Raw genomic sequence first — 122,419 nt, forward strand, 5'->3', positions numbered from 1 at the left:
CACACACACACACACACACACACACACACAATAATCGCCTCAAGCAGTGTCAAATAACCTTTTTTTTAAAGATAGCGCTTACATTCCTTTGCATTCTGTTATATCTTAGTTCATTTGTCAGTTAATTAGTTTACTACCAGCAGTCTGGCCCAAGTATTTGTAAATCATAAAAGCGAGCTATTACCAGAGTCAAACATAGGTTACGTTACACCACATCACAAATCAAGTTCTGCCGTCTCATTCCTCTACACTGGTTCATTAGTAACTGTGTAAATGTGTAAATGAGTCAAGCTAAATCCTGATGCACCTTCCCAAGAATTCAAGGTAAGGTCCATGATTTCAATCCCATACACTTTTTGCAAAATGAAATGTGTTGCATGTAGTGGCTCAGATCAAGCATAAAGGTCCTAGCCAGTCGACAAGGCGCTTCAGAGGCACGGAAGGGGCAGGTTAAATGGAATTGACCACTCAAATATCAACAACCTTCCATGAAGCTGAAACTAAATCACAGACTGCGTCTTTAAACTAAATCACAGATTGCTTCTTGAAACCAAATCACAGACTGCTTCTTTAAGTAGCATAAGGGCATCATATTGACAGGTACACGTGATTTTGTTGAAAAAAGTAAGGGAGACAGACACAGCTGTTGCACAACTGATTGGCTGAAATTCATATGGCCTCTGGGGGGGTTATACTATAGTGTGTCTAAGGCAGTAGGCTCTGGTCACCCCACTACCATCTAGTCCAATAGCTAAAGCAGCGACACTGTAAAGATGGTCACTGTGATTTCAGCTAAGCACTTAAACAAACGCAAACCAACAGAGGAGCCTACAGTGGACCTTTCATATATACAGTACATGCATTACATCACTACCCACATAAACAGAAAAATTAACATTGTTTGTAGTCATCTTAACATAGTGCAAAGCTACACACTTGACTCCTAAAGTGAACTCACAAATTCGAATTTCTCAAGTCACAAGCCAAAACAGTTATTTCCCCAGGGGCCTCAGAGCACTGTGTAGCTCACTTAATGATGGCCCGGCCCTGACACTTTTCAGTGCATTAATATGCAATGCATTCTGTGTCTGAGTTGGCTCTCAAGATATACTGTATGTATGTTTGTAAGTCACTGTGTGTGTGTGTGTGTGGGTGTGTGTGTGTGTGTGTGCATGTATACATTGCCAGTGCATAGGACTACAAAGCAATTTATACACAAATTAACCACGCTTTGCCAGAGCCTGTCAGTGTCTCTCACGTCTACACGGAGAGCGAGACTTGAGGGAGCTACAATGCAGTGGCTTCATCTACTGCAAGCCAATTGTGACGAGGGGTTCCTGAGCCTGATGACTGACCCAGAGATGACCACACAAGGGCATGTAGAATACAGCACACTTGGCATAAACACACACACACACACACACACACACACACACACACACACACAAATGCAGACACACACACACATACAGAAATATACAAACACAAACACACCAGCAGTGTCTATTGACTTCAAATATAGAGCAGGCTCTAACAGAGAAGGACAAATGTCTCTCTCTCTCTCTCTCTCTCTCTCTCTCTCTCTCTCTCTCTCTCTCTCTCTCTCTCTCTCTCTCTCTGTACACACACCTGCTGACCAAGACCAAATTTCAGAGACAAATTTGGATAGTGGCCGAAACCAATGAGGCATACTGACACCTGTGACCGATGCTATCTGCTTGCCGGTCACTTATTCATAATCTCTTGTCAGGTCACTTCAACACCCACCAACTCTCCTGGTTCTCTAGGCACTATGTCTGGCTCAGGGTGTTTACTCTGGAGTTGTGTATTTACTGTAACACTGACCTCAAAGGAGATGTGTGTATATTAAATATATATACACATATATACAGTATATCACTTTTGGCATCAGACATTCACAGTATTTACTTGTCTTGGCTGGGTATAACTACTCAATGAAGCATTTGTTCTGACTTTCTGTGTCATGTCCATGTGATAGATTTACGCAGTGCCTCACATTCAGATACAACACAACATCCATCCAGAATGTATCATTGCTGAAGATATTCATTATTGGTACAAATAAGGGGGCTCTTTAGATGTTGTAGTTACTCAGGAACATATGACGTCAAGGGTGTCAGTTCCCGCAGTGAGAATATGTGTTCCTTTCGATATGCATTCTCTTTCGTCTATGTTACGTTTCACTCCTATCAAATATTCGGGAGTGCATTTCCCAAAAGCATTGTTGTGCGACCACTATCGTTAAATGATGTCACTGTCTCTATCGTAGTTATGGTGGTTGCGTAACTATGCTTTTCAGGAAACGTGTCCCTGATTAATAAGTGGTCTTTTCACTCGGACACTGATGAGCTAAGAAGAATTCAATATGTCCCCCCATAAACATTCATACGAACCCAGCATAATGCATCATCTTGCCACATTCAAAGCAATGGGATGCAGTGTTCCCAACAACTACTTACTGTGGTTGGACTTTGACGTGTGCACTGGAGTGTAATGGTTCTTGGATCCCGTCCTGGCTGGCGTGTTGTCTTTGGGGGAGCTGTTCATGGCCGCAAAGTTCTCGCAGTCGTACTGCGAGATGGGAATAGGTCCTTGTTGCCTAAGGATGTCTGCAAGCGCTCTGGGAAGACAAAACAACAAGACACTGTTTATTTCTTTGGCTGTGTTGACGGAGACTGCACCATATATTTGTTTTGCCTAGGGTATCATACTGTATGTGCGTGTGTGTGTGTGTGTGAGTATGTGTGTGTGTGTGTGTGTGTGTGCGTGTGTGTGTGTGTGTGTGTGTGTGTGTGCATGCGATCCTCCAGTGGCTCTTAAGAGGTGAACACAGTGTGCGGTAGATGAGTCACTCTTGAATGTTTCCTGAGTCGCACCAGGTGCACATAGTGGTGACCCTGAGGGACTGTAGAGGAACGAAGCGAAAAATAAAAAATAAAAAAGAAAGAAAGAACACACGCACACACACACACATGCGCATGCACACCGCATTCCGACGGCCTAGAGTAAAATTTAGTCCGCCAATGTTTTGGGCAGAACGACAATTGGATTACTCTTGCCCCTGTTACTCTGAGAAGCCTTGGCGAGGCAGAAATGTCAATAGCACACATGCCCAATGAGCTTCTGCTTACACAGTGGCTGAGTGCAGAAAACAATAAATGTCTTGACTTTACTCTGGCCTCAGCTGATGGCTTGTGACCGCCTTTCCACCGAACTGTGACATGTTTGAAATCGAAGTGAATTTATGCAGATCCCATTTCTGCCAACCTTCATCCAAATCCAGGAGTGTTCCAACAGGCAAAATGGAATAGATGTTGTGCTCAGACAGAGGTTAAGAAGAGCCTGCAGTCACCAGGTGCCCTTTTACATTTACAGTTTTTTTTTTTTGGTCTTATATTGAAATTAAGAGCTCTTCAGAACATAGACTGCCAGTTTAAAATTCTTCCACCAACAGGCTTGGAAGTGTAAAATACTGAATCCACCCAAGATTAACTATAAAAGCAGTGGCTATGGTCGGATGCTATAACTATCCCATAACCTATAACCTACAGTACCTACCTCTATTATTCATGGGAGGAGTTTTGAATAACAGCAATGGCTTACAAATGTCCATCTACACACATATACTACTTATTGAATAGGTCAAACAACACAAGTGTACCCTAATGATGTGTGCAAGGAGAGGAGAAAGGAGAGAGGGGTGGGTCAGGAGAGATGGGTGGGTGGCAATTTCAAGACAGAGTAAATGGACGCATTTGATGAAAGGGTATCCAAGAAGCTCTCTGTCACAGGCAATGAAGGAGGAGGCTTCTCCTGAAGCACACCTTACCCTACATAGAATACAAGGTAAAAAAGGGCAGAAATCTATCCAAGCTGTTGTCTTTCTAAATCATGGTCACTAGTAGAACAGGTCTCTAAAAATGTGGCATTCAGTAAATCAGAGAATCACTGATGTGACAACTGGCATTTGTACAGTAAGAGATATATTTGTGACAATTGATGGAAGGCAGGTAGTAAATGTCAAGTTCAGGACTTAAAAATATCAAGTCCAGGCAATGAAACCACATAAATAACCTCTCAAGACAGAATGAGATGCCTTTTGCAGCTTCATTTGACAAAACGTGAAAAACAGCTGTTAAGAATATAAATGTTGTCATTTTAAGATATCACTGAACTGAAGATCAAAATACATGGATAGTACAGGACATTAGCTGAAATCAAATGCAAAATGTATCTCACCTATGGATGTTCATCTCCTGAGGTGGTTGATTTGCTTTGTCATAAGCAACTTTTACTGAAACTCCAAGAACTATGATGAAAGCTATAACCCCACAGGTAATGTAGACCGCTGTATTCGTTTGGTCCATACTTGGGTCGTAGGTGTCTTCTGTTGGTGCGGGAGCCGGCGTTGACGTTTGGTCCCATTTTGGTTTTTGGTAATTCTTGCAGGCGCTTTGATCTAACCGTTTATATTTGAACTGACAGCAAAACCGCAGGGCACATGTCCCGCAGCAGTAGTGGTGGTCGGTGTGATTGCATGCAAACTCCTTATCATAGGCGCCGCTCACGTCGTAGTAACCCCGGCAGCTGTCAAAATCGACCACTGTTGGCAACTGGACTTGCGCGATCCGCTGTATGGATGCGGTTGGTGCCGCCGTACTGTTCACTTCCTTAGGTTTCTTCTTTGGCACAGCCTTTGTCCTTTTGGGGACAGCGCAGAACACGTTCAGTGGGTCCAAATAAATTAGCAGAAGCAGAAAGTGCTGAATACCCATGGCTTGTTTCATTTAATGCTTGTCTTGGTTGCCCCCTCTCCTTCTCTCTCTCTCTCTCTCTATTGCTTTCTCTTTCAATCTTTCTCTCCCTCTCTTACTCTCTATCTTTCGAAGACGCCCTTTTGCTTTTGTCTTACCCGGGCAGGAGCCCTATCCTATCAGGCTGTGGCAATTCTGACATCCGTGGGTCTCACGATTACCCTCATCCCCATAGCAGCATTTCGGACAGGACACAGTCGATTGCACTGAAGAAGCCATTAATTCAATTAGAATAGAATGCCAGTGATAGCCATCGCTGTTTGGTAGATGATTGCGCAGGGGTCGGTTACTGCGCCGAAGGACTTGAAATGCGCTGCGCGGGATAGTCTGATGTGGAGAGACCATTCATTTCTTCCCTTTCCACCTCTTCGAACTGGGCGTCACTGTCCCCGGTGAAAGATTCCGGGTGCCCTTGTTGAGAACTCTTGCCTAAGCAAGCTCTTCATCTTCTGTGAATGGAAGCCAAGCTGGAAAAGCAGAGAAAATAACTTAAATGTTAATTAATCGTTGTAAATCAGAACTCGGTCGCCTGCAAAGGAAATATCGCAATGCAAAGCTACTTAATTCCAAGCGCATGGGAGGTGTGAAGTATTAGACAGCTCTGTGCATGCAGTCCTGTTTGATGCGTGTCATAGTTCAATGGCACGACTGAAAATATCTACTCAGTAAAATACAGAATTCGCAAATTCCTAAACAATATTGGTAAACCATAAGTAGGCTAACTCAAATCGACGCAGCCATACATTTGGTCGTTAGTAATATACAACAATACAATATACCCACTGAAAAGGATTTCCCTGTCATTCTGCAATTAATGCAATTATAACCAAATGATTTACGCTTTTAAATAACAACGAAACCTTGATGAAATAGCTGTGCCACACTTACCATTTAAGAAAAAAAATCGTGATGGCAGAGGAAAACTATTTCTTCATATCCATAACTAGGAATAGGACACTTGTCCAAATACTGTAAATTCGATGCCGACTGTTTGCGCTCTGCCTGTCAGAATAACACTGAATATCGGTTGTCTTTTCGGTTAGAGACAGATCCTATGGTCCGCCTCCTCTCTCCCACACTTACATCACTCAAGTGCTAGCGTCACAACCCAACCAGGTATCAGTTAATTACATGTCCTCGGTTACACTCATGGTGAGCAGTTTGGTTTCCGACATGACCATCTCTGCACAAATATCGTTTTGTGGAGGTCTGATTCTCTTCCAGCTGAAGACTTGTGTATAGGATGCAACTTTCTTGTTGCGATAGAACTCGCAAAGACGCTGTCAGATAGCCTCCAAAGATTTATAATTTAACAGGCAGAACGCAGACATAATTCAACTGTGGTTGTTTTAAAAGACTATCCTGGTCCCGTGAAAGACCGGCAGCCGATCTCAACAACACTGAATTCCATATGCCGATCAATCCCACTGCTTATAATCGGTGTTCCTTTTTATCCAAGATGCCAACAGATAGGCTGCATCTGCCGGTGAGTGACAGATACCAGCCGTGGTGTGGCTGGAAAAGACGACCGCTGTCTTTTAATTTGCCATAATGTCTGACTCCGTTCCGGTCATTGTGGCAGCATTACCACAGGGTTGATTAAATAAAGGATGAGGGACTTTCTACACTTGGAGCAATTTTACCCATCCGACATCCTTGTGCTGGCTAGACTTATGAAGTGGACTCGTAAAGCAGGCTATCCAGTCCTTTTCTAGGAAGTCCAGTTCACAAAATACAGTTACAATGCAAATATAAACACGATCCAAACATATGATAGCCAATGTCAATTTAAACTCCATTAGGCCTATGTCAAAATCAAATAGATTAAAATTGCTACTAGTGTATATTAATGAGATAGCCTACTGCAAAGTATGAAACACCATGAGTCACTTCAATATCATAAATAACTAGAATGTAATACCAGAGGAATTACAATAGTGGATGGAAGGCTGCTGGCTTAATGTTGGTGGGGAAATTCCTGGGAAAAAAAAAACATTAAATCACTTAATCTTTGAGTTCATACAAACCCTCTTACCAAAAGACCTTGTGTGTCAAGGCGTTCTTGAGATATGATACTCAAGGTGTTTTTGACCTTGACATTTGACCTCCAACATCAATTTACTTCATCTTTGAATCCATACAAATATTCATACCAAATTTCAGGCATGTATGTCAAGGCATTCTTCAGATATCACACTCAGAGCAGAGACGGTTGATAAAGCAAGACGATTCATTAGAGGGTAAATTCTGGCACATTGTGACATGGGGTTCGAAGCTGTCATGCCCATTTAGGAGTCTAGCGGGAGGTCCAGTGTCTATGTATTCCTATGGGAGAAATGAACATTTTCTCGGAATATGACCAATCCCTTAGCCCTACATTCAGCGATGTAAGTTTTGAACCCATTTTCTACAAGCCACATGTCTCCCTAACATTCCGACATTGTATTTTCCAACGAAACAAATAAAGACAAAAATAACTGTTCGTGATCTGTCACTGTCTCCTCAAAGCTCTGGTGCACAGCCACCTGTTCTCAGAGGCTCTAGACTCAGAGATGGTTGATAAACTAACCTAACATATTTTTTGCTAGAACTAGTAGACTACTACAAAGTTGCTGAACGTATGTTATTTCAGGTTTGTTTGCAACAATATATAAGTTTAACCAAAGTTCTTAGCTGCTAGCTAGCTAGCGAACATTCCCATTCACTTTCCGTTTACTGTGCTAACGTTAGCTAGCTAGCTAGCTAGCTCGGTTAATGGGGCAAAATGAAATTATTCATTCCGTGTCCGAAAGAGTGTTTCATTGGCATCGCACACAAACAATGACTGTAAAATAGTATACAAAATTATATTTATATGTTATTATTGCTTATTCAGAGAAAAGTTTCTGTTTTGACACGCCTATTTAGGAGTCCGGAACTAGTGCCATTTCGTTCCATTGGTGAATCGTCTCATGATTCATCTTAGTTAACTATAGAATCTTTGCTCAGAGTGTTCATTGACTTGACCTTTGACCTTTGACCTCCAACATCAACTCACTTCATCTTTGAGTCCATACAAACACTTGTACCAAATTTGAAGCATATGCGTCAAACCATTCTGGAGATATAATGTGCAAAGCATGAGATATGGCTGTGACTTTTATTTTGACACACGGGAAACACTTAAAGGACAAGTTCGGTATTTTACACTTAAAGCCCTGTTTTTAGATAGTTTATGATAAATAGAACGTTTAAGATTGAAATTTGGACACATGCTGCTGTCCTGAGAATTTTCGTTTTTTGTGGTAGCGCCCCCCCTCCTCCACAACGCTGCATAGGTGCACTGGAACAATCCTTCCTAAAACGCATTAAACTTTCGTTTACAAAGACGTGAAACTCACCGAGTGGTCAGGGGTGTTCACCGATATGCTCACACAAAAATCGCTGCAAAAGATTCTTTCCAACAGGTTTTATCGTAGTTTTTGTCCAACTCCATTGACTTGTATTGGATGTGCTGTGAGGTACGGTATTACTCCGCTGCCGGAAACGGATATGGAGTTGTTTGTATTTTTTCTGTAGTCTTATGCAGTCGCGGTATCGTAGGCTACTACGCTATAGTGTTAATTTCGTCAGACGAGACGAGAGGAAATATGTTCGTCAACAACCTTTTTTTTCATGACTAAGACGAGGCGATGACGAGACGGCAGTAATGTCCTGAAACACTGACTAAGACTATCTTAAGATGCATTATTGTTGACGAAAAAAGACGAGACTAAAATGTTTTGCATGAAATAAAAACTAAGATAAAATCTCTCTTCATTTTCGTCTACAAAATGAGAAGACAGAATATCTAGCTGTTACGTTTTCAAAATATTCCGAATGAGTTCATACGCAACAGCTTTTCTGTAGGCTAGTCTATGTGCTGTTGCTGCAACCCTGTGGCTGCAACACGAAACTACATGGAACAAGAACACTGGAGATTTCTGCCAGAGTTATTAGCAAGTTAACTACCTAAGCTTTATGCCACAATGCTACATACCCAGAAGTTGAAGCTTCTCTCATACAAATTAACATATCCCAGAATGTCCATACGAAAATGTTCATCATGTAATGTCAACTATTTAACTAGTTAGACTGATGATGCAAAGTTTGCTAGCAAGTAAGCTAATATGGAAAGTTCGCTAGCAAGTTAGCTATGGCTAAGATGGAGAGTCTGTTTGGGGAATGTGTTGTGTTTGGGCGTATATCGCCATCTAGCGAGGCGGAGTAAAACATTAATACTTTGGTCTACGACAGTGTTTCTCAAACTTTTTCAGTTTCAGGACCGCTTAACTAACCCTAGCTGAAAAAAAAAGATTAGACCTACTTCAACAGTAGCCTATAATTAGTCTACACAATAGGCCTACTCACTGAACCACCTTGCTTATTGTCTTTGCACTTTGCTTATTGTGTGGATTCATACTGTATGATTTAAGCTGGCATATCTTACATAGACAGTGTTGCAGAACTGTTTTTACATACAAGTTTGTTCAATATTGCAAACAACTCATATTATATTTTACCACGTCTGCTCGCAGACCACTTGGGATAGCTTGCGGACCACCAGTGATTCCCGGACCACACTTTGAGAAACACTGGTCTACGAATATGACAGTGGTCCAGTAAAAACCTTTTACAGTCAAATCTTTTATGGGTCAAATCCCAGCCGAGCTATAACTGTAGCTCGACTTACCTGTGCATGTAAACATACTGACTGACAAAAAATCAGAATGAGTAATTATAACAGACGAGTAGCCCTGCGGACACACAATATTGTTGGAAAATTTAGATGTGTGAAACACTATTTGACTCAAATGGTAATCAGAAATAATTTGTTATAAAAATAAAGACTAAAAAGTGTTGACTAAAACTGACTAAGACTAAGATACCTTTAGTTTTCTTTTGACTAAAACTAGACTAAAATGACGAGACTTTTAGTCGACTAAAACTTGACTAACAAAAATGATATTTGAATGACTAAATAGGACAAAGACTAAAAAGGACATTTCGTCACAAGACTAAGACTAAGACTAAATTAAAAATAGGTGACAAAATTAACACTACTACGCTATCCAAATTATTGTCACGTCCAACCATGTCTAATGCTAAAATGCCTTGGAACTTGCACGATGTGAATGATAGCCTACGTGAATCATTACGTTTTCATCATTAAGGTTACACAGCCAAAAAAATAGTAAACGTACAAAATCATGTAGCCAAATTATTCATGTAGGCTAGGTTTAGGCTTATGATGTGAACATGACAGGTTATGGACATAACAAATAAGTTCATTTTCCGCCTGTTACAAATGTTATGTTACAAAATGTCAACCTTACCCCAAGTTCTTCCAACTCTGTCGTCCCAGGAGGTAATGTGGGAACCGCTGTATTTCTCAGGCGAAAGAGCTTTTTGGGCGATTTTTTTCAACCTCGAGCGAAGTTCAGTTAAATGCAGACCGCAGAGACACGGTGATCAGTTTTCTGCAGATTCTCAACAGGTGTGCTCACATCCAACCCCAGAAATTCCAGCCACAACTTTAGCCTTTCTGGATCGTTGAAAGGAAGTCTGTGACAACTTTTTTTGCTATGAATTTTCCCGCAATTCGGAACTGCACAAAATTGCCTCATTTTTAGCTGTCTGTTGCAAAATACTTCAAGACAGCGATCTTCTACTTCTTCTGTGTATTCAATGAAATGCCAGTGGTTTGCTCATAATTTGCAAGACGGTGTAAGGTGCATTATCGCCACCAACTGGTCTGGAGTGTCTATAATTCAAGCTCTCAATGGAAGAATGTACGGGTGTGAGGCGTTTGGAAAAATAGCTCCTCAGTTTTACAACGCATGGTAAAACACCTGTTGGAAAGCATCTTTTGCAGCGATTTTTGTGTGAGCATATCAGCGAACACCCCTGACCACTCGGTGAGTTTCACGTCTTTGTAAACGAAAGTTTAATGCGTTTTAGGAAGGATTGTTCCAGTGCACCTATGCAGCGTTGTGGAGGAGGGGGGGCGCTACCACAGAAACCGAAAATTCTCAGGACAGCAGCATGTGTCCAAATTTCAATCTTAAACGTTCTATTTAATCATAAACTATCTGAAAACAGGGCTTTAAGTGTAAAATACCGGACTTGTCCTTTAAACAGAATGTGTAGTTTTAGGGAGCACCAGATTGTATGCATTAGAAGCTGAGACAGTTTCACAGGTGACACCTGTGCCAGTGTTCTGATTAGCCCGGGAACTTCTCTGGGAGCTTAACGAGCGCAGCAGGCTTTAGGCCATTATGACATCACAGCCATACAAGTCTATGGGGGAAAAATGAGCTTTTTGACATTTTTAATCCCCTATTTCTCAAAAAGTATAAACTTTTAAGAAAATCTGAAAAAATACATCTCTTGTCCAACTCCAGACCTACACAACGGTTATTTCAACATGTCTGTACGTTAAGCGGTTAGAGTCGCATTCATTCTTGAAAAGGTAAAAAGAAAAGGTTATAATAATAAGAAGAAGAAGCCAGGAGATTTCAAGATAGTGGATTCCATCCACTATAATTAATCACATAAACAAAATATTTCATTCATTACATGATTCCTTAAGTGTCTTACTCAAAGCCACCGAAGATAGGCTATTCCAAGGCCAAGCCCATCAAAAGAGTTGCAAGAACATTCACCCTTCATCAGGTTCACACTTGATTTTGGAGAATGGTGCTCTTTCAAGTGGGCCAATATCAAGTGGCTTGAATTTCTTTTTTGTTTGCCTTAGGTTCATAGGCTGTTACAACCCAATCCCTAATGGGACCCCTTTTCCCCCATGAATTTCAAGTGCTTCAAAGGATTGTGAAAATTTGACACATATGACATTACATATTCATCCTTCATTCAAACCGCTGTCTCAAACTGTGGTGGAATCTGAAAGGTAAGCAAGCCCAAGTGAGAGAGCCTGCCTGATGGAGGAGTTTTGAAATGAAAGAGATTCTGAATACATCATTTACATGAAGCAAACGATGCACAAAATCAGCAGCCTCTTCTCTCGCCAGGGCTGATGAATCCCTTAAGTTTCAGATACCTCCTCCAGTGCGTTCTATTATTTCAGATTATGTGCACAAATGCCTACACAACCCCATAATTATAAAGCTGGGAAGCAGTTGCTAAGTAACCACTTTTTTCACTATCCCATCCATACTTGTTGTGATAAAATATTTAAGCCCTCCTTGTGAAGTTCCCCCTCGGACGTTAAAAGATATATTGGTCTCCAAGAAATGCATATTTCTAAAAGGCCTGTGCCATTACGTCACGAACACATGCACTTCAGAATAAAAAAGGGATTGAATTTCCATGCCCGCAGACAAACAAACAAACAAACACAATCTCATTGAGTGGGTGTGAAACTAGCATTATCTATCTTAAATGTGCCAGCTGTTCAACGCAGAGAAGATTCTGGAGCTTTTGAATAGCATCTCGTTTTCATCCCCTTTTATTTGGCAATTGGGCGTCACGACTGATGCTAAGCACATGGAAACACCAAATGTGACAACACGACCAGGGACACCTCTAAGACCGAGACGAAATGGAGGATGCCCAGGTGGACTCGCCACAGTGACCTGGTCGGAGCACCCAAAGCTACAGCGACATGACACGCTTCTCTAAGTCCTCTCCCTCAGATTTCCTGCCCCACTTACTATCACGGATGATAGCATTTGCAAATCACTGTCGTCACTCTGTCAATCCAAAGAGCAGGCTTGACAGAGAGAGAGAGAGAGAGAGAGAGATGGAGGGAGGGAGGGCAAGCAAGAGAGCTATTTTCCATTACTGTTAAACAGTTTGCAGAGGAGAAAATCACCGGCTCAGCAAAAATGCATTGGCAGGTCAATGCTGGCTCATAAATATCATGTTTTCCCCGCTTCCATTGTGAGGCATTGTGTGAGTGTGATTGTTAATGTGCTCGGCAGCTTGTCGGGAGCAGGACTCCCGTGCTCGCTTTGTCCCAGCGTACAAAAAAGGGCCCCCATCACGACACTGCGGCAAAACAAGACACAACTTAATTTGGGAACAGTTCCCTTTGTATTGCTCGCATTGTGCACCCCCCCCCCCCCCCCCCCCCCCCCACACACACACACACACACACACACACCAAACATAATGTCAAACAGAGATAATGAAAATGTCTCATCTCGCTGATATGAGTGAAGTTTTCACACTGCAATATGGGAAACAGCAAGGCTCCATCCAAGCCAAACCAGGAAAATTAAATTAAGATCCCCACAGGAAAGTCTATTAGGCACATTAATGAGACGCTCATTGTTAAGCAGATTAATAAACTAGCAGATTTAGGCCTTTTTATCAGGATAATCATCCCTCCTCAGTTATCGAACTGTGAAACTGTGACACATCCTCTTCTTTCTATCAGCATAACTTTTTGAGTGATGAGTGAATCACATGCAGTCAATTTTGCAGGGATTTCATCACCATGTGTGTGGAATATAAATGAGTCACATGCCACTCCTTATTAATTCTCACACAGGTTTATGGATTTTAGGAGTTTGGTTACAATAGTATACTGCATAACCAAGGTCTTACTGGTTTATCCAGTAACTGTATTGTATCAATTCATTTGAGACTATTCACTGTCTCTTTTGATGCACGGTATAAACCAGTGATAAACCAGTGTTCATCGAATCACACTCCAATTCCATCGTTCCACTAATTTGTTTTCTCTGATAAAAAACAATATCAGTTTAATGAACCGATGACTATGGCAATTGTCATAATACTTAATGGTCAGATGAGGACAGAGGGACAGAGACCAGCAGTGTTTCGGCCTTACAGGGCTGTGCAGAAAGCCTTGAAGCTCACACTGTCGAATCTGGCAAATACTTCACCACCCTGTACAAGCAGGGGGTCTGAGCGGCCGTGAGAGAGAGCACAGCCCTGGAGGTGGAGGCAGCAGGCTGGTGGAATTCCAAGCTGACTTTACCCCGACTGCATCTGACAGTATCTCACCATATGAGAGTCTTCTCTTCTCCTGTTCTTTTATTCAATTGTTACCCCTAATATTTCTGACAGTATCGTACAATACGAGACTCCTCTCCTCTCTTCTCCTGTTCTTTTATTTGATTGCAACCGTACTATTTCTGACAGTATCTTACAATACAGAACTCCCCTCCCCCCTCTCCTCTTCTCTTCTCTTCTCTTATGTAATTGTAACCTTACAATCACTGACAGGATCTCGCAATGAGAGAGTTCTCCTCCTCCTGCTCCTCCATGCAAAAAGGCTCGCAAAGGAAGTTTCCCTGTGAGATGACGGGCGACGTCGATGATGGCTTCTCTCTCTGTCTCTCTCTCTCTCTTCTGCAATAATGAACTTACAGCGGGCAGCAGAACCCTTTTTCTTTTCTTTTCTTTCTTTTCTTTTCTTTTCTTTTCTTTTCTTTTCTCTCTGTCTCTCTCTTCCCACTAACACGCCATGCTCCTCCACTGCGCCGCCGCCGTGACCTAATTTCTTTTGAAAACAATGTTCCAAAATTGCGGGCGAAGAGCCAGTGCCGGGGACCGATGCTTTTAAGAGCGAGCTGTCCCCTTGTGTTTGGGTATGCGTGGTAGGTCGCCAGCGCAGAAAAGTGCTTTGTCAAGAATTCCAAACCAGGCTCATCTTCAGCTGGAGGGGAGGAGAGAGGGAGAGGGAGAGACAGAGGGAGGATGGGAGCTCAAGTGATGCTGTGTGGTGTCAGCTCCACTGAGCTTACATGGCAGTCTGGTTTTTATATACTGCACCGTGGAGTAGTCAGGCAACGTTGAGGAGAGAGGAGAGAGCAAAACGACTGCTGCTAGTGTCTCCCGGTTCTGTATCATTTTTGTCAGGGGTGTTGAGGATAAACGTTACAAATCATGACGCTCCTTAGTGCCGTTTAGCTGCCATTGCGGTCTGTCCCATTTGACCTTGTGTGGTGGTTTATCATTTGCATTTGCAGCTTAATGAATTCACTGAAAAAAAGAGAGGGGGGAATCAAAGATTGTTGGAGGTGAATCCAGCCACATTTACATGTCAGGCACACTGGTTCTTGGATGAGGGGGAGGGGAGGGGGAGGGGGGATGACTTCCCTTCTACAGTATACGAGCTGTACTGTAAGTGGCGCCCATGCATCCATTAATTACATACCGTTCATATGCAAAAGCCGGCTTAACACCAATGCTGGTCTACGCCAGTTGCTGTTGCAAATCAAGACTGCTGCTGCTGCACTGAAATGTAAAAGCCCAAGATGACAGCTAATAATATGGTGCAGTTCCTTCACAAATCAATAAATCAAATGCAGATGAACCCTTATCATATAGGCCTATATGAAGTCATGTGTGGTCAGTATTCCAGCAGCTCATTTCCTTTAGAAGAGCTCGTTTTTGATTAGGTATTGTTTTAATTCCGACCTTGGACAAGATCTTAGCTACACTTGGGTGTTCAGAGTAAAATATACTGTTAGTAATAGTTACACTTGGTGTAACTGTAGGTTGTCTAGATATGTCATGTATCATTTTTGTCTATGCATTTTGTACAAACACAAGTATAGCAAGTACTTCTGCATAAATCTAACCTGACTGTCAAAAGCTTTGAATGCATGAGTAACGAACTCCCGCACACTGTCTTCTGCATTTGCAGTTATAAAGGATTTATTGGGAGCAGCGTTTCTCCTCACAGTCTTTTTTATCAGGTTACTTTGAAACCTCTGAGTTAAACCAACAGAACATTGGTTTACACATAAAGGGAAATAAATTCAGTTGCCTTGAACAAAATGTATATGTGGTGACCTCAACAAAAATCAGAAAGTTCTTGGTCAGACAGCAGTGCGCTGTGAGTCTCATGGCAAGCCATGTCATCAAAATCTCCAACAAGCTATGCTATGTCAACCCTCCTTTTAATTCAACATTCAGGTCATGGTCTCCCACCTACATATTCAATAGTCTGGGCACCTCCATCAATGAGCACAGGTCTCACTGAGTTCAAGTTGAGAAGATGAAGGGTAATTTGAGGTGGTGGAGGTGAACAGTAGCTTGAGAGAGGAGTAATGACACCATGATGGGGCACACCGTTTCTGGACGTTTTCTGACCCATCAGATCTGTCATCTGCTGCAATTTAGCAAAGTGAGCTGTCGGATTGCACCCTATAGCGTTTTCGTCGAGAAATGGACGCTTGGATACACAGTGTTGCTCCAGAAGCTTTTCAGTGTCGGCCGACTTCACAGGCTACAGCGCGAACCGTCGCCGCGCTGACCTGTCATGACAAGAGCCGGGCGATTGATCCCGTCAGTGCTCAATGGCTGTGACTAAAGGGAATGAGATAAGACTTGTCTCCGAACTGACATTTTTAATTCTCTTTCGTTCATGACTCCACGTCAAAGTCAAGCGCTCTGACAGGGCTCATGTCTAAGAAGTCATCTACTCTGTATTTTTTTCTACATCTCAGTGCACATCCTGTAACTTTCAGTAGTTTTACTTGTGAAATTTAGAAGTATATCCTGCCTGTATTTTTAGATTCCAAGGGAGTGACATTGTGCCTGCATACATATCTATGCCAAAAAGTATTCAACAAGGTGCATAATAAAAAACCAAGGATATCAATGCACTTTATTTAAGGAGTCCCACTGATGGTTTCATAACTGATTCTCACCCTACAGTATCATACTAAAGACTTTGGTAACACTTTACTTGACAGTATCGACATAAGAGTGACATGACACTGTCATGAACACATGACACTGTCATGAACACATGAACCCTAACCCTAACCTCTTACCCTAATCCTAACCTAACCCTTTTTCTAACCCTAACCTTAAACCCTAACTTGTTATGACAAAAACCGAATGACACTTAATGACAGAAGTGTTATGTCATAAACGTTTATGAATTGTTTATGACACGTTCATGACAGTGTCATGTCACTCTTATGTCGATACTGTCAAGTGAAGTGTAACCAAGACTTTTTAAACCCTCATGTTTTCATTTGTTTGACCATTTTATTATCTTTAATTTCCTGTATTGTTGCATTAATGTATTTGCATTTAACCCAAAACATTTTTGAGGGAGGACACCCCCCACCCTCCCCCCAAGTAGAACCAGACTGCTTAGTGTCTGAACACAAAAAACGTATATGGGCATTATTGTTGTTAGGGCAAACACATACTGTATACATTCACTGTGCTCTTTGCAGTCTGTGTGAACCTGTCACGCCTGACCTGTCCCTGAAGTCAGCAGTACAGTGCCCCATGTGCATAAGCAGCCATGTACGTACACACACGCAGGAATACTATTCTCTACCTCATGCCTCCATGCCCCTCCAAAAGGAGGGCGCGTGCATCACGTGCAAAGGATGCCGTCTCGCTAAATTCTGTCCCAGTGCAGCAGCTCTATGAGCTACAGTTTGCCTAAGCTATGAGAGCAAATGAGATTTCATGCCCCAACTTTAAGGTTACACTATAGGGATAGAGGTTAATTAATTAAACAGCATCATTTGTCTATCTCGCAGGCCTTGCGTAAGCATCTTTCCAACTCCAGGAATGTATATCTGTCTGTTGGACTGTCATTTGACTAAACAATTAGGAGTGTTACAATACTGAAGAGCAGAGTTAGGCAACTCTGGCCATTTCTACAAAAGAAACAGAGTGGCTGAGTGTGACGTCACTTATCCCAGAGACTATTTTGGGAAGATTAGGTACTTGCAAATTTCAGATGATAATGAATTATTCCACAACAATGGTGTTCATCATCTTCTCTATCATCAAGTTATTGAATTAAACATAGCATTAACCCTATGTCAAAGCCCTGTTAGTGTGATGCCATTTTGATCTGTTAAAACAATGTCACAAATGAAATAATGCTTAAATTATGCTTATTGGATGTTTTTTATTAGCATTATTGAATACTTAATTGGAATGATGTTTTTTCCAACCATCAATACCATTTTTTTTAAAGAAGGACTATGTGGTGGTATGCGTTTATGCTACCTGGGAATACAATGAAGATCATACAATGAAGATCTCCGGGTCACCGGAGAGTACAGTACTTTTCAGGTGGCTCCTTCACTTTGCGACCAGTCAAAATGCTCTTTACACCGCAGCGTCAGTTTTAGGGTGAGCTATGGTCAAGTCAGCAGATGATATTGAGACCCCCATCGTAGCTGTTTCTAACAGCAGCTTCTGGCAGGCCAGGCATGCACATCAGTGGCCTGGGTGGTGAATGACAGCTCCATTAAGAGGTTCCCCCTTGGGTAATTGTCATTATAACACTGCTAAAACAACAAATCTAATGGTAGCTTAAGACTGAAATTGAACTGGTATCAGAACAAAAACTACATTTTATGTGTTTTTAAATGGCCTACTGTGTACATATTTCCTATATTTATATATATAGAAAGAGAGATAGAGAGAGAAGAGAGCGAGCACTATTAGAGTATATGGGCTATATATATATATATATATATATATATATGTGTGTGTGTGTGTGTGTGTGTATGTATGTATAGATATAATATGTGACTAATTGCTAAATTATAGGTAATCTTACTTTATATATTTTTAATATACTTTTTACAAAAGTGTGCAACACAGATGCTCCCTGGCCAGCCAATCAGGCAGGTCCCCACTCTGTCACATGTGATGCCAGGGCAACAGTCTCAGCTGTGTTCACTGATATGTGCTTTTTTTTAACCTGCCTCTGTGCTTTCCCATTTGGGTTACCGGCATTTTTGTTGTTGTTGTCGCTGCTGCTTTTGTGTGTGTGTGTGTGTGTGTGTGTGTGTGTGTTTTTCTAATTAAAAATTAATTTTAAAACCCTTTTTTCGTCAACATATTGCTGCCTCGTTCCGAAATGCATCCTGACATATGCGACAGGGAACTTCCTGTGCGGAGTGGAGCTGAAATCACCCAGAGACGTTTTCCTTTTTGAAGTTGATGGTAGCCTGACCCATATTTACGAACGCATCTCGAGGTGCCACTTTTGATGCCTCCGTCATTAACTACGCACTCATAACGTTTTCGCTCCCTGTGCCCTGCAGGAGGTGGAGGGGGACACCTAACGGGCCCATATACTCTAATAGTGCTGGGATGTACTGTGGGGACACCTAACGGGCCCATATACTCTAATAGTGCTATACGTCCCCAGGGCTCAGTGTTACAGCTGCCACTGTTTTCCTCTCTCTCTCTCTTTCTCTCTTCTCTCTCTCTCTCTCTATCTCTCTTTCTTGTGACGTGGTTGAGGATGAATGAATTAACTGGGTCACAGCTGCCGGGATGAGTGCCTAGTAGCCTGGCCCAGTCTCTCTTTCTCTCTCTCTTTCTCTCTTTCTTTCTCTAGCTGGGGCTTTCCTGGCAAAAGGGGTAGGGCATGTCATGGTGAGTGAGGATGGTATGGGGTAAAAATTGAATAAGCATGTATACCCCATGTAGCTGTTATAACACATGTAGCAGTAACATTATGCTTCCACCCCATCATCATCATCATCATCATCATCATTGTCGCTGCCATCATCATGCTCATCACTACCACCACTCCCACGCTCCGTTGTGCGCTTCTGAGCGCAAGTGCAAGTGCACAGGGAAGCTGGATGTTAAATCATTCATTTACCAAATGGGAGATGACGTTGTCTCTCCTCCTTCGCCACCATCCCTTCTTCTGTCTTTCTCACACTCTCTCACACTGTCTCAATCTCTCTCCCATTCTTTCCCTTAATCTTTCCATCTCTCTTTTGTACACAGAAGACTCAAAGTAGCACATGAAGTTCTTTCTCTCCCTCTCTCTCTCTCTCTCTTACACACACACACACACATTTACAAACATGTGCACTAGTGAAGTTAAGTTCACAGGATCAAAAAGGCTTGTTCTCTCATGCATTGCAGATTTGATTAGACCAACACCTTGGCCTACCGTGAGGAGCCTCTATCCCAACTACCTTGTCTTTCCTCGCCATGCCCCCCTCCCACAACCAACCCACCCTCCCTCTCTCTCTCTCTCTTTCTATCCCCCTCTCTTTCTCTCTCGCTCTTTCTTTCTCCCTGCGAGTCAAATTTGAAGCCGGCGTCGGCAGGCTGCAGGGCTGCTGAGAATTCACGTCCTCCACACTGCTCGGCGAGAAGATAAATTACCTCAGGGTTCCCACTTTGCCGCCGTCGTTTTACTCACTCCCTCTCTCTCTCTCTCTCTCTCTCTCCCTCTCTCTCTCTATCTCTCTCTCTCTGACTCGTTTTTTTCCATATCACTTCGTCATGCAGAACAAATCCGCTCTGTCATTTGCTAAACTCCCTTCCTGCCTCCCACTTCTCTGCATTTTACACACAAACTGTGTTGTAGATATTGCTCCTAAATAAACCAAAATGTAAATTATTTCGATACTGTGTGGGTTTGTTTGTCAGTGTGAGTGTGTGTGCCCACTCTTTCTCTCTCTGTGTGTGTGTGTGTGTGTGTGTGGGTGTATGTGTGTGTATGTAGTGAGGACGTTTTTATATACATACAGATTCAAATGGGTGTTTAGCTTGACTCGCCGATAAGAGGGGATTAACACAGTATATTTATTAACTTTAACTCAAGGTCATAGCTAAAGGCTGTTGAACAAGGACTAATCGATTTCCATCATTTAACTGCCGTGGAGGCTGGCTTTGGCGGCCAGTTTCGCCCTCCATTTCCAGAGGTGGCCAGTTTGCCCGTCAACTCGCTGTCGGTGCGTGGCATCAGGGCATGGCAGAGGGGAGGGGGAAAAAAGAAGAGAAAAGAGAGCGGGAGAGAGAAAAAAGGCTTGTTCATTCTTTCACGGGCAGCTTGATGATGGATAGAGGATCAAAGGGTCTGGCCGTGAGCGAGGCCGGCGAACGACCTCTTCTGCATGAGGAGGCTCGCTGCCGTTTGAAAGCCCACAGCTGGGCCATGTGTCCTGTGCTGTCCTCTCCCGTAATGCCTGCTTGATGGTGTTTTATGCCCCCAATGTCGTCTTCCAGGCACCGCTGACTTAAAGGAGAATTCCGGTGTGATATTGACCTACAGGCGCGCCTGCAGGTGTACGTCCGTACGCACTGTGCGTACCATCAGGCTACTCAACAGCGAGAGAAAATGTCCCTTGTATGTGTGTGTGTGTGTGTGTATTCACACCAAATTGGCCTACCATACCTTCCCAACTATGCACAGCATCCCATTAGCTGCATGCCATCAGGCTATTTACCATTTTCTATTACGTAAAGTTAGTGAACACGTTATCAAAATAACGTGCACACATTTTGTTTTGGCAGGAGAGAGAATACGCACGCAGGAACGCAATAGGCTACTTGTTTTCTTTTACTCGGCTATCTATATATGGTTATCAGCACACAGTGTTGAGCTAATTCACTAACTCAATACTCATCATGGATATCACAAGTTTTAAACAACGAAAACAGAAAGGATGGAGGCAGCAAAGCTAGGAGTTATTCCAGATGGACAAGAACAAGGTAGGCAATTGGTGTGCTTGTCAGAACGTTAGACTGCACTAAAGCCAGACGTCACGTTACGCTAGAACAAAACTACAGGTAACTTTAGCCTGTATAGGGCTGTATCAAGTTGTCCAAATGAATAGGTCATTGTAGACGTTGTCGTTGTATTATTGTATGTGGATGTTGTTATGCTATGTAGGCTACTTTTTTGCTGACTGACCAATGCACGGACCTAAAACGGACAAATATTGTTCACGAGTGATTTTTTTTTTTTTTGCGGGGGGGGGGTGATGGGTGTGCGTACCATAGGATTAATTCCTGCAGGCGCCCCTGTTGACCTAAAGTGTGTTGAAACATGATACCGAGTGTGAACGTATGTCTCATAGCCCATCTCGGCTTGTCCCCTGCACTCCAAAATCTGCACTGGTAGTTTACTCACAAGACGATTTATACAGACAGTATCTTCACGAAGTTTAGCGTTTGCAGCCATCTTGAATTTAGTCACGATTTTTAAGTTATTTTTTAAGTTATTTTGCCTATTTGCAGCCTGTCATGTAGGCCTAGGCCTAGCTTATAAATGCAGTTGCATCAATTTGGCTTGGGGGGTGACAGGTCAATCATTTTGGCCTCTTCATGACAGGTTCAGTGTGTGTTACGATTGCGCCCCCCTGCCCCACCCCTCAAGTGGATTTGTCCAAGCAGCCGCTAGTTCGAGTGCATGGTAGCCTAGGCTGTATAAGTGCCCTCCGCTGGCTGGTGTTCACATTAATGCAGTTTAACCGTAAACAGCAATCAGAGGTCTAGTTTTATTCCATAAATATATTGTTTTTATAGAGTTTTATATAGTTAGTTGCACGCGCTACCAAGAGCTCATTTACTGCACCATGTAGGCTACTGTAGTGCGGTTCTGTCATAAAAAAAAACTACGGGTAGCCTACAATTTTCGCACAACTTGGTGGAAAAGTGTAGCACAGGTTAAAGAAAACCCATTCATTTTTGGAGCTGATCCTACTCAAAAGGAACTTCAAAGTATTTCCCATATAGTAGGCCTATCCTTTTAGCTCACAACGACAGTGAAAGTGAAACTTGGAAAGTGGTCTCTCCACCGAGTGTTACATTAGATGCAATCAATCGCGAGTCGATGCAGGTAAAAAGTAGGCTATCAAGTTCAACTGGAAGGTATTGTAAAATGTGATGACAGCACACAAACTAGGGCAAAAACGTTTAGTATACACTTGTGGTGATAGCCTACAGTTAATGTGAATCGCGGACTATAACCAAAGTAAAGGAGAAGATTTGCACCAAATAAAGGCTGTGTTTGTGTTTCTACAACATGTTGGCACAAAACGTAATTTCTGTCAACTATGACGATGTCCATGTTCAGTAGCCTATATTTTTCATTTAGTCAAGCAGTGACATGACGTTAATGCATGGGGTAACATGACACTCGGTGGAGAGACCAACTTTCCAAGTTTCACTTTCACTGTCGTTGTGAGCTAAAAGGATAGAGAGACATGCGACCACACGAGTGGGACATCACTTACATGAGAGAGAGAGAGAGAGAGAGAGAGTGCCTGCACATGTCTGTTGTGTGTGTACTTGCATGTTTCTGTGTGAGAGAGAGTGCATGGCTGTGTGTGCATGCCTTGTGTGTGTGTGTGTCATATAGTGTGTGTAAATCCATCTCTCATAACACACATGATATATCATTGCTTTCTAGTGCATCTAAGTGTAACAGCATGTTAGTATAGCCAGCAGTGGAACCTCAAGTGCATAAAAATTAATCTGTTGCCATCAACCACACGCATGAGTGCAGCAAACTCTCCATCAGTTACATCAGTATGTGTGTGTGTGTGTGTGTGTGTGTGTGTGGCCAAGCAGTGTGGTCTGTGTGAATTAAGATGCCATAAAAAGGCTAAATAAGGGAGGTGAGTAAATAAGAGGTGACTGAAGATTATCACTCACTGGCTCACTGTGGATTTCACAGAGACAGGAGATAATAGATGAGACAGGACAAAGTGTGTGTGTGTGTGTGTGTTTGAGGGTGGGGGTATGGGACCCTGTGGATTGACAAAATATGGTCTGCTCATCCAAAAGACACCAGTGTGCTCATCACTGAGGCATTTGCCATCTCCTTGTTTGTGCTTCTCATTCTTTTGGGGTATCAAGAAAAACACACATAAAGCTGCCTCAGCACCTTTTTTACAGAGGAGGGATCAATGCCTTTGTTATCTGTGTCTGTCCCTGCATAAGTCTCTTTGCATTATCCATGACTGTGTGCTCTGAGGGATCAATGCCAACAATCACAATATCCATTACAGATATGATTATATGTTATGAAAGGGTGACATGGCTGATTTCCCTATCCATAGAAAACGTTAATGAATTTTCATCGCCGCTACAAAAAACTGTTAATTCACCGATGGCTCATCGCAAATATTACATTCATTGGCTTTCATTGTTGACATCGCCGAATCATGTTTTTTTGGGTATGACCTCGATGATGATTTTTTTAAATTTTTTTTTTTTTTAAACAGCAATAGTTTGCAAAAAAAGCAACAGTGACAGACACTAAGGACGAGGACATTGGTTGCAAGTCACCCTCCCACTAAGTTACTTGAATCTGATAAGCTTTCATTAGAATACACTCTGCGCAGATGGATTAGCCAAATCCCTCAGTGGATAAGATGTATTTTGTCGGTTCTCTCCTCTCCTCCGCAGCATCATGAGCGTGTCGATGAAGGCGGAAAATGGATGCAGTCCAAAAGGCACGGTGACTCTGCATAACGAGGATATGAGGGAGATCTCGGGTTCGTGGCCTAGTACCTGGTCAGAGGATTTCCTTTGTTTTATTTATAGTGTGTTCATTTCCGCAGTGTTTGCCAGGAAAGGGGGGTTCGGCCTGATTAGATATTCACAAACTTTGGGTTTTACTAAAGATCAAAAATATTTGTATTATCTCCAAACCATGGACCTGAATCTCGGGGCTGTCTTTTTAGTGTCACAAAGTGCAGACAGGGAAAACTTTGCAGCATAATCTTTTGCCTCTAACCTCCATTATTATTAAACACTTTTCTTTTTTATTTATTACTGCTAAAATGCCCTTTTCGCTTTTTCAGATTGAGATGACATTCTCATTTTAGCAATCGTGTTTATGTGCACTGTGACAATGACAGCACCCCTAGGCTGGGATTTAATGAGAGAATTTGGCGCCAACGTTTCCTAAAAGTGTCTCGACCGGGCCACACTGTGTCACCACTGCAGGCCCAATGTCCCTCCCTCTCGTTACATCTTCAACACTCTAGTCATATGGTTTAGTACCATTATACTGCGCCGAGGTTTGCATTATACATATCTTTACAGTGAGGGTGACAGCAAAGTTACAGAGGTATATGAATTAGCAATATAGAGAAAACAATAAATATTGGAGAGCTGAACAGTGTTATCCAAGAGAACAGAACAGACTCATCCATTCAAATCACTCTGATGCTGAGTTATTCAAGGTATCTGGGTGCAAACTCAATATCAATATCAATGACAAAACAACTGTGCCAGCAGTGTTGCAAAATAGACAAGTCACTTTACTGTTTGACAGACGTAACTCTCCACAAAACCTTTAAAAAGTTTAGCTTGGACATTTCTGTTTTGGAGTTCAGGTCAAGTATGTGGAAAGGTTTTGTACACACATTCCTTAATAAATCGATACCTGCATACAGTGAGTGATGTTGGGGTTGGGGGTGGGAGGGTTGGCGGCTTAGTGGTTTGTGGTTTGCTTTCTGTGGGGATGTTGAGCTGGGGCTGCTCTTGTTGCTGCGGTTGGTGTACTGAGCGTGCCTGGAACCCCTGTCACGTCCGCACAAGTGTATCTGGCCACTTACACTGGGCTGCTGCCTGGAATGCTAAGTTAGCCGCCGCTGCGGAGGTGTCTTCTCCTGATGAGGCTGTTGCTGGCGTCCTGTCCACAGACATCTGCCTCCCGCCAGAGACATGGGGACAGTCATTGTAACTCGTACGCAGACAGAAAGAGAGGAGCTTAACCTCACATACTCTTCCTGTGGAGTGGATGCGGTGGATGTGTCCCCATCACTTTTCGAAACAAGTCAAGTTCATCGGCAACATTTTTAGTCTTTAGTCAGTTTCTTGGCATGTGCAACTTGGCCTCCGTCTCTCTAACACTTTGGAATGAAAGTGAGGTGTGCACAAACAGGCATATATTTGAGGAGTTTACTTAGGTTTTCACACACTCACTCTACTGGCAGCCATGGTTATCATTTGGTCATTTGTGAGTCCAACCTGAACTATAAAGCTGTCTCATGCTTTAGGACATCAGTGGTTAGATTGATATGAAGTGACCACCATGGTCTTTGAAGTAGCCTTGTGGTGATTCTTGCACTTAGCTCTTAGACATGTCTGTGCTGCAGACTGACACGATTGACTTCAGCTCTGCAGAGGCATTCACCTCAAATGTCCATCATGAAACAGGGATCGGGCACAGTGAGAAACATCACGCTGCGACAAGTATATATATATATATATATATATATATATATATATCGAAAGATCATTTATTTGAACATGCAGTACTTTAAGCTCTGCCTGTGACATAAGAATGTAATCTTGCATTATGTTACTGTGTGTTGAGCCAAATCAAGTGAAATATACTTTACATTTACTAATTTTTTCCATACTTGTCATGTTTCGGGTGGTGTGACAGACAATGCGTCTCTTGGAGATTAGTATTAGAGCTGGTCAACCCCTACTGTGATAATGGTTACAGAATAACAGCAGATTCTAGCATTGACTAATCTCTCAACTTTGAGTGAGACTTTGCAACACCTGTGATTGTTGATAGATAAAACTTCTTTTGACTTCTTAAAATTGTGTGAAAATCAGTGTGAAGTTTATGAGCTCTGTGTCTCTTCTTTGATGTTATTCAGTTTGTCTGATCACACAGTATAAATGGCAGCATGGAGCCAGAAAGCAGTGATTTTTTTTTCATTTGTTTGTAGCTGGGGATGTGCCATTAAACTCAGTTCCTGATTAAACAACTTTGCTGAGGCTGTCATTAAAGCCTAGTGTTTTTCCTCTTTTTTTCAAAAAGTCACTATTAGACATACGGTAACAAGTACAACCATCTTTGATGTCTTCTTTAACTACGGCTACCTCCACTGGCACGAGAGATTTTTAAAAAGGCGACGGGGAACACAGTCGGGCCATTTTTGATCTTCTAAATGTGGCTAATTGGGAGAAAAGCGGGTCCTCCACACAGTGCAATTATTCTGAAGTGCACCTGGATGATCAGCGACGCTGAGAACCGGGGAAAGACAAAGCCAAGCGTATCTGCTCTGTCACTTTCAATACTGGGCCTAATGCTCAAAGTGATTGCACCTTTAGCAGCCTCCATTTTATAGCTTGCTGCTGGTATTAGGTGATTGCTGAATGCTCTCTCGTTAATGCATCTGCTGGATGTTTAATCAGGGGGCCTATATCTTCCCGTTTCTTGGGGGCAAGCCAAATTCTGTGGCACACAATTCAAGGGTGATAAAAGCTGATTGTAGCCATTTCGGGAGAAGTGAAATGCACCTTTAAAATGAAATAGAAAGGGAGAAACGTTCATATCGAGTGATGTGCATTATGTATAGCAACTTGTGTTGGACTTTTTTGAGCATTAGAGCACTTTTTCTCTGCTACCAACAGTTGAGCTAATTACTTTCAAAGAAAAAAGCTTTGAATTCCTGCTGACAAAAGTGGTTTCACTCAAGGTATGGTGAAAGATGTGCCATCGCAGGAAAGCCAAGCACAAACAGATGGCCCCGAAAAGACATTTTCCCAGCAGAACACAGTTTGGCATGCTCTCCATAAGTTTGAGGTTGATCCTGATCGTGTTTTTTAGCGACAGTATGCTAAATAATGGGCATATCAAATTGCGAGTGCAATTATTAGCCTGCCGTGGCTGCCAAACTCCACCATCTGTTTTTGTTGGACGGCGGCGCTGAAATGCGGTGTCACTCTTTACCATCTTGGCACAGCCAGATAACGGGGCACAGACCCGTCTGCTCTTCTTAGTGACACACCGAGAAAAAACAACTCTGTTTTTTGGGGGAGTGACTTTTCGGAAACGGATGCCAAGAGAGAGAGAAAGAGAGAGAGAGAGAGAGAGAGAGAGAGAGAGAACTTTTGGGGCCCCAGTGCAGCGGTCGTAAGACAGTAAATCCCAGGTGACAGCAAATGAAAAATAAATATATAAATAAATATTTTTTGAAAAATTGAATGTCACAGGAGGTCAGTCCGAGGATTACTCGTCAGAATGGAAACAGACAGTGTGTTGGGCAGCCAGTGCTGTGCAGTACATCAGATACAGGTGAGATTGGCCTCAATAGGCATTTAGGATTAGGCTCTATCCTATTGGCTCAACAAATCTCAACCTGATATGTCTTACAGCTTATCTTCATTTTTAGGTGAATTGCAGCCATGTTCACCTCCTAATTTCTTTTCAGAAAAATAGCTTAAAACGGAAGTGGTACAACAGGTTTTGCATAGGCACAAAAAGCTAAAAGCAGAGTATTACTGCTGGACTCTGGTGAGGGAATGACATGATTGTGACTGATATGTGAATGTATGTCAGACCATAGAAGATGACAGTAGGGAATCAGCTCAGCATATGGATTATTTTTTATATTCCATAATTTTGAACTTTGAACTTTTAATCTTTTAGTTAAAGGTAAACTATGCAGTATTGGCAATTTCCTTACTGTTTTCTCGGTTTTTGCTTCTTTTTCGCTGGCTCTGTCATGACGAATGTCTGAGAAACTCCATCGCTACCTTTTTCTAGCCGGTGCCTGGCGTGTATGTGTATTTGAATGCAGTAAAGCAATTCGTTACACTCGTTATACTTCCTGACACTGAGACCGTCGGCCCACCGGCCCACAGTTGCAAGGGTGGTTTTTCCGCTCACAGGCGCTAGGGGGAAGCGAGACGGCCACCATTCAACCCGAAAAAAGTCATATAACCATTCCAATGACTCTGAAGCTGTTAAATTAAGGTAAATTAAGCTAAAAAACTTGCATATTAAGCTAAAAAACCTGCATAGTGTGCCTTTAAATGACATTTAGGCAAGATTGTCACAACACCTGCGAAATATATATATATATGCATACCGCACAAAAGCATAAGGCAAAATGATGGCTGTTTGATTTGATGATGAATAACAGTCATAATTAAAGAGCAGTCACCCATAACATTGAACAGCCCTCATCAATAATCCTCATTAGTGACACAGGCTTTCTATCTAATTAAGGTCATACTAAATCAAATTAAAACAGCCACCTTAAGAACACACTGCATGTCAGAAATAACAAAGGTTTCAAAATCCTTTCTTTTTCATGACTGACAATAAAAATAAAAAACATACAGTCTGCTCTCATTATGAAAATATATTATTCAGCTATGGTCACCATGGCAAACAAAGGATCGTGACGATGAGGCGAGCACATAAGCACCATAAACATGCAAACATTGTAGTGTTGTAGTTGTAGCCTTCATGGTATCATTCCACATGTAAAGTGGGAAAGTAGGAGATTTATCACTACAATAGAATCTTTTGTGAATGCAGTGAATGTAAAACTTCAAACAAGCAAATAGCAGCTAAGAAGACAACATTTCCTGGTGGATATCAACATTGCTGCAGTTTTACAGTTCAGTTTACAGTTTAACAGTTCAGTCTGTTACTGTTTAAAAGCTGTCTTGCTGGGCTTCCTAGGATGCTTCAAAAGTATGCTGTGTACCATGGTCACACGGTCCAACATGCTACATTTCACAGGGCTTAGTCTTTACTGTATATTGAATTACTTTGTTGTTCATCATGTGAGAGAAGATTCAGAATATAGTATACATAAACTAGTAGTTAATTACCCTTTGCACTGTGAGCTGTGTCTTTATTTGCAAGCATTTGTATTATTACCCATAAATAGGAAATCCTGAAATCCTGCATAAAATCCTCTACTATGACTCTGTTAAAATGACAGTCTATTAAACCTTGAGCACCACCATCCCACCTCTACAATGAATTTCATGTGGAGCTGAGTTTACCATCCCTTTCCATGCCTGTGATGTTCACTGTGTGTTTAACTGTGCAGAAGAGTTTGTAGAGCTCTTATGCCTTACATGTTTCATGAACCTACAGCCATAACACTTATGAATAGATCATGTGTTTCTGTTTTGAATAAGTGAGAGGACCATTTAGTTTGTTGAGAATAGAATACTGGGGTAGATTATCCAGTGTTTTGAATTCACCCTCATTTTGTGTGTATACTGTAAATGATACAAAATACACAAGAAACATATTCCTCACAGTTTTAGTCAGAATGGACATCGAAAAATGTGCTGCATCAGCTGTATCAGATAAAAGACAGAACAGGGAACAAAAATAATTGACAGTAGTCGTTGAGAACTTTGCTGTAGCCTAAATAACAGTAAGCAGACCTCCTGAGACACAACCGCAGCCTTCCAGCCCACGGACTATTGGGTCTTAAATGCAGAGCCACCGGCACGTTCTCTGCGCCTCCTGCAGGGTGTAGTGGCTGATTATTACACAGCCAATTGTGAGAGGCGTGTTGAACATGGCCGTGCAGCAGTGCGACTCTTTAACAGGGAAGTGCAGTACACGCTCACGGGGAGCTGTGCCCACTGAGACACTGATGCTCGGGGTCTCCACACTCCACACACACACACCACACACATACACAAACACACATACACACACACACTGTCACACTAACACTGTCACATTAGTTTAGTCTCGAGGCCATACAGAGATAAGGGTGGCTGGGGTGTCTGTTGTGGGTGTGAGTGGTGTGTGTGGGGGGTGCAATGTCAAGATGGCACTTTTGAAGCATTTCACACCCTAGTATCATTCTAATAGTTACCAATCCCTCTACACTCAATCATTCCTGACTACCAGTCACTTACTACCATTACTTTTAACATGCCATTGACTGTATTTATATGTTTGTTTACTTTTATTTTTTACCAATGGCTGTTGCAAATATGTTATATGATAACTCAGCGTTTAACATAGATGTTCTCAAAGTTAAATGTATAATTATACCAAATGCATATCTGTAAATGTGAAATGAATACATTTCTGACGGAGATAGCCTATGGCACAACGTGTGTGAGAAGGGATATTGTGTAGGCTTGTGTGAAAAAGAGTCCCATAAGTGAAGACAGAAACCTCCCCACCCCACATAACCACGACACACATAGAACCAGGCAGAAAGTTTGGCTCCTTATCTGAGGCACTGAACTCGCAAAGGCAGATGGGTCTTTCAGAAACACGTTTAATTCCAGTCAGCACACTGCAGCCCTGGAGATTTAGACGAAATTCAGTGCACGCATCATTTGGTCCTTTAATTTAGCTCTCCTGACTGAAGGTAGACCGCTCTATGGCTCAGCGGCTTTTTTCCTCATTACGAAAGCTGCTTGTCCAACTCCAGACATTCTCTCCCATCACTTTCACCAAACTTGACTAGAAGGATAAAATTAGACACATAAGAGAATGAAAGCCATTTAGAAATTATATCTTGACTATATTTGTATTGAATATCTATCTATCTATCTATCTATCTATCTATCTATCTATCTATCTATCTATCTATCCCTGAAATTAAAGGCATTTCAGTGTGCCATAGTTAGTGGATAAGTTGCTAATAGTTTTTTTTTTTAATAAGTACTAATGTATTAATGAGACATATGGTTCATCTTAATTTACAGCAACCCTAGCGGCGAAATGTTTTATACCCTTAGCCTTACAAATATATGCATTCCTCCTTTGCTAAAACATTATGTGCACGATTATGCAGTCGGATATATGCCGCACATGGAACACATGGAAGCCAAATCCTCACGGCGTGACATTCTGCCATTTGCAATCCCAGCTGTAATGCATTTATGCAGGGTTATCACCCGTTTTATTATTGAAACCAATGGAATAAAACATATTGTAGCTATTCTCTTTCATGTCCCTATCTGTCAACATTTATGCCAACCACCCTTAGTGAATGATATATCAGATTAGATAGGACTGAATCCACATAAGGGTTTTTTATCTGGTGATGTCAGCACTGGTATATCTCTAAGGAGCTTAGTGGTGACATGGAGGATTCCCATAAGAAGTACTAAACATATAGAAAATACATATAGTTTGAGGCATTGGGATATAGAGTATCTACTATACCCCGCCACTCTCTCTCTCTCTCTCTACTTGACTGTATCTGTGAGTAGGGTAAGATGCATTTTTGCACATGAGATTTGCTTGTTGATTCTAAATCTTTCTAGATTTTTGTAAACATGCATCTGTTAAAAAAGATAATAGTATGCAAATCCACCTCCAACATAATATTTCACTGAAACCTTTGCTGCAGAGAATACCTAGGGAACGTACCAAAGGATTTCATATACACTGTATCCATCCAGTTCATGATTATTTCATGACGTGGTCATACATCAGGACCCAGCTAGGGATTTCTGTTTCTTCTCTGATCTAAAGCATATCTGAATACTTTGTGAATACTTTGTTGAGAGATATGGCCAAGACCATGTTCAAGAGGACATGAATGTACAGAAACTGTAGATGTACAGAAACTGTAACTATAGCATGATGAAACTTCAGACCCATATCTGGAGAGCTCATGCTAATACACAGAACAAAGAGCAAATGCCACCACATAAAGGTCAGAAGCGTGAGAAATTGAAAAGATTTTTTTTTCTTTAAATGTGTCTCTCACAAATGTATAATTTGCCCTGTCTATAAAACCCCCAAATGAAATTACAAGAAGATTAGCAATGCAAGTGAATGGGAGATAATCCACTTCATTGAATCTTTCCATGTCTGTCTGTTGACCCCTCCTGCTCTGATGGCAAATTAAAATAATCTTAAAAAAAAACAAAAACAGAGGAAAAAAAAGTAATTTATTATTATTTGGAGTTTAACCCATCGTGGGTGGGTGGGGTGTGGGGGGGGGGGGGGGGGGGTTAGCCGCCCCCCATCAGGGGCTTTGTCCAATCGTCTGGATCAGTAGCTCATAATAATTACAATAATAACTGAACAAATCAGTTCTAAATGAGAATAGTGAACAAACAACGGCCAGCAAAGGGCAATCTAACATGTGCATGCTGTTTAGACAATACTTGGACTTGCCTTTGAGGAAGTAGGGGGGTTGGTGGGGGGGAGGGGTGGCTTACCAAGCTCTGTTCCAGAATATCATAAATGTTTGAATAGGCTCCAATGACGTGATTGAGGTGGCCCTGGTGTATCCTCAAGTGCAGTGGACCACTGTGGACTGAAGCTTTGTGGAACTCGTAATCACTTGGAAGCACGGTCTTTAGTTTTATCTGATGGGAGGGAGAACTCGGAGGTCTTTTTCACCACACAAATTAATCACGAGGCAAAGGAGTGGCTCTGGACACTCGCCCGACCGATTCTTTTGGCGCACTGAGTTCTTTCGTTTAGCAAAGTCAATAATCAATGAGCGTCCAGGCTTATTTCCATTGCAATGAAGTTCATTAATTAAAGCCGCTCAGAACTGATTTCAAATGTCCCTGTAATCAATGCAGAAAAAAAATAAACTCCGGGTTTTCAAAAAGTCTCCATCTGTCACACACAGAGGTCCAGTTCCATATTGAGCTCTGCAGCTGTCATCATTGCCACCAACACGCTGACTCATTCACAAATAAAAAATTGTAATCATGCATATGTAAAAGAAAGAAAGCAGTCCCACTTTCTATGAACTATTCTAAAGCACTAGGTTTTTGTACAATATGTACAATTAAGTACGTTCTGAATGTACATTTATACAAGATTGGTCCTTGCGGGTTTCAGGTTAGGATTAGTCATATGTAATAACATGTATTTAGATGAGAAATATTTGTAAGAACATGGTAATGAGGACATTGACAGGGGGCAGCTGTGGCCTACTGTTTAGGGCTTCAGGCTTAAAACCAAAGGGCTGCAGGTTCGATCCCTGACCAGTAGGAAAAATGTGGGAAGTGGTGAGCACTGCCCACATCCACAGCTGAAGTGCCCTTGAGTAAGACCCCTAACCCCTCACTGTTCCCCGAGCACTGCCACAGCAGCTCACTGCTTCGGGTTAGTGTGTGCTTCACCTCATTGTGTGCTTCACATCACTGTGTGACTATCTGCTCTGTGTGTTACACTAATTCACGGATGGGATAAATGCAGAGACCAAATTCCTTACGCAAGTGTACTTGGCCTATAAACCTGATTTGCATCTACTTTACATTTCTTAGATTAGGACCGAAACATACATATGCATTTGAAGTAACTGAAATATTACTCACTGAAATATTGTCATTGACACAGTCACTGATATATGATTTGATTGCCACTATTGCATTTGTCCCTCCTTAAGACTTGTCATGTCTCATCTTAGCCACTCATGAAAGCTATGATAATTTATCTTTGTAGCCAATGTACATGGGATAGATAACATGTTGCACAGAGCATGTATTCATCATAGAACTGTGCAGAACCTTCATACCTTTTCCAGTTTTGCAAAACTTTGAACTTTGAGAGCTCAGGGGAATTACTTCTGTGGTAAATCCTTTTTATGCAGTGAAAATGGACGAAAATTGGGTCACAGGGAAATATGAATGAAATGGCTTGATGAGGGCTTCTTCGGTTGCTAAGCATTAACCCCCCACGTCGCCATGCATATTCAGTAAAAATGAATAGCTTTATAGGTTGTAGAATACATTACATCAAGCAATATCTGCATTTCAAGTATTTGGAGTTGAAGTCAAATAGGTACACAAACAAACTACACTGGATATGGATGTATTGCTACACTGAACATTCTCTCTGTCATTGGGTTCATGCTCAGATTAAGGCCTAACCCTAACCCTAAATAGATTATTTGGCTAAATTCAAGTGTAGGTTACTACAACATTGATCTGACCAGTTCAACTGTAAGTGATCCCTCTTTTGGCATGACGACACAAGGTATGTGACATTACACTACTCAATAAATCATATAGTGCAAATGGTTAATGTCCATCTTACAGTTTCAATCCAAACTGTATGAGGTTGCTGTGGGAGTAGAACTAAGTAATGGCACACAAACATGAACAGACAGAAATTCACACAGATACAGTGAAGAGAGGAAGATGCACAGAGAGGAAGGAAGGGAGGAGGGTGTAAAAGAGGTGCTAGAGAGAATGCAGGGGAGAAGGAGAGAGGGAGAGGGAGGGAGGCACAGAGAAAGAGAGAGAGAGAGAGAGCTATTCTTTCTGGTGTGGTGGAGCTGCTAGAATTCCATCAAGCCGTTGGTCTCACTGGTGAAAAGCGGCTGGACTGAGGAGTGGCTGGAAACACTAGAAAGAAAAAAGGGGAACAAATGAAAATAGATTACAGGGATTCAGCCATTTATCAAGCCCAAGCAGACAGATATCTACTAAAAGATAGCGCAGTGATTCAAAGAGGAGGACCTCGTAAGTCCCAGTCCAATCTCACTGCCTGCTGGATGCATGCCGCATCTGTGGTTGCGTCAGTGTTGAATTTAATTATAAGAAGGGGGGGGGGAAAGAGGATTACTCATAAAACACACTGTAAAGCCTTAAAAGTGCCCTTGCACTCTATTTCTCCCGGTCCTGCGACCGAGGAGGAGCCTGCCCGACGGCGAAGAGTCGTTATTGTCCTTGGTCGCAGGTTCATCTTACAGCCGGCTTCCAGAAAAACTTTCTCCAGCTCTGAACATATCCCCTTTCCACTCATCAAATATCTCACACACAAGCAGCTTCCTCCCCCCAGAGCCCCTGCAAGAAAATAAGAATCAGAATCAGAAATGATGGCAGGCTTTTCAAGGATAGCTGGTGATGGTGAAGGAGAGAGTGGCAGGGGGGCTTTACATTGTTGCAATATATTGACCACAAAGGGCATGGCAAGTTTTTATTGTGGATCAAGTATTACAAGGGACAGCATCTCTTCCTCACACAGAGCCAGAAGAGAGAGAGAGAAGGCAAGCTGCATTCTTCAGAAACCTGACATGTGACGCGCAAGAGAGTGTTGAGTGTGTGTGTGTGTGTATGTGTGTGTGTGTGGTGTGTATGTGTGTAGCCACGGTGACAGGGGGGCTGAAGAAGGTGCCGGAGAGTGTGCGTGTGGGCTGAGGAGTAACGGAGTGAATCGGCCATCTGTAATTAGATACCACCCCCCCTAACCACCTCCGTCCATGCTGACTGGAGCCTTTGGTTGGACAGTGCCGATAACGAACGCAGCTCAGAGTGGGGTTGCTGGTGTATAGGTGCATGAATGGGAATTGCTGCAGGGGGTATAGGGGCAGAAATGGGAATCTGTTTTTGCAGTAATACACATCTCTACAAAACACAGTGCTGGATTTCTTTGATCATGTTGGTCACAACAAGCAACTGAACTGAATGTGAAGGAAGGATCTTTTTTTTTTGTTGGACAAATTGACAAGGAATGTCAAATTTTGAATTTGGTCATATTTTTGACATTTGACATCTTTTTCACTTATGCAGTTGAATCAGTGAGAGGCTGGAGACCGATTGAGAATTGAGAGCATTGTGTCCTAGGTTATGAAGAATGGAACATTGACAGTAACATTGCTGAATGTTGCCTAGTTGTATAACACGGTCTCTTATGATGGCTCAATACGAAGGACTGTCAGGACAATGAAACTACATTAGTGGAGTACTGTCACATTTGTTTGCTGTCAGGAAGAAAATGAACTTAAAATGGGGACACCCATTTTCATTTTTAAGAGCCTCTAAGATTGTAACAGAATGCTAGGTTGTGGAATTTTTGGTTTCAAAAATCAAGCTGACTTCCTGCATCTTTATATAAGTTAAACTTTACTAATACTCACTTCCTTTGAGTTTGATCAGATTTGATTCCAAAGCATCTACTCTACCAGTTATGCTGCTGTAAGGCTCCAATGAAACATCCTGGAAACATCTTGCCAGGGGTTCATCATAGTTTAACATGAATGATGGTCAGTACACTCATATTTGATAAACTGATTAATTTTAATATCCATTTACTGCAGGTAATTTACATGTGTTGTTTACATGTTTGAATGTTTACATGTTTGAATGTACATGTAACATGTAACATTTAAATGTTAGATTCTTGAATTTCCCCTGGGGATCAATAAAGTATCTATCTATCTATCTATCTATCTATCTATCTATCTGTCATCTGTTTACATGTGTTGTTCACATGTTTAGGTGGCAGCTGTCCTTTGGCTAGCACAGGGTATACTGATTAGTTTGTTTTCAGTCACACATTGTTATGGCCAGTGGTGATTTGTGACATGCAGGTCACATAAGCATGCTCTCAAGGGATATTGTTAAGGTCACTCAAGACATCAGGAGAGTGGCAGCTACTTATCTGTTTTTTTCTCCAGACATACTGGCACAACCGCCAACACATATGCAGGACAGGAGGAGCGTGCCAATATATATCCTGCCTCCATGTTTACTGTGATATTGCCAAGGTTGTCCTTAAATATAAGGAAGTGATATGATCTCATATAGACATATTTTCTTCCTCTCATATCATGGCAGTCTGGACTGTACTGGCGCAAAAGGGACAAAATGCTCCCCTCCCTCCCCCCCCCCCCCTCTCTGTCTCTCTATTTGGTAGGTATTGATAAGGTAATCTGGAGGCAAAAGTGCCCTTTTTGTCAGGAGACCATATCCCAGTTCATTTGTAGATAACAGATAGGGGAGTCAGAAAGCTGCAGGTAGCCTGCAGTTAGTTCCTCTAATACTCATAGTCTGCTTCCATGCCGGCCAAGAGAGGGGTAATGGGCCAATGTGGATTTTCTTACATCCCACAAAAAGGCAGATCCATCTTCATACAAATAGAAATACTTCTTCTACACTAACAATCAAATACAATCAACAATTAAGTTTAAACAGCTGAACTTAAATTGATGCTACACTGAGCATATGTATTTCAATGTAATGGTGCGTGCTGTACTAACTAAAATATGAGGAGTGACCATTACTGGATCACTATCCACAAGCAATTGAGCAGTAAGTATCTCATCATGTTACAAGAAACCTTAATTATAACAGAACTGTTAATTTATGAGCAGCATTAAAAGGTATAACTTAATTTCATGGAAGAGTAGGATTTATCTCAAGGTTTATGTTATTCAGAAAGGAACATCATGTCTGTTAACACAAATATAAGACAAATTTGTGGTGAAACAAGTGGTTCAAATCTAATGCCACCTCATATTGTTAGAGGCTATTTGATTAGATGTCCACAATGTAATTTGATAATGTCATGACAGCAGCATTAACCAAGCAAGCACACTTTTTTCACGAGCATAAAATGGCGTCATAAAAAAGCTTTTAATAACTCAATAAATAAATACAATTTCTTTGACACAAAAAAGACTAAAGAACTGAAAGCTATTAAAGGTCCATAACAACCGAAGGAATGACGCATTTTGCCTAATCAAATACTCGGTAAAGGAAGCCATTAGTGGCAGAGCACACAGACAATCCTTTCTCTGCTCATGAGTCACATCAAAAGGGAATTTAAAACACCGAGAGCCCACTGACGACAGTGCCTCATTCACAGCTTTTCTCATCCCCCGTGCTAAATGGAGAGGGATTTTGCCGATGACAGGGGCTCTGTGATGGATATAGCAGGGGTTGGGAGTTAGCCTCGGCCTTACGTTTAAACCTAACAGCAGGATCCTCAGGCGAGAGAGTCTCTTTTGGATGAGAGTGTGCATCTTGCCATACAGACGACATGCTGTTCATATCATCGAGGTCCTTCCACTGCTATCTGTGTACCTGTTAGTGTGAGTAAAATGGATGGCATTCCTCTTTCGCTGTTTGAGGAAACACCCAAAAGGATTAAGACTCTGTCTGGGAATGTCTGCTCAGTCTTTTCAGATCTTATTTCCATTTTTAATGTTTCTTTTTAAAAAAAACAAAAAAAAAACAAATTGAAAAAAAAAGAAAAAAAGAATGTCTCTAATAAAATTTACCGGCCTGATGCCTTTTCAGTGCCTCTCCAGGCTCTCTTAGACATGTAATCATGGTGAGCTTTTATCCAGAGCAATTGAGGTCATAGACATTTTTCTTAAAATAATAAAAAAAATAATTTAGCATGCATTCATTTCATTTGAATGCTTTTCATCTGAGAGAGAAGCCTAAGGACATAATTTGCTTTTGCAATCCAAACCCTATGGGCAAGACTGGAATGATGAACTTCCTTATGCTTGATAAAAGATTTCTTTTCTTTATCTGATGAAATATGTATTACATTGTTTTCATTTACCTCCATTTTGTAGTATAGTCATATGTCATCAGACTACGTGAATGATGTGTGCTGCTCGCTCTATCCTGACAAATCATGATGTGCCAACAATTGCAATAAACACAAATATGACATTTTATATTGCTTTTTATGTGCTTTTTGTTTTTTCCCCTGAAAAAGTGAAATGATGTCTTTGTCCGTGTCTTTTATGCACTGACACGATGCAGTAAAATGAATGACAGACATTTCCAGGAGAGAGAGAGAGAGAGAGAGAGAGAAATACCTCCAGATTGGTACATGGTTCCATTTATTTGCTCAAGTGTTCAAGGGCATGGCTGGAGTACCTGTTTCAAAGAGGGCACATAAATCTATCAGTGGCTACAAGCATGATTGATAACTTTTTGGCACGATTCGGACATTGAGCACTAAAGAAGACAGACCATCAGAGGGACAGAGGAAGACAGAACATCACTTGGACATTTCAGGGATGTAAGTGGCTGTAGCCAAGGTGCTTTCAATATGCAATGAGCCTAATGTACATGTAGCCTTCGCACCTGGTTTCCTGAGTGAAATCATATGTACATCACAATTACATTTTACAGATGAGTCTGACTGAATATTCATCCTACCCTCACAGTCAAAAGTCAAGGTGAGGTTAAACATGAAATAATTATGGGACCCAGGACCTCTCATGACTTTTCTGTGCCTTGGCATGCATATTACATATAACTCAAAGTTACATCAAGACAACATGTCAAATGCCTGACTTAAGTACCACAAGGATAGCTTAGAGTAGAGCTATATGGACAAAAATACTAAAGAACATGGGATTGCAAGAGCAAACTTTACTAAAAAGGGTACCGCTAGCTGTTTTCCTACTTTGGCAAGCAGGTTTCAGCAGATTTTGTTATACATGTATCTCCATGAGCAACCTCAGCAATAACAGTATTTTGCCAATGCCATGACTTTGTGGGCCACCACTGCAATTCAATTCCGTATCATATTTATCATCTCTGTATTTGGTCGGGGCAGTTGCCATGGCTTTATCCGATTAACTGGGTGAAAGCATCACTTGAACAGTGTGCCATCCGTTATCTACATCTGACTATTGGATCAACAAAAAACACTTCAGTCACAGCAATGACACTTTTATCTCCCCAAACCCATCACTTCTCTCGAAATGGTAATAAATGAAACCATGATGATGACATGACACAAGCAACCCCGCCTTGCATTCTACAAGGTGAAGATGCAAGCATGGCTGCCATAGTAACAGACAGTGACTATAGTGACAAAGCTGGAAGGTGAGTTGGTTTGGCTCGGCTTCACTGATGGGATGTCAAGGTGTGTCGAGCAGCAGGAGACTGCGACTTTTTTGATGTAACAGCTGGCAGAGATGGCACTCTAATGGAACTCACTCTGCCAAAATAAAAATCAATGCTCAAAGGGTTGGGTGGGTGGGGAATGGAAAGGTGAATAAGAAAACAGGCAATAGCCGTTGATAATGGAGGCTGGTCTGAGCCTTTGACATACACAGCACATTATGAATTGATTTCCATATAGAAGGGATGTGTTTATTTATGCTGATATCACTGATTGGATTTAAGACAATAGGGGGACACTTCCGGTGACAGGATAGTTAGCCGAACAAACACTATAGACAGTCAGCCATATTTTGAATTATGTCACTGAGAAAAGAGTTACAAAACACACACACACACACACACACACACACACACACACACACACACACGATCAAATCCTTTCCTGCGGTGTGAGTTTATGCACCAGACCGACTTGTGGGATGGTTTGAGTGTTTCTGTGCTGGCTGCAAGGTTAGCGTGCTAAGCCATTCGCTATCTGGATGTAGCCGTTCGCTATCAGGATGATGCTTGAGGGCTGACATATTGAACTGCCAAGAACACCTTGAGTTCCACCCTTTCCCCACCCCCCTTCCAGTGAGAGGCTTGTTGCATCTGTTCCAGCAGCTGCTGAGGGGAAAACGTGTCACGACTCTCACACTCGTATTACAAAGAGAATCATTAAAACAAAAATGAATTGATGATCGCTTTTCTTACCTGGATGATAGGGAAGACTGAAGACTTTAGCGGTCAAATCAGGACACAGCAGAAGTGCGACAGCATAATACACAACACTACATGGATGATGATGCTAATGTGTACGTAGAGGCTTTAAAAAGATTAAGCATGATTAGCATTCGCAACATATGTTTCCATATGTTTAAGTGAGGAGGAATACAAAATACTCTACAAACATGGTACTTAAACCCTATGACACAAGCCTCAGAGTTGCACGGAGAATCTGTATTTGGATGACGACTGATGATTTGACTTCATGGAACTGCATTTCATATTCAAAATACTTTTGAGAAAACAAATGGCTCACTTAAGACCTGTGTGTGTGTATGTGTGTGTGTTCGTGTGTGTGTGTGTGTGTGTGTGTGTGTGTGTGTGTGTGTGTGTGTGTGTGTGTGTGTGTGTGTGTGTGTGTGTGCGTATGTGTTTGTGTGTGCAGCTTCATTTCAGGTGATATTTGCATCCAGCTCATCATACATTTATTTCCTGATTCGTATTAATGGCACCTGCTAAATTATTAAGTCAGCTTTTCCTCATCTCTCGGGGGTCATATTGAAGGCAATTTCCAAAATCCTTGTGATTATCAAGTCCAGAATAAATTATCTGGCCCCGGCACCGGGCACCCCGCTGCTACCCCCTTGACCTTGCTGACTCACAATTTTGAGAAGTGACATAATCAGAGTGCCGAATGAACGAACCCTCCTCCTCTTTGAAAGATGGAGGGCCTGTAGGGGTGGAGGGAGGAAGGGAGGGGAGGAGGAGGAGGGCAGAGACGAAAACTGAACTCTTCCGTGAGATAATACAGACGGGTGGCACACAGCAGGCTCCTTAGCAAAGTCATCATTCCCCATTCTCTTCCCAATTCTTAAGCTTTCACAATGGTCGTTTGTCCTGTGAGGGGTAGTGCAGATGACTCACTGCCCTAAATCAAGCTCCATTTTGGAAGAGAGCGGAGAAGGGAGACAGGAGTCCATTCCATCTTACTGCCAACTCCACAAAAACTCATCGTTCTTTTCGTACATTGTCAGACAACCTGCTGATGCCTGGAAAGGCAAGCCAATTGATGTCTAGAAAATGAGCCACACACATCAGCGTCCTTTTTCATTGTTCGCGGGAAAAGTTTCACCGTCAGTGTCTGACATTTGTTGGTATGAGGTGTGAGTACGGTGACTGGTAATTCATGGTGTAAATTAAATGTCTCCCAGATCTGCAGAAGATTTTTTTTAAATGTCCCCCCCCCCCCCAGATGTAGGGGGCTTGTTGACAGAATCTTTCTCCTTTTTTTTCACTCTTCATCCTCCTTCATCTCTCTGACAGCACCTTATGTTCGCGATTCAGTCGATGATTACAGTAATCAACAGTGCTTGATTCAGAGAATCCTCCTCTATATCTTAGAAGTGATTAGCACAGCCCTTAAGTGGAGCAGGGAACCTCGTTTCTTGCTCCTGCACAAGTCCTTCTCATTAGGAGCCCTCACTAGAAAGGCAATTTTCCTTCCCTTTCTGGAACATGAAATTCTATGGCCTGGTGTCTTTCTGCTTAACAAGAGCAGAAGTGAGTCATACCTTTTAGAAGAGGAAACACAGAGTGACTGTATCAGAGCTCAACTAGGCTCCGTGCAACAGCCCTCTAGAATTCTGGGTAATTAAGCGGTTCTTATTTTTGACAGTTAGTCAGTGTGGAAACTCAATAATATGGTGTTTGGAAGCATTTGTGTTCACATCTTAGTCTGGAATGGCACACCAAATTGTTGAGAAATATAAGTGTAAGTTGAGAGAAAGATAAGTGTTGATTTGGTGACAATTGGTAAGAAGACAATATTTTCAGTTTTCTCTCACATTGCTAAGGACCAATCTCATGAAATGAGCTGTGTTAAAATGTCAGGTCACACAAATGTCTCCGGGGAACATCCTGTCCTCCCCAGAGGCTGACCTTATCCGCCTCAATGACCCTAATTAACTCTTTACAATAAAGGCTTGTTACCTGAGCCTTCCTGCATCCCAAGGTGATTCGCTGGCACGTGCCCACCAGCGGCAAGTGGCCACAAAGCGGTAAATCTCACTGCGCCGGAATGCCGGGAATTCTGTCAGTTCCTGGCAACCGGAATGTTGTCTCCCCCTCCCCAGGCACCCACACCCCACAAACCCGTCTTCCGCCTGCCTGTATGCTGATGTATTCCACCGACCACCTCTTGAAGTGTGTGTGTGTGTGTGCGTGTGTGCGCGGGGGGCGGGGGTGGCAGGGAGGCTTTGATTTCAGGGGAGTGGATGGCGTTCTGAGGAGAGGCAATGCATCAAAACGCCTGCGCTGCGTTGCAGATAACAGTGCCTCAGCGTTGCCTCAGCCCGGGGAATAATAGACTTGATTGAATTAGCCATCCATTCCTTCGCTGTGCTCGTAAATCTGGACCTGCCTTGATCTCGCTGCCAGCCAAAAAGTGTGGTGACTGAGGCAAAGTGAAAGCCCCTTTTCTTTCTTTCTTTCCTTCTTTCTTTTCTCTCTCTCTCTCTCTCTCTCTAGCCCTGCCTTAATGTTTGTTGGTACGAAATGGCCAACAAGCATAGCCCCTTTAACTTATGCTGGGTGGCAGACCGCATGCCTGAGGGGAGGCTAATCAAGTGATTTAGCACCATATTGTAGTTCAGATTCAATGGCATGTTAGTCTCTAAAGTGCTTAGATGAAAACCCTGCTACTAATCCTGATGGGTTATTTGTGGGGAGGTAGGGGATGACTTGTATCAGCTGAAACAGATTGTGTACCCACATAGGCTTAGTGGCAAACTGTCAGTTTGTGTTTTCCTGTGATTCTTAAGTAAAAATGAAGCAGCCCACCCTCTTTATTGACATTTGTTTGTTGTCTAGGAAACGTGTTGAGGTGGTGTCAAATCTGGCACGTTACACTTATTTTTCTCAATAGTTGTCTCCTGTTTTTCTCTTGTACGTCAATAAAAAAAAAGTTGTGAGGTTTGAACGTACCCCAATTTCATGTGAAAGAACACAACGACTTTTGAAGGATTGAGAGAAGGTTAAAGCCAGACTGTATGCCTTCTCCCCAGCGAGCGGTGCACACTTGACAGGAGAATGTGAGTGACAAAACACCTAGAGAGAGGCTTGAGAACAAGGGCTGCTGGACCTTTTGGGCCAGAGCTATGAATGGCACTCTATGGCGCCATCAATATTCCAGTCTCACTATGCCCTTTTATGAAGGCCAAAATGGAATCGCCTCAATAACCCAGCTACACAGCAATGGAATTTTCCCCAAACCTGACCAGCAAGCTAAGTGCTATATAATCCTGTCTGTGGGTGAATCGATGGTTGTAAATGGCTCTGTTTTTGCCACTTACCATCCTTTAATGCGGTTGACAGCAGTTTATTTATTGTTCCCATGCAGTGAAATGAGATAAGAGACGTGCCTTTACTTAATCAATAGAATGTCTTCATATTATTAGCTGGTCATTTGTCATGATGACAAGCATACAATGCAGAAAAAAAGTCAAACAAAAGAATTGTTTTTTTTTTTTTCTTTGATGTGTCATGTTAGATTGGGGGCTGTATTCAAGATTTCCGTATTTAACATGGCAAGGCAGCTAACGATGAAGATGACAATTGCTCTATCCTTTTCTGAGAGTGCAGGCAGTTACATGTCTGTCAGCGCTCGAGGTTAACAGCGGCCATGTTGTTTTTCAGCCTCATTGACTTCTTTATTTAATGACTCATATGCCCTGTAATATAATCCCCCAGCTCACAGACCACACAAATACAAGAAGTGTTTAGTTGTTTAGATATAGGACATTAAATATGTAACTTACAAAATAGATATTTCCTCGCAGCTTCTGGTATTGCATAGCTTACATTCAATGAGAAAGTATATGGAATTAAATTGAGAAAGTGAGATCATTTTGTGGTACTTCTGGATGGAAGTTGCCGTGACACAACTGTCATATACAGGTGAATATTGTACGATTTTTAGTCTGACAAGAAGCCTTGTATAGAACATGTCAGCCGCAGTCTTCAAATCTAAGAATGCACATGAATAGTGGCATTTCCACTTGAATGTGAATGAACCTCATCTTGCAACCCCCCACCCCCCACCCCACCCCCCCGCACGCTGGCATATGCTGTTTTCTTTTTTCTGTGTCTGAGAGCCTGGCTTGCCACCCCTAGAGGTAAGGCATGTTTATAGTTATCTGCCTACTGGTGACAGTGAGGTCTCCTATTACAGCTTGGAGAAATCTCATCACGGCTGCTTTCCGCCTTGCTTGTCACAAGGGCCTCACACAATGTGTCCTTGACTCGCCGCATGGAGTAATGGATCGTCGGATGCAGTCGAGAGCCTCTCCATTAGAAATGGAATCACCTCTCTCTTTCTCTGAAGGCGTCGCGGTGAATGGCATAGCATAATTTACACAGGAAGTCTTAATTCTGCACAAATTAATTTGCTTATAAACATGGAAAAATTTTGAGCACGGGAATTAACCTTAATTTAAAGAAAGCATTACAAGGATGTGAAGCCATTAAAGTAATGTGTAGGGTAATCATTGCTGGAGAGGGTCTTGAAAATGCAAAACAGGCATGCCTCCAAGAAGTATCCGCTAATTTGAATTTAATCGTGATATTCAGAGATGGTGCTTCTACACGTGAGGCGAAAGCCTTGGTTCTTCTTCTTCATCTTCTTCTTCTCCCTGTGGTGGTAGTGGCACAGAATGAGAGGATTACTGAATGCAAGAATAGCACAGGCCAGAGGAGAAGGGAACCTATAGAATTATCCGCCTATAATTCAGCTGCTCTTACGGCAGAATCCCCACAGGATTATCACAACAGAATCAAATGGATGTTAAATTGCTTACTAATTCATTTCCAATGAGTATGGAATGGGTAGTGATGATGGTGGTGGTGGTTGTGTGTGTGTGTGTGTATGTGTGTGTGTGTGTGTGTGTGTGTGAGAGAGTGTGTGTCTTTAGCTGGGCAAAGACTATTTGAAGGAAAAATAGAAATCATTATTGAAAAGTAATGAGCACAGGATTCATATGTCCATAGCTAATATGTGAAACTCTTGTCAGTGGTTTGAATGCTAAAGGTTGATCTAGAAAACACTGGCATCAGTGGTGGTGGTGTGTGTGTGTGTGTGTGTGTGTGTGTGTTTAGCTGGGCAAATACTATTTGAAGGAAAAATAGAAATCATTATTGAAAAGTAATGGGCACATGATTGATATGTCCATAGCTAATATGTGAAACTCTTGTCAGTGTTTTGAATGCTAAAGGTTGATCTATAAAACACTGGCATCAGTGAACACTCATTGTGGTGCAGTCCAGTCGCTAACAGCAAAAATATTGACCTCAGAGAGACCAAGACTATGAGCACTGAGGGGACTCCCTGGTAATGGTCAGCCGGGTTCAGTGGTGAGTGACTCATTCTCCATAGATAGAGCCTAATGCTGAGAACCAGCATCCATCACAAGCACTTACTGGTTGCCTTGGAGACCTGGTGCTACAGTCTTTCTCATGAACCTGGCTGGAGCTAACGCTGCTTGAGGTTTCTATCCGATTACCACACATACTGTATTTTTGGGCTCTAGTGGTTGATTAATTCACATCAAATATCAACAGTGCTAGAATGCATGGAATTACTCCAATTATTCAATGTTATTTAGAATGATTCTCATCATATCTGTGTGGTAAGAATAAAATGCATTGAATCCTTTTTCCAAAGCAAATATTAATGCTGTCTTATATTAAAATTCTTCATTATGTAAGATTCCTTTGGATAAAAGCATCTGCTATAGTCACTTTACTTTTAAAATAACAGTCCAAGCTATGATTAAGTCCAGCAATATTTCAGATAAACGGTTATAAAGTCTCTGAAGCAGTCGAGTTGGGGAAAAGTAAGGCCAAGTCACAGTATTTATCACGCATCCACTTATCGAAACATGACTCACAAAAGATCACTGTATCACTTTTTTCTCAGCTCTCAGAAATCTTGAATCAAACAAAGGAACTTAAGCTTTTCTCTCTCTCTCTCTGCCAAAGTACTTTGGCAGTTTAGCATGAAAAAAGGTACCAAGCTGTCTCACTGCCCCCCCACCCCCCCACCCCCCCCACACACACACAAACACACACACCCTCACCTCTCTTCATACAAATATGGTGGATTCTTCTTTATTGCTGCCCACAGGCGCAGGGTGTTCCTGGGAGCCCAGACTCATAAAAGATCTCTTGGAGCAGCCAGGAAAACAAACAAAGAAACAAAATAAAAACGAAGGTGGAAAAACAAACACAAAAATGATACTGTAGTGGAATTTGGCATGTTGCGCAAAAAAATAGGAGAAAAGAACATGCCTGATTATTTTGTAAGACAACAGACTGGCCAACCTGCCTCACACATCAACCCCCCCCCCCCCCCCCGCCCCCATCTCACACGCTTGCAGACATGATGATTAAATATCACTTATAGCCTGCATATCTGGCATACTACATTGTGTTGGATGGCTGAGAGCTATTGTATCGCTTTGATGATCTCTTATAACAAGCGGTCTCTTTTCAACAAAAACACATTTGGACTCGAGCGCTGTGTCTCCTATGACACCTGTATTTGCATGCGTTCCTACACCTACATTCTCACACCTACGTTGGGAGAATGAAAAACATTCTCAGGATGTGATGTGAAAATTGTAACTATGCATACAGTCTTATCACTTAGTTACTACTTTCCCTTCTCCTCCTGTCTTTAGCTGGGGCAGGGGTTATCAATGGCATTCTCATTCGACAAAATTCATAATGAATGCCTCCTAGGAGAAAAGATTTATGCCATTTATTTATTTCCTGATTAGCAGCATGGCCTGTGAATAACAATTACTTCTGTTGTGGGCCGTTTAAGCTTCGCTGCCCAATCCATTTATGTTTCCCTATTAGTGATACAATTCAATGAATTGGCTCATGCCAAGGAAGTCGCTAATTATTTTTGGATTATGGGGCTGCATTATAATTTAGGCTTTAAAAGGCAACGATTGGAACAGCATGCGTGACAACAGTCTGAACAGCAGCAGCAGATGCCATGCACCTCGGCTGTAAGACCTTGGCCCATGCGGCTCTGAGACATTGAATGGAGTGTGGCTTCAACACCTTTTCCAATCTCTCTCCCATTTGCTGTCGGAGACGACATTGAAAATGCTCCTTGGTCGGCCTCTTGCAGCCGCCAAGCAGGTGAAGCTTGAATGGAGCGAAGGAACGGGATATGTATTGTTCATATCTTCTGTATCCTCGAGAAAGCTGACAGGGGAGGACGGAGTTAGCCATCCACAGCTGTCATCTAAATCCAAGCTGGATTTTCAGTCCAGCCATAAGGGGTGGCGTCAGAAACAAGTCAGTTCCAGAAGGCGTCCTCTTTTTAAGAAAGGCCGGCCTGGAAAGAGGTGAGCCGAGTCTAAATAATTCAAGGACACGATGAATCAAACCCTTCTTTTTCCTTGCGTGGGACTGTGAGCCCCCAGATTAAAAAGGGAAAATCTACGCATGTATCTGCACGGCAAGATAAGAAGCTTTCTCCTCCATTTCCCTGTTGCCTCCGGGGCTCCTTCGGCCCTATTTATCATGCGCCGGTAATCAGGCAGCCACCTGTGTGTGTTTGGATTGAAAAGGACCCTCCTGCGTGGGTGTGGTGCATTCAACACAAGACCATGTGTGTGTGTGTGTGTGTGTGTGTGTGTGTGTGTGTGTGTGCCGCGGGTTCAAAGGTCAAGTGGTCCTGACCTTGCTGCTGAGCAAGCTTTCCCAGTTATGAATGTGTGTTGATGTGGGGGTGATGGTGGTGGTGGTGGAGGGTCTCAGAAGATGGATAGTGTGCACTAGAAGGACACACACCACGAGACATGTGCCACTGTGTGTGAGATGTCTTGTATGGAGAGACATGGTCAATAAATACAGAGTACAAACACATACACACACACATAAACCCACCCCCCCCCCCCCCCCCCCACACACACACACACACACAGAAGTGCCACAAACATGCTCTCCAGTCAGGCCTGTGTGGTCCCCTCTATTTGTTGAGTTGACCTTGAGAGTGATGGATGGGGAATAAGCATCACACCCTGTGCCTCCCCACTGCCTCTCTGCACTGATTTATTTGACCAAAGCAGATGACATGGGATGCAGGGAGCGGAAGGGAGGAATGAACCTTTCACCAGCTTCTTTTTTTCAGTTTCTGAAAAATCTGAAAAATCTGAGCTAGAGCAGGAGAGAGGGGATTGTGTGTCTGTGGGGGGGGGGGGGGGGGGTAAAGAGGGTAAAAAGAGAGAGAGAGAGAGAGAGAGAGAGAGAGAGAGAGAGAGAGAGAGAGAGAAAGAGAGAGAGAGAGAGAGACAAAGAGAGATTGTGGCTGCGGTCACTGTCTATAAATATGTGACCCTAACGACCCTTGTTTGTGGCTACTGAGTGGAAAGACTACGAGAAGAGCTGCCCTCTCATTTGACAGGCGGCACCTGTAGAAATTCTCCTGCTCCCCGTTCTCTTCTCCCCCTCACCCACCACTCACCCTCTCTCAACTCCCCACATCAGAAGTCTCAGTTTCGCCTCTCCAAATTATACCCCACAGCAGTTTTAAACTGTCCTTAATGGGAGACGCAAAACACATTTTGTTCGGTTGCCGCGAGAAAACGCCGACATCTGCCCTGGGGGGGGGGAACCTCATTCTGTAGCCACTTCTAATATCATCTACTGTACAACATTCCCCAAGAGGTCGTGGATGAGTTGGTGATCTGCCACCACGCAGACAGGGAGATATGTGAAGGCAGCGTGTCTGGGGGGGGGGGGGGGGGGGTTGGAGGAGAGAGACCACGAGGAGGAACTGTCTTTGATAACAGGGTAAGACGTCTGCTTAAATGCTCCAGGAAGCTCATGCGTGTCAAGGCTGCGGTTCCGTTGGGAAATCAAGGATTGGGAAGAAAGACAGCATCCTCGGAAAGGAGCCTCGGCTCCAAGCGCCGAGATCTGACACCCCCGAAACGGCGAAAGCCAGACCAACCGCTCCAAATTGACATCCACACTGGGCGTGTGCGCTTGTTGAAGGAGGAGATAGGAAGTGGTGCTCATTTGTCAAGTTAAATCTAATGTTCAACTCTGCGGCTGTTTGAGGGCTCACTGGGAAACTTTACTCTAATGAGAGTAGCTCCCTGGGCATTATTGATCTAGATCTTCATCTCCCATTGAGCTGAATTGTTTAACGTGATTTCAACCATGAAACAAGTTACTGAAAAGCAGTTCTCAACTAAACTTTAGATTCATCTCTGGAAGTACATTCAAAATTGCTCCACATCCCCCCTTGGACCAAACTGCTTTCCACTACTGAAAAGTAAGATGTCAAGGGATTCATGAGCACCATTCATGAGCACCTTTGCACCATTCATGAGCACCTTTGACATGACAAGCCAACATTGTTCCGACACTAAATGTAAATTCACCTTTTCTATAACCCCATTAATGAAAATCTAAAGGCAGCAAATAAAGGACTTTATGGGGACTTCACGAAATCAACGGATGCCTATGACTTTCCCTCAGTGAGCAGCCCCAAAGTTCACAGTTGTGATTTTGATCAGTCCATTATATGCTACATACGTATGTGCAAAACATTTCTGATGCCACATTAATGAAACTTGTAGGAAGACAAATGTATCACTGGCCTACAGTATGTTTATCAAAAGACAATAGAAATGACATTGCCTCATCCTTTCCTTTTTTGCTCTGGGTGATTTCATGTGGAAATTGTACGGGAACAAAGTGTGGTCTTACATAACTATATAAAATATATAACTACATGCAATCCTTTATAGTAAAGCCAAGAGAGGTCTCAGATCAAATTTGGCTCCAAATGAAAACTCTTCTGCACCTATTCCCTTTACAGATTCCAGAGGCTTAACACACTGTGGGTAAAGAGAGTGGCCATTTCTAGATTAAACAGTCTCATGAATCTATCATAGGCCTATACTTCCATAGTGCAAACACTGCTATTATTTCAGACTAAGATTGATCTTTGGGTTCAGACTAAGTCATCATTTTCAGAAGGGAACATTTGTATTTGACACTGTGGAACTGGTCTGATGTATTTCATTTGACTGCCCTCTGCATTATCAGATACTTGCTTTGCTGACGGGGCGTCTTATGGAGTAAATAATGTCATTGCTTATTACACAAAACCACCTCACAAAACCACCATAAGACTGGAAGAATATATTGCTTTCCAGTATAGTTTTAGTGGCAGCAAAGCCTATCCAACACATGCTTGAGGAATGAGAGTGAGGGGAAACGCAAGCATCTCGTAAACAGCACTAGCATAATTTCTACGCAAAAAAGAGCATCTTTTGGGAGGTTTCAGTAGGCTCCAGCGAGTTCCAGAGAACCTTTGTCATTTCGCAGTTTAAACTCCCCAAGGACTTAATTATTTCATATGCCTTACTATGCGACTTCTGGGTATACACTTGGCTGATGCGCGCACCACACATTCCTATGGCACTATCACCACGGTGTGGTCAATGGTAATATTTCAGTTTAATAAACTGCAATAATAAGATAAATATGAACAATGATCGATATATGTTGAACATTTAATAAGAGGGTGTAGAGAGAGGGTTCTCATATCAGAGTCAAATCCATGTTTGGTGGCTTTATATCCGTTATGGAAAGAAAAATGCGACTTTAGTATTACATTGGGAATGCTGATGATTAGTTAGAGACCCGGAAAGGTGTAATTAAAGCCTCTTACCCATTGTGTAAACTGCGCGTGAGCTTGTCGATGGTACTGTGGTACAGCTGCATGAACTCTGCGCACTCTCCAAATGCAACGGTCGGTTTCTTAGAAAGGTAACTGGCGCCCTCTATCAATGCACCAGCGCTATCATCCACACTTTCCTGTTTGAACTCCTGTTACTTTAGGTCTACATGTTGAAGTTGTTGGCTATTCACCTACAGCCTGTTTTGTCGGGGCTGAAGTTTAATTGTGTTAAAGTGACCTGTAAAACGGTCAGAAACAAAATATGCGAATAGGACGTGTCAGTGCTCGTTTGCCTTTATGCATAAAAACCTTCATAAAAACACACATAAACGTATAAAAGTAACACATCTCACGTGCCAGAAATGAGTTCATGATCTAACCCGATAACTAAGAAATACATATGAAGTAGCCTATGATCAACTACTGTGTGCCCTGTTCTCTGAGATGGGCACTGACACTGATTGTGATTTCTGTGTGAGTTGTATACGACGTCATCAAACAAGGCGGGGCGCTAAACAGGTGTGTTGTGCAGGTGGGAAATACATGCCTTGAACAACATGTTAAATGTTGCCCTAATGCTAACCAACGGGATAACACCGAGAGTTCTAGCATGGCCACAGTGAAATGTGTGGGTGCCTGTATGCCTTTATTTATTCTCGGAATAATTTTCGACGTCGTCGGTTTGACAGTTTTATTGGTAGGAATTTTTGGAAATTTGCGTCTTGACGGGAGGTTTTATGGAGACTTTTTAATATACACTGGCGCAATCATCGTCTTTCTTAGTTTGATTTGGTGGATAATGTGGTACGCAGGAAACATCAAAGACACATCTGTGGACTATGACAAGAGCAGTCTGGACAGTTTCACACAATGGGCTAGAAAGTTTTCCCAGAGGCTTTCGAAGAGTGGTATTAAAACTTTGGAGGCAGGAGAAAAATGCATTGGCAAGACGACCAACGGAGTTGTATCAGTGCAGGCGGCAACAAAAATAAGCTGGGAGAGTCCAGCAGTCCTTGAATACGATAACGAAGGATATGATCGAAATCTTGACACTCCAGTGCAAAAAAATGTGGAACTGGGTACTTTCAAGAATTCCGGAGATTTGTTGCAGATGAATGAAGATGGGAAAGTCGAACGTCTTCTCTAGCCTTCGTACGTAACAAAATTTAGAACAAATTCAATGTCTATTCCATTCCTGAAATAGCCTACGTTTAATTTTGAGGGCATTGTGTATTTATGATGCTGTTGCCATACAGTACAGAACTATGACACCCATGACATTCTCCAAACATGCAATTTACCTTTCCTCTGTCCATGACATTGTCCCAACATGCAATGTACCTTTCTTCTGTTAAACAGGGTTGCTGCTTTTTCAATTACACAGGTTGAAGTCTTTGAACTCAACTTAAATCAATGTAACTGTGTCAGTGTATATTGAATGTTGAGCAGTTTATTGCATCTACAGATGATTGCATTGCATTCACAGATACAGGATGCTGGGAAAGGAGAGGTTATTACCACCTTTCATTCAGTGAAACCATCATGATTGCCAAGAATAAAAAAAACTCCAAGGCACTCTTGAAAAAGTTAAAAAGTTTTTTTATTCTTGGCATATAGTTTCCCATCCAAAGAGCACCTCTGACTTAACCAAATTTCAAGTCCAGGAAGCACTCCTCTACCCCCTTTTTTGTTAAACCATCATGATTGTTTGGCATATTGTGTAGGTTAGGCCCAGCAGTAAGCAAACACTTCCCTGAAGGCATTCCTGTAAGTTGCATGGACATTTTCCAACAGTATAGGACTACACTGGTGGTTAGAGAGGCAACACCCATGAATCAACAGTACAGTTGGGAAACAATCGTTTGTGCAATGTTTGTTCACTGCAATTAGACTCTTTTGACCACACAAAACAGTTGTGATTTGAGTTGAGGTTATCGCGTATTCTGATAGCTGGCACAGGTTTAACCTCAGGACTTGTTTATTTTTCAGGTGGTCACTGGTTCTCTTGCACACCAGCACTTAGAAGACTGAAGATGGCAAATCAATGTTTTTAATATCTTTTTTTCTCTTTGAATGGGTCTTCTGAATCACTGCTCTCATTTCAGAAAAATCTTGCACATTTCAGTGTATATGGACATTTCATTTGAACATTTCAATTATTTTTACCATTTTATGTGTTAATAAAAAACTATTTTTTATAAAAATATCTTTTGTCCACATGAAACCACAGGTTCCTGAAATGTTATGTGTTGACTGAACTGCACCAAATATACCTCCATATTGAACATACCACCGTCTCAGCAGACTATGTAGAACACGCTCCAGGTAATAACACTCCTTTATTCAGCCTCACCTCAGTCTAATGCTTAAGGCCCAATTCACACCAACGCAGTTGCAAGGTTTTAGAACATTGCAGCTCATCTCGACACATATCTTTGGTTTGAACCCCCCCTTAACAGAGACATGAAATTGGATGATTTGATCCAGGAGTGCAGAATGAAGTAAGACACTAATGCAGTAATGCAGACACTTAACTTATAACAACAAAACTCGTTTGACAGTGATTGAGCAGGTGTCCACATTATTACCTAAACTTAATGAAGCTTTTGCCTCATGTTTCTATTACAGATGCTGTATGCATTGCCTAGCTTATATGACTTAGCCTTTGATAAAGGGGCTAGATGGCAATATGATTCAGGCTCTCCTCCCAATGTTTTGACTTAACAAGCCAGCAAAGTTAAAAGAAAATCTATCTTGTAAGAACTTCTCAGCAGAAATTAACAGCCATACACACATAAACACACACATACCGGTACATATACACACACACACACGCACATACATACACCACCCTCCAGAATTATCGGCACCTCTGATAAAGTTGACCAAAAACCACTATAAAAAATGAATCTGTTGGTGATTTATTGTAATCTCACAATGAAAACAATGAAGGAAAAATCCAATCTTGAAGGGAAGCAATTTTTTGTGCATTCTCCTCTTTGAATCACCCCACATGTTTTCTATGGAGTTTAGATTAGGGGGTAGAGATGGCATTGGCTGAAGCTTGATTTTGCAGTAAACCATCTTTGTTTTGATCTGGATGTTTGTTTTGGTTCATTGACCTGATGAAAGATCCAATCATGACCCACTTTTAGTGTCTTGGCAGAGATTGACAGATTTCCTTTGAAAATGTACCATGCACCTTAATTAGGTTCCCAAGGCCTTTGGGAATAAAAAACAGCCCCACAATAGCACAGCCCTTCCACCATAATTCTCATTAGGCATGAGGTTCTTTTCAGGTAGTCATTCGTCATATATGTACGCCAAACAAGCCTAAAGTGTTTCTAGCCAAATAGTGCTGTTTTCATTTAATTTCACAATAGACCACACTTCCAGACAAAGTCTCTACCATTCAGTAACTCCTGCTGTTTACATTGGTAATTTTAATGACTGGACATACTTTTACCTAGCATGCCCTCTAAATAATCTATTAGCAGTGAGGTCACTTTTGGGGGACTTGGTGACCATAAGATGACACCTTTTTCTGTAACTCTCCAACAGGGGTTCTTATGGATTTTTTTGCCTGCATGAATGAAGGGATTCTTACCATCCTCCATACTGTGTGCGGGGGCAAGATAACAATGGGTCTTTGAGCATGTTTGTCACATTTCCACTTGATTAGAACATTTGAATCATTGCTTTAGACATTCCCAAACTTAAAAATGTCAACACACTTTCTTTTTATTTAAATTTAGTGTATTCTCTTGTCTTTCCTATGTTGAAAAATGACTAGAGGATTTAGCCACTGTGTCACTTTAATTTCATACCTTAGTGAAAAAGAAAGTCATGATCTACTTCTGAATGTTCACAGACACTCTGATTAACTTAAAGCGATGGTTCGGAGTAATTTCACCCTAGGGTCCTTTGCACCATGACCCAGAGCCAAACACCCTCCAGGAACCTGTTTTCCCTTGGTCGAACCCTGGTCGAGTAGCGCTGTCAGACACTAATGAGTTTCTGCAGTCGTAATGGTACCAACTTTTATCTCGTAAATTACCCCACTAATAATGCCCTGAATGGTACAAAACTTCTACAGTAGTACAACTATGTTCTTTACTCATAAAACGAGGCATTGAAAAGTTTGTAAATACACCAGTTCCACAGTTCCACCAGTTCTACCGTTCCAAACAACATTACACTTACGTGGTAGTGAGTAGGGGGTCCCTAAAGCCAAACCGAAGTATCCAAAGGTCTTTATGTGGTCGGATAGAGAGTCCAGAATGAATTTCATCAAGCCAGTACCTTTCCGGAAATGTTGCTGCTGCAGCTGGCATCTTTAGGGGGAAGTCCGTAGGAGTAGAAGAGGTATTAAAATAGCGTTTTGTAGCGGCGAAATGACATGCCCTGATCACTTCCAGGCTAACGAGTTTTGACTAAAAACTGTAAAATCGAACTTTCTCAAAACACATCCGAATGACATGATTTTGATGATTGTTCACATCTACTTTACTACTACCTGCTACTTTTCTAAGTCAGCTCAAACTAACAGGTTGTCACTATTTACGGAAATTACTGTGTGTGCCTCGGAGGGGGAGGCTGAGGGATCGGCTGAACGCTGTGGTGGATAGGATCTACAATTAGGTGTTAATTAATATTACTTTGCTAGGTCGAAGTACTCTCAAGTGCTATTGCACCACACATTGTAGTTCTCCTGTTTATTCGCTTGGAAAATTGCCACGTTTCATGTTGTGTGACCTTACACATTTTTATCAACTACTCGTGTGACTGTATTTAAGGGAAAACGTGGATGTTTTTGATTACTGCTACCTCCCTCTATGGCTACGTCTGAGCCCGCTAGCATAGCAACATGCTAACACATTCGCGCCGCGCACCAGAGCGTTTGAGTGCACATACCGACACGGGAGAGCCTCCCCACTCTCTATTAATCCCATACTAACCGAATTTGGCTGCAGCTCACCTAGTTCACCTAGATGGCGATCGCAGGCGAGTCCAAAATACATGGGGTCCTATGTAGCTACATGGCTAAATTGATTGTTTTCACCTATTTAACAACTGAAACCCTCAGATTTTATTTTATTTTTCGCAAAATGGATATGGATTATCAATCAAAAGTGAAATCATCCTTGTCCTTTCGTTTTCTTACAGGTTGGGTCGTTGTTGCCCATAACACGCTAGCATTGATGCTATGCTATGCTATGATCATGCTAATGAATGACCATTGACACGTTTGAAAGGCTTTTTAGAACAATTAAGTGACTTATAATACTCAACCATGTGTATTGTCTTTGCCTCCCCTTTCGAATACAATATTCAAATTACTTGAGAAAAAATTATAACCCGAGAAAAGTGGATTTTGAGGGGTACAGCTCATAAACCTCCATTCATTCTGGACTCGCCCGCGAGCGCCCCTAGATGCAGTACCACACCGGAAGAGTTCCGAGAGTGAAAGTTCTCCTCTTATTATGACCGCTGCGCAGCGAAGCAAACTTTCTGTCTTTCTGAAGTTTATTTTTGTATTCCGGGGTACAAGCCTAATTGCCTAATGTCTTGACAATAGTTTTTCTTACCGGCTTGCTGTTTAAACTGACTGCGCCGCTCTGAACTTTCCTGCCCGGTTTATGACGTAAACCGCTACATCTCGGCTCTGGCATTGCCTAAACTCATCGTGTGGGAAATCAGATTATCTGTCATTATTCCACTGCTTGGTTGAATTTCCCATTGTTAGAATTTCCCGTTTTACAACCTCGACCGTGCATTAACTTCTGTGAACAGACCACCGTGTCGTCCATTATCCCTTACATATTGGGCTTTGAAAGTAAGGGATATTTGCTCAGTAATAGTAGGCCTAGGCTATATTTTGTAACATTTATAGACAAACCGAGGGGAAGTTAAATTAGAAATCGTTGGAAATTGAAAACACACACCTACAAAAAAAGATTCGGGGCTTTTAAAAAGGGATTCGGGGCTTGAGCCCCCGAAGCCACCCCCTTGCTCCGCCAATGCAACCACCCAGCAGTAACTTCTGCATTCAGTGAGATTAAAAACCACTTGAGGAGCACAGTGGGACAGGAGTGGACTTGCCATGTTGTCCATAGAGAATGAGAGAGCAAAGAAAATGGACATAGGCCTACACAGAGCATCGTGGACGAGTTTGCGGAGCGCAAGGCTCGTATGCCCTTCAAATAGTGCTGCGTATTATTATTGTTTTATTATTAGGGCTCATGTAGCCTAATGTTTTTCTTGTTCTCTTGGTTACACTTCATGTACGTTCGATGGACTTTCAAATTACATAGTTGCTCTCCGTGGCGCTGACGCTTGTAACACCCGCTGTTACGGGCATGTGTATTCATGTTGTAAAATTATGTTATGATGAGTTTAATAAAGGGCCCGGTCATGTGCCCCGCCCCCGGCCCGGCTCTGACTTGTTCCGCCAACCCCCGTAAATATCGTACAGTCCCTAAGGTAAGAACATATACTGACATTGGGTGGCGTGTTCCTTTAAATACGTTGAGATTAGATAGGAAAATGTCTAAATAGGAACTTGTGACACTAAGGAATTGGTGTACAAGGACTTATCATCAATCACATTTCCTAAAACAAAGACTGTAGGGTGAATCTCATCCATCTTAAAGTGGATCTACTTGTAGTTCAAGATTTTTGCTATGCGGAACATGTCAGTGTTGTTATTGCGGGAATGCGTCCTTGTCCTTCAAGAGAGCTCTCCCTCAGCTTGCCACTTTGAGTTCACGGCTGGTAGAGGACAGACAAAGGAACATCTCTCCAAACATGGACTACACACAGTACCTTGGCCACTGTATCGGCTTCTTCCTCCTGGCTGTGGCGTTCGACGCAATCGGCCTCATCCTCTTCTTCCTCGGCATCTTTGCTCCCCTGAGTTTCTGGGACTTCTTCGTCCTCTCAGGACCTCTCGTCATCTTCATCAGCCTTATCTTCTGGATATTTTGGTACCTGGGGAACCTTGTGGTGCCGGCGTCAGACTTTCTTGTGAAATGACGCGAGTGGGGAGAAAGTTGTGTTTGTGTGTGTCTGTCTGAAACTGGATTTCACTGCTGCTAGTTTATTGCACTGGAGATAGACTCAAGGGGAAGACTTCCGGACTTAAGAAAATGGCAGATGACTCACCCAAGAACAAAAACAAAACTTCAATCTCCCCTATAACCTCCCAGCGAACATAAGGTGTGTTTACCCTCACATAAAGACTGTTCTGGGGATAAACAGGGACGGTATCCTCCACATGGATTAAGCCCGTAGACAGAAAAAAAGAGCTTTTAATCTAGGACTAGGCTATGTCTAGAAAACCACCCCTCATAGTGTGGCAATATATTAGAATACACATTTAATCATATTATCCACAATTCAGCTGTTGTCATCAGCAAAGTTAAGTGTGTACTGACATAACATTGAAAATCCTATTGGCTTACATAAAGACTGCTGAATACACCTGTGCCCCTTTCATGAACACTGTATAGAAACAGCCATATTTTTCTGAAAACCAAAGGAGGGAAAACATAATCAAAGATGAATACATACAGAATTTTGTGAATGTGATGACCATTTCTCAAGGAACTGAGAATTGGGGATGGGGAAAGCTGACATGCTACACACTAGCCTAACACCAGAGTTTCAACACCACTAACATGAGGAACCTGTTCGTCTGGAAGTGTCACACCCTCTGATGTGATGTATTATCTTACTGGGGCAGTGGAGGAAGAAATGGAAGATTTTCCAATCACCTTTCTCGTGACAGCCGCAAAACAGGACTGTAGTTGTTTTGCCACGAAGAAAACATGCACCTGAAGAAAACATTGAACCTTTGATAGTACCATAGCCTACAGGAAATAAGACTGACTTTAAAGCAGAAGCTTAAAATATGCCATGGAGCTTGCAAGTTCGGCCTAATATCTCTCTATTGTGTTAATGTGTGCTGATTTTCGATGGGAATCTAAAATGATTGTAGGCCTATATAATGTAACTAAATAAATTCTGAGATCAATTTTTTGGTCAGGGAGTCGTCATCAGTGTGCCATGCTGTGTTGAATGAGCAATACAGAATAATGTATATGTATGTTGTGGTTCATTCATGATGAAATGCATTAATGATCTTATGTCCCCACTGTGAGCATAATAAGCTCTGTGGCCTACTTACAGGCCTTTGTGCCATAAGATCACAGGAGCATCAACTGTCTGGGGTCATTTTTGACAGAGCTGGTGGAAAAGCTTCAGAGGAGGGAGAGAGAGGTAGAAAAGTCAGACATTCATCACTTATTCATTGCAGCTGCTTGCGTGGCTTTGAGTAATCAAGCTGTGTTTGTGTCAAGTGACGCTTGTTGTTTCAGTAACCCAGTACATGTTCAGAGACAGATCAGGTTGCCCTATTCACAACCACTGTGTCGAGAGGACAGGGCTTTGGGTTTCCAGCTCCGACACCTTCGCTTGGCCCACCTCCCTGGCCTGGCAGGTGAATCTGACACCCCTGCACATCACTGTTAACAGTGAGATCAAGTTCCCCCCTGACTACTGACAGAACCGGGACGGCAAGATCTCATCATAAGCTGCCTATGGCATCACAAAAGCTATTGTTCCCAACTGACCAAACCACAGATATTCTGAGCAACAAATCTATCAGTATGTTGGAACACACCAGCAGATCCTCTCTTAAGGGCGAGTTTGAAAAGCAAAGCGCATAGCAGTGAAATGTGTCCAGCAAGCCTGCAGCAACCACCATGGTAGGACCAACAACAAACTATACCTTGTGGCAAAATAAACACACTGGATGGGAATCGGCTCCCAGAAAGCCTCTTATGTTACTTCAGTCAGCTCGACAAAAAAATAACGCCTGGTGACATTTCAGAATAAAGCCATTTCAAGTGGGCATGTGCTGAGGTGCCCCTTTTCTGACACAATTTCACACGCAGGGGGTTGTTGGCTCGGGCAGAAGGGGCTGGGTAAAATGCCCTGTCAAAAACTTGAATACAGCTTTTACTCCATTTTCAAGATGAATGCATTTTGAAGAGGGGGTTAGAATGTCCTTGCGTATTTCACTCCAAAGTATGAATGGGAAAAGGGCAGCCGAATTCAGGGAATTCTTCACCTGTGTTACCCACTGGCATCAAAATGTTTGACTGTAAGGCATATGATATTAAGAGTCCTGTGATGCCTTACAAAACAGCGAGGTATCTAGCAGTCTGCTGTCATTAGTGAGCCTGTGTGTACAATATCAACAGCATATCATCATTTTCAAATGAGTCACACAGACACAACCCTTTCCACAGACTGATTAAATGTTCCCTGTGCCTGCTGTGTCATTGTTTGCAGATTCATTATATCGATAGGCTGATCCATTTGCTTTAGTTTCAATAGCAGTTTAATGATTACACTACTTAGCTGATGTTTGAAGTAGAATAATGTCTGGTAATCTTAGCAGAGAGGAGAGCTTGGCAGATCCATCACTGCTTTGTTCAAGAACCTGAAGATAATGACAAAGTACACAATTCATAATGGGAGCCCTTGCACGCTACTCGATATCCTTACCTTTTTGAACAGATGTAAAGAATAAAGCCTTTGACTGCTTTTTATTGTAGTGATACATGTAGCCTTGTGCAAGTCAAATGGTTTGAGAGTAAAAACTAACTGTAAATTATAGAAAGCTCAAAGCTAGATAATATATACTATTCTCATGATTGCATAAAAACATTATCACACAAAACTCTCCCAGTTGGTGATCCCCTTCATAGTGATCACAACCTGTTTGCTCTTTTTCGATTGTAAATGCTCATTTATTTTATTATTGCAATACCTTGTTGACACACCTGCATGAGTCTATTGGGAAAAACCCACCATCTTGTGACCATTTATGTCAATTTATTGAAACACAGGCTACAACTTCACATCTGCATATATTAAGTAAGTAGTGTTTTATAAATAGTGCAATGGTATAGTTATGAACAGTTGCTAAAGTCAGTGTCCCCCCAAAATGAATACAATGGTGGGTAAGTTTAGAGACATTGGTGCAACATGTTTTGTGTTTTGTTGTCATCTTCAAATTAATTTGTTTCCACTGGCCATTCTCCCACCAGCAACATTTAAACTAAGCAGAGGATGGCCATTAGAAATCTTTTGTCTCAGATTACAATTTTGTATTCAGATTCTTGTACATATGTGTGCAGTCATTTACCATAACAACATCAAACAGAAATACGATATCTAAGCACCAGCCTCTGAAAAGGTGTGCTTGCTCAGATGGTTGCGTTGAGCTGTGAGCCATGTTCTTGAATTTCCCCTGGGGATCAATAAAGTATCTATCTATCTATCTATGTACACACACACACACAAAGGGTGTATACAGAGGGTGAGTACGGATCAGAGAAGCTTTTCGTTTAGAAGACCTTTTCCATATTAATGGTTGGTGATAACAGGCAACCTTGTACATGTTCACAAAGAGTGTGCAGTGGACGCTTATCCCCTTCATCCATTTTGACCACTAATCAGACATGAGACTGGAGCACTAATTATAGAGCCAGTGCGAAGATTAAAGTATACCACCAGTAAAAAGATCTATAAGCATGGGACTACTCTAGATAAACAAACTCCACTGTTAAAAACGCTGAGGGTTAGGCCAACGAGGCTCATTCTTGTTTGTTCTCAAGCCGTTTTTGCCGTTTCGTCCACATTGAGCCTCGGCTGATGGTAGTCATCTCATATCTGAGGCCTGGTGTGAGCTTTCAACCAAGACAAACTTGGCCAAGAGCGCCATCTACTGTTTATATCCATTATCCAACCAGATAATGGATATAAATACCAAATACACTAATGTTCAATGTATAGTTCAGAGGGGTGTGCTACAAATGTATGTAGCTGACTGACCCAGATAACATTGGGAGTAACCGTTCATCTCTAAAAGAACACTGCACTAATCAGCTATGTTTCTTAAGCGCCGTGTTTGGAGATCCGCTGTTACTCCTGAAGTTACTTGGGTAGGCCAGTAACCTTGCTTCATAGTAGACCTCTCAGGTATTGAATGGATGCACACAAGGACAGATACATACATTAGTTATTTTTTAATTTAATATATAAAAGGCATTTACCCACTGAAGCAGAACAAACATCTATCACTTATTTTTCTCCTTAAGGAACATATACCATTTGAATAAACTTTTTTTTGTCCAATCTGAGCAGACTTAAAAAAAAAAAAAAAAAATTGGGCAAAGACATTGCCAACTTCAACACAAAGTACAAACACCGCAGACAGGGAAAACATAAAAAAAGAATTAAAAGGAGAGGGAAAAGAGGATGTCAGAGATATAGGGACAAGGTAAGTGCAGCTCTGGTTGGAAATCACGCAGGAAAATATTTCCTTTTTTTAAGTTTCTTCACAGTTCCTTGGGGGGGGGGGGGGGGGGGGGGGGGTTCTGCTCAGGTCCTGTATAGGTTTCTCTACTCATTAAACATGCAAGCTCAGATGAAGTGTTTTGTTCAAATACGAATGGAAATATATCTCTTATCTTATAGGTTATTTGTTAAAATATGGAAAAAAAAAAAAAAAAAAAAAACTTTAGATGTAACAAAAAAAAACATAATTTGGACTCAAGAGAAAAATAAACACAAATCCACTGTATCGATAGTGTTTTGTTTTTTTTCTTTTACAGAGAAACTACATTCATTCTGATAAAGTTAGAGTCTGTTTTTTTCTTTCTTTTTTTTTTAAACCCTAAAACTTGAATGCTTGTGAATGTGAGAAGATCCCATTCTGGTGTTGTCCCAGTTGCTTTTGGGTGCCTTGGTAAATGGAAAAACACACACAAATAAGACTATGATACACATGTACCACAAAATACTGCATATCTAGTTAGGACTGCATTAGGTAGGTTTTACATAAAGGCTAGCTGCCATGGTACAGGACAATAGTTCCACACATTCTCCTATTGTGGAACTTAATTTGGAACACCTTGGCGGTTCCAAGGTTAGGTGTTTTTATGCTACTAAATAGAATAGAAGATATTCCAATCTGTTACACAACATGAGAACTTTTGCTTGCTTGTTTGTTTGTTTGTCAACAAACAACATGGTCATGACGCTTTGAAGACTTGCTCCTTCATCCACTGCAACTTCTTTTCTAAAGGACTTCATAAATAGCAGCAGTATGGTTGTGTCCATGGATCAGGTAAAGAAGTTGCAGTCCCCACTTCAAAACAAAACTGGCTGTAAGCCACTGTGAATATCTGCATACAAAATAGCATTGGATGACTACTTTAGAGACATATTCTCACTTCTAAAGTGTTTTGATTGTGTCATGCTTTCTGATAAGTCATTCAAATTTGGAAAGGTCCAACCATCATCCCTTTGCCTTTTTATTTCCAGTCCACAAAGAGGTAGTGGAGGTGGAAGGTTCTAGAACCTCCTGAAGACCTGGGTGGTTGTTCTATGAAGTTTAGGTAGGCCTTGGGGTTCAAATACAGTTTTATTTCTGGTTATGTGTAAAGGCTTCATGTGCTTTGCTCACTGTACACTTGAAGTTATCCTTCCTTTTGTTTGCGTTCCTCGGCCTTGCTGGTCATTTTTGCACCAAACGCATTGTCTTTCCACTTCGCCTACGTCCTCAGAGATGACACTTTCCCAATCCATCTGTTCTTAAAACATGTGGTTTCCTTTTTTTGGCACCATTGAAATCGGTGAAATAAGTAATGATGGAAAATGATTATGGCCAAAAAAAAAAATGGGGAAGAGAAAACAAGAAATGAGAGACTCGCGGGTAACAAGATGAGAATGGAAGGAGAAGCCCTATTCGTTGACCGCCTGCTTGTCTCTGTCTGTAGTCACGGCGAAGACTCCTCCACCTTCCGTCTCGTCCTCAGTTTTGAGCTTCTTGGGCTCCGACTGTTCTGACGGCTCTCCGTTTTGGCGCTTGGTTGGCAGGGAGGCCGACGCCGAGGCGTGGGTTGCCAGTAAGTGGAGGGGACTTGCCACTGCTGAGAGAAAAAGAGAGGCTACCAAACTCAGTTACTTTGTAAACACAACAGTCTCCATGGAGATTGGAGAACATCAGATAGTTATGCTGGTTTGAGTAGTTATTTTAGTTATGGATTAGGTTTAGTTTGATATTCAAAAAGAATTCTACAACTAAAAGAGGTGAAGTGCATTGTGCCTCTATATGGCATAATTAAAGTCAACACCACAGCCAGTTGTTGACGGCATGCTCCTCACAAGCCTGCTGGTAAACTGTACTATATAAACAAGCAAACTCCGCAACACATTTCTGGCTTCATAAGCCCTTAAGTGCTGGCCTTCTATAACATTCCTATCAAACAGAAACATTGCTGAGACCATGCTCACGGGACAAACACTTTTACATGTGGCCTCATGGAATGACTGTCCAGTTTGAAGTAGTGGAAAACCCGTACATATACACAGCTCACCCTCATATAATCTACTCGGTGTATGTATGCATGTGCAGTTCACATGCATCAATGATATCTCAGATCTCCAGACCTCATGATCATTTTTCATTCCATTGCACAGGGAAACTATTTGCCCTTCATGCAACGGAGCAATGCTTTGCGCCATTCCAACATACTGGCATATTACCATGCAGTGTTGAGGGATACACCTCCGCATTTTTTGGTGTCCTTCAGTCTCATAAACCATTAATCTGCATATTATCTAATCCCAAAACAGAGCATATTACCATCACAGGCAAAGTGATTTGCATGCACCACAGCCATCAAATATTAGCCTCCGCCAGACTGGGGTGACAGAACTGAGTTGAGGAAAATACTAAGTATAAGTATGTATAAGTATATATACTCTTTTGATCCCGTGAGGGAAATTTGGTCTCTGCATTTATCCCAATCTGTGAATTAGTGAAACACACTCATCATACAGTGAGCACACAGTGAAGTGAAGCACACACTAATCCCGGCGCAGTGAGCTGCCTGCAACAACAGCGGCGCTCGGGGAGCAGTGAGGGGTTAGGTGCCTTGCTCAAAGGCACTTCAGCCATGGCCTACTGGTTGGGGTTCGAAGTCCGAAGCGCTAACCAGTAGGCCACGGCTGCCCCAACTAGCTCATACTAGCCATTACAACCGCTGTTCAAGCAGCACATGCAAAACTTCATGGCTTAAAAGGATTCAACGTTAAAGCTTAAACCACAAGCCAATATTAAATATTTGATGCATACATTTGAAGATATTACCACAAGCCAATATTAAATATTTGAAGAATACATTTGAAGATATTTCATGACTTTTCAAGTTTGACTGTAAAGACAGAGTTCATAAGCATGGTTTATATCAATGATACGGTCAAGTATAGTCAGAAGCACTGACCCGTGTTTCCTGCAGTTGAGATGGCAGCGCTGATGGGCACTACGTGCGTGCCGTTCTGTGTGATGGTTTTGATTGGCAGTTGGTGCTGACCCAATGGAGCCTGCTGCACCAAGGTAACAGTCTGGAGGGGTGTGCCCTGGGAGGTCTGAATGAAGCGACTGGCCCCACCTATAGAGGCGTTTGAGATGGCAGGCATTGCTTCTACTTTCACTGCAAATACAAAAATGGAGGAAGAAAAAAAAAAAGAAAAAAAAAACACGTTTAATGAAATGCTACTAGCAGATGCACTGCACAGCCACGTATGATCAACCCATCATACAACCACTCTCCTAAAAAAACAAGTTTTACTGACCATTTTGTGAACAATGGAACACATAAAAGCAACCACATAAAAACACCACACACAGGAAGACACACACAAACAGAGAGAGACAGAGTGATTAAGTGTCGGAGTGCATGTGGGAGTGGGGGTGGGAGAGGGAGACAGACTAGAAAAAGCTGTAATCCTTCACCTTTGACCTCCGAGTGGTCACCACCGTTCTGCTGCCCCGACTGGGCGTTGGCAGTGTAGGCGGCGTTGGCCGTGTAGGTAGCGCCGGCGGTGAGGCTGGCCACCGTGGTGACTGCCACAGCCGGGAGCTGGTGGACCACGTGTAACGTCTGCACCACGGTGGGCTGGGGCGAGGAGGATGATGAGGAGGAGGGGGTGGAGACGGGCGAGGCCATGGCGTAGGTCACCGGCTTAATGGTCTGGGGGAGTTGCCGCTGAACGGTGATTAGGACTGGCTGGCCGGCCATGGGAGACCCTGGAGGAAAGATGGCGGACAGAGATATAAAGGACCTGTGTGTGTGTGTGTGTGTGTGTGTACAAAGTCGCTTAAATAGAAAAGAAAAAAAAAACCTCTATTTTAACCATGTACGGAGATATTTCATACAACGGAGTATTAGGGCCACACATGAAGAAAAAAATATATTTTTGCCATGGCGAGATTAAACTCGACATTTCGAGAATAAAGTTGAAATATCATATCTACTTTAATAATAGGCCTACAATAAATAAATAAACCGCTATGACGTTTAGGCTTTTGACCATCGCATTTATCGCCTGTAACTCTGTGATAAGGACCTAACAGCAAAGTATTTGGCTGAGCAACGTAGGTTAATATGGTCTATGTTTTGTCCACATGATATAGGCCTATGTCTAATCATTGTTGCACTCAAACACTCTGAATCATTGTTGCACTTGTTGCATTGTTTCATTCGTCCTCCCTTTCAATCGTCCCGAGCGGTCGTTCTCTCTCCAAACTAACTTTATTCTCAAAATGTTGAGTTTAATGTCGATACGTCGAGATTAAAGTCGATATTACATTTCAACTTTATTCTCGAAATGTCAAGTTTAATGTTGACATGGCAAAAATATTTTCCTTCATGTGTGGCCCTAATACTCCGTCGTAATTTCAGCTGTGAAGGATCCAAGGTTCTTTGTACAAAAAAAAAAAAAAAACACATTAACAATTTAAAGATTCTAAACAAAAGCTTTTGATTCAAAGTAACGATCTGTCCAAGTAATCAATCTGTACAAGTAATACTATCTGAAGTAGTGTTACGATAATCCATGCTAATAGCAATCAGGTACCAAGGGTATTATTTTGATAAAAATATAAACAATAATAGAGGCTGTGCTGATTGACATGTCAGCATATAACACGTGCAGCATTTTATATCGATTTGTCATTTTATAGCCATTCTTTTCAACCTTCATCCAACTGACATGTTCAGCCCTCTTCTCAGATCAAAATTGTTTTATATAAAATTGGCAGTTCATGAAATAGGCAAATCTAATCAGTAGTTTTTCAACTCAGAAATCCAGTCCAATCAAACAATAACCACAGACCCAGCTCTACACAGGCCGTTCCCCGGTGGTCTACTTCGGTTTGTCCATTTGCTGTTGTCCGCTTGTCGTCCTTGTTTGTTAGCCTTTATGAATACTTCAGCGACAGTCAAATGCACTTACGTCTGTACGTGTTTGAATTATTAATTTGGCTGGTGTGCTGAGTGATGGGAATTTTTTTTACTGTGCACGTCTTATTTATATCCATCTTCTTGCAATTCTACTGACCTGGATAAGCCTTACGCTAACAACCACTTTCAACTCAAACTAATCAAGCAAGAACGGAACTGCTTTGCAATAAACCAAAGTTATTGTTTCATTGATTTGTACAGTCTAACTGATAAAGAAATGGGACATCTTTGACCCTGCTTCATAGCAAGGTCAGGCCTTCATCATATACTCTTTGCCTTCATGATCACAACCCTCAGTTAGGTTTGTTTTTACTGGCCGGCTTTCATATTACCGGTGGCTTCCAATAAGTTGCAAAAATTTTTCACTTATCAGTTCTGTGCAATTCAAGTGTGCGGCATTGCTCAAGACTGTGGTTGCGACAGCATGAAGAAAGGCCATTATAATTCATGTCAAGATCATTTTTCCTTTTTGAGCTGGGCAGACATTTAGACATGAGTCTAAAAAGCAAGGAATGATTAAGTATAATCTCTAGCACAAACGCATCAGACGAGCTTTAAATGATAATGGGACAGCTAAGATATTATGTCCCCGAGTTCCTCCTTTGTTTTCAGATATTTTATTGTGGTTATGGAAACGAGGAAACGCTATATTTAAATCACTATGAATCTGGAGCAGCTTAATATAGAAACCGACTGTGACAACCCAGACAAGAATCCCCACCTTTTTCAAAAAGAGTGTAGATGAAGCTGGAAGTGACAAAGCGCTAGCATCATGAAGATAGGCTTTAGCTATCTGAACGTCATACTGAACCAGCTTTAGATTACAGTGAGACAGCCACTTCCTTCCACTGCTAGTGAAAGGCCAACAACAATGACTGCCCTAGAAATTATGCTCCACTTCAGAAGGTCTACTTAAGTATATAGTGTCACCACACACATATCGCTATATCTAAAAATATGCTCAAAATACATAAGGCTGTGTCATTAGACCTCTGAAGTTCACCTACAAAAGGACCCCAAAAACTGGCATTTTGCCCATATAAGGAGTTTTGTAGGCAAACTTTAGAGGTCTATGTTGGTGTGGGAAGTGGTTCTCACCAGGGGCATTCTGGGTGAAGCGTGCCTCTTGAATGACTGCAAGCTTGGGCTGGACAGGAGCGGTAGAGGCGGCGGCTGGAGTGGGGGCAGGGGTGGGCTCAGGCTCCATGGGAATGGGAGAGCCTTCTCGCGATAAGCTCTCGGGGGTCTGCACCCCGCTGGAGTGGGCGGAGAGCCCACCTGCATGGTTCGGAGAAGCGGGCGCACTCCTGAGAGACAAACAGGAGAAGCAATTAGTGAGTGATTAGCTTGTTACTTGTGAATTAAGCTGACAGGCCTTGAAAAAGCACCTGGATGACACATTTAAGCCATATTCAGGATGCACATAGTGCTGCTAAAACTGGTGAGATTGGAAGTCTTTTGCCGTTTGTTTTTACATTGCTAAAATAATCCTTAGGCAACAGTTAATACCAATGCAGAATAAAAGATCACTTAACACTTTCAAGTGCCATTGCGAAACTCTAGCACATTCGATTTGCACAAATTCTGTTTTGGTCTCCTGAGGCAAACCAGACATGGGAACTGTTGTAAGCATTACAAATGGAACAATTGTTTTGTTTTAGGTTTGGTCTTTGTTATGTTTGTCTGCACCAACACTCCTGAGAGATAAACATCTTTAACAGGGAGCTAATTTTAAACAAAGCCTTCAGGCAAGTGAGGCAGAGTACCAGCCTCAAAAATATGTCTAGACATTTAATACTGATACACTACTGATACATTCAATGTAGACTAAAGATAAACAGATCATAGCAAACATACAGGAATTTGGGAATAACTTAAAAAAAAAAATGGGGCAATTCTGTGCAAAACTGTCACATCCATAACGGCAACACAATGCCATGGTAGTTGGCGTTATGGACGTTACAGTTTTGCGTGGAATTGCCCATTCTTAAATGTTTGATGACTCTTCTAAACAGCCACATGCATTGGTCGAGTTACCTGGAAGAAAGGGGACCTAGCGGAGTCCTGAAGCACGGCACCCGAGGCCTTCGCTTCCTGAAGGCCTGCTCTATGAGCTTGCCCTCCGATGAGGGGTCTATTCTCCAGAAAGACCCTTTGCCTGGTTCCTCCTGGGATCTGGGCACTTTAATAAAGTAGCGGTTCAGTGACAGATTGTGACGGATTGAGTTCTGCAACAGGAAATGAAGGTTAGTGGTAAATACGGCCAAGGGAACAGTGTTAAGAAAGACAAACAAGTAGGATTATTTTGTACTTATTTTTTTTTGCTGATAGAAAAAGCAACGGATGCCTATTTCAGTTCTGACTAATGCCTTTTGGCAAAACATCCCAGAGCTCTTTTTTGTGGTCTATTTTGCAATTGTCATGACCTAGAGACACCCTTACATCTCTGTTAGGGCCCCCATTGACACATTAAATAAATATAGATTGCACTGATTATCCCTGTGGCTGCACAAATAGTCATGTCTTTAAAAGTCTCACACACACACACACACACACACACACGCACACACATTCTGCCACCCAACCAATCAGCATGCATCATTCTGACAAAAAATATTAGAACAATTACAAAACACATTCTGCCACCCAACCAATCACCATGCCCCCTTCACATCTCACCTGCCAGCCCTTATCTGCAGTCCTATAATACGGGTAGTTTTTAGTGATGTGCGTATAGATGCCATTCAATGTGAGTTGCTTGTCTGGTGCCATTGTGATCGCTTGGACAATCAACTGTGCATACGAGTAAGGGGGTTTAGAGTCATCCTGTGAAATAAACACACAATAGCTTATTAATGGACAAATACAAATGTACATTGGGTACCAACTTCAAATCATCTTGCTCCTACTTCCATTTCAAATAATTTTGTTTAGCCCAAATGGACAGGGTCAATCCAGGAACCCAGATAGGGAGGCAACTACTGATTTTCATAACGGAGTTGTGGATTACCTTCTCAATTAAACGATTAATTGTTTGATCGATAAAATGGTCAGAAAAAGGTGAAAAATGTGTCATTCAATCATTGCTTCTCAAAGCCCAAGATTATGCCCTCAAATACTTTATATTGTCCACACGCCTAGCTATTTAGTTTACAGTCACAGAGGAGTTAAAGTTTTAGAAGCTGCAATCAGAAGATTTTGAGGCGTTATTCCTTCAAATGTATTAATTGTTGGATCTCTAAAACCAGATATGGTTTATTGATTTAGTATCAAACACACAGGTCAAACAACAAGTAGGCACTTGCCTTTGGACTGTCCCCTCCTGAGGCGTCTTTGTCATTCTCTGACTGAGAGTTGTCCCCAATGAATTCAGCAGTGAGTCCACGTCCCATCCTGTAGCTGGACAACCCCGCCCCTCTGGGGCTGGACGGACAGGAGTTGGCAGCACTGCAGCAAGGACAATCATGAGCTTTTCACCGAATTCATCTCAGGTAAAGAACCACTCAAACTATTGATTTCTTGCATGAAAACACGACGACAACGACAAAAGCTTCAGCCAAGTCACGTTTGTGCCAAATGACTGAATTAACACATTTTTCAAGTCAAATAACTATGCGTGTTGATCTTTTTTCTGCTCTGCAGCGTATACTGCATATCTGCTACTGGTTAACTAATCATAAGAAACTGCTGGCAAGTGTGTGCTGATGTCATGATGTGAGTATGAAGGGTTACCTGATGGTGCTGGTGGGGGAAGGGAGGGGACTCATCAGGTGAGTGATGTTGTCTGGAATGTTAATGGTCAGCGGGGATATCTGAGGCTGAACCGCTTTCACTGGGGACTCGGGGGCGTTCCTTCGTTCCTTCTTGTCAGTTGCCAAAACTGTGAAAGTGATCTTGATGTTTGTGCTGGGGAAACGGAAAGTGCACCTTCAAAGTAGAGATGGAGAGACAGAGAGTGAGATATTATAGCTGCTGTGAGGATAACAAGCATCTTCACTTGACCCTTGCTTTCAGTTGCCAGTGAAGTCCCACCTTAGAAGGCTCTCATTCAAAAAACAACTGCATAGCTCAGTTTTGTGCAAGACAATAACATCAGACTTGTTTCCAAATTCATAAATGAAACTACAGAGCACTGGCTGCAGTGTTTTCCCCCTTAGCTAAAATGGGTTAAGCTCAGTAACAGAGTACTTAACACCATGCACAATAAATATGAATTTGTACGGCATAGGAGCCTAGACTCTAGGTTGGGGCTTTGACCTATCTGGGTTTTGTTTACATGGGTGAGACACTGTGCTAGACAGGAGACAGGAAACAGGAACGGTGTTGGCAAAATGAAACTAACCATGAGCTTTCAGTTTACAGCCAAGTTGATCTAACATTGCTCAAGTTTATACGAACCCAGTCCGGTCTCAGTAGTCTGCGCTTAGTGTGTGCGCCAAAACAAGTCTTGGTTCCGTAAATGGGGAAACAAACAATGGGTCGGGCCGAGCCATAAACAACCCCAGTAAATCAACAAGGTGCTTCTGGACAACGCAAGACCGGCGTACTTGACCGTTTGGCTAACATCAAATATATAAAAAATATATATATATATATATAATAATAATAATAATAATAATAATAATAATAATAATAAAAATAAAAATAAAAAAAGAGTCGTGGTCCCATCTCGAATGTAAACAGTAAGCTAACGTTCACCAATCATATTGACCTTATGGACATTTGCTAGTTAATGATAGCTAGCGCATACTGACATACATCGGGGGGCCTGGTGTTTTAAGTAACTGAAACACGGAAAGCCCCTTTGCCACATAAATTAACAATGAATGATTGTGCAATGATGTAATTGTGACAGTGATCATATTAAACGCATGGATGATATTATCAAACAGAGAGGTAGCGTCAGTGACGCATGGGTCTGTTAGCTCAGCAAATCATGCTAACTTCGGGCATCGGCTTAGCTAGCGACATGAAACCGGTATCCAAAGATTGCGCAGAGCACGTGCTACATGGGGAAACAAAACAATAACACGGGAGACCAACAATAAATAAGAAAAACGTTAGTTTGCCATTTACATTGCATATCTGACATTTGTTTAGATGTTCATCTTACATTCGTGGAAGCTGCAGAGGAGGAGCCCCTCGCCTTTGGAACACCCCATCCACAAACACCCCATTTTTGCCGAGACATCGAAGATAGAAGTCGCCGCTGCCCGCGCCATCTTCGCCCGCAGTAAATATTTCAAGGTGTCTTCGTGAAATAAAACTTGAGTGACCCATGCTGACATCCACTGACCCGTGAGAAGAATTTCGACCGATGGTTACCGAGCGCTTCTTCATAAGATACTCGAATTCTCGGCCCTCAAGCCGGGCGACTGCCGACCCTGACATCCCGCTCACCACCGCCATTTTATGGTGTTTTATTTATAAATCGTTGGGAATCTGGAGCTGAAAATAGCTAAATGTTTTAGATAAACTGTTTCCAATTAAATACTTCGTAGACGGTCTCCAACGTTATGTCTTGATACAAAATATATAACGTGGAACGTGCCAGCCCAGGAACAGCGGCTCCAACACACCGCCGCGACAGAGAGAAAGAGGGTACAACAGAACCTCCTAAACAAACAAAAGGGGTGGGTTGTTTATAACTGATCGCGTGCGCAACCAATGTGCTGGCGGTTTCGCAAAGTAAGGAAATCGTAGCTACCAATGGGAGCCTCAAATAAAGACACACAGAGAGCTGAGGTTGGTTGAGTTGTAGCGTGACACGCAGATCCGTGTATTCTACAAAATACGGAAAGAAAACTCACATGGAGAAGCATTTGTCACGCGTTTAATCAATATCTGTACTATATTACATTATTCGGGATTGTGTTGAACAGGTCTATGATTCTAAACACTGGGACAAATATAAGGAAATAACGAGCTAATGTATTTTGGGGTTGCATTACGAGGGGAGAGCCATCCATCACATTGTAATTGATTGCCCTTCTATTTTTTAGATATGTTAACTGGCTAAATATGTACAGGGATAATCCTCATTATCCTCGTGAAACTCAATTTGAGATTTCAGACATTCACGTTTCTGCAGCGTAGCCTACGTTCGTTTGAAAACCGACTTCATGCCGGCGCGTCCGTGAGCATCACGGATGTAGTAGCGAAGATTGCAGACAGCAGCGTGGAGGTCAAAACACGATAAGCCTGATAAACCCCGTCGAAATCCTCCCTCTTTGCCTCTGAAGGTAGAACACCACACGGCTAAAATCAGCTATATTCCGCGCAAGTATCTCCTTGTAGGCCTACATGAAGCAAGATAAATGTTTTGTACATGACTCATACATTTTCGATGGCATATCAGGGATCAGCGTCAGTTTAATCATTAAGTTACAAAATACCATTAACTGTATTTTGAGCTTTCAACATAGCCTCCTATGGGTCCACGTTTGAAATGACAACTAGATGGAATGGCACAGATACCTAAATTAAGCCACAATAACGTGTACAAGCTACTGTCAAATACAGAGATAGTTTAATAACCCATAACTTCAAAATTTTTGTTGTCACATAATATGGAATTTGTGCAGTAGCTTACTATTGTACAATTACCCACAGATAGTATATCAGACTTTTTTTATTTGACTGTGTACTTATAGTGTTATCACAATTACAATCAAAGCATGAAATGCATTCAGTATGCTGTCTTCCAGCAAGAACTCAGAAATGGAACAAAGCTGTTTGACCAGCAGGTAATTTTGGAGGGAGAAGAAACAATTCATCAACAAACACATACACATTTTCCTGTACTCAGTGATAAACAAATCAATGTAACAAATGGAAGAAGTCAGAAATATAAAGTAAAGCTTTTTTCCCCCTCATATTAATTTCCTTGGGTTCAAAAGCAATTCTAATGTATAATACAGGCATCTGGAAATTTGATAGATGCAAGTCCAAATTCAAGTTCTAAACTGCACTTTTTTGTGTTTGTTACCTGACAAGTCCACATTATGTCTTCCAGCAATTGCGGTCATAACAAAAATGCTGTTATCAACTAACAAGATTATTTAGTGTAGGACAATTGGATGAATGTTTTCAGAAGAGGATCATAAACTGTGCATTGGTTAGTTTATCTGAACTGTTTGAAACAAAGGCAACAGTGGCTTGTAGACAATGCATAGGACATTGCCCAAATATTGTGCTCATATGTCCAATTTGAGAATATGCAATGAAGTTGAGACAGCCTTTCTGATAGTTTGTGACGAGAGTAAAATAGCTCACATCCGTGGTTTGCGTTTCTTTAATTAAGGGAGAAAAATATCTAAAAGGGACAAATGCCTGCTTAAATAATCCATTATTTGTCATCTGTAAGGCTACAAATTAGGCAGTTATATATACAGATTTATATATGAGCAATGCTGTAAATCTAGAAAGATTCTTGAGTAGCGCATACCTTCCTCTTCCTCTTGACACCACACAGAAGTGTGATGGCCTCTCATGGTCCTGCGTACTTAAATCTTAAATCTGAAAGTGGATGAATGCCAGCGACACAAAGACTCTGATTTTTGAAGATAACCTTCATTCACATCACATCAGTCCACAGCTGACAAAGAAAAGCCTGAGCAGAGAGTGAGAACGAAGTAAAGGACAATATTGCACATACACTGAAACAATAATGAGAAATATTTTTCACCAATGATGAATCTCATAAATGCTTTAGATTCAGCTGTTATGTTTTGATGCCTGATTTTGCGTGTTTTATACAGCAGATGAAACAGAGTCTAACACTACTATGTTGTTTGTACAAACGTTTGTATATACTGTATTACATACACATATGTGTGCATTATGCACACATAGACCTGGACCTCTTCAATCTATACAGAGGCACTCAGGCAGGTTAGAGTTAGGTGATGTTTATGGACAATGTATTTCAAACTATCTAGCAGAGTGAAGGCTAGGATTAAAAAAAAAAAAAAAAAAAAAAACGGTTGAAAGAAAAGTTTCATGGAAGACATTTTAAAAAGTAACGATAGTCCTCTCCAAAAAATAAAGTTTCCCAATTCTCACTTTGTATAGCGAGAACAAAACTGTTTAGTGCCTTCAGGTATCCAGTCTTTCATTTGTATGTCCCTGTCACAAGGCGGACTAAACATTAGTCCAGCAAAGGTCTCTTGGTCTCTCAGTCTCCATTGAACTGTGAGAAGCACAGCACATCACTTGGCATTGGTGCTATTCATCGAGAGAAACAAGTAACACTCCTGTTCATGGTTTTCGTTTTCTTGTTATTATTTTAGCTGGTATGCTGTAAACACAAGCATAAGCTCAAAAACCCTTCATTCATTCAGATCCTCCCATGCAAGTTACAGGTCTCAAATCTTCTCATCTGTCATTTCCAGAAACTGTGCGTAGACGTCTCTGGCGCACTCCCCTTTTTGGTTGAACAGGAATTTGTAATAGCTGCCATCAGCACAAATCGCTGAAAGGGAGGAAAGAGAGAGGGTAGAACAAAACAGGGCTGGTCAACACATACACCATTTTTACATCTTTTACCCAGGAAATATTTTCCACATACTACTTCCTACCGTTATACTAGGCATTCCAACTCTACTCAAATTCAGCCGGGCATATTCATATTCATCCATTTTAGATCTGCCCTTGTAATTCACTTTGGACAAAAAGAACCTGCTGAATATCTGACCTTTACCTGTATATTAGTCATTTCCACACACACTGTGATTGCACTTGGGAAGTGGACTTTGTCTCGAAAATGTCAACAACGCTGTCCTTGCAGCACCCCACTGCCTACTGAAATCCAAGTCTACTGTAGGTGTCCATGAAAAACGCTGATTCTCTCTCTCACACACACACACATACACACACACACTCATGGTTTACAGAGCAGGGGGGTATGGGATGTTGGCAAGCAGTGCTTTACCTATAACAGCATTGGGCTCCGTTCCAAAGGCACAGACACAGGGCGATCCAGATGGGACCTGGAACTTGGAGAAGCTCCACTTGGAGCTAAAATATTTGGGGAGGAAACTGGCTGATGCCAGGCTGCAGGCATAGAGGTAAACAAAAAAAGCAGTCTTAGTATGGGCTTTAACCCCCTTGTGACATATACAGCTCTGGAAAAAATTAAGAAACCACTGCACATTTTTCTGATGTCATCCTACGGCTGCTGAGTGACATTCGAATGAGTTGATGGTCGAATGAGTTGACGGTCATATTCAAATTTGCAGTGGTCTCTTAAGTTTGAATCTGACCATCAACTCATTCGAATGTCACCCAGCATAGTCTTAACTGGAGCCGAACAAAGAGGACAGAATAACTTTCTTTAAATAAAATTCATATGCCAAATAAAATGGGATAGGATAGAGTACGCATATCAAAGCATTTTTTTCAGTTTGATAAGTTTCAGTTCATCTGAGAAATACCTGGACTGCTTGTTCCTTTTGGGGTCCTCAGCAGCAAATATGTGGACGGTGCCATGGTCGCTGGACACACATATGAGCGAGGCATCCTGATTGAAGTTGATGCTGTCGCCACAGAGGGAGACATTTCCAGAATAATTACAATGGTAAACAAACAAAAAGAGGGCAATCTCATGCACATGTGGGAAAATGATGCGCATAATAACAGAAAGTCACCAGTAGATGTTTGCAGCCTGTGAGCCCCGTCTCAGCTCCTGGATGAGATGGCCAGCAGAGGTGTCGAATATTCTGATCAGGGTCCCCTGTTTGGAGGAAATGACATCCAGCCAGAAAGTCAGAAATATTCAGAGCAAACGCAGCAGCAGGATATGGTTTGCTGTTGTAAGACAGATTTATCCATAGCGACTTTATATGACATATGTCACTTACAAGGGCCAGTCTCCCTAGGGCAACTCAGGGTGCCTTGCTCAAGGACACAACTGTGGCATCCAGGAATTGAACCCACAATTATTTGGCTGCTGCATGCTAGCCCACCTCCTTGGCCACTATGATACAAACTACAAATGCTACAAAAATGTGTATGTGGTTGTATGTATTTGTATGCTAATTAAGACTAGCAATAACCTCTATATAATAATGTCTCAAAGGTTCCTTTGCAGACTGAGGCTATTTGTGTACAAAAAATAAACTGAAGACAAGAATTTTAACAACATGTAAATATAAACATTACTTATGAAAACGGTCAATAAAACTGCTATAAATGGTATCAGACAAAGAGCTTTAATCACAACCAACTTTTTCTGAGGCTGTGGCTATCCTTGTGCCTTGCAGGTTGAGAGCGATGCAGCAGAGGGCTCCCTCGTGTGCGGGAATGTCCACGGGCGGTTTCTCGGTATTGGCCAGGTCCACTATCTGCACATGGCCCGAGTGAGTGCCCGGAAAAGCTAACAAGGAGTTGTTGCTGTTTGGACACAGGACGCAAAGACCTACAGAAACATGTCGAACAAAGGTGTAAAAACAAATGCTATACACATTCATCAGGCACTGATGAGTCATAATAGATAGCAGCAAAGAAGCAAGTGTATTAGAAATCTGGTTGCAATGTGTAACAATTTGGTAGCCAAGGGCAACCAGGTCAAGCCCTAATATTAGCCAAATTCTAAATTGTTGATTTAATCAAAACCTGAATAGTTTAACGAAAGATAACTCTAAATGTCATTTCAATCATTGCTTGCATAGAGCCCATAGTTTCTTCTAGTGAAAATCCTTAACATGGTTTCCGTACTAGAGGGACAGACCTTTAGGGTTGTAGCACGTCTCAAACACATGTAGTTGGTGCGGGTTATGGGTAAACGTGAAGACTTTGATCATGGAGTCGAGGACCACCACAATCCTGTAGGTAGAGGAAGAGAGCCACACAATCTCAAAATAGAGACAACACATCTAGAACAATTTCAATGCCTCCTAAACAGTATTCATGCCATCTAACGCTCAAGATGTAGGCTGTCTGTTGAGGCTGTTTTTGCATATAATTAGTGGAAATAGTTGCCATATGACAAAGCAGCACAATCTCAGAACAGCCATTTATATATATCTGTATATGTATTTTCTTTTTTGATCTTCCATTACATTGTGTGGTTATCTGCACTATGTGCAGATAAATGCCACCAATTCAGTGGCAAATATATATGTGGCTATGCTATGCATTGCAGATTGTCTCAAGATAACACTGATGCAAAGGCAGCCAAATAAGCCAATAAACTTAATGACAACATCCACGAGGCCCATTCTTGAGCCAACTGATTTCAACACAAATCTGACAGCAACCCATTGAAGTCCCATAAAGAGGTCTAAGCACTTTAGCATCGACTTTACATTAACAAGACATAAAAGACCAACACAGATACTGATGTCTTGTGGATGCATTGTGGGAGCCCAGATCCTGCTGAATCAGCTTGTAACGGAGCTTGTGCAATAACCCTCTATGAAAGACAGAAGTATGAGTCATTGTGCTTTGTAGACGGATTGACTACGGTGAAGGTGTCTGCCAGCGTGACAATGATAACACTCAGAAGCCTTAGATGTCCCTTGTGCCCCTCTGGCTGGAGCATTTTAACGCCTGTCATTAACGCTAAGATGTACCTGTCTCGTCGGAGCTTAACTGCTTTGACTTCTGTTGAGAATTCTATCTCAATTACAGTCTTCTTTTTCAGGTCATCCCAGATCATGACTGAAACACATAAACAGAGTGAAAACAGTGTAAAAACATAAAGAATGGTCTTACGAAACATCACCAGTATGAGCATCATAACAGAATGACCACTCATTCCAAAATACCACACAAAAGGAAAACAATAGAATATTGACTTTATTTCATCCAGTGGCCTCCATTCATTGTCTTGTGTTGTTATTGTTATTTTCTATTATGTCAAATATGTCAATCTGTCAGCTGCCACCACAACCATCAAAACTGGAGAATGGACTATGGCCCATTCCTCACAGGCCACAGTCCTCCTACCTTTATTAGGTGGGTACTTGGGCTTCTTTCCTCCTCCAACGAGAGCAAGGTAGTTGCAACGAAAAAGCATCTCCACATGTCCGACACCACCTTCAAGGAATTCTGCCAAGAGCAACAAAGACATGAGGTGTCACTCCCACACACAACTTGTACAAAGACAACAAGCTGGTTAGCACTACCAAATTAAAAAAAAAAAAAAGACTTGGATCAGGGACCATGCCCTTTCTGTGTGCTTTAAAGCAAGACTAAGCACCTGCACAGTGAACTAATCTCATTAGCCACTATCCAAATTGGCATCACAGTGAAGGCAACTTATCAAAGCAACAGAAAAGAAGAATACAGGCCAGGGGCATACCTTTGCTCAAAGGTTTTTTTTTTGTTTTTTTTTGCATGCGAAATACTGTAACTGTGCTTGCGGTCATGTGGTTTTCAGTCACATGCTCAAGACATGGGGAAGGAATAATTAACTTCCCTCTCTTACAATATACTTCACAAGGCTACCATACAAGGCGTTTCTTACTTCCTACTGGATAAAGATCATGCTGATGCTGGTGCTGGGTGCACTGTTCTGTTGAGACCCCACGTTCATACACAAAAGCGGTTATGTCTGACAGGATTAGCTCATTGCATTATACCTTGCTTTTCTTTTTCTTTGAGAGGGTCTGCGTTGTAAACTCTGAATCCATTTTCCATTCCACATGCAAAGCAACCTGCAAAGACAGCAAATTGGTCATCTTCCATGGAGTTGGGGCCTTTTGACAACACATTTGCATCACGTCACTGACAATGATTCAACTTTGCCCACTTGTACCTGCATCGTCATCGAGATAGCTGGCAATAAAATGTAACAAAGCAGTTCAACTTGGCTGATAGCGTATAATGGATCGGATTTAGAACAATGGCAAATATAACTGATTTTTAAATTAACGGCGAGGTCGTAGTGTTACCACAACGCTAGACCATGATGTATCAGCTTAATCTCAAGTAACGCGACTTTCCAAAAGGACTGATCGCTTGTCTGGTTTCTAACTCTATTAATATATAGTGGTCAAGGGATGCAAGTATGTGCAAAGTTACAGGTGTATCAAGGTTAAGGCGTGCTAATGTGTGAGAGCAATAACTTGCATGCAATGATTGCCAGCTACGACTGCTGACTGACCAATTTCGCCAACGAAGCGATGCTGATACTCTAACTAGCTATGTTGATGTTAGCAATCGAGACTGGTTTTGGGAAGGCTTGTTTTGCAAAACAAAACATTGACCTCACATTAACGTTATTATTTACTGGCAATCAACGTTTACCCTCTTGCAGTTGATCCACAGAACGGTCAGTCTACTAGAAAAGTGCGCAACCAAACTACAACCGGGCGTTGCTAACTAGCGTTGGCTGCAAGAAAGCTCTCACATTTGCTATCATTAAACGTTCCGTTAACATTAGCCTACCTTACCGTTATTTTTCTAAGATTGACCAGCCATTATCACAAGAAGATCGCCGCTACTGATGATACCCTAACATAATTTACCATACACCTATTCGCTGATGGTGAACTCCAATATCCCGTTAAACCACCTCATTATGCAAAGAGAAAACAGAAGCTTTGGTAACGTTAACAATTGATGACAACAATGTCAGTTGATAACATGGTTCACAAACGTAACTATCAGTTAACGTACGGTAAGTTAGCTAAGCTAATTTATTGAGTTATGTATGTACGGGGTAGCTATAAATTCCTAGCTAGGATGTCGCTATGTTGTTTTAACATCTGCAGCTAGCAAGTCTGTTCATAAGGCACAACCAGTTAGCTCAGCTAATCGTAGCTAACGTTAGCTGACAGCCTCAGAACACAACTAGGACTAGTTCATTGTTCTGTACGACTAAGTGTCCCAATAAAAAAAAAAAAAGAGAATAGAATAGAGTATGCTTTTGCGATGCTGTCTTTCACTGTAATATGACATATTTACGCTAATGTCAAAACCTAACATATTAGATAACTCAGCCAGAGCAGCTGGAACTGTGGTTAGCCTAGCTAACGATAGCTAACTAGCTCGCTATTTCAATTATCTTACCATGGTCCTGGTTAAATCCAGCGTACAAAAGCCCATTCCCATGTGGATTTGATGGTAATAAATTCATTATTCTGTACTTCAATGTTCCCTTAACGCCAATGATAATCCAATGATAGCTAGAGTCGGCTGCCTTTCAACCGATAGCCACCATTCCCCTGGCGTAGCATTCCCCTCAAACGTAGATTCTAGCTGTGGCCAAGCAAGGTAGGGTGGTGGTGGACGGTGTCACTGACGGACACAGCATAGGAAAAAAAGTTCGCGGAATTCTTCTTTCTTCCTTGAGAGGACGCTGAACTGCTGTAGCTGACTATACCTGCCTCCTACATTGCTCATGTTGATGCCACATTGGTGGTACCGTGGTAAGGTAAGCGTTTGTGATAAAAGTAAACGTATAACGTTGTTATTTTTTCTTTTGCAAATAAGCAGGCTATCTAGTCTAGCCTACCCTACGACTAGTTTCCTTTGCTTTAGCCTTATTTACGAGGGAATAGAGCCAATGCAATGCAATTGACACCTGAAAAAGAACGTGGTAAGTTATTAAAGCCACAGCCAAAGTTTACGCAACGATATGTAGAAGTTTGTTTGTCTAGGACTCTAGGTCAAGGCTTCTAGCATTACGTGAACTGTTCTCTAGCCTGTATTTTGAATTACTTGCTTTCTTTTACTGTCTGATTAGGCTACTTTTCACTATTTAGCAGCTGCGTGGTAGCCTATAACGTGAAAATGAACTTCCAATGCAATTTGACCATTTCAATTTTCATTAGTCCATCACATTTTAGTGTTCACAAGTTGTTATGCTACGATACAACGAAGTAAAGTCATGCAAGATGTGGTTGTTACCAGAACTACGTCATAAAGAGAACTTTTATGTAATTTGTGAGTCATTTGTAAATAATTCTGTACAAATATATAATAATGAGCCCCAGTGGCCTAATGGATAAGGCACTGGCCTCCTAAGCCAGGGATTGTGGGTTCGAGTCCCATCTGGGGTGTGTGTGCTTTTAAAAAATATATCAGTATCAATGACATAGATTACTTCGTTCAGCAATAAAAATGACATCGACATCCTTCATAATCTGTGTGAATGGCTCTTAAAGAAATGTCTGGAAAAGAAAAAACAACAAAAAAACAATTGATCATTCTCTGCAGGACAGCACATTTTATTGAACATATACATAGGTAGGCCTACAGTTACTCAGACACATCCACAGCAATCAAATAAATGCCATAGCCACATCTGAACACAAGACATTAATTTAATGATAGAGATGAGGAAATAGGCCACAACTGTACAATTAGGGATTAGGTTGGGTATTATTCAAATTGTCTTGATTGCAATTCTGCTCACCAATTCCGGTTACTATTGTTTCCTCATTTCGATTCCAAAAGATTAAACATTAACTAGATGTACCGCATAGCGGTACAAAATATGACCGCCGCCCAGTCCAGCACATTTTTTCAAAAAATAAAAAATAAAAATAAAAAATAAATCACGCTGAAAGGCCTATAGGATTCTAACTGTCTCACTAAATTGCATTATCCACACTCCATAATTCTGAGAAATTCTTGAATTGTGTGCATGTGTGCGTGTACACGTTTATGTTTATGTGTGTGTGTGTGTGCGTGCTTGTGTGTTTGCCTGTGTATGTGTGTTTGTGCATGTGCATGCATGCGCACATATGTCTACTGTGTGAGTATGTGTCATACGTATGATTGCTGTGAATGTACGTGTGTGCGTGTGTATCTGTTTATGCACATGTGTGCACATGGAATGGGTTAACATGACCCCTGGAGGCAAACATACAAAAAAAAAAAGGTCCTCCTAAACCCTACGGTTCTCGAGATATTCACAGAAAACTGTGTCTGCCCTACCCTCCTTTCGGGGGGTGCAGTCCAGAGGGGGCGCTACAGATCAAAACAAAAAACGATGGTTCCATGCTATCCATATGGGGTTACATGCCCACCAAGTTTCGTCTACTAAGGTGGTCAAATGGGGATCATTCACACCTTTACAAGAGAGGAAGACAGTTGGTAGGTGTAATACAATAGGCCAGGGGTGAGTAACCAGTCCAGCATGAAAGGCCAAAAAAATATTTCACGCCACTCAAAAGAGCCGCACAATGAAAAAGATGCCCACACTACAACAGCAGCAGCAGTTTAGTCTAGTTAGCTGTAGTGGATATACTGTGATGTAGTATAGTCAGCTGTAGTGGGTAAACTGTGATCAAGCCCAAATGTTAAAACGTATCCTTGCCTATTTTAAGTGGGTATACTGAGATGGTGATGCTTTTTAAGTGGTATACTGCATAGTCCTGCATATCACATATACTACACCACTGAGCAGCAGTGACTTATAGGCCTAATGAGACAAAAGGTTACAGTGTAAATGGCTCTTCTCTTTTTCATATAAAGCGGGACACTTTGCAGATGCTACAAATTATCATTTTCAGGAGTGAGTGTAGCAAGAACATCTGTGACACATCACAAATTCCCTGTCACTGAATGTCTCATTAGCATGAGCAATGTTCAAGTGTTCTAATAAGATGCCAATGTGACCATTGAATGCTTCCTTCATTTTCAGAAAGAAAATGATCAAAAAGAAAACATGTCTGCTTATCGGACTGATATTTAAAAAGCCTACTTTTACCTTGACCTTGTGAAGGTCGGCGGCTTTGAGAAACTCTTGGGAAATTTCCAGGTTTGCAACATGCAACAGTTAAGTCTGGCATACCAAGTATCAATCCAACATGTAGAACAAGTTTTTTCTGGTGTTATTTTGGTTACAGACACCTTGACAGTTTCACCAGAGGGATTATGCTACAAAAAGACAAACATTTGATTGAATGGCCTGTGTTCCTCCTTCTGTTTGCACTTAGCTTTAGGCTACGTCTTCCTGATTGCCATGGCGATTGCAACAGTAGCATTATACCTGGCTAAAGAAACAAATGTGTCTGCTTAATGTTTTTTTGGGGGCTAGATCAATCACATGAAGGTAAAATTATGTTTTATTATGACCGCCACGCAGCGAAGCGGCGGTCATATAGGTTTAGTCAGATTTTTTTTTTTTTTCGCATGCCCAAATTTCCGTCAATGATTCCCGGGACACTGAAAGACCGGGGTACACGAAACTTGGTGGACATGTAACCCCACATGGATAGCATGGAACCATCGTTTTTCGTTTTGATCTGTAGCCCCCCCGCTGAATTGGACCCCCCGAAAGGAGGGTAGGGCAGACACAGTTTTCTGTGAATATCTCGAAAACCGTAGGGTTTAGGAGGACCATTTTTTTTGTATGTTGATCTCAAGGGGCCATGTCAACCCATTCCATAACCACTCATTTCATGTATAGCGCTACCTAGTTAAACACAAAAAAGTAAAAATGAGGTGGTGTAATTGAAGGTATCTGTGACCTAACATAGTCAAAACTGCACGAAATTGGAAGTGTAGGATCATTATGACACCCTCTGTATGCACGCCAAGTTTTGTGGAATTCCATTCATGGGGGGCCACACAATAAATTAATTTATGTTACTATACACCAACTGGCCTGTAGGTGGCCGGAGACAGTTTTCTGTGAATATCTCGAGAACCGTAGGGCCTAGGAGGTCCACCTTTTTTTTGTATGTTGGTCTTAAGGGGGCATGTCAACCCATCCCATTACCACTTATTTCATGTATAGCGCCACCTAGTTAAAAATTAAAAAGCAAAAAATTAGGTGTTTTCATCTCAATATCTCTGGCTGACAAGGTCAAAACTGCACGAAATTAAAAGTGTAGGATCATTATGACACCCTCTGAATGCATGCCAAGTTTTGTGTACTTTCGTTCATGGGGGGCCTTACAATAAAATAATTTATGTGTACATTTAGTGACGTACACCAACAAGGATTCCCGGGACACTGAAAGACCGGGGTACACAAAACTTGGTGGGCATGTACCCCCACATGGATAGCATGGAACCGTCATTTTTTGTTTTCATCTGCAGCCCCCCCGCTGGACTGGACCCCCCGAAAGGAGGGTAGGGCAGACACAGTTCTCGGTGAATCTTTTATGGTATGTTGGTCTCAAGGGCCCACATCAACCTGGCTCATAATCACTCATTTGTGATTTGCCCCCCCCCCCGGTAAAAAATGAAAATCAGTAGGATTAAAAGAAAGCCAAAATAAATATTCATCATCATCATCATGGCTGCATTTTCAGTATTGGCGAGAAGTAGTCGTTTGTCCACTAGATGGCGCATCGTTGCAGTGAGACGTAATTTTGTTGGAAGTTAAAAGTGGGTTGGAAAAACCAATGGACGCTTCATACAAGGACTGTAATTTACCGCAGCGAACATCTAATAAGGATAGGACGATGTTCACATGAAGTGTAATTCCCATTTCTTCTTGAAGCCGAAATAAATCTGAGGATGTTTATCGGACATGCTTGGTTTTTACTGCAGGTACGTTAATCTTGTAATATCAATAAGGACCTAGGTAATGTTACCGTTAGCGTTGGTTGAGTGATGGAGGCATTTGATTTATTGCATTTGCAGAAAACTATAAATGCGGTTATACCAAGCAAATGTATAGCAGCACTGTTTGTATCTTTCGACTGTCATTTATTGCACGTGCTACAAAATCATTCTGTGCAATGGAAGATTTACCAACGTTACACCGGTCTGATACAGTTTTGCCTATACATGCGTGAGACTGAGACGCCTGTTTATTTTGTTTTAAGTGCGTGCAGGGTGTGAGAGGGGAGTCGATGTGCTTTGATTACAGCTTGGTAGTTGTAGTCTGTGAAATTAAAAAGCACGTGTGTGTGAAGTATCCAAACAATGACACCTTCATTTCATTATGGCTGCTTTAGCAAAACACCTTAAGCTACTGTGTAGTGGGTCCCATTTAGAAGTGGCTACTTCATTCGCGCTTTCCTTGACTCATGGAGCTGCGTGAATGTTATTACAACTTTTCGCCACGATATGACAGTTTAAGTCCGCTTGATACTGTAAGGCGTAAGCCATTGGTTTCCAAAGGAGATTTTATTTGTGTCGCCAGCATAGCCTATTGACAATTTATGTTGTAAATAGGCCTACCTTATAATCCTACCTGTAGCTTAGGGAAGCTAACAGCTTTCTATTAGGATCTAGTTTGTTAGTTACCGTTTTGTCAACTCCCTGATGCATTTTTGCATTTAGAATAGCCAGAGCGTGTATATCTCAATCGGAAAATTAAACAATATCGGGTGCCTATGGACTAGGCTGGGTGAACCCAGCCTGATCTGCCCGCTATTTATTTTTTGATTTCTTAAAAGATTGAGCTTGGTCTGATGAAAGCCAGACTAGCCATGGACCTCAGTTAAACAATGCAAGGGAACATGAATCAGCCTATATTTGCACTAACAATAACGGACAAAAGCTCTTCAACTTTGGCCCGTTAAAATGTGTATGAAAAGTCTAGCGACGCATTTCATCAAGGCCCATTTGGACATGTCAGTTATTTGCACCACTGGTTAGATGTAAAACAGCATTTCGTTTCAGACTAGGCTAGCTGTTGAAAACGGCATGGAACTGACAGAGATGTTTTTGTTTAAAAATACATAAAACATAAATAAATAAATAAATAAATAACATTATGCTGATACCTTTTGCTTTTCCCAAATACAATGTAGCCTACAGGTGTAAGTGACCTTTCATCAATCCAGTTGCAATGGATGAACTGTGATGAACTGCCCTACTTGTGATTGTTTAGAGATTTTAAAGGTTTTATAACAATTCTACATCTTCTTTGGCTATTCTACAATCTATTCACCTTTTCAGCACCAGTAGGGTACTTTCTGTGCAGCCGCACACACACACTCAGGCATGCCAAACAAGCATACACAAAAGTTTCAAGAGTGGGGGATGGAGTAAAATATGGAGACAAATTGAAGTGTGATTTATTTTCGCGGAACGGATGTACAGGACTGAGCGGCGGTCATATTTTGTACCGCTATGCGGTACATCTAGTTAAAACACTGGTAGCCCAACTATTGCCAGTACTGTTAAATAATGAAGTACATTTTGATTTATCAGAAAAAAGCAGAAGAGGACGTAAAGAAATGTGTTCGTCACCCCTGCAATAGGCCTTCTTGGTGAGAAAATAGACAAACATGCATGTGCTTTGTTATGTGCAAATGTTACTATGACATAACAAAAAATATATAGCAACCAATGTATGGCTATATCACTACATTGGACTTATTTAAAATTGCATTTTAAGCATATAGTTTTTTAAAATCCTTTTTATGCATATTAATTACAGTCTATCACATCTACACTAAAGTTAGTGAACAAAGACTCACTCATATTTTTATTAAAATGGTGTGTGCCAAAATGTATCTGATTCTAAACATTAGTAAACTATAAATTAAATACATCCTGGTAGCTGAAACGGTCGCGCAAGGTAATTTTTCCCCTCCTACCTTAGCTGTCTTTTCTCCACTCTGTCTTACACCAATTAGTGTCATACCATAGGCTATAAGTGCAATTTAGGTAATAGTACCATAATTACTATTTAATCTATTAACATTTAATTTCGTCCATATGACTTTACACATAAACGGTCAATTTTAATGTTAATGCAGTGTTTATTGATGAATCACTTTGGACAAAAAACGTCTGCTAAGAACCATAAACATAAACAGATCAAGCCAAAGATCATAGTTATGCTTTCTTATCTCCACTTCACCCTGTAAACAAAGTTAAAGAGAGAATGGCTGAAATCAGGAAATGAAGAAAAGAGAGTGAAAGTGAGCCAGGAGATGCATTTCCTACTATATCAAATTCATAGTCATCAAAGACTGTGGTGTTGACAATGGTATGGAGAGCAGTGGTCGCAGCAGCAGTGAAAGGCAATGGTAGATCCCCGACAGTGTCTCGCAGGAAGGCCTCGAACATAGTGGGTTTGGAGAAGGTGAGAATGTTTTGAGTTTGGATAAAGTTCCTCTGCGGGACCCCCATGATTACTCCAACCTGGAACCACGACTGATCTGACTGGCACACTAATGGGCCCCCAACATCTCCCTGGAAAGAGAGCATAAGAAGGGTATGATTGGTATGAATGTGAAACTTTAGAGGACAGTCAGGAGTGTTTTGATGTGTTTAAGCAAGAGTTGGTAGCTCTGTCAGAGTGTCAGTGACCGAACGGAATAAATACGGAATGCGGAAAATATGGCTCTGTTATGTGGCAATAGTATAGGGCCCTGATGTCTGCAGTCTCTGAGTGCACTTCTAGTTACACTTGTAAAAAGAACAATTACCAAACTAGTATTACAAAAAAAAGACTGAGGGCAATAAATCTGCACCCTGCATCGGTTTGTGAAAGGGTGAATAGTGAAACGCTAAAACAAAAGCCAGACAGCATTAAGTGTAGTACAGTCTATGAATGGAATGTTTCTCTCTTCAATCGTGTGTGGATTGAGTACAGTGCGATGCTTGTATTAGGGCTATGTGTTGACTGTCTCACCTGCTGTATATCTAAATATGTAGTGCAAATGGTTCCTGCAGAGGTAGCGTTTCCACACTCCACCAGAGTGGCCTCCATATCCGTCAGTACCATGTCTGCTGTAATATAGAACATCAAGTTTACTCAAGATGTTAAAAACATCTCTCAGTGTACACACACACATTTTAAGTACATTCACTAAAAATGCTTTCATACTGGCATGCACACTACTCGGCAGAGAATTTGCTCTAAAGAGCTACGTAGGTCCATGAAAAGAAAAGGATTCTGTTGCCCGATATGCAATACATCTTTGTATCTTTCAAAGGCAAGGTTAATGCAAATATGCAAAAAAACTATTGTGACATAGTTATTGTGACATAGTTTGAACTAGATGTAACACATAGCAGTACATAATTATGATCGCTGCATGGTGATTCCATGTACTACCTGAAGAAAATAAAGCACGTCTCTCAACTTCGATCCATCACCTACTCCTGCAATTCCTTGTAAAACGAAATGCTTACATGCTTTCCCCTTGGTTGCTCAATGATTTTTGAAACTAATTCTTGCTTAAGTATAAATGTACATTTTACAAACTGTTCAAATTGTGTACAAAAATATATTTTTATTTTCTCTACAAGGTCAAAAACAAGTGTTCAGGGTTCCCACGGGTCATGGAATTTCTAGAATATCATGTCCATTCCAGACATGGAAAGTCAGGGAATTTTATCATCAAGTCATAGAATTTTGTTGTAGCAGTTTAAGCAAAAATATATTAAAACAAATATTTCCATGCAGAATTGGTGAATATCATGCATGGGATTTTTCCTAAAAATTCTATATAACCGTAGTGTGCTAGTGTTAGGGTCTTTCAATTCACACACAGTCTTCCACATTTTGCATACAAAACCTCACCTCCATTCTGCCTCTTTCCCCATCCAGTGACCCAGCATGTTGACCCTACTGGAAAGGTCCTTTGCTCAGTTAGATCAATGCACAAAGACTGAGCGTAGTCATTGAGCTCCACAGAAGACTTTAGCTGAAGCACCGCAATGTCAGAAGAGGAGTGAGCCACATTGCTGAGACTGATGTTGGCCAAAGCAAGGGAGCTAAGGAAGGTATCAGAGCCATTGCTCTGTGGTTGCACTCCAACCAATACTGCCCATTCGCTTATGTTCTCAAAACTAAGGAAAAGCACATAACAACTCTTATTAACATATGCAGACAATACTTTAAAAACTCATTCAGTAAGGTAAAAAAAATCTCTGTGCATGTTTTCAAAACCAGTCTACGTTGATAGCACCTAAACATACAGTATATGATACATGCTTCTCACCTGTTGAAGCAATCAGCTGAACTTAGCACAAACTCTTCAGAAAGCAAAGACCCTCCACATTTATGAACTCCATTCCTTTGAATACTGACCATCCATGGCCAGCTACCCGCAACCACAGACTTACTATTCAAAGGTGCGCTGCCACACGTACGTGCTAGAGGGAGAAGTGTAAAAAGTAACAAATGCAGAGAGAGAAACAAAGGCAAATATTATGAGACATTTAGTTGAACAACAAGAAGTATATATAGGGTGCCGAATGCCGCATATTATTCCACAATAAGACATTATCCGCTATAAAGAAACTATCTAGTGTCATTAACAACAAAACAGCAAAATGTACTTTGACTGGTTTTCTAAGCAAATGTAGCCTGGCGGGCCATCCTATATCATTGAAATGTATAGTCTGGAATCTACCCATTCACCTCGCTTAATCCTAAGGGGCGTCAGAGAATTGTCTTTCAAACTGCCTAGGCATGCAATAGGCCAGTGCTACGACCAATCAGAACAAAAAGCAGGATGACGTGGCCAGAGCAAATACATCCTTCTTCGAAAGGAATGACTTAAGTGCATTGTGTTGCTCAACTTTCAGAGAAAAGCACAAGTCCAACTCCTCCAAAGTTGACGCCAACGCCGATTCAAACAACCGCTCTTTGTTCACCATAGCCACCTTCCTTGTTGTTCACCGTCGCAGGACTGTCGTCATCCTGTTAAGCCCGCCTTAAAGGAGAATTCCGGTGTGATATTGACCTAAAGTGTATTGAAACATGATACCGAGTGTGAACGTATGTCTCATAGCCCATCTCGACTTGTCCCCTGCACTCCAAAATCTGGCGCTAGTTAGCCGATTCTACCAACAACTTTTTCAGTAGTGGTGCTTCGGCATCGGGCTAGCCATGCAAATAAATCACTGTTTTACACCCATTTACGAGGCTCAATGTATCTCCACACTTCATTGGTAGACTTCCTAGGGCCCTGACATTTAAAACGAGACATTGAGAACTTTGAAAAAGCACTGGTAGTTTACTTACAAGACGATTTATACAGACAGTATCTTCACGAAGTTTAACGTTTGCAGCCATCTTGAATTTAGTCACGATAAGTCGAGCAACGAGTAAGAATGAACAGGTATGATAAGGGATCAGATTCCAAAAATAATTCAGTGGAAATGCATGGATTCCAGTTTCTTCCAGTAGCAGCAACTGGAATCCATGCATTTCCACTGAATTATTTTTGGAATCTGATCCCTTATCATAGCTGTTCATTCTTACTCGTTGCTCGACTTATCGTGACTAAATTCAAGATGGCTGCAAACGCTAAACTTCGTGAAGATACTGTCTGTATAAATCGTCTTGTAAGTAAACTACCAGTGCTTTTTCAAAGTTCTCAATGTCTCGTTTTAAATGTCAGGGCCCTAGGAAGTCTACCAATGAAGTGTGGAGATACATTGAGCCTCGTAAATGGGTGTAAAACAGTGATTTATTTGCATGGCTAGCCCGATGCCGAAGCACCACTATTGAAGAAGATGTTGGTAGCATCGGCTAACTAGCGCCAGATTTTGGAGTGCAGGGGACAAGCCGAGATGGGCTATGAGACATACGTTCACACTCGGTATCATGTTTCGATACACTTTAGGTCAATATCACACCGGAATTCTCCTTTAAGACTCTCTAACAAAATAGAGCGCTGTGATTGGATGACGTCCACGGCGTCAGCCAATAGAAATCCCTATGGTTTGCTACTAGACGTACAGGCTGTGCAAATTAATTTGCCGCCGCTAGGGTGCGTCTAGATTTCTAGGCTAAAGCAAATGTGGAATATGTGGAAATACCAGCAGCATACTTTGTGGAATTAATTATTTTTTCAAATTGAATCTAAATTAAATTTTAGGGCCCTATCATGACATTCTAAAGTGCATCGTCACTCGTCAAAAGTCTATTCAAATTTAGTAGGATGTCCAGTTCACATTGGGAGGGGTTTCGTTATCAAACGTGGAGCGCATGGCGCAACAAGGTGTTTCTAGGTTTTTTAATCAGTCATATGGGTGTGTTTGGGGCGTAACATCATTTTAAACCAATGAGAATGACATCTGTCATTCCCTTTAACGGCGCAAAGCGCGATATGTCAAATAAATGCATCGGTATTTTGGCATTCAACGGCGCATTTGAAGGAGGCTGCTTGCGAGACCGTATGGAATAGTCATTCTTAAACCATGCTTTACTAAAACCTAGCATAGCCTTCACGCATTTCCACTCATCTATTATTTGAACTCATTGGCAAAGTGAAACTAACTTTACCAAGGAGTCAGTCAACGACAAGACAGTTCTATGCAGTTACTTTCACTATTGACTGACAATGGGTTACCACCGAAAACATGGAAAAAGCAACACTTACCCTAATATTGCTCAAATGACTGAATAAAACAACATTTATCCTGCAGAGGAGTTGCTTATATCTCGTGACAGTGCGTCTTCAGCTGTGCTCCATACGTGTCTCTCGCCTCTCCCCTTATCACTTTTAACCGTCATTACCAATTTGCAAATGATGGTGAATAACTACTCATCATGAGATGTACAGTATTTCGTAATATATTTATTCTAATTATGTTTCCCATTGTAATCGTGCAATTTGTAATGCTTTGCATGGACGTGCGCTGGTGGTTCATGAATGATAGAAGGATGGTGCGTGCACCTGCCAATATGACTGATGACATGCGCTCTTAAAATAGCATATGAACAACTCGCCATTGACTTCTGACCAGGTTTAGGTGGTGTACAATAGCACTGGTGTGCAAAATACAACCCATAGAGTTCAAAATAAAGCAATCACTGTACCCATGAAGTACACGTAGACATTCACTAGGATGAATAAAAATCAAGAACATGTATGTTACAAAAAAGTCAGTCAGACAGTACATGCATACCTCTGGCAGGATATAGTGAGAGCGACGTAGGAGGGGACGGAAGTCCAGGGCAGGTGTAGCTACTGTCAGTGTCGGCTCCCGTAGAGGAAAAAGTGACGAAGCCCGGTGGGTCGCTCTGGATCTCGGAGCTGATCCAGGACTGGTAGCGGGACACTCTTGAATAAATGCCGGGGAGTTCAGGTTGAGCACAACCAAACCCAAAACTGAAGATTCCAGACTGGATCCAGACCGTTTCCTGTTTGGTCACCATTGGACCTCCTGAGTCACCCTGCAAGCATATTGTGGTAAGAAACATCATTCGTTCCTCATCTGAACTAGTTTGGCACAGTCCATCTAGAATCTCATGACAACTGAATGTGTGCTGAACTATTACAATACCTGACATGAGTCCTTTCCTCCAGCGAGTAGACCAGCACAGATCATGTTCTCTGTGATCATTCCAACTCCGTTCAGGCAGTTGCACTGTCTGTTGCCCACCACTGGAATCTCAACTTCCTGAAGGGTCCCTGGGAATGGGAGAGCAACTAGAGAGGAAGAGGAGAATGTGCAAAAAATATATTTTTTTTGAAATACAAAACTGGACACAAAACCATTTGTGAAACTTTAATGTGATTAATTGTTTAAAGTTTCTTTTGCTGTATTAAGATATCATCCTCAGCTATAGCATTAAAATATGAGTCAACATGAAATTTTCCTCTGAGCTATTGAGAAGACTTACCACTTTCTCCAATGGTGCCCCATCCAGTTATCCAGCTGTCTATGCCATTGTTGAACACACTGTCACCTGCTGCCAGACAAACTGGTCTAATGACGTCAGTAAATTCAACAGGAGAACTCAGTCTCATTAAAGCAATGTCGTTGTCAATATTGCTGACATAATTGGGATGCACGACGATTCTGTCCACGCTTCGGGAAACTTCGTTGGGATTGCTGCTCTGCTGGGTCTGCCGACCCAAGTACACAGTCAGCCCGCTTGGATTGGTGCTGAAAAAGACGTTGGTTTTAGTCAGAGAACAAACAGTCCAAATGCAATGACGCTTAACCCGACTTATGGATGTGCGGGTTCGAAACCGCAGCCGAATTAGTATGAATGGATGAGCGGTGTGCACAAGCTGCAACTTTCTTTTTGTAAATTAGATACAAAAGTACATGTTAAGAGAGTCCCTTTCCTTGAATCCAACCCTTACTCACCTTGAAAAGCAATGAGCAGCAGACATAACCCACTCCTTGTTGATCAGTGAACCTCCACAGAAATGTGTTCCCAACCTGTGCAGACTGGCCTGCCAGGGCCAGCCACCAGCAGGGGCATCTTCTCCCCCAACTATCCTGGGATTGAGTGGAGTTGTGCCACACACTGACAAAAAGCAAAAATACTGTGATGATACACTTGCATACATATTCAAACTAGTTACTTTTCCTTAAACATGACTAAAAGATCATTTATATTGATGTATGTGCCAATGACATGTACACACCTCTAGCTGAGGATGTATTTGTGGAAGCTGCTGTTACAACATTTTTGTTTAATGTAAGTGCTGAGCCTGGGCAGGTGTAGCTACTGTCTGTGTCAATTCCCAAGGAGGTGAATGTGATGAAGCCTGGTTGTTCACTGGTAACCTGCGATCTAATCCAGTCTTGATAACGTGATACCCTTGTGTAGACGCCAGGGAGTTCGGGTTGAGCGCAACCAAAGCCAAAGCTCACGATCCCAGATTGGACCCACACAGAGTTTTGAATGCTTACCATTGGACCTCCTGAGTCCCCCTGATGAGAACACATTTGTATAATGGATAAGTTTTTTTATTTAGTTTCCCTAGATTTTCCCCTCTAGGCTACCAAGTCACACAATCAGCAATCATAGTCATAATGCCTCCTTTTACCACCATCTCAAGTTAGTAAACTGGACTTTACACTTAAACTGATAAAACTGATTTAAATCATTGTCATTAGAATGGACATTTATCCCACCTGACATGAGTCTTTTCCTCCAGCGAGTAGACCAGCACAGATCATGTTCTGTGTGACTGTTCCAACTCCATTCAGGCAGTTGCACTGTCTGTTGCCCACCACTGGAACATCAACTTCCTGTAGGGCCTGTGGGAATGGGAGGGGAACTAATACAGATGGAATAGACACAATTAATAAAATTATTAAAAATAAAATCCGTCTTCAGTAGAGCTACAGTCAGTATACACTCCGTGTAATAAAGCCACAAATCTGAACTTGGCACAGACAATCATCATAAAATCAGTACAAAAGTATCATGTTATTTTATGAGCAATGCTTTGGTTCTGTAATATCCTCTTATCGTTACCCTCAAAACCCTTCTACCCTTGGTTGAAAGAGATACACACATGCACATCTACATATCCACACAGACAGAAAGAGACAGCGAGAGTAGAAGTGAGAGAAACAGGCCAAAATCACTACATTATCTATTAAACACCTGACTAATTATTACACCACTACCTGGTGCTGTGACTCACCTTCCTCTCCAATAGTTCCCCAGCCAGTGACCCAGCTGTCCACGCCACTGTGAAACACACTCTGTCTGGCGGCCAGACAAACCGGCCTGATGAAGTCAGTGAATGTAACTGGGGACCTGAGTCTCAGCAGGGCAATGTCATTGTTGTTAGTTCTTGGGTTGTATTGAGGATGCAAGATGATTCTAGCCACTCTTCTGGACACCTCGTTAGGGTTGCTGGTCTGCTGGGCTTGACGGCCAAGGTAGACAATCAGGCTACTAGATGTTGTGCTTAAAACATGTGGATACCAGAGGTAGGGTGTTAGGGTAGGGCATTTTAGTTCTGGAGTAATTTCAAAGGAAGTAGAAAGCTCCCGCACACTGTCTTCATTTGCAGTTGTAGCTTTTTATTGCAACGTTTCGGTCAGATTGACCATCATCAGGCAAAATTGACATTAGCGGGTATTAACGAGTGATAAACATTAGGAAAACAAGCTTTATGCAATAGGAAAAGTTTATTGTTCCGTTCTTTAAGCAAATATGTAACAATAACTTGCTATATATCTACAAGTTTAGAAATTCATAGTAAAATTGCACAGGTGTTTTTATTTCTGTATTTTATTTTGCTCTTTATTTATTTATCTGTTAATTGATTGACTAATTATTTTTTTATTTTATTTTTTTTATATATTTTAGCCACCTACTTTTTTAAATACTTTACTTACTGTTTTAGAAAAGACTGGATCCCTGAGTATGTTTATGTGTCATTGTTTTAGCTGCCTGTGTGAGTGTTAGGTGCATGATTTGTTGCAAGTGCCAGTTTGTTTCTACATGTCTGTCTGTGAATGATGGCGTTACTATAGATCAAATTTACCTGGTACAACTAAAGTAACCTGAACCTGAAAACATGAGGAAAAGTCAAGTCAGAAACAATGAGTCGATACAACCCAGAAAAGACTTTTGTCCATGAAGAGTGTTATGTCGTTTTAACACTCACCTCACCTATTATAGTTTACTTCCCTGACTTTGCTTTCTGACAGCAAACATAGCGAGTTACATTTGCTTCTAATGTCCTGCCTGACCAATTCCCTATTTGAAGTCTCAATATTTCAACGTAATACCATAAGTAAATTTGATTTTACTTTGATTACTTTCATTCTGCTCATCACACATTAGGTACTGACACACATAACATTCATAACACATTCATGAAGTGGATTGTAAATTCACTTATTTTCTACTATAATTTCCATCTTACCTTGAAAAGCAATGGGCAGCACTCATGATCCACTCTTTGTTAATGAGAGACCCTCCACAGAAATGACTGCCAAATCGGTGCAGACTGGCCTGCCAGGGCCAGCTTCCTGTAGGGGCATTCTGTCCTCCAACTATCCTGTTTCTGACTGCAACTCGGCCACACACTGACCAATGGGGGGAAAAGTTCAAATGCTTTGCAGGAACATACATTTATCCCATGATCTTGTGTCATGAGATATTTTACCCACTAATTAAGGCTATATTAATTCCCACATGAACTTATTTGTAAATAGGGGGGATTTCGCAAGGTATCCTCAACCCACAGTTTTTTTTGTGATTGTAATATAGACCCTTTCAACAATAAAAACAAAAACAATGCTTGAACGTTCTATTTGGGCCCCAATCTACTTCCTCTGCATTAAGATAACATATGGAATGTTAAAAAGGAAGCCTTGTGGGGCCAACTATGATGCTGATAATGGAACTCTCTTGAAAGGGTCCATAAGTATTGAGTGTCTTTGTTTTCTTTCCAGCTTACCACCACAAAATGTAGCAAGGCACAGAGTCCTGGCAAGAATAGTTGGGAGTTGGGAAGGCTCTCTGTGTGAAGACTTTCTAGTTTGACACTATATTATTAGGCTAATAGGAATTAAGGCCAATTTACCTAAATTATTTTTAATGTGTGTTAAAACAGCTATTTTAACATAAGGTAGTAATTATCCACTGACACTGTGTGATATAGGCATATAATGCAATCTAAAAGAATAATGAGAGAAAAAACTTACCATCTAACTGACTGTATGATCCTAGAGGATGAAAGATTGTAATATTATGACTCAAAATCTTTGTGATGACTACATGACTCATTTATGATGATGTATAATGTCATATCCAATACTCCTGTACCCTCAGGAATCCTCTCAAAAGAAATAGCTGAATGCAATAACAGTTAAACACATGTAAACTCTTCCTATTTGCTGTTAGTTGTCACCCATTAAATTAACTTCATGACTGATGAACATCTCATGTTCATCTCATCTCAAACTTCAGTATACTGTAGCCAACACACAACATTGTGTTCAGTGGGCACAAGTTAATCAGTGTTTCAGTTGTTATCAAGCAGGTGAATAACATTCAAGTAGGTGCATATGATCAAGTAATCAAGACATAAAAACTTACCCCGAACTGAAAAACTTATGAGCAAACCAAGCCAAACTGATGAGGCCATTATACTTCACCTATAACTTAAACATCATTGTCTCTTGCTTTATATATACCTAAACTTGCTGTGTCACTTTAACCCCTCCTCTTAAACTTGTCTGTCACACATTCTTACATCATCCCTCTTTTCCATTAATCTCGGACCTCAGACGTCTTTTTTTTTCCTTAGACACTTCCTTGTGCACCTTGTCTTTGTCCACTGAATCGTTTGTTCTGTGGTGGCACTAGCAAATAGCTCTTTTTTAATATTTGGTGACTAATGCGTCTGGTTACACACCTTAGGTTTCTATGGGTACAGCTTTATGTTTGATTTTAGAGTCTTATTCATCCCCTAGCGCCCAGTCTCATTCTCTGATGATCGCCTGCTATGTCGGACTTCCATCAACACTAGAGGTCACAGTCAAGACTTGGTTCTTGTGATTCCTCATTGGTGGAATGATTTACCTATTTCCTACGCTACATCCGAGCGATAGATTTGGTAGTTTAACTTTTTCAGTGGTTTGATCGTTTAACTGTATATTCCTATGGGTATATTCCAGTTCAAGTTGATTTTTATTTTATTTTTTTGCCATTTTGTGTAGTTAATTACTGAAACAACAAACAGTGTGGCCCAATATGTTTCTCTACTGTAATTGAACTTCCTTTGACCAGCCCCTCCATCTGTTTGCCTTATCCAGACCACTGTGAACGCATGTCCTGTCGACAATGCCTTGGTCAGGTAGCCACCACCACACCCTTGACTTTTGTGTAGTTCAAAAAGTGTGACCATGGATCAGTGTTGCGACAGTAACATCCTCATGCATGAATTTACTGTGGGCATACTTCAGGAAACACATCACTGATTTGCTTACTGACCAAACATATGTTACCTTGGAGCTATAAGCCAAGAGTAAATACACTTTGGATTCTCTCTACTGCATTAAATAAATCTTACAATATGAATCTTATTTTTTTGGTTTAGGTGTGATCAGTGAATAAGAAATTATTGCAAAAATACTCTCAATTACATCACATCTACAGGACCTTATGAACTTTTTTACCTTGTGTTTTTGTTTACAAAGTACTTTTCTGCATAGCTGGGTTTGCTCTAATTTAACTACTTCCAGTGTGGTAGTTTGTTAAGCTATGCCTTTAAAGTAGCTTCCCCAACACTGACTAGTAGTCATGAAAAAAAGGTTTTTGTTGTGTTTTTTGCCCACAAAGGATGCTTTGTTGGAGATTTTGTTTTTGATGGTAAATCGTTGTGGTTGTTTATTGACCACTGTGGGAAATGGCCTATACTATAGCACTAGGAACCTTTCCTGTGTGTATATCTGAAAATGTCAAGGTTTTAGTAAGTAAACTATGTTACTATGTTTCAAGCCTGAAGTTAATTAGTAATGATGAAGTTCACTGTTGTGTTCTGTGTAATGTGAAGTTGAGGTGTTGTGGTATTGTTAGTATGCAGATGAAAACAGTGTGTTGTGCACCCTTTGTGTCTGCCATTATATAAACGGTGCTGACAGACATGTTCAGACAGCTCACTACTCCCTCCCCCTCCCTCCCATGCAATTAAAACTCTCCTGAATGCGTATCTCATTGGTGATTGGCTGGAACAGTTTGTTATGGTTTTATGGTCCAGGCTGGACCAAGTTGTTTTTGCTGCCGTTTTTGGAGCCTGGGCTGTCCACAGAGACTGTGTTTTTTACAATGTATTCAGGGCACAGGCAGCTAGCGGATTGTGAGGAGATGTTTGCTGTGCGTGACAAAAAATGTCGCTTATAGCACCATTAATAATAGTGCATTAACTGACAAAAACGAAGGGATATAACGGGTTTTAAACACAAAGAGACAGGGAAATGCTTGTCTGAGGACTTCAAAAATGGCAGGGCTTAACAAATACAATGGCGATCAGTCATTGGATAAGATGAGAGCTATGGCTTGTGATGTAATAACCATTGTCTATTCACCAGTTTTCTCAACACATATCTAAAAATACGAGGTTGTTTCACATGTTGAGCCAGGTGAGCACATCCGGGCTTACACAACTAGTGATCCTACTGTTGCAATTTAAGTCAATACAATACATCTTTGTCAAAACTATCCTCACACTATTAAACATCCACTTACAGATGTCAAGTGAGTATGCAAATCACTGGCTTCATGGAAATACAAATGTTAACTATTGTGAATTATTTACAAGCAAAATGTACTTGTTCAGTTAAAAACCAAGTCAACATTGATTTCATCTTGAGACTCATCGCACGCACAGGGACACTGATCCAGGTTCATTATCAGCGCCAGCTAAACTTTAGATAGGTCCACAGTACACATATGTGTTATTCATCTGTGATATATAGCCTGCTGTATGTTTGCAAGGAGGAAGGTTCTCTTATGTAGGCTATTATATAGATATTAGCCATAATTTATAATTGTATAAAAATCAAGCAATGCTTGATTTGTTTCCTCTTTCATCATTGTAAGTACAAGTTTTCTTTCTACCTTCTTCTTGGTTGGTTGGAACAACCTTTCTAAAAGTCTTACTTTGAGAACGATTCTGTCAACATTACACAATTCCCTGTGTCATCCATCAATGAGTTTGCAAGCCTTACAAGGACTTTTGTTTATTGTTCTGTGTTACATCACAGACCTCTCCCCATCATTCCTTCCTATTAGACGCTAACAGTAAAGCAACTGTTGAGAGATGAGATGCATTAGAACCAGTCTTCTATTGCAAGAGCCTCCTAGAACAGAAATAATTTAGCCTATTGTTTTAACTTCTATGTGTTATCCCATGATGAAATATCTCAGGAATTGTCATTCACACTCAAAATCTTTGTAAAATATTAAAAAAATCACAACCAAGTCCCAACATTTAATGTAATAGGTGTAATGCATTAATAGTGACAAGCAGAATTCAGTGGAAGTGGCGCTAGAATGACGTACAGGAAAGCGATAGCCTGAAAGCAGGAATAATGTCTTACACTTGTTAATGTGTCACTACAGCTACTTCATTGATTACCAGAAATGCAAAAAACAAAAACTGTTTCAAGCCTTTGTCATCACACCTTCCACAAGAGGCTTGCTGGGTATAGTCTTCGATAACAAAAGTGAAACACCTTTATATTCTTATAACAGGTTCAAAAACCTTTGACAATGCATTCACAGTGGTGAGGGGATGGATAGACAACAAACTGGTGATTTGTGTATTTAATCAATGTATACTCTTGAAAACTTTCGAGAAAGCAATAGTAAAGATACTTCACATATGCAGTTAACAGTTAATTCCCATCTGGTTTAGGCTCACAGCCTGAGATGAATGAGTGTTGAGTGAGTCACAGTCTTCATAAATGACAGAAAGTAGGCAAAAATATTCTCAATCTCTCACTCATGAAGCGTCAAGTGTTTATATTTCAGTTTGAGTGGAGCACCCTCTGCTGCCATCATCATTTACCACATTGTAGTACAGTCTAATATGACTTGGTATAGGGACTCCATACTTGGTAGAGTCATACTTTCCCGTATTAACTTGTCTATCAAATTAAAGGACTCAGCAGATATATCAATGGGCTTAATTTTTAATGTTTTTTTAAAAATGCTAGGGCTAGAAATGAGAAATCTTTTATAACATCAGTGACAGAAGCTTAGAATTTTGGTATTTTTTTTCCGCTCTTATTTTCACACATCGTGGTTCACTCACTCACACAGCCAGCTTTCTCTTTTTCAGCCAGCTTTCTCCTTCTTTTTCTCAGCATTCAATCCATATCTTCGTTTCAGATTGGTGTAAAGTAGAGCAAAGTTGACAACATAGGTGGAAACACAAACTAGACAAAAGTCACCTAAAACAAAAACAAGAATGCCTGCAAGATACACAGAGCCCGCCATAGACACCCAAGAGGTGATCACAAGGAGGAATGCTGCTCTTTTAGACACAAGCTGGCCTGTCAGAGAGAGAGGGGAGGGGAGGGGGGGGGGGGGTTAAACTTACAATACACTACAAATGTGTAATGTAGTTGTGTGAAAATGTATACATGCAATTTAGATGTCCAAATGCATCTCCAGGTCCTGTGTAAGGTGGGCAACTCACCTAAACCCAGCTGCAGTGTGTAGAATAGGATGCCTAACACACTGTTTGGCTGATTCAGTGCACTGTCAACTGGAACAAAAAACTGAAGCAGCCCAAAGCCACGTCCCCATCTGCAATATCCAAAAATAGATCAAATGTTATATGACATTAACTTAGTCATGCATACTATGTACACTTTATTATCACTACTCGAACACATAATACAAATGGTGTCCAAGTCATGTTGATGTTCAAAATCAAAACATTTTGAAATGTTTTGCTATAGTGTTCTGATTGAATGACATGCACGCAGCAACAGGTTTTGAGGTAGTTTTCTCTCGTTTGGTGGGTGTGTCAGAGGTGCTATCCTATCAGCACCAACTTTAGCCTATCAAAAACCGGCTGTATTACAAAAGACAGTGAGCACTGAGCATAGCATCCACCTGAAGCCATTTACGGATGAAAGACAAGAATGAAAAGTTGAAAACTCGGCCCGCACATACACTCACTCACTCACCCACCAGTAACGTAGGCTAGGCTATAGACTTCAGGTATAGATATTACACAATTTCCAGCGCATGTTACAAACATGGAGATAAATTACCTTCAATTTTACTTTGAGTGTAAGATAAAAAAATAATATACCTAGAAGTAAACACTTTGGAGCAGCTGATGGAATCGGCGAGGTCACACAGTGCTCTATACCCGGGATCATGCTCTTTTGATAGCTCGACGTGTAGGGCATACACTGATAAAAGTATCCCCACAGCGCATAGCAGTAAGCGAATTTTTCCTTCCCACGCAGGGACCCCAGTTGAGCGGTTTCCCGACGACATGGTCAGATCAAACACAGTCTGCGTTGAAGATAGTTTCCCTCTGGCTTGAAAGTCTCACTCAGCGTTCAGAATTTCCGCAAACGTAGCGTGCGGAAATAAATAAAACTCTCTCCTTTTCGGGCAAAGACCATAACCTTAAGATACCTGGAACTTTTAAATGCAGATCTGAATTACTTAACCATGCAACGTGTACGAAAAGAGTCCAGTGCTTTGATTGGATGTTGGTAGCAGACAGATGTGTTTGATTGGTTGGGTTGTGTAGATGTTGTAGTACTGCACCACGTCGACTGTGCACTGCCTCAATTTGGAGAGTAGGCTACTATGTCAAGTCTACAGCGTTGCCAAAAACTGTTTTTACCCCAGGTTAGAGTGACGCGTGAGACTATTTGTAACATAGTTTACATTTTATAAGCAATATATTGTATTTATATTGTTCTATTCTCTAACAATTTCATGGTCTTTAAAAAATAGAATTATAATTATTATAATGAATTAGCCTATATTTAAAAGCAACCTTTAGTTAAAACGCCGTGGAGGGTTCATCTAATATTCAACTCTTTCAAAAAGAGTCTTGGCCTGTTTGCAAAACGCTCCCACTTTTTAAGTGAAACCTATTATAGCCTACCATTTCCCCAGTTTCGTCTAAATCCTTTGGTCCTCACATTTGGCAACCTTGTTGTTCAAAGTGCTCTGCAGTCCCAGCAGCAGCAGTCTCGTGTTACATATTTCAGGTGGGCAGTGAGTGCATGTTTGTCAATGACCCTGCTGCATTGGAATCTCATAGGCCTATCCGTGGGCCACGAATGAGATGTGGGCCTATTAATCATGTTGGCTGTTGATACTGCCTGGCTAAAGCCTACGTCATTATGCTTATGAAAAAAATAAAAGAAAAACGCTCTTACATGTGTTTAGGTCTAAAAGTAAACAAGGAAATTGCTTTCATGTGTTGAACGTTGTGTTAAAATCATATAAACGGTTAAAAATCGCGGACAACTGGGCCAAATGTATTATTATCTCATAAAGGCAGTCAATTTGGTGTGGGCACAATGTTGTTTGTTGTAACCATCACACCGCTCCGGTAAACCCGGCACCGCCCAAGTTCTGACCCTACTATTCATCCAAATAGGACCGCCCACTGTAGGCCTACTAGCTTTTACCCTCTATTGGATAGCTGTATAGAAGATGCAGATCTTACTGGATACAGAGTTGCCATTCAAAGTCGACACGGAAATGTATGAGGAAGTAAAACATCGTTTGTAGATAACGAAACCTCGACATGCTGGGACCGGATAGATGAGACGGACCACTTGTCCCTCTTAATAATAAGGTAATTATGCGTGCTTGGTTAGAAATTAGACCCCATATACTACAATAAATTCGACCATAGCTTCACATCTTGCTACAATGTGACGAGGGGAAGACAATGCAGTCTGCAGGCGCACACGCCTTTGCGTAAAAAGAGGCGTTGTATTCTTATCGCGGTAGCTTTAGAATTGTCTAGGTTCCCAGTGCAGAGAAAACGTCAAGGTAAGTTACTTTAAATGAGTTACGAGTTCCTCAAAAATCATTAGTGATGATGTATGACTTATAATTATTATTCAGGGCCTTGCTTGTTTATAACCTTAGCTGTCGTTGTTGAATTGCTTTGCCAGACAGATGTAGGGTAGGCTACATTTTATTAAGTTTAACAAATGGAACCCCTTTTCCTTGTAGAATGCGTGACATTTTAATGCATTCTCCACATTAGACCTAGGATGTAGCCCACATTAGAATAGCTTAGCGTGGTGATTTTGTGTTGAAGAATTGATGGATGAAGGTCTATGTAAAGTGAAATGTGTAAGACTCGTGAGCAGATGTCTTCTCTCAATTTCCCCCAGAACTGAGATTTTCACAAATATGCCCAAGGAAATGGGGACAAGAGATCTTGCAGACGCAGCTGCCATGGCAACTCAAAACGCAGTGGATGCCAGTGGCAGGGGTGAGAATAACAGTAATGAAAACCGTCACCCAGAAGTGGCTGAGCCGCATCCTCCACCCAATAGCGATATTAGTGGCGCCACGGATGCCAACACAGTCGCTGCCAAGAACTTGGATATACTTAAAGCCCACTCCCTAGATGTTATCTTCGAGGTTGGCGAGGAGTATGACATAATCGAGACCATTGGGACAGGAGCTTATGGTGTTGTATCCTCTGCCAGGAGGCGAGACAATGGTAAGAGTATTTTACATTAATCCCTTTATATAAAAACACGTCTTCACAGAATTAAGATGTAAAACTGTGATTAGAGCTGTTGAAATGCTTTGATAGAAGTTTTTACTTCAAATATTTTTCAATCTTATGGATTGTGCTACACAAAGTGTCCTTGTATTGTGCAGGCGAGCCAGTAGCCATCAAGAAGATTCCAAATGCTTTTGAGGTGCTTACCAATGCCAAGCGTACCCTGAGAGAGCTCAAGATTTTAAAGCATTTTAAGCATGACAACATCATTGCAATTAAAGACATCCTGCAGCCTGCTGTCCCACAATCGGCTTTCAAGTCTGTGTAAGTTTGCTGTATCCAGGTCTTCTCAACCCACATAGATTCTGTTCATGTGATGCATGTCTCTCTGTCATTCCCCTTTCTTAGTAAACCCTGTCCGTTTTCACTAGTTACTCCCTCTTTATCATGGAACAGTACTCCATGTTAGTTCTATTCATGCATTACTCTATGTAGTTGACATAGTAACATACAAAATGAAGCAAATGGTGCCATAGAAAGAAACACTGTTTTTGTGTGGATAATTTACTGGAGAAAAAGTAATATAAACATAGCTCACTGGCTAGTTTTTTTCTTTCTCAATTCTATTGCTACAGTGCTTATCTTGCATTTCTGTTCTTTTGTTAGTTGTTGGTGTATCTATTCATACCTGTCTCTTTTACAGTTATGTAGTGCTTGACTTAATGGAGAGCGACCTCCATCAGATCATCCACTCAAGGCAACCGCTGACCCCCGAGCACACACGCTACTTCCTGTACCAGCTACTGCGAGGCCTCAAATACGTGCACTCAGCCAACGTCATCCACCGCGACCTGAAGCCGTCCAACCTGCTGGTGAACGAGAACTGCGAGTTGAAAATCGGCGACTTTGGCATGGCACGGGGCCTGAGCGCGGTCCACTCAGAGGAGTCGCGCTCCTTCATGACCGAGTACGTGGCCACCCGGTGGTACCGGGCGCCAGAGCTGATGCTGTCGCTGCACCACTACAGCCTGGCCATCGATGTGTGGTCGGTGGGCTGCATCTTTGCAGAGATGCTTGGCCGCCGGCAGCTGTTCCCTGGCAAGCACTATGTTCATCAGCTGCAGCTGATTTTGTCTGTGCTGGGCACGCCTCCCGAGAGCTTGGTCGGCATGATCGGCGCGGAGAGAGTGCGGGCGTACGTGAAGAGCCTCCCCTCTCGTGCCCCTGTACCCCTCAGTAAGTTATATCCGCAGGTCGAACCGTCTGCACTTGACCTGCTCGGTGCCATGTTGCGATTTGACCCACGCGAGAGGATCAGCGTGTGCCAGGCGCTCGAGCACCCGTACCTCAGCAAGTACCACGACACTGACGACGAGCCCATCTGTGTGCCTGCCTTTGACTTTGAGTTTGACCGGCAGCCCATGGGTCGGGAACAGATCAAGGAGGCCATACTGGTCGAGATCCAGGACTTCCATGTGCGCAAACAGGCCAGTAAACCACGAATCCAGTTCCGGCCCCTAAGTCAGCCCTCCAGCGCGAGCAGCTCGCCGAATGCCAGTGTTGCTAACAGCACATTAGCAAGCAAGATGCATCCTCCTCAGCCAGCAAATACAAACACTAACCAGCATGGTGACACGTGCAGAACAACTGTCGACACCAGTCAGCCTTTCCGCAACCAAATACCTCAATTTTGTAAGCAGCCAGTACATTCGACCAACTCCCTACCACCACTGACCCCGTGTCAGGATGTGGACATGCCAAGTGCCAGTTCTGACAGCGGCCAGGCAGACAACATCATTGATTTGACTACCCCCACGTCCTCCAAGGGTACGCCACCAACCGAACCGATGAGAGAGTGCCCGAAGGCGGAAGAATCCCCCTCCTGCAACCACACCTCTAAGACGCAGGCTATGCAGAACCTCCCTCTGTCTCAGCCTCAGGCTCCCATCTCGCTTCCGCCTTCCTTTCCGAACGCTGTCCCCTCGCTGTCTCTGTCGCAGTCCCAAGCTCAGTCTCTCTCCCAGTCCTTGTCTCGCTCTCTTGGCAAAGGTGCAAGAGGGACAACAGGCACTGGAGACACCACCAGAAAGGAGGGAGCAATCTCCGATGACACCAAAGCAGCCCTGAAGGCTGCCCTCAGGCAAAGAGCTAGGGGTAAATCTGCACTGCTTGCATAGTACATGCTCTGGTAAGGGTTTCAAATTGTTCTTTTTGCATCAATGCATTAATGCCTTGTCATCGTTTTTCTCAGATGGTGGATCTGCTGCGGTAAACACGGAAGTTGGAGGGGGAGGAGGAGGTGGAGGAGGTGGTGGAGGAGTGAATTTGTCATCGTCCTCCACCCATCTGTCAGATATGAAGAGACCCGTCACAGCCCAGGAGAGGCAACGAGAACGGGAGGAAAAGCGGAGAAAGAGGCAGGAGCGAGCGCGTGAACGAGAGAGGAAGATAAAAGAGAAGGAGAAAAAGGAGGGCAGGAAGGGCGAGTGTTTGGGAGGGGTTTTGCTGAGTGACAACGACAAGAGCCTACTGGAGCGCTGGAAACGCATGAGTGACAGCCGCACGGACAAATACCAGCCCCTGGAAAGCAACGGTACTAAAATCTGTGACAGCGCGATATCCTGCTGTCACAGCCAGTCGGCGGCAGGAAAGACAATTCAAAAGTCAAACATGGAGGCAGCTGAGCCTCAGCCCACAAAACAACAAAATGAGCTGCCAATTTTCAAACCTTCCTCCCAACTCGTCCCTCCAGTTGGACAGTGTATACCCTCTGGAATGTTTCAGCTGCCTGTGAACCAGACTGTGCTTCCATTCGCTCTGGGCGAACCACAGGACGGGGAAATGGGCCTGGTGGCGATGGGAGGTGGAGGGGGGTTAAGTGTTGTAGGGGCAGGTGGCCTTGGAGTAATGGGTGCCACCTGTCCCCTGCCCAAGAACAATGTGTTAAAAGTCCCGCCGCAGCCCTCGGGTCAGTTTGTGGGCACGTCGGTGTTCAACTCGATGGAGAGCTGGACGGGGACTCCAGCAGGGATGGCTGCACCTCAGCAGTTGCCCCAGCAACAGCAGCAACAGGCCCAGCCTCAGCCACAGATCCCATCCCAGCAGCCGCCCCAAGCGTCTCCCCTCGCCCCACAGAAAAACTTCCCCCAGTCGCTCCCCCACACACAGCCCCAAGCCCACCTCCAGACACCACTGAACGCCTTTGTAAACAACCCCAACCCCCTGACCCACAACGGTACTGGTAGAGTGGGACTTGCCAACTCCAACACCCCCCTCCCTAGCCTCGACCCAGTACCTGTAGACAAGCTCTGCCCCACTCTACCCGACCAGCCAGCAGTCCTCCACAGCCAGAGCCCTTCCCAGGGGGCCCCGGCAAACCTCACTCAAGCCGGCCTCAGCCTCACAGACTCCAGGCCAACAGATGGCAGCAGTGGGGCTCCAGACATCCACACAGTAACACTACAGCTCTCAAAATCACAGGTGAGTACTTCTGAGGTCATTTTTTTGTTTAAAGGCTTGGAGGAGGGACGCACACCCAGGTTGAGGTGCTAGCCAGGGGGGTTATCCAATAAAATATATTTAAAGTAGCCGCACACTCTTATCTCTTTTTGTGTATTTATTTAACCAACGTTTTGGCACACAGCCTTTATCAAGGTTTTGGTAACTTTTGATAAAGGCTGTGCTGAAATGTGTTATGAAATGGTTAAATAAATACACAAAAAGAGTGTGCGCCTACTGTCATTTTTTAGTTTGCCAATTTTTTCCCCAGTTTGTTTTGTATTCTATTTTTTTCTCCTCACAAGTATGTTTTTCAATTTTAAAACAGAACAAAATGATGAGCATTTTCCCCCATAGCGGAAAACAGTGTTGTACATTGCATCGGTCCTTCTGATTTCCTACTACACATGAGCTTTTGTTAGTACTTTGTCATGTTTTCTGAAATGCCAATTTGAAAGCCTCCGTAATCACATTTCTTTCTTTGGTCATCAACTCAGAATCTTATCTTTTATAAACATCTTGTCAAACTCTCTTCCATTCCATATATTAAAATGTGTTTACATCAGCTTCCTACTCTCTACCCCTTAATTCCTTTTTTTATTATTATCGAGTGTGGTACATTCGATTTTGACAGCTATGCTCTCCTCATGCCAGGTGGAGGATGTGTTGCCTCCCGTGTTCTCTGTGACCCCGAAGGGCAGTGGTGCCGGCTATGGTGTTGGGTTTGACCTTGATGACCTTCTGACACAGTCCCTCACCGACCTACAGCACTCGGACCTCAGGGAAAGGTGTGTGAATAAAGCCAAGAAGCCAGATCTAGTCCCTTTGAGAGCATTACTTAAGGGCCTCTTTATAAAAAGCCTCACTAACACCTCTGTTATTAATGTCAGGTTCTTTTGATGAGTTGAGTTGTCTTCATCATGAATGACAACTGTTCTCTTGCTTTCTGTTGCAGTCACAATGACTCTGCCCCTCTCTCTGCATCGTTGCTTTCTGACTGGCTGGAAGTACACAGAATGACCCCAGCTGACCTGGAATCACTACAGCAGGAACTGCAGCTTGGATCTCCCATGATCCTCTCTGACAATTCCACACTTCCTGATTCGTGATATTCCTCACCTCTATATGTTTAGAACAAAACTGAAAGAAAAAGATGTAGTTCTTACCACAGAATAGTTACTGTACTTCATAGATCAACTTTGTACATTGCTTTTTTTAGTCATAATAACTAGAGTGATTGATTGGATACCATTTAGGCATTTGAGTTTTGCAACAACATTACCAGCAGTGTTTTTAAATAAAGGACATAAAGGGATATGTGGTTGTGCATTTATATTAGTTTCGTACTCTTGATCAGTGCTGCACTCTAGTGGCAGACCATGACATTACCTCTTTTTCCCCAGAAATGTCCATCCAAAACAGGTGAAAAAAGAAATGGATAAAATATGATTTTTATTATTGCAATAATCACACATTTAAAACTACATGAGATTCTTCGTCATATATAAAAATAAAAGATAAAAAAATGTATGCAATAATGTGATCAACTGTGCAATGAACTACTTCATGAGTTGTAATCATTTCTTATTATAATTTCATAATTGGCTTCACATTTTTGAAAAACAATACCATGTATGGTCCCCGTTTACTGTGAACATGTGTATAAACTGAAGAACTTCTAGTAAACCCCAGTCCATAAAAATAGCCATCTTCACATTCATAGTATCAACATGGAGAGAGATACTACAGATCATGAGCTATACAGTTTCCGAGGCAAGTGTGGCATGCTATGGTGTAGAGTGAAAAAGTAAAGTGGCCATGTTTGAACATGCTTACTCTGTTCATCAAATAAGATCAAATCATCATGTTTACATTCTTACTTTACATGTGGAGGAGGGCTGCTTAAGAGTAGGTGATTTCCTTTTTGTGATACCTTTGCATAGTATGAGGTTGTGACCTCTGCGTCCGGGAGAAAACTTATCTCAATATGTGTGCCACCATGAGGAGAGTGAGAATGGATGGCAGCATGGTGGTCACAGCCCGCTGGATCCTTCCGGCGCTGCTGAACAGCTGGAGCTGCGGAATGTTGGACTTGATGAAGCGGTTGAATGAGGAGACCTTGGAGTAGACACCAGGCCGGTTGGCCTGAGCGCAGCCCAGTCCGAAGCTCACAATCCCGACCTGAACCCAGGCGCCGTTGACCATGGGGCAAACAAGAGGTCCTCCAGAATCACCCTGCCAAGACAATTAAAGGATAATTCTGGTGTGATTTTGCAGGGGACAAGCCGAGGTGAGCTGAGACATACGTTCACACTCGGTATCATGTTTCAACACACTTTAGGTCAATATCACACCGGAATTCTCCTTTAAGACAAGTCATGACTGTTATCTGACCAGAAAAATGTAGGTAGTTCAATTACCCTTTGAATTAAATAGAATTAAAAATGGTTGTCCAAAACGTCTCAACTCTGTCCTAACATGTGGCAAACTGAAGCGGGAAACAATAGACCTCTACTCCAACAGAGGGCCTGAGCTAATTGTTGTTTTTACCAATTAGCCAGAGGTAGTGACATCACCCCGCCTATCAGTCAGTGCTTTTCCTACCATGTGACCAAATCTATCATTGCAATCGCGAGACATTGGCAGTTGCAGTGAATACTATTACAGTTGCCTAGCTGAATACTTTGCACAATAAGTACTATCCATTACACAGAAACAAATGAAAGCAATACCCCCATTCCAAACAACCTCAAACAACAACCACAAAACATCAAACCCAAACCCCCACCTGACACGAGTCTTTGCCTCCCTCCTGATAGCCAGCGCAGATCATGTCACTCATGATGTTGACCGGGTCATTGGGGTTGGAGTTGATGTTGTACATGGACTGGCAGGATGACTGGCTAATGATTGGCACGATGACCTGCTGCAGAGTGCCCACTCCTTGCAGGGTCACTGTGGATGAGGAAGGAGAGACACAGGAAAAGGCGTAAGCGCCCCACTTACAGACATCCTACAGAGGACTCCTTCACCCCGAAAGCAGTTAGTCTTTATTCTGCATGGCACGCGGCCACAGAACCTCCTTTACCCAACTAAACCCAGTCCTGCCCCCCCCCCCCCTTCACAATTCAATGTTTAAACAGTCCTGTTCAACTATCCCATCTCTGTGTCTTTTTATCCAATACTTCCTCCCCAATCCACCCCATCTTCTGCAATCTGCATCAGTCTAAATAATCAAGCCGAGTCGGCTTTTCAGTCTGTCTCTGTCTCTCCCTTATCCAACCCGGCCGTCTCCTCTCACCTCCATCCCTGATATTCCCCCAGCCGGTGATGGTGCACCTCGTCCCGGGGTCGAAGAACGTGTCGTCATTGGGCAGACAGATTGGTTGGATCCGGTCCGAAAAGATTACCCCGGTGTCCAGCTGCACCAGGGCTATGTCGTCCCCCTCCTGAGGGTCCGAGTACTCAGGCGGGATCACAACGCGCCGGATGCGGTGGCTCGACTCGAAGGGATTCCAGCCATTCAGCTGGTGCCGACCAGCATAGATGGTGTAGGAAGAGACATCATTTGGACTATGAAGGTGATAACGGTGCGGTGTGTGAGAGAGAGAGAGAGAGATAGATGAAAAAAAAGGTTAGACAGAGACCATGTTGTTGACATCAAACACTGGAGTTCATGCAATACTCCCAAAACAAAAAACATTGAAGAAAAAACTTCCTAATTACAGTGGGTTAGAGAGATGGACACAATTACAGTTCTTACTCTGGGAAGCAGTGAGCAGCAGATAACACCCACTCCTCTGCAATGATGGTTCCTCCACAAACATGGCCTGTACCCCGAATCTAGAGAAGTCAAATTCGAGAAACGTTAATATAGCCAATACTGGACACAGCAGCAACACACAGTAGCAACTGTGTCACAAATGTTAGCTGATAACCTTATGACATTTGTTGATAACCTCTTAAAGAGAAACAAAAACACCATTCAAATGCAGTGAAAAGGTTCAATTATTAATCCACATCTGAGTGTACCATCACAACCTACAACATCCACATTCAAGGCACTTTCTAAATAATGCTGCTCAAGCTTTCTTGGTGCAAGCAGTCAGTCATCCAGTGTGAAAAACCTGTGACGTCATGAAGCCTTTAAACAGTGAAACCTCCTGGCGACACCCATTGCCTACATCATGGGTTTGAAACATGTCTAAACAAAGTTGTGGTGTCAGGAGAGCTTGAAATGATTTTTCTAAAAGTGCTTCTTAGAATAACTACCCAGCACAGCAAGGCATTTTACACTTTACACTCTATTCATTGTCCAAAACACAAGCACTGCTAAAATGAGTAGGTCATTTCATTCAGGCAAGGCAAGTTTATTTGTATCTCATGTTGCACAACTTCCGGCAATTTAATGTGGACACTAGACACATAAAAAAGTTCTGTTATGTTGATTTCCTCTCCCTTTATAGACAGTGCTCGGGACAGTGAGTCAGTCACCTAAGGTTGGGAAGATATGTTTAGAAAGACATCACTGAAACCCACCGAACAGTTTGTGAAACTGTCCAACAACTGGTCACTAAATGTTTGTAAACACAACTGCGTGAGTTTCTTGTAGACTTTGTAATAAACTCAGTACCAAGGATCTATGTTGAAAATGTGTCTGACAGCTTTTACTAATCATTATTGAACAAGGGTGATCTTTGTCTAGGTGGGCTGAAATGAGACTCAACCACTGAAATGTAATGTGCACCTACATGAAACAATGGTGTTAGTATTAGTAGGCCCAGTCCTTCTTCAATGGACCATATGCCAGGCCTCCTTAACTAATAGCATATTCCATGGTCAACACCTGACAAGCCACTCATTTAGCATGCACACCTCATGTTACAAAAAGCACCTCTCCATAAGCATTGTTCATTATTCATATCTTAACTCACTATTCATTCTTCCCAATACAGTGCGAGGTATTTTCCCATTTATCAGGTTAAAATTACCTCTTTATTACTAACCTGTATGTCCACCTGCCATGGCCAGGCACCTTCCTCTGCATCAAATCCTCCCACAATCCTATTCTGCAACTGTTGTTGTCCACAATCTAATCCAAACAAAAGGAAGTACAGTTTAGCATTAAGTAGGCAACTGTGAGCGACATGCACATGTATGTCAAAAATGTCCATCATCCATATACTTACTTTGAGCCGTACACGTCAAAATACCTGAAAACGACAGGAAGGGGAAATCAGTAGAATATTTTAATCAGTCGTCTCAAACAGATCACCAGCGAACAGAGATGACCATTATGAATTCCAGACATGACTCTAGATAAGGCATCTAGTTGTGTAGCCTACGAAGTTGAATCTTTGGATCTTGTTTTATGGCAGGCTATTTCATATAACAGCAAAGCGAACTCGACCTACATTCAATTTACATGGCCAACATTGGAGAATTCATTAGATTTAAGGGCAGGCCTTTTACGCTCGCACTACACGAGTTCCATCCTCATAATCAATAGTATCGAGTAGCCTAGCCCATTAGGCTACATGGAGAGGGTCACCTTAATCACTAGCGCAGGTAAGTAGCCTAATTGACTTCTCGTTTAACGTAAAAGGGTGACTTACCTATACTTGAAAGAACAGCCCAATAAAGTACCAAGATCTTCATTGTTAGCGGCACAAACTCAAAAACCCCACATCTACACAAAGCAACAAAAAAAAAAGGAATCCAATAGGCGATCTGGCGGGAGAATTAATCCAACAGTTTCGTTATAAAAAGCCTGTAGGCCTAAATAAAATGTTTGGCCTAGTATAAAGTTACATTTAAAAACACGAAGCGGAATAATAAAACAAAAAAGGTGAAACTAGTCGGAAACACCTGTGCTGAGTTTCGGTGTAGCCTTGATCGCATGCACTGACTAGAAAATAGTTTCGGCAAGTAGGCTACCTGTGTCTGGAATTTGACCTATCAGAATCGTTGTTCACAGTTTCTTAACTTCCGGCCATTTCCAAAACAGCTCTGCTAAACCTGTGGGGTGTACACACTAGGAATCTCGATTAGTGGGTTAGCGAGGTATGTTGCGCTCAAAGCCAGGGTATACACACAAGTGGATCTGTTTTAGTGTCGCTATATCACCATGGTATCTTATGCTATCAACCAAACCTGGTCGGGGGGAGGTTATGTGCTAAGTTATAGCTCAAATCGTGTAATCTACCCCCCACTGACCAATCAATTGTGTTAAAAACGAAGTTATTTCACGTGTAGGATTCTGTCATATATCTTACAGGTGGAGCTCCGCCTCTACTAACATTTTGGAGCTCTGAATGCGCTTTAATAGTGCTGTGCGTGCAAATATCCCACTATGGACGTGCATACCACACAACAACTGATGACAATTGATTTATTTGATTTTATAGGTTAGACACAAAAATGACCGCAGTGTAGATTAAGCTATCGCTCATGAATGCGGGAGTAGGCTAATTGTTTTTAAATAGAGGCGGTCTTGTGCGTCTCCACGTTACACGATTGGCCAAAGTCATCCCAACACCGAGAACGCGCACAGATCTGAGCTGAAAGCCTAGTTTGACAAATATATCACATAACTGCAATCGTAGTATCACTTAACGTATACCCCCTGAGTCAAGGCTTTGTCAAGCCTCGATATGTCTACATAGCCTAGACACGTCTAACGTGCTTCGTAGTATACCCCTCTGGGGCCTGTACTACGAAGCGGAGTTACTGGCTTATCTGGGTAATTTCGAGAGTAACTTGATCACGTGTGGCGTAACTTCCCGATTAACCCGTACTACGAAAGGTGGATAGGTTTTAACCGAGGTATGCTGCCATGGCACTTTACGCTGCATCTCAAACATGCTCCGACCAGGTTATGTTCTTGGTTAACCCGAGGTTTCCGTTAACCAAGTAGCCTACCACCCCTCCACTAACAATTTCTCCCGAGACATGTCGGCGTACCTGGATGATCCATACGACATTGGAGCGCAAATCGTGAGGGACTCTCTTCCCAGGGCGAGGGGTTTAGAGACCGCCAGAAAATATATATAGCTTACCCGGACGATATTCTCTATAAAGATATATATTGTCAGCCAAGGGAATTCGTTATCTTTGTCAGATGATCTAGGAAGACGTCTCATAGCAATGCCCGTACGTGGACATTCATGTATTCCATCGGTGATGCAAGAATACTGTATGTCCGAAAATAAATCGGACATAGGCCTACAGTAGGCCTATGCTGAAAATCTGAGCAAGCATAGCCTAAAATAAATCGGACATAGCCTACAGTAGGCCTAATAAATTAAAATCACAATTTTAACAAACTTGTTGAATTGAATGTCATATTACTGTACCCTGCACATAAAGGCTACACATTTCCACAGCACCAGAATCCGACCGAATGCCTCCCTCAACCCCCTCCATAATCGGCCTTCCACTATTATTTGCGATGGCCAACTCTTCTGCTACTGTAAAACACGCTGGTGCCTTTCCTCCTACAGTAGTGTTCAAAGACACCTTTTTCTTGTTAGCTGTAAAACAGAGGCCAAGTGAAGGCTATAAGCTAGGCCTACATGTTTTCATAATTAAGAAATAGTAATGCAAGCTATAACTATATAAACCTACTATTCTGAATAATGTTTTATGTGTTTCATTTTCACCTGCTGCCATGTGCGTTTGGCAATGGTGTTGCATTTGAAATGTTCACAGGATTAGGCATACACTAAATCAGTCAATGCGGGCTACTTAAACATTCAATTATCCTTATTACTGTAATCTATATGCCCACTTCTGAATTGGGTTGCATCTGTAGGCCTTTCTATGAACTCAAAATAGGCTATTTAATTATTTCAACTCATTCAGACATTCCGCAAGCTACTAATCCTCCGTAACACATATTTGAAGAACATGTGGGAATAAAACTTTACTTTTAGGCATTTAGGCTACCCGATCTGCAATATGTTGCCAACAGCCTTGCTTTGTTCACTGCCGACGTATTTGATTTTTGTCGTAGAGTGGGTTTTAATTCCTCATAACTTGTCATAATAATTCATCTGTAAAATAAGGTGATCGCGTCATCATTGAAAGTGCAGTGGTGACTTGCGCTGCAACCTGCTCCTTTTATGTGAACGCGCACAAACTCCAATTAGGTTAACCCAGGCTCAACAAATCAACTTCATAATCAGCGTACCGATTAACACCACTTAAGATAACCAGGTTTTGTCAACCCTGGTTTAACAAAGTAACCCTGGGTTACATCTGGGTAGGTTAAGCCAGAGACTTTCTAATGAGGAGACACAGCGCTCAAAAAATACTCCATAGAAATGCATGGGGCTAGTTTGTCACGCCAATATGGCCGTTGTCTACACATATCCCACCCCTTCCTCGGCAAAACGTCGACATGTGAATACATTGAGCCAATCATATGGTGTGTTGTGAAGACATCGTGCCAATCATGTGTTGTGATCTCGCCGCTGGAGCAAGATTGGTGTCGTGAAGCCTTGCGCACGCGCAGTTCGACCCAAAGACTGTGCCCGATGAGTGCCCATAAAACGTTGGTATATGGCCGCCGAGTGGAGGGACTTGCCTAAAAGGACTTTGGTACAGCTCCCTTCGTAGTACAGGCCCCTGCTGTTTCCAATGGCTGCGTAAGACGCACTTAATAGCCTACTAGACATTCTGCCAATAAACTTACTTTGACTAGCCTTTTCCTTTTGGCTTCCCAAATTAAAGTCTTATTTTACCTTACAATGTGACTCTTAGACATAGCCTGTCATTTTTGTGAGGGCGTTAAAATATCGAAAAGGAATTTGGCGAAACCAATTTGGTTCAAGAGTGCATAAGCTACAGTACGGATAATGGACAAACGTGAAATGTCAAAAAATGTAAGCGGACAACAATTTCAGAGTTGTATAAAGTAGGCCTATCTCAAACCCACAGAGTACATATATGATTAGAAAATGACTAAAGTAAAAGTTAAACCGTACCCAGGTTCCAAAGTGCAACAACAAAAACAACCTGGTCCAGCCTAGACCATAAACACATAACAAACTGTTCAAGCCTATCACTGACGAGATGCACGTCTAAGAGAGTTTCAATTGCACAGAAGGGAGGGGGAGGGAGCAAGCTAGTTCTCTGTTTTTTTTAACAGAAGTGACGTTACCCAACATCACTCAGAGCGCCTTATAGTACTTACAGTAAGTATTTCCATATAGTTACTTTACATCTCCCAATTTGGCCAATTTTCAAGTCAACTACCATTGTTTTTGTCATGATATTTAATGCTGCAACAAAACATTCGCAGACCATTTACCCTTACCATTACAGTTTTCTATTTAGCGTGAAAAAGAGTTTGGTCTTAATAGCCTATTGTCAGTATAGAATTACATCGTGAGAATGATTACAGAGTGAGAAAAAAACTTGGATTGATCCTATACATGTATGTAGGGTGCGCAACCTGTGTTGAGACAATGCCTTTATATAAGGAAACAAGTCCATATTGTTGCCGTGAGGAAATCATTGTCTAAAAGCACTTACTTTTACACGCTTTTTAATTGTTCTACTTTTTAATTGTGAAAAGCTCAATAAAAGTCTCACAAATCAGGATGCAATAATATTGTCCAGCACTTGATAAACTACTGCACTGTCATCATCAAACAGATCTTGCTTTGCCAGCATGTAGGGCTAGCATGACTCCCAGCTGCCTTTTGACCACTACGAAACTACAGATGTGTCTGCTGGACATACTTGACCTCATAGAAGGGGCAAGCTAGGGTGCTCACAAAGGGCTGACGTGGCTTGCAACTCATTTTCAGTGTCAGGCTTGGACACAAGGCTTTGTCCCTTTAGAAGGTTGGACACAGAGAGACTTGTTTAAACTTAATTGTGTGGCATTGACTCTGCTGGCAGTTATGTTTTGCATTCAAACCATGCAGAGGCAGTGATTGAGAGTTGTTGTGACAAACTCAACCACACATGATGGTATTATGATTAAATAGGGAAAATATATGTTAGTGTCGGAACAAGCTGTTCTATTTTGTGTGCGCCTGAGTTGAAATGAAACTACCGGTAACTCATTAGCCCCTATTTCAGGGATTTATTTGCTACAACCTTTCCCAGGAAGTGGGCCCACAAATCAACCATACCTTTTTTTTTTTAAATCTATATGCATGTATTCATGGGTGGTTTGCAACAAGCTGATTAAATATTCCATTGTATTGTCTTGCCATCTGTTGTGCACTTAAACCACTTCGGTTCATGCACGTACTACCTTGCCTTGTGTGTTATAGCTCAGAGAAAGTAATAAACATCCCTAAAAGAAAAGCATTGTGGTTTTGTTTTGCGGGCAGGACTGGAGGTTGGCCAGTTAGCCTATCTGAGTGAATTCACCCTTACAATCAAAATCACTGCAAGCTCTGTCTGTGGATAAGCGCAATTTGCAATTCAGTAAACTAGTAAAACCAGCTAAACTGGTTTCACCTGCATGTCTGCGTGTTTGTGTGTTTGTGTGTGTGTGTGTGTGTGCGCGCGTGTGTGTGTGTGTGTGTGTGTGTGTGTGTGTGTGTGTGTGTGTGTGTGTGTGTGTGTGTGTGTGTGTGTGTGTGTGAATTCTCATGAATCAATTAGAGCTGTGTGGGAATCGCTTAAAATCCAAACCTCTGCATTCATACTATTTGGTTGCCTTTAGTCTCACTGTCATCTGGACATCTTTTAGTGTTAAAAATCAATCAACACTGACCCATATCTAATGTAACTGTACTGCTCCCAATGGGCATATATGTCGGTCCGCACAAGGGACGGACTTGACAAACAAAAACAGATTATGTAAGGCATGGCAAGTCTCGGGGTTCAGCACAAGCATTGTTCAAATGAACCATGTCATGCTGTCGGTCTTTCCTCTGGTCGCTAATCTGCTTTAGCATTTTCATATGAAGGGCGTCCTTAAGTCTCTCACAGATGTCTCCCCCTGACTCTCAGACGTTTCTCCACCTGTCCACCCCCTGCTGTTTTTCTTGTGTCCCTGTCTGTCCTACCTGACAGTTTGTCTCTGACTCTCTCTGTCTGTCTGTCTCTCTCCCTCTCTTTCTCTTTCTCTTTCTCTCTTGTGCAGTACTTGTGTTTCTTTTTCTGTCTCTCTGCCTCTCTCTCTCTCTTTCTCTTTCTCTCTTCCTCTTAGTCTCTCTCTAACTCTCTCATTCTCTACTCCCGTTCTGTCTCTCTCCCTTTCAGTGCCTTAGGCAGTGTGTCTAGTTTCACAGCACGATTGAAGGTGACAGGGACAGAGCGTGTGGTGGGTTGGGGTGGGGTGGTGTGGGGTGGGCGGTGTTTGGTGTGGGGGGTTGATGATGGAGGATGAAGAGAGCAAAAGAAGGAGAGAGAGAGAGAGAGGGATGGATGGAGTGAGGAAGACAAGTTCCACTGTCGCCTGAGGCTACAAAACAGAGAGTGAAAAACAAAAAAAGAAGAACCTGTGGAGAGATAGAGAGAGAGAGAAAGAGAAAGAAAGAGAGAGGGGGACACAAAGATAAATAAGCAAAGGATGGTTTGATACATAAATCATAATGGGTTGGTGAAAAGGAGAGTGGATGATTCTGACAGATGAGGTGTTGTGAGTGGGAGTACTCACCTTGGTGATCCATTCAAGCTTGAGCACCCCTCATATCAGTCAGGGATAACTGAAAGGAATGGATGTGTTGAGATACTCTGGGCTGAGTCCTGGGTTGGGAACCTCAATGGCTGAAGCAGTGCGATTCGTTTTTGTTTTTACAGACTTGATGAATATTTGTCATGGCATCGTTGCTATGGTGACCACTCCTCCTGCCACCCCAACCCCACCCTCCCACCCCCCCTTAGTATCCAACCCCTTCCAGCACAAAAAAGAGAGGGATAGTGAGACACAGAGAGGAGGAGAGAGGGAGAGAGATGTGAGAGAGAGGAAGAGTGTGAGAGAGAGAGAGAAAGCGAGAGAGGAGAAGAGGGTGACAGAAATGAACTAACAAGATCCAAAAAAAAGCATGGCCTGCAGCTATATGAAGATACACATGCGTAAACAGACATACAGACACACACTCATACACGCACACTCTCTCTCATTCTATCCCTCTCCCTCTTTCTCTTTCTCTTTCTCTGTATCTCTCTCTCTCTTTCTCTCTCACACCCATGGGCACACATCATATTGGCACTGAGATCACATAGGTTAGCACATACACAGGAACTGGATGAAAACGCCCCGGAGGGCAGTCAAACAGGGAATAGGAAAAGAGAGAATCAACTCCAGTGCAAAGGAACGAGAGCAAGTTTTGTATCAGTTTATGAAATGTTTGCTTTTTAAAAATGTTTTTATTTGTTATGTATTCATTAGTAGGTTCACACCTATTTGGAGAACCATACCTTTGTGGAAAGGCTGTGACCTGTTGAATTTTGAATTGACCTATTGACCTATTGAGTGTGGCAACAGTCCTCCTCATGCTGGGTATAGACTCGTTTCTCTTTTTCTTTTTGTAGGCCTGTTTCTTAACACTAAAGGGAATGTTGAGAAATGAACGTTCTAAAGAATATCTGGGTTCATTGAATTCAACATAGAATTTTAGAACCTTCAATTGTTGCGGAACTTAGAACGTTCAAAAACCTACACCTTTAAGGGTTAACACTTTTTCTTTGTCTTTTTTTCTTTTCTTCCCTTGGCCCTGTCTTTCAGAGGAACACTTCAGAGGAAATAAATGAAACATAAACAAGTACATGGCAAAAGTCAAAAGGAAGGAACCTAAGGAACATACTGTATGAGGAGTAAAAAGAGCAGCCGAGAGAATGCATAACTCCGAGCCTCACACAGAGAGAGAGAGAGAGAGAGGGAGAGAGAAAGGGAGGGCGGACGAAAAGAAAGAGAGAGGGAGTGACAGAGAGAAAGGGAGCGCAAAGTCTCGTCAACCGGAAATAAAATAAGCTGGCATCCCCCATTCCCACCCCTCCCCCTCCCCCTCCCCTCCCTCTTTGCCTCCCCTCCATGGAGATGTTTATTTATACCCTCTTCTCTTACTGTTTCTGCCGTTCACTTTCGCAAACTTCGGTCCAAACAGAGGTCGGTTTCAGTGGTTTTCTCAGTGTGGTCTGCAAGAGAGTGTAGCCTAAATCAAATCTCACAAGGGTTTTTATGAATGGGGACTTAAGATTATGCTTCGTTGTGTGTGTTTTGAGTTTGTGGCACAAATCTATTTGGAAGGTATTGATATTATTTTATATGTTAACATTTGATGTATTCAAGTGAATAGCTTACATATTATCCATATTAATGAA

General features: G+C 42.0%; 7 protein-coding genes, 1 long non-coding RNA gene and 1 other non-coding gene across 13 annotated transcripts in view; 2 read left to right on the plus strand and 7 right to left on the minus strand.

Annotated features, from left to right (window-relative positions):
- LOC121700572 (protein shisa-6) overlaps positions 1–5,961 on the minus strand; it is a 51,547-nt gene extending 45,586 nt beyond the window's left edge. For all 4 annotated transcript variants that reach the window (XM_042083632.1, XM_042083631.1, XM_042083630.1 and 1 more), the window contains exons 1-3: positions 5,724–5,961; positions 4,261–5,302; positions 2,481–2,641 (exon numbers count right to left, since the gene is read on the minus strand). In XM_042083632.1, coding sequence (XP_041939566.1) covers positions 2,481–2,641; positions 4,261–4,808 — 709 coding nt within the window. In that variant the 5' untranslated portion in view covers positions 4,809–5,302; positions 5,724–5,961. The remainder of the gene's footprint in view (positions 1–2,480; positions 2,642–4,260; positions 5,303–5,723) is intronic.
- Positions 5,962–44,825: 38,864 nt separating this feature from the next.
- On the minus strand, positions 44,826–51,908 carry LOC121700123. The gene is made up of 3 exons (XR_006027114.1): positions 51,819–51,908; positions 51,457–51,703; positions 44,826–45,385 (listed from the first exon to the last, which is right to left on the minus strand). It is a non-coding gene; the product is annotated as an uncharacterized LOC121700123 (long non-coding RNA).
- A 10,641-nt stretch (positions 51,909–62,549) lies between these two features.
- Positions 62,550–73,457, minus strand: foxk2a (forkhead box K2a). The gene is made up of 9 exons (XM_042082670.1): positions 72,964–73,457; positions 71,583–71,777; positions 71,156–71,297; positions 70,530–70,676; positions 69,888–70,078; positions 68,949–69,157; positions 66,341–66,634; positions 65,829–66,038; positions 62,550–64,472 (listed from the first exon to the last, which is right to left on the minus strand). The coding sequence occupies exons 1-9, from the start codon at positions 73,257–73,259 to the stop codon at positions 64,285–64,287; spliced, it is 1,872 nt and encodes a 623-aa protein (XP_041938604.1). The 5' UTR covers positions 73,260–73,457; the 3' UTR covers positions 62,550–64,284.
- Positions 73,458–74,463: 1,006 nt separating this feature from the next.
- Positions 74,464–82,691, minus strand: wdr45b (WD repeat domain 45B). The gene is made up of 10 exons (XM_042082671.1): positions 81,867–82,691; positions 80,435–80,509; positions 79,800–79,901; positions 79,424–79,511; positions 78,580–78,674; positions 78,077–78,267; positions 77,498–77,583; positions 77,285–77,386; positions 76,783–76,904; positions 74,464–76,323 (listed from the first exon to the last, which is right to left on the minus strand). The coding sequence occupies exons 1-10, from the start codon at positions 81,931–81,933 to the stop codon at positions 76,217–76,219; spliced, it is 1,035 nt and encodes a 344-aa protein (XP_041938605.1). The 5' UTR covers positions 81,934–82,691; the 3' UTR covers positions 74,464–76,216.
- A 94-nt stretch (positions 82,692–82,785) lies between these two features.
- Positions 82,786–82,858, plus strand: trnar-ccu. The gene has a single exon. It is a non-coding gene; the product is annotated as a tRNA-Arg (tRNA).
- Positions 82,859–88,454: 5,596 nt separating this feature from the next.
- LOC121699800 (transmembrane protease serine 9-like) lies at positions 88,455–98,580 on the minus strand. Its single transcript, XM_042082234.1, has 14 exons — positions 98,488–98,580; positions 98,094–98,114; positions 97,310–97,472; positions 96,074–96,342; positions 95,556–95,701; positions 95,063–95,351; positions 94,779–94,941; positions 94,306–94,571; positions 93,966–94,111; positions 93,588–93,855; positions 90,668–90,821; positions 90,247–90,515; positions 89,353–89,450; positions 88,455–88,910 (listed from the first exon to the last, which is right to left on the minus strand). The coding sequence occupies exons 1-14, from the start codon at positions 98,534–98,536 to the stop codon at positions 88,572–88,574; spliced, it is 2,640 nt and encodes an 879-aa protein (XP_041938168.1). The 5' UTR covers positions 98,537–98,580; the 3' UTR covers positions 88,455–88,571.
- Positions 98,581–101,703: 3,123 nt separating this feature from the next.
- On the minus strand, positions 101,704–103,640 carry vkorc1 (vitamin K epoxide reductase complex, subunit 1). The gene is made up of 3 exons (XM_042082236.1): positions 103,220–103,640; positions 102,596–102,705; positions 101,704–102,449 (listed from the first exon to the last, which is right to left on the minus strand). Exons 1-3 carry the CDS (start codon positions 103,408–103,410, stop codon positions 102,232–102,234), a joined length of 519 nt encoding a protein of 172 aa, XP_041938170.1. The 5' UTR covers positions 103,411–103,640; the 3' UTR covers positions 101,704–102,231.
- An 824-nt stretch (positions 103,641–104,464) lies between these two features.
- On the plus strand, positions 104,465–110,743 carry mapk7 (mitogen-activated protein kinase 7). 2 transcript variants are annotated; one of them, XM_042082233.1, is made up of 7 exons: positions 104,465–104,937; positions 105,288–105,622; positions 105,787–105,952; positions 106,332–107,782; positions 107,880–109,108; positions 109,781–109,914; positions 110,082–110,743. In XM_042082233.1, exons 2-7 carry the CDS (start codon positions 105,307–105,309, stop codon positions 110,233–110,235), a joined length of 3,450 nt encoding a protein of 1,149 aa, XP_041938167.1. In that variant the 5' UTR covers positions 104,465–104,937; positions 105,288–105,306; the 3' UTR covers positions 110,236–110,743. The 2 variants fall into 2 exon arrangements, with proteins under 2 accessions (XP_041938167.1, XP_041938166.1); XM_042082232.1 differs by having other exon boundaries at positions 104,465–104,737.
- On the minus strand, positions 110,562–115,191 carry zgc:92313 (uncharacterized protein LOC436869 homolog). The gene is made up of 7 exons (XM_042082235.1): positions 114,742–115,191; positions 114,316–114,339; positions 114,133–114,218; positions 112,890–112,969; positions 112,428–112,699; positions 111,915–112,081; positions 110,562–111,361 (listed from the first exon to the last, which is right to left on the minus strand). Exons 1-7 carry the CDS (start codon positions 114,782–114,784, stop codon positions 111,104–111,106), a joined length of 930 nt encoding a protein of 309 aa, XP_041938169.1. The 5' UTR covers positions 114,785–115,191; the 3' UTR covers positions 110,562–111,103.
- Positions 115,192–122,419: the final 7,228 nt, after the last annotated feature.

The sequence above is a fragment of the Alosa sapidissima genome, chromosome 24, assembly GCF_018492685.1.
Source record: "Alosa sapidissima isolate fAloSap1 chromosome 24, fAloSap1.pri, whole genome shotgun sequence".
NCBI lineage: Eukaryota > Metazoa > Chordata > Actinopteri > Clupeiformes > Clupeidae > Alosa > Alosa sapidissima.

Coding starts and splice junctions, on each gene's coding strand:
- foxk2a (XM_042082670.1), bottom strand. CDS start 73,259: ATGGCGGTGGTGAGCGGGATGTCAGGGTCGGCAGTCGCCCGGCTTGAG. Junction 70,677..71,155: donor CAGGAGGGGACAGTCCAAAG/GCAAGTGCCTAC, acceptor TTTATTTCACAG/GATGACTCTAAACCCCCTTA. Junction 69,158..69,887: donor CTAGGTCCCCTTTCTTCCAG/GTAACTCGACCA, acceptor TTTGTCTCTCAG/GAGTGCGCCCGCTTCTCCGA.
- wdr45b (XM_042082671.1), bottom strand. CDS start 81,933: ATGAATTTATTACCATCAAATCCACATGGGAATGGGCTTTTGTACGCT. Junction 78,268..78,579: donor GACGTGCTACAACCCTAAAG/GTCTGTCCCTCT, acceptor ATGTTTCTGTAG/GTCTTTGCGTCCTGTGTCCA. Junction 77,584..78,076: donor TAGCCACAGCCTCAGAAAAA/GTTGGTTGTGAT, acceptor TCCTCCAAACAG/GGGACCCTGATCAGAATATT.
- LOC121699800 (XM_042082234.1), bottom strand. CDS start 98,536: ATGGCCTCATCAGTTTGGCTTGGTTTGCTCATAAGTTTTTCAGTTCGG. Junction 95,352..95,555: donor GAGGAAAAGACTCATGTCAG/GTGGGATAAATG, acceptor TGTTCTCATCAG/GGGGACTCAGGAGGTCCAAT. Junction 94,572..94,778: donor GCTGCTCATTGCTTTTCAAG/GTGAGTAAGGGT, acceptor CGTCTTTTTCAG/CACCAATCCAAGCGGGCTGA.
- vkorc1 (XM_042082236.1), bottom strand. CDS start 103,410: ATGTCGTCGGGAAACCGCTCAACTGGGGTCCCTGCGTGGGAAGGAAAA. Junction 102,706..103,219: donor TCCAAAGTGTTTACTTCTAG/GTATATTATTTT, acceptor TGGATATTGCAG/ATGGGGACGTGGCTTTGGGC. Junction 102,450..102,595: donor CACACTGCAGCTGGGTTTAG/GTGAGTTGCCCA, acceptor TCTCTCTGACAG/GCCAGCTTGTGTCTAAAAGA.
- mapk7 (XM_042082233.1), top strand. CDS start 105,307: ATGCCCAAGGAAATGGGGACAAGAGATCTTGCAGACGCAGCTGCCATG. Junction 109,109..109,780: donor TACAGCTCTCAAAATCACAG/GTGAGTACTTCT, acceptor TCCTCATGCCAG/GTGGAGGATGTGTTGCCTCC. Junction 109,915..110,081: donor CACTCGGACCTCAGGGAAAG/GTGTGTGAATAA, acceptor TTTCTGTTGCAG/TCACAATGACTCTGCCCCTC.
- zgc:92313 (XM_042082235.1), bottom strand. CDS start 114,784: ATGAAGATCTTGGTACTTTATTGGGCTGTTCTTTCAAGTATAG. Junction 114,340..114,741: donor GGCTGTTCTTTCAAGTATAG/GTAAGTCACCCT, acceptor TGTCGTTTTCAG/GTATTTTGACGTGTACGGCT. Junction 112,082..112,427: donor GGGGAATATCAGGGATGGAG/GTGAGAGGAGAC, acceptor CCTCATCCACAG/TGACCCTGCAAGGAGTGGGC.